We start from the raw sequence: 115,293 nt of genomic DNA, 5'->3' as shown, positions 1-115,293 counted from the left end.
TAATCTTATTATCAATAATCCCCTCTGATGGTCATTCTATGTGTCTAAGATATGAAATGATATTATTTTAGAACATATTGTGAGGCAACGTTGAAAGCAAATTGCAAATGCTTATACATGATATAATATAAACATCTGACTATATATCATATATTTGACCTCAGTATTGAAATGGTGTAGTTAGTGTATAGAATGATATACTCTAACATGATACACACTAAATTCAAACCAAATTCCTTCTGTTAAATAAGTCTCAACCCCGGCCGGTGGAAATGTAATTAATTTCCACAGCTATAGAGTCTTCTCTCGAAACTCTTTCTCATTTGAAATGTATTTATTCACCTTTTGTTTGATGAAATTTCTGCATGATGTGTTGTTACATATTGGAAGGAATATGGCATGACTGTTTTGCACTTGCAGGATTGTTTACTTTATGGTAACGAGGGCTACCAGTAAGGACACATATTACGTTTCTATAGCTCGGTTATAGACCACTAAATCATTCAAGGAGGATAACCGATAATTCCAATTAGCAGACGCACCTTGGCAATTTATGATAGAAAAATCCAAAAATGAATTTCACAATCTGACATTGTAATACAATGCACCTACCATAACCTGTTAGTTAGTAGAGTGGGTATAAACACACAAAGACCATATATATTTATAACTATTTTACGAATGAGTAAAAGAAGATCCTACAAGTCCGATAAACTTAATTAGTCGTCTAGGAGATAGCGAAGACCAGGGAATGGCAAAAAGAAGAAAATAGAATTACAAGATTAACTATGTATGAAAGAGCTTCTCTTAAGTCTGACATGTATTATTGATTCTAGTTTATATAAAGCCTTTTAAGTATTTCATGTTTATCGGGTAGGACTATTGTGAATATTAATCCGAATAAAGCCATCTAAAGGAGTTGCAAGGTAGTTGGTCTTTATATTTTGTTCCGTTGATGAACATTGATTTTATGGAAGATAGAATGTGTGAAGTATGCGCTGATCTATTTGTAGAATAATAACATTGTGACATTTGTGGATACATGATATATATTTCGTTGATATTATTTAAGCTTTTTTTATTACATTTAAGTTTGAAAGTGTTCATATAAACTTATTATTTTTAAAGGATATTTAAAGACTGTTTTTAAACTTGGCTTGATTTAAAACTTTCACATGGATATTTGAAATACATATGGATCTAAATTCAAAGGATTTTTTAGTTCTGTAAGAAAAGCGTTTCAAGGCCGTCAAAATGCCGCGCCACGGACCAGGCCTTGGGGCAAATAATTTCCCGGCGGCTAACAAATTGTTGATGCGATATGAAGCTGACCGGTCTTATAAGATACATCAACAGAAGGTGAATTATTATTATATAACTTTTCTTCTTTTTTAACACCGTGTGTATTAATTTTGTCACCCAAAACAGTCATTCATGCTCTTTTTTCAACATTAACACTTTTTAGTGTAATTTTTAATCCAAAGGTTTAATTCGTTTATTTCTTATATCTTTTTTTGGGTGAACTGCAAAATGTCCAATCGCTACTATTAAGAAATCTGAACATACATTTTGGATTTGACAATTTCTCCTTGGTTTTATTTATTCAGATTTTGAAGTTTTTTTGCCATGTGATTTAAGGAATGTTTGAAGTGCTGAACAAATAATGAATACTCTGACATTGAAAATGATCTACAAATATTTTTAATGAAAAAATATAATCATAAACTACCTCTGAAGTTAAAATTCTACATTAACATAATATACATGTAAGTATTGATAATTTATAGATAAATAATTGATTTCATGATAAATTTTGCAAGACTAAAATCCTATTCAAATACAGTGGGGATGTGTATTTGGTAATTTAATGCCTAATATCTTATTAGCTGACAATTTTTGAAAGAATTAGGATTTCAAATTTGGCCAACAAGTAGCTTACTGTCAATATTTTAATACATGTCAGAACGTTGATTAAATGCACCAAATATAAAGGATCGTTTGGACTTTGATACTTTCAAAGAAAGGATAGATTGTCCTTTTTAAGCTCAAATTAATGTCATGTTTAACTGAAATATGGGTTAAAGATGTTCTTTTAAAATTTATTCTTAGATTACCAGTCTGATATTGTCCTTTAAGATTAATTTGACCAGCCAACTATAAACCATTTGATCTTAAATTTGAATATAATATAAATGAATATAAAATAAAATCTTCTGAAAAAATATTTGCAGTATTGCTATTAAGTTGAAAGAGGTGTATTAGTTACAAGTCCAAGAATAGCACCTTTCATGTATAATCTTCACGGTAAATACATTTTTGCAAATCTTTTTAATCAATCTGAATTAGGATAATTATGCAAATACTCAAACCATGAATTCATTCTGAGAAGTATGAACTCAAATTAATTAAGATTCAAAAACTTTGTAATTTTTAATTCAATTGCTGGTCATTGATTGCTCTAATAGTGTTTAAGTTAGTAAAATTAGAATTTGAAAAGAGATTAGGTTAAGTTTGAATATTTTACATATTTCTTTTTTAATATTTTTATTATTAGGAAGATCAAAAAGTTCTCATATAAAGAAATAAATGGTGATAGGTTAATGACTTTAAATGTCAAATAATTTTGATAGATGTTTTTGCCTGTCAAAATGATGTATAATTAATTAACAGCGAATAGTGTGTCTTTTATATTTGCAAAAAATATTTCGAAAGTCCATAAATCAATAAGCTGCTGTATTATCCAGTATCATTAGTTTCCAGTCAGGTTATAAGTTATTTCAAGACGGCTAATGTCAATAACACAGCTTCTGCCTAAAAGTCTGAAATTGTATTTGTGTGAACAATTAAATAAACATTCATGGGGCAAAAATTGAAACTCATACTATAAGTATGTTTGTATAGAAAGAAAAACAAATTACAGAGAGAACAATATTATAATTGGATAATTGTTGAACACTTGTATAATCCACCGCTAAGGTTGTTGGGTTTTGACATTTTAACCCAAGGTTGTTTATGGATACAAAGAAATTGTATATGGCAATAATAACGAAGGGAGACTTAATTGTCTAAAATGGGGTTATTTTCTCAAAGAATTATCATTATTAAACATGTATGTTATTCAGCTGTCTGTTCCATGTGTTTCATGATAAGGCAACAGGAGACCGAGTATACACATGTTCATATCATGTCGCCTATCACTGCAAAAATCGACGGGGAGTGATGGGGCTGGGGTTTAAGGGGAAAACATTTTCTGGGTAATAATTGTCCAACGTCCCATTCTTCTGTTATAATATTAAAGAACCTTGGGAAAATATCACAATAAAGAATAACGAAAAAATATCAATGTCATACATGAATTAATCATGGTTTCAATTTGTGAATATCGAAAATACACAAAGATTTTCTGCAAATCCTTTATGTTATAGTTAGATGATAGAATTAAAATCTTGATGATTAAGAATGGGCAGTGAGTGTAGGGAACGAGCCCAGGTCAATTCAGGTCATCTAACTTACTTAGAATACAACCTCATTGGCTGATACATTGTCAATGCAAAATTTGATGCAGGAATTGTGTATCGTGTGATTGGCTGTCAGGGTGGAGCTTTTAAACACCTGTTAAAGGTGAAATTCTTAATGATTAAGCCTAGTACTTAATGATTGCCTATCTGCAATTTTATTTACTGTAAATGTATGTTTTATTCTAAATTACTTAGGTATTAATTCATAAAATAATTTTTGCAGGAATCTAAAACATTTTAAGCTGTATCACGTCAACGCTTGGTCGATTACCTGAACAACACTGGTGAAGCGCCAACATTGATGTTTTAATAATCATCTTTCATCATCTTTAGTTCCTCTGACTGCACTATCTTTTTAATGGATCCGTACTAGAAATTCCCTGGTTGTCATGGGAACAGTTTACTGTTAATCATTATCTGAAAAATGTTACCTGGAGGGAGGTGACACAGATACATCATTATAACTGATTATACAATACTGAATAGCATGTCAATATTGTCACAAAGGCTTCTCCGAGTTTTCATCCATGATTTATACAATTTACAAGAACGGGAAACAGTTTTTTGTATTTAAGTTAAGCTAATGAAAGTTAAAACAAAAGAATCAGCTTACCGTACATCTTAAAAAACTTTCAAAAAAGTTTCACCAGGTTCATATTCTTTTGCACAGCGAAAGTGTTCTTTAATACCATTTAGAAAACTATTTGCCTTGCTTACGATTAAAGCTGCACTCTCACAGATTGACCGTTTTGACAACTTTTATATCCTTTACAATGTATGTCTTAGAATGAACCAATCTTTGTGTAAATATCTGGAAACCAGTGATATAAGACTGGTAACAAAATTTCTGATTGCAGTTTTTAAAATTTTGAAAAGTTTGAAGTTTTGTGGCTAAAAGCATTACTAACGCTTTAGGAAAAACAAGTTTTTGGGCATCAATTTTCGAACAAAAATATGAGAAAATGCGATCTGACCCTTTGTTAGCAATATTTAAATCCTTTCCGATTTTACTGCCAAAAAAGAAATAGGGTGTTAAATTTGTTCGAATCTTTTTATGTGTGTAAAAAAAGTCCTTTTTCACTTAAATAATACCATCTGTAACAAGATCATTCCACTAAAACAGTAAAATTGTATATGCCTATACTTTGCGAGTGAGTGCAATAGATTACCAAAATGATTTTCAAAAAAGGAGATCTTTCAAGTCACAGACAATTTTAAGGTCCAAATAATTGGGGTCAGGATGGGAACTCAGAAACTGGACACAAACATTATTTCTTAATTACCAGTTTATATGCAATTATTTGAAAGAGGATTGAACCTAAGTGAATTGAATAATACAAAGACATTGATTACTTATCTAAACTCATCTTCGTTGCCATGTCCTAATTAATTATTGATCACAATCTCGTAAATTGCGTGGTGTTTTACTACAAATAAATTTCCCTACTAAATATCTTGTTATTGCGTCAGATTTATTAAATTGATTGCCTTAAAAGTGTGCTAAATAATTTATTCAACATCATTTATAAAAAAAATGAATTAACAGTGAAAATTTTAAATTGCAGTGAAAACAATGAATTTGCAGTGAAAATTCAATTCAGTAATAACTTATCAAAAACAAGCTTGAATAAACAAGCTTGAATAATTATGTGATGTGCCTTCTTGTTATATACTTATATATTGTTTAATGCTTTTGAACTGAAGATCTATTGTTCTGAAAAAAGAAATTAAATTGGCTGTTAAACATGAAAATGGCCCTATAAGCAGATCTATCTGAATATGCAGGAATCTCTTAAGAAATGCGTTTTCATGATCATTTTAAAATAAGCAAATACAATATAGAGCCAATGACCAAAAATAGCAAATCAATTGACCCTAAATAAACTTTTATTATTTACCTCTGAAATAGTACAGCCTTCAATCATTTTTATGAGGTGGAATTTGCTTTCTAATTATTTATTCAGCAATATTGTAATTATTCAAACTTAGAGAACATAGAATTGAAAATTTATGACTGCCATTTTAAATGAATGAAAAACTGATTTCAATTTTTCTTTTCATTGAAAAAATGTGTACTCTATTTTATGATCTGCAAATATTAAATCAACGATTCTATTCTCATAAGAACCATTATGAACGAAATAAACATTATCATTTCAAAATCTCCAAGATTGATCGATTTTAGAGATACTGTATTGTGCCTTCCTATCTCTGGGCAAGTTTGATTACCATCGTTCTCTATTTTCACCATGTTTGGTCGTTTAGCAGGTAATTATTGTATCAGTTGATCACGAAAGAAGAAACTGAATCTCATTTGTTGCTATCTAATTGCGTTTTCATGTTTTTATTAGCCTCGGAGGCAGTGGGTTATTTAAATTTAAAGTATTCTTTGGTTTGTTAACTGTTATTTCAAGGAAAAAGTCAGGCTGTTCACTTAGTAAGGTAGCCTTGGCCGTCCACAGCTTAAGCGGCATATAGTACCACATCTTCTGAAACCACAGTGCCTTTAACTGATATTCTTCATACTGTGAGACATTACTGACTGACAAGATCATGTCTTTTTAACTTGAATTTGCATAAAACAATTAAATATTCATCAATAACACAGTAAAGTGTCAGTAGCCTCTATGGTTGAATAGTTCATGAAATAAAAAATGGAAGCTTTTAATATCTGAAATTTGCTTCAAACAAATAATTTTTAATAAAAAGATTTTGTTTAATAAAATTTAAGTAATTTGGTATCAGTATTACTATTTCTAATTATCATGTCACCAATATTGGGGTTTATTAAAAAAAATCTTTGATCTTTGTTTAAAATAACAGGAAAAAAAGGTATGAATGATTCTCATAATAACACCCAAAATCTTAAGTTAAATCTTAATCTCATTCCTAACTCATCTAACCTTTTTTAATAACATATTTTCTAATATATACAAAGTGTTGATTTTTTTTGTCAATATTGCAATAAAAAATAATTCTAGAGCAAAAAAATTATTATGCGGTTAAGTAATTGCGAAAATAATAAAATATCCTCAATTACATTTTTGGGTGTAGAAGAAAATATGACCAAAGTTTTTAATCAACATTATCAAAGCAAGAATGCGCTATATATAAAACAGGTAAAGCAATAAATGATTTTAATTAATTTTATGCTTTTAAAAGGTTTATTGAGTTGAGGTTGAGAAATGGCTTGATTATTTTCATGATACTTAAATTTTTAAGTACGTTAATGCTTCAAATTAGTAAAATTTAACACATACACTTCATGCTCAATTATTCAAATACTTTCAAGATTAATATGCAAGGTCTAAAAAAAATATGTTTTGGGTATAATCTGACCCTACCTAATAAATTCGGTTGATCCTTGCATTTTTGCTGAAATTATCCCCTCCCCCCCAAAACAACAACTTTTTCCCACCATTAGTGTATATTTTTGAACATAAACTGTCATTAATATAATTATATTTGTGACTAAATATTTTAAGTTCCATAACAACAGCAGTCAGTATATGAGAGACATTTGCTAGAAAAAGAGCAATTAAAAAAATACCAACCTTGACCCCTTAAATTCCTAGTAAATTTGGAGATTTCACCCTAAACAAAACAAACATTTTTTTCAGGCCCTGCAATTAAAAACAAACACAACTATACCACTAAACAATAAAATCAATGATTCAAAAGAATGAAAAATAAATAAAAATAAAACACTTGTCTGAAAAGGTCTGTGAACAAATATTCTCTTTAGTTGTGGAATTTGGCCCCTGCCTAAAAAAGGTGAAAAAACCCTGGTTTGTTGATCTATCAATGGAAATACATTTGAGCATTTAACCTCATCCGGAATTACCGGTATCCATTCACCCCCTCAGGAAGATAAGCCACAATCCTGCATGTCAATGAGAAAACAACGCACGAATTCCTAATACTTAATATGTATAGCTTTAAGCTGTTTTTGACATTTTAAACAGAACAATCAAATTAATACTTGATTCAAACTCTCATGTTTTCCATGTTTTTAAAAGCTATTTGAAATCAACTGTGATTTCAAATTACTTCTTGTCAGGGCTTCAGTAAACAATTACGCTCAAGGTATATTTTCGCTATATTTAAATTTGAGAGTTTTAGGTAACAATGGAAGGCAGAAAGAAGTCGGATGTCAAGTTCAGTTATCTGTTGCCATTAAGATTGGTGTAATCTGACCCTCAGGCACTCTGCATATTCCATGCCCTTTGGTCAGATTTTCAAATCCTTACTCCAGAAACATATTTTTTAATGAAAGATGGTATAATAATTTATACTTATAAGACTTCTTAAATCAGGATAACCTTTTTTGGACATTTTGCTGTCATTGAATTTGATTCAATATGTAATCCTATCACCATAATTACTCATTGTCACTCACTGCCACTCGTTGCCACTTATTGTCTCTCATTGCCACTCATTGCCACTCGTTGCCACTTATTGTCTCTCGTTGCCACTCATTGCCACTTATTGTCTCTCATTGCCACTTATTGTCTCTCATTTCCACTCATTGTCACTCATTGCCACTCGTTGCCACTTATTGTCTCTCATTGCCACTTATTGTCCCTCATTGTCACTCACTGCCACTCATTGCCACTTATTGTCTCTCATTGCCACTCATTGTCACTCATTGCCACTCGTTGACACTTATTGTCCCTCATTGTCACTCACTGCCACTCATTGCCACTTATTGGCTCTCATTGCCACTCATTATAACTTATTGCCACTTATTGTCACTCATTGCCACTTATTGTCACTCATTGTCACTGGGAGTTGTCCTTTAATTGTTAAAAACTAACAATGATGTTTTTTTTTCTAGCTTGCCAATGTGAAGCACAGACTGGATGTCAAAGAGCCGAAGAAACGGAATCATCTCATTCTACGCCTCAAACAGATTCAGGTGAGGAGGCCACTTTTTTGGCTCTCATAAACAACCCCACCCCTCTTCAAAAAAAATTGTCATCCTGTTGTCCTATTGTGTATTGCATTATGAATTAAAATGGTGATTGATTTCTTGCACAAAAGTGAAGCATTGTACGTTGAATTAAAATAAGCTGATGTTATAAGCCCATCTGTGTTTGAAGATTTAAAGCGACATTTAGGTACTGTAATGCCTTGTTGTTGTTGTTATTGTTGATGAATTCATTTTTTTTTCTTAAAAACTCTTATGTTGGCAATAATCTTATAGAAACAAATTAAGATATTAACATTTTAAGTGACACATGGACTATGTACACTTTGTTACAATTTTAAGATACATAATTATGACACACATAATAAGTCTTGTCACTCTGGCTATATCAATCAATTAAGAAAGTATGAGGCATGTGCGGTTCCAGGATTTGACGTTTAACGGCATGTAACATTGAGGGGGGAGGGGGGCACAACTAACTCTTACCCAAGAAGATAAAGATATACAATTCAAATGTATTATGGGTGATGGAAGGGGTCCTTTTGATTTATTTTGAATATTTAGTCTAAAATGATGCACAGTATTCCATGCATAATCATTCTTACTACCAAATTGTCATAAAAATTTAACTTGGACAATTGTAGGGGGCCCAACATACCCCTCCCCTCCCTCTCCTGGATCTGCCGGTTGGATGAGCATAATAATTGGCCTTAACTTGCTGTCAACTGTAAATTATACATGTAGATTTTCCCTTGATCCATCCTTTATTACCATCCTACCAAGTTTTACTGTACATCATATACTGGGATAGATAAAACAGCAGGGTGGAAATAATGAGGAAATCAGGTAAACTCTTAATACTATTTTTAGAACGGAGGGAAAAACAACATAGAAACAATTCATTCCAATGCCATTTATATGAATACCAGAACACATGCAATATTTAAATTATATTCTGGGGAAAATATCTGAGCACTTATTTGATTTTTTTTAAGCATTGAAGGATATTAATATAGGAATATTGAAGGAAAATAAATATTCTCTAAACTGAAGGTGGTAACATTTATAATATTGGCATGACTTGTTGCAAAATCTTTATTGTTGTAATAATAGGTTAATCTACTTAACATAATATGTTACTTAATTTAACCACTTGAACAGTTACATACAGATCAACAGGGGATTTGAAAACAAACCCTAAACAAAGAAATAAAGAATTAAAATATAAAATAGGTCAATGGCTCAAGTAGCATAAGGAGAGTGTTTGTTATTCGAAAGCTGTACATGAGAGCCCTCCATGCCCCGTGCCTCAGAGTGTTAGTTATTTGAGAGTAATACATTATAAGAGATCTCCGTGCCTCAGAGTGTTTGTTATTTGAGAGTAATACATTATAAGAGCCCTCCGTGCCTCAGAGTGTTTGTTATTTGAGAGTAATACATTATAAGAGCCCTCCGTGCCTCAGAGTGTTTGTTATTTGAGAGTAATACATTATAAGAGCCCTCCGTGCCTCAGAGTGTTTGTTATTTGAGAGTAATACATTATAAGAGCCCTCCGTGCCTCAGAGTGTTTGTTATTTGAAAGTAATACATTATAAGAGCCCTCCGTGCCTCAGAGTGTTTGTTATTTGAGAGTAATACATTATAAGAGCCCTCCGTGCCTCAGAGTAATTGTTATTTGAGAGTAATACATTATAAGAGCCCTCCGTGCCTCAGAGTGTTTGTTATTTGAGAGTAATACATTATAAGAGCCCTCCGTGCCTCAGAGTGTTTGTTATTTGAGAGTAATACATTATAAGAGCCCTCCGTGCCTCAGAGTGTTTGTTATTTGAGAGTAATACATTATAAGAGCCCTCCGTGCCTCAGAGTGTTTGTTATTTGAGAGTAATACATTATAAGAGCCCTCGGTGCCTCAGAGTGTTTGTTATTTGTTACCAAAACTTAAACTCAATGTCAAAAGCACTTTCCAAGAAATGCATGGCCTTCTGAAAGTCCCCACAGTTTTAAAGTTAATATTTAAGATGCAGATATTCTATTCATTTACCTGAATCAAAATAACCTTAAACTCAGATTTAAGACATAAAAGAATAAGGACCAAGATATCTACCCTTAAAACTTAAGCTATTTGTATATATGATTGTGTTCTGTTAAAACACAATAGCCTTTCCCATGACTTTATAGAATTATCGTATATTTTAGAAAGAGGAGGAGCGTCAGGCTGAGATAGATCATGAAAACAAGCTTCTACTGAACAAGATGACCCATGTGCTCAAAAATGGCGGCAATATCGACAACTGGAACAACTATGAGTCTCGCAGGTTGGTATCAAAGCTATATATAATGATGATGTCGTATTTACTGCAGTCACAACCCAAGTTATTGAATTTATAATTTCAAGGCTATAAAAAAAAAATGGTTCAGTTTACACGACCTTACCTTCCAAAAAGTGCGGACCCTACTGTTTTGAAATCCATTGGCTGTAAGTGTGTGTTTGAATATGAAGTTTAAAACCTTGAAAGCATTATACAGAATATAACTTTTAACATCATAATTGTTATTCTATGTTGTCAGGGACAACGTTCAATAACTAGTGTGTGGTAAAAACGAGTACCGGGTAAATAGCAATGTAATTTATCAGCATGTTTAAGTATCTGAATGTTTCAGCTCTGCCTTCTTGTTGCCATTCCATTAAAGAAACTAATGTATTGACGAAACCCAACAAAAACAGTTATAAACATTGTTCAAGAATTATTGAAGAAAACCATCATGAACAATGGCCCGACTGTTCAAAACATTGTTAAAGTTAACAAGATGATTAATGACATTGTTGTTAACATTCGGGTAAACTATTTTGTAACATGCTTATATGATCAAACATTTACAGCTGAAACATTTGTCTCGAACCTTGTTAGATATTCTGCAGATCACAAATGTATCCCTTTTAATTCCAGAGCAATAAATATTTGAATGTTAACAAAGATGACGTTAACAACGATGTTAACTTTAACAAAGTTCTGAACAATCAGCCCATCATCTTCTTTTCTATTGCTTAATTAAGGGCCTTGGGATCCCTAATTACTTCAAAATCCTAGGAGCAATTTCATAACAAGGAGTGATTTTAAATGTTACAGTATAACAGCTGAAAATCACTCCTAGGAGAAAAATGCTCTTAGGAATTTCGATGAATTTGCCTCCTGATCATAATCAACAAATTCAAAAGATATGAAAGTTATTTGTTTCGGATTTTAAATACAATAAGAGTATAAAATAAATAAATAATCTGTTGGATTATCAAAGCCAATATTTTGCAACAACATATGATTTGGCATTCTTCATAATTCACGGCTTCATAACATCTCTAGAAACACTAGCGGATTTAGAGGGGGGCGCATCCGGCGCGCGCCCCCTCTAAAATCGTCAAAGTTTACTTTTTATGTCAATTTAGGAGATAAAAAATAATAAAATACGCCCATAATGCATCATTTCCAACTACAAATTGTTAATTTTTCTTGATTGCTTAACCCCCAATCCATATGCAAACAGTTTATGCCATACACTTTCGGTTCAGAGGGAGGGGTGCATGTCAAAAGGTTGCACCCCTAAGCTACGCCCCCTCTAACGTTGATTCCTGGATCCGCCCCTGAGAAAAGTTTGTGTGTCTTTGAAAAATATTCTTACTGCTGTCCAAAGCTATAGTTTTTATTTTTTGTTTAACTTTCAGTCTGAATTTCCCCTTCCGTGAGCGACATAACGAAGATATTGCCAGAGAAAACATCGGGATTGCTCAACGCCTGGAGACAGTTAAACCTAAAGTGGAAATTTCAAAATGGGTAAGGTCACTTTTCTGAATTTTTTTTAAGAAAAATTGATGCTTTGCAATTATGACTTAGTTTAAACTTATTTAATTTTACAACGATTGTGAAACAAGCTATTGCAACTTATATTAATCACTCTTGTTGGCACGATGTTGCGCGAAAGCGTGGTCTTGTGTTGTGGGGGAAACTGGAGTACCCGGAGGAAACCCATTTGTCCACCTTGGTGAACACTAACCAATCTCACATGCGCCCAGGCCAGGTATCGAACCCTTGTCCCTTTGGTGAGAAGTGAGTGCGCTAACCACTGCGCTAACCTGACAACCAAATTATCATTGAAAGTATCTGATAGAGAATAATGTAAATGTGGTATGCCAGGCTATCCAAAATTACTTTGATATCATTTGAAAGAGTTTTCAAAATGAATGGAAAATGTAGAAAAACAATACTGAAAAAAAGTATTGGAAACATTAGCTTTTTGAGATCTGGGGAAATGAAAATAACTCATATATATATATATATATATCAAGTCAAATTTCCATTGAAACAGAAAGCAAAAGTTCATACTGCAAATTGTTTATTACCAATTGTATTTTACCAGTGTGGGTTTGCATCCCACTAAAACCAGTATCCCTTTTTTCCATACTATATCTGTTCTTTTTTCTGCAACTTTGATATCATACTAGAGTAAAATCATTATAAATGTTTTCATATACATGACCTGGAAAACTCAAAACGTTTTTGTTACAAAAATGCAAATCATTAGTAAGTATAAACAACATATTATTTCAATTTGAATTGGTCAAGGTATCGCGTTTGTAATGTTATTTAAGTTCACTGAATTCATGACGGCCATAATGCTTACCAATTGATGCAGACAGACCATTATAAAACATATAGGAAGCCCCTATTCTGCAATTTCTCCTATTTTGCCTGCATTGAAATTAAACTATCTTGTTAAGAGCAGTTCAGATAATAGTTTTGGAGTTACATAAAAAGTTTGAATTAAAGACTGAACTTTCATAATCATCCACTATTTGCTTAATCCATATTAACGTTGTAAAGATTTATGAACCTTCTCTAGAGACCGATATTAAGATGGAAATAACTATGTGAAGTAGCCATTTGTTATAATAGACAATATTTGAATAAAACCCATGTAAATAAAATCAAGCGGAAATGTCAATTACAGTACTGTAATGTCTGTAGCATTTCTTGTCAAGTCTCAAAGTTCATGTATTATAAAAGTTAACTGTACCTATAAACCCAAAAAATTTTTTTTAGGAAAGTTAAGCAACATTTTAACTTATGACTTTTGTGTTGATCAACTGATTGCTGGAGGTTTAGCTTTCAACGATTATTATAAATGCATGCCAAAGATTTAAAAAAAAACTACAACCACTTTGCACATTAAAAATCACCCTTCACCGATTAAAGGTTCATTGCTCCTTATATTCTCACTGGGGGCAAACAATCTTAAGTGCATATTATTGAACGGTTATTCATTGCGAGGTTTGTAATTGAATTATAGCACATCACAAGTTAATTACTTTATCTGACAGTTTGAATATACTTCTGATTTAATGAAATATGAAAATAAATATTTCTGAGACATTTCCAATCGTAATTTTCCACAGTGATTTGATGGGAATAAACTCCTGCTTTGGTGTCATTTGACCTGTACAAAATTTAGTGCCATTTAACCTAAAATAATTATTTTATCTTCAGATTTATCAAAGGAGTCACTCCAAAACTATATAGCATAACTATGACTTACTACAGTTTAAAGTGACACTTTTATTCAAAATCAATACATACACATGTACAACAAACTTCGATTTTGACTGATAATTTTTTAACTACTTACTAACTAATGCATTTATGGAAAATATTACTTACTGATAGCAAGACTGAAACATAATATTTAATATCAGAAAGCTTAAAAATATGAAATGACTGGTGAATGCTTAAAGATTTACTGTGGTCCACTATGATCTCATAAGGGCGAAATGCAGTGTTATTGGCTCATAGTGTTTTTGTTTTTTTTCAAATTAAACTCGGTATCCTTTTTTCAACATTTATTCATCCTTTTTGGAATTATAAAACAATATTATTGTTTGTAGTAAATCTTATTTGGGAGTAAGATTGCATCTTTAATAATGTCAGAAAATCTCGAAATGCCTACTTTTTGCAGGAGCGGGAATACCAGCAACACGCGTACCTGAAGCGTTTGTGGAGCGACAGTGTGAAGGATTTCGGGGAATTTACTCCACGACGCCAGAGTCGGATGTCTCGAGCGGTACAGGTCTGGGTTGTCTCCCTCTGCTTGTTGCCATAGTAACATGTATATGTTTACCTCACCCACCCCCTGTAATATATGATGAATGATGGTTTTAGTGCAATGCTTACCATATTTTTGTCTGCAGTTTTGAATTATTTTTTATGATTGGTTCTTTTTAAGTCCGCCTTCTTTTTTAAGTCCCTCAAAATATCATTCAGCTGTAAGGCAAGTTGTTAAAAAAATCTTTGTTTTACAGTGTCATCAAGTCTGAGTTCAGATTTTAAGGGTCATTTACCGGAAATCTTCTGTTTATTAAAATTTTCTTTAATCATAATTGAGGTTTTTATTATAACTGAGTCTGAGTCTAATTTCATGGGCCTGGGGGCCATGATTATGAACAGTCTAAAGTCTGAGTCTAGACTCAGACTCAGGAAAGCTCTTTTATAGTGAATTACAAAGAATAATTGTTATTTCATTCATTCCATAAATGTAAATTATTGTACAATTTTAAATTGTAATTGTAATTTCATCATCAGTTAACTCAACTAGAAGGAAATTTAAAATAAAATGAAGATTAATTTGCAGATTTGCCATTTAAGACTAAACTCAGACTTAAGTCTTTTTACGATCATGGGCCATTGAATGGTTTAAATGAAATTTGTAGCATTATCATCACTTGTTCAAAAAAAATTGTGACATACATAGAACCACTGAAAAATGTCTGGTTTGCGCCTCTGTGAACAACCTTTTTTTAAGATGGCCTAAAGTTTATCTTTATTCTGAGCTTTAAGCAGTTGGAGACAATTCTTGTTTTATTTTGAAATTTGTTTGATTTTGTTAACATATTATATTTTGCTGATAATTATATATTTATTTTTGAGTACATGATATTTCTGTGTAGAAAATAATTAGATACAAAGATCAGACTTTGTATTAACTTTAAGGTACCTGTTGTAAGTTCTTTCATATAAAACTGGCAACAACTATTGTCATTTTCAGTTGTCAGATCTAGTCCGATGGAGACAACTTCAGTATACATTTGTCAGTGTTTCATTTCATGATGTTGTTTAATAATGCAACCATTATTGTAGCATTTGTTTTTTCTGCTTGATATGCACATTTGTCAATGTTTTAAATGTGAATTTTCTTTCATGACTGCATGGTTACCAAACTCTTGAATATTTTATCTTGTTATTCATTGATTTGCACCCTTTTTTGTCTTTCATGAAGATTTGTTATTTAAGCAGATTATTGGGTCTTTAGAAAATTGAATATTTTAAAATCAGTTTTATTGTATGGGGCGGAAGACAATTCTTACAGAATACAATGTTCCTGATTCATAATAGATGATCATCATGTTTGTTCTTGGTTTGGATGGTTTTAAGTTTGTCTGGTTTTCAAAAAAAAATATCGAGGTATCGTCAAGCCTTGGTTTCATTGTCGTCTGGGACGTCAGTCATGATGACTTCATGCATAAATGTTAACATTTGATTAGATGAAAATGTTTAAATCAAACTTGGTACACTTGTTGGGAGAGACAATATGCACATGTATAGGCCCATGACTTCGGCTTTAACAATTTTTGTTTTATATAATGCCCGTTCTTCGACTGGAAAACAAAAATCCAGCATCTGTGGCTGACTCTCGCATGATTTATCAAAGACATTGTCAGGTTATGATACATGTATAGTGGTAACGACTTCTATCACTTTGATTTTTTTATAAGACACATATTTATCTTTTAAGGTTGTTTAATGTTTAGTAGGCAAGTGGTACTTTCATCCCATTTATGATATACGGGGTCCTGAAACAATAGAAATCAGTGTTATTTTATATGCAAATCAGTCAATTCACTATGGAATTTTATTTAGTGTTCTATAACCTTAACGTTATTATTTCCATTGATAATTCTGAAGTGTAAGAATGATGTTGACATCAAGATATTTATTTCCAAGCGTGGTAAAGTTGCAATGAATCTAATTCCTATAATTCATGAATTTAAATAAAAATAAAGTTATAATTATATTGAATTAAGTCTATTGTATGCTGGATTTTCAGTTATCGAAAAAAGACTTGGCAGTAAGTCATAGTTCCGCACCCAAGTGTGGAGAATTCTCAGTATTCAGAAACCCTAGATATATTTCTTAAAATAGAGCATTCTTATTCTGACACTTGTTATTTTCGTTGATTTTTTTATTCTTTAAATAGTATCGTTTTTATTCTTTTTTATTCTACGGAAAGGCATGTTCCTCCAGAATCAAATCTTTTTTAATGATTGAATGTTTTTTCTTTACTTTTTTTCATATTATTTTGATTCATCGTTTTCATCTAGAAGTTGTCTTTTTTGTACTTTTAGTATATATTTTATTAAAGAGTAATTAAAAAAATGTATACGTAAAACATTCGCACAGATTTCAAAATTTAAGATTACCAATTTTTAAAGCCAGAAAAAGAAATATAAAGATCACACACAAATATTAGTTTAACTGATTACAGAGGTACATCCTATATTTGAATGACCATCTTTCAAAATTTATTTTATTCTTTTCTCCTCTCTCTGCTTGAATTGCTCTTGGTCTGTTCTTGAATATTTTCATTTCTCAATTTAGAAAGAATACTTTTTTCTTTTTGTTGCCATAGTTTCAATTAACTGGGAGAAAATCGGTAAATATGAGAATATTATTTTGATGTGCAATTCAGTGTGGCTTTCAGTTTAAATGACATAATACATATACTCTTTTGTGTTATATAAATTAATGCTGATTACATGAAATCGCACATAATATTATATGCTATAAAAAAAAAATAAAACTTATGTTAAAGTTAACAATGCTGATAATGTCATCACCTTTTAAAACTTTACTGTTCTGGAAGTTTAATGGATGCACTAAAAATATAATCTGCAGTATTTCTAACAAGAATTTAGTCAACTATTTCAGCTGAACTAATGTTTTATTCAAAAATATTTGCTCGTCAGTAAGTATTTCATTTTTAAAAGTTAACAACGGTTTCAAGTCCTGAACAATTGGCCCAATATAGGCTAACTTTAAAGAGCTTACAGTATAAAGTTACTATATATGCATACATGTGTTTGAAACTTATAATTTTTTCTTCTTCTTCAGCATCTGTACAAATTCAGATTAATCAATTAATAGTTCTTCAATTTCTTTTTTTAACAGCTATTATATAAGGCGACTATATATTAATTCCTAGATTTTCATCCCCCCTTGCTCGCTTTTATTGACTCAAATAAAAAATTTGAACTATGGTCTGTATTTTGCGTACTGGTCTTAGTAGTCTCGAAATGGCATTTATTCATACTGTACCTATGGTATCCATATTTTTGTATAACATTCACATTTAAAAAAAGAGAATTGTTTAAATCATGTTTGTGGTTTGACTAGAAACACATGTATGTGGTCCCTTATGCTATAAGAAAGAGCATGAACACATAATTCAACCGAGAAATAGTCCTCTAAGAAAACTAAAAACTAAAATGTCACCCATGCCCCCATTTGAAAAAAATGGATGAAAATCTAGCAATTATTTTATATTGGTTTAACTGAAGAGGCTGAAAAGTACTTAATCCTTTCATGTTATGCTAAAAAAAGATTCTATCACTCACTGTGAAATGAAGAAAAGCATGCATGTCATCACAGACATAATTAAACCATTGATTGGAAACTACAAAATAAATATCCAATTGAAACAATAAGAAGGAATAATTGACCGACAACCTTTTTTGAAGAATGCCCTCTGTAAGTATCCAATATTTCTGACAGTTCAAAAATTATTGCTGATATGATCTTAGATGAATTGCTGCTGCTCACGAGCATTCAAAATATTCTGTAAAGACAAAAGACAAAAGTTTCCGATCCATGTTTATTATGCTAATGATGTTATATTTATTCAATGAAATGAGATGCCGTGGGGTCTATATGAAAATGCAACAATCATTGTTGGTAAGAAAGAGAAAAAAAAGAAAAAACAATTCTGGATACTTTTCTTCACTTTAAGTATATGAGAAACAAGTCATGCAGTTTTTGTAGTTCAGTTTCCATGTCCAGAACATATTTGCTTATAATACTATTGTTTGCAAATGAACTTAGCATTTCAAGGTTTTTTAGCATTGAATCACTTTTGATGAACCAAAATGAATAGCAATAGAAAGTCTGTCAAAGGACTTCCCAAATCAAAGAAAGCCAACTGCCAATGACAGCGATTGGGTGTATTCTTTTAGGTATCAATGTTAAATTTACTACTAAGGCGGGCTGATACACCCACACAGCATCCATATATGTACAGTCTCAATTGGTTTCTCATCAGCTTGCAAAATGAATGGAAGCCTTAAATTATGCTTTTTAAAGTACTGAAAACTAACTGTTTGTAAATCATTTTTTAGGAGGTACAATTTGACTCACAGTCACTTCTTGCAAAAAGGCCTTATGATCGTGCTTTTATTAGCTGATTGACAAAAGCTTGTTCAAAGTTTAATTGCAAATAGTTGTATGAAAAACAGTTTACAATGAGTAAATGATTACTATGTTAGACGAGTCATAGTTATACAATGTCCTCTCTTTGTGTTTTCAGAGAAGTGTGGACACACTCAATGAGACGTATGATGAAGACAACAACAGTGTGGACACTTCAGATGATAAGAAACTGCCCAAACTGGTAAGGCAAGGAAATGGTAGCTATTTAATTCTATCAAGTATAGAATATATATATATATATAGTAATGGCCCCTTATTCAACTAAAAGAAACAGGCAGTGCTCTTGTTGTTTTGTCAAATTAAAAATTTATGGGTTCAAATGTTCAAGAATAATCTTGAAGTCATGATTCTGTGAGTTTTCACTTTATATTATTATGCAGTTGTTAAAAAAAAACAGAAGAAGTATCTTGAAATGAATATAAATGCCTATGGAAATAATTGCAGAAGGCAAACTTAATTTAGCCCATTACCTTGCTTTGGGCATGAATCTCTCATACTCCAACAGATCCTGACAAAATGCACCAAAAGGTGCAACCAGGCAACCAAGAATAAAATTAACTAACCATAATTCTGCGTAAAAGTCATGGATGGGAGAATAAAAATTGCCATAGTACATAATGGATGTTGCAGAAGAAGGCCAGGAAGGCTGCCATGAGGCCAACGAAGAGTGAGACGAGCTATCCGACGTCCAAGCCTGAACGGTCACCAGTCCGGGGCGGAGGAACGAAACTACCAAAAATCAACAACAGAGCGGTATGTATTAACATTAACCATTTTTTTGCAGGCAAACTTCAGTGGCAAAAACAATGGAATAGGAATAATGCCTGACTAAATGAATGAAGTACATTAGCCCCTAGGACATTAGCCCATAGGACACTAGCCCTTAGGACATATTAGCCCATAGGACACTATCCCATAGGACATTGGCCCCTAGGACATTAGCCCATAGGACATTAGCCCTTTAGATATAAGTCCCTAGGACATTTATTAGCTCCTAGAGAATTAGCCCTAAAGACACTAGCCCCTAGGACATTAGCCGATAGGACATTAGCCCCTAGGACATTAGCCCATAGGACATTAGTTCCTAGGACATAAGCCCCTAGGACATTAGTCCCTAGAAAATTAGCCCATAGGACATTAGACCTATTGGACATAAGCCCCTAGGACAAGTCATTAGCCTTAGATAAAGATAAAGATAATTATTAATATAAAAAAATGAATATTGGAGCTCTCCAACAATTGCATGAGACCTTAGATCTCCTAGAGTAAAGGGGCCTTTTATTAAATGTCCTATGTTGAAGGGGCTTTTTTTGAACGCGCAAAATAATGAAATGGGCTATTGTCCACCTATGCAAATTCGAGATATAAGGGGCTAATGTCCATAATTTGAGAAATTTGAGAAAAGTGGCTAATGTCCATCTACCAAGTGGAACAGTTTGATTCTGCTCAGAGAGGAACAGCAGGTGACTCTGTATAATATTATGTAGAGTAGTTATAGACAGATAGATACCAATAAGGGTTTTCTGATTTTGAACAAATAAATTAAAAGTATAAATATTATGAAGTGCAAACATTTTCAAAAACTGTTATTGCCTTCTCGTTTATGCCAAAATTAATGATCTGTGTTTTTTTGGTCACATTTAATTGCATTTGAATATTAAAGCCAAAAATCTGAAAAAGCACAAAAACTTCAAACTTCTACTTACAGAAAGGTGAGATCTCTGTTAAATTAATAGGCTTCCTTACTTCAACTCATTTGTCGCATACAACTGAAAAGCCCTAATATTCATAAAGAATCATGTTTCATTTATGTGATAGGAAAAATCAGCAAAAATAGAAAAAGTCCCTAGCATTAGAAAGGTGAGAAGTTTGCTGCTTATTGTTTTGTACCTAACTAGGCTGAAATTGATTAAATTCTGTGTTTTAGTATGTCTTTAAAAAGTATGGTATATCGGCCATTTTGCATTCTTAAACTTCTTTAAGACTTAAATTTTAACAGTCTCTGATGATTTTTAAATAAAATAAAATTTGTTAAAATGGGGATTCTAATACCTGGAAGTCAGAGATTTAATGATATAGAAAGTAATCTATTAATAATCCTCAAGTTATTTTTAACATCTAGGAAAAATCAGCTAAGGCAGTTAAATCAGCCCAAAAAGAAAACATTCCTTACATGAAAAAGGTGAAGTATGGATGAGCTGTCAATGCTGAAAATTAAAAAAAGATAAATAACAGGCTTTAGCTGGATTTCTTATTCCATATTTATTTTGTGTAATAATAATAAAAATAAAAATAATAATAATAAAAAATGTTCAGAGTTATGACAATTGTGGGTGTGGTTTGTTTGAAATAATACTAGTTTTTGTATAATTTGTATTTTAACATTCAGTGATTATAAAAACATAGTTTTGTAATTATAAAAACATAGTTTTGTAACAAATATATATGCCTATATTTTTAACACACTGAGATTAGCTCATCAGGGTTTTCTTTTATCATTTCAATCTAACACAAAATTTTTGTAAGATTGTTACAGTAATTATAACAGTGTATGTTTCCATTTTAAGGGAATGGTCAAGCAGGGCTCTTTGATAGGATAAAAATAGGGTCTTTTGCCATTAAAAAGAGGGAAAATACTAACATGATAAATTTATTGTTAAACTAGTATTCAGACCTTTTAAATATATATGAAGGCCCATTACTCTGTATTTGATAATTACCCAGTGTTTATTTTCAGTTTCTAAAGGAAATCTAAGTGTTTTTAAGGCCCATAACTCTGGCTATAATAATTGTTCAGTTATGTCCCTTGTTTGACTGCAAAAACATCAACAGATGAGCGTTGGTGTTTGCAGTGCTCCTACTTATTATGATAGTTTCAAAATGAGTGTTTTTAAAAGATAGTTTTTGATATTTAGGACAAATCTGCCAAAGGCGATAAACTTCCTGGTATTGCAAAGGTGAGAAGTTTGTATCATCAAAAATGATGAGATGGTTTAACAAAAGTGTGTGTTGAAAAGTAAGAGAGTTAGTTAATACTGGGCTGGGTGTTCAGAACTTTGACTTTGTTAAAATGGTTAATGTCAAATTTGTTAACATTCATATCTTTATTGCTCTGAAAGTTATGAAGAGCAATAGATCAGGAACACATCATGAAAATGTTCATATTATGTAAAAGTTAACTATGATGTTGTCAATAAAGTTGTTAACTTTAACAAAGTTCTGAACATAGGCTCAATGACTTGCGTGCTTTGGGGCAAGGTTTATAGAAGTGTTGATATGTGCAGGGAGCTATTTAACAATTGAGTAAAATGTGGTTTTAAATGCAATCAAAAAAATGGATTCATGCTATTGAAATTAGCATCTTTCAAATGGTTGAAAGTGAAGGTATTATGATTTACATATAGTCATATGATTATACAAACAGTAGAGACATTTATTTTTTGCACCATTTTTCGATAGCTTATTGCTTTCAACAATTTAGAACAGAACACAGTACTTTTTCTGAGTTTGTGTCTAGACTTCAAACGATACCTTACAAAAACGCAACACTTATTCTTAATAAACAAAATATTATTCAGCCACGTAAACTCCTTGTGGATTATATATTTAATATGTAGGTCACTTTATATTGATTTGACAGTCTGGAAGGAATTAAATTGGAACAAAGTATTTTCTTTATAATTTTTTTTTTCCTTTTGAAGTTAATTCTTAATTTCTGCGTATTTAAAGTCTCTTAGTTAAAAAAATATGTTGCAGAATGGTCAGTTTTACTTCAGGAAACATTTTCGATAAATTATAGCACAGTTATAGCATAATGTTAATAAATATTAAAAAATAATAGACAATATTATACCTTACAAATGTGTCTCTTCTTTGTATATATAAACTCGATCGATCCCTATATCACTGTATTTTGATGAAAATCCAGTTTAATGACGTCAGCAGTCCATATGATATTTTTGGCTGGTCCAGACCTCGCAAAAATGTAATATGGACCGTTGACGTCCTACAATTGGTAAGTGTGGCTTGCAATTTTCACAACCAAGTCAGCCCCCCGAAGGTGAATGGACCTCGGCTAACGCCTCGGTCCATATACACCTTCGGGGGGCTGACTGGCCAATCCTTATAATGTCATATGACCCTCAGTGGTGTGTTATTTTTCTTAATTATGTGATGTAGTTCATCTTAATCTTTTTATACCCCCACAAACGAAGTCAGATTTGAATTTTTTTTGGTACACAGGTGTAACATCAGAAGATACAGGTCAAGTTCGATATTGGGGCTGGTGGGGTCAAGGTCACTGTTACTAAAAATAGAAAAACGGTTTCCGGACGATAACTCATGAAAGGCTTGACAGATTTGAAAATTTTTTGGTACACATGTGTAACATCAGAAGATACAGGTCAAGCTAGATATTGGGGCTGGTGGGGCCAAGGTCAAGGTCACTGTTACTAAAAAAAGAAAAACGGTTTCTGGACGATAACTCATGAAAGGCTAAACGGATTTGAACAATTTTTGGTACACAGGTGTAACATCAGAAGATACAGGTCAAGTTCGATATTGGGGCTGGTGGGGCCAAGGTCAAGGTCACTGTTACTAAAAATAGAAAAACAGTTTCCGGACGATAACTCATGAAAGGCTTCACAGATTTGAAAAAATTTTGGTACACAGGTGTAACATCAGAAGATACAGGTCAAGTTCGATATTGGGGCTGGTGGGGTCAAGGTCACTGTTACTAAAAATAGAAAAAACGGTTTCCGGACGATAACTCATGAAAGGCTTGACAGATTTGAAAATTTTTTGGTACACATGTGTAACATCAGAAGATACAGGTCAAGATAGATATTGGGGCTGGTGGGGCCAAGGTCAAGGTCACTGTTACTAAAAAAAGAAAAACGGTTTCCGGACGATAACTCATGAAAGGCTAAACAGATTTGAACAATTTTTGGTACACAGGTGTAACATCAGAAGATACAGGTCAAGTTCGATATTGGGGTTGGTGGGGTCAAGGTCACTGTTACTAAAAATAGAAAAACGGTTTCCGGACGATAACTCATGAAAGGCTTGACAGATTTGAAAATTTTTTGGTACACATGTGTAACATCAGAAGATACAGGTCAAGATAGATATTGGGGCTGGTGGGGCCAAGGTCAAGGTCACTGTTACTAAAAAAAGAAAAACGGTTTCTGGACGATAACTCATGAAAGGCTAAATGGATTTGAACAATTTTTGGTACACAGGTGTAACATCAGAAGATACAGGTCAAGTTCGATATTGGGGCTGGTCGGGCCAAGGTCACTGTTACTAAAAATAGAAAAACGGTTTCCGGACGATAACTCATGAAAGGCTTGACAGATTTGAAAATTTTTTGGTACACAGGTGAAACATCAGAAGATACAGGTTAAGTTTGATATTGGGGCTGGTGGGGCCAAGGTCAAGGTCACTGTTACTAAAAAAAGAAAAACGGTTTCCAGACGATAACTCATGAAAGGCTAGACGGATTTGAACAATTTTTGGTACACAGGTGTAACATCAGAAGATACGGATCAAGTTAGTGAGCTTGTCGGTCGGTCTGTCTGTCGGTCGGTCGGTCGGTTTTCATGGTTTCCGGACGATAACTCATGAAAGTCTAGACAGATTTAAAAAAAATTTGGTACACAGGTGTAACATCAGAAGATACAGGTCAAGTTCGATATTGGGGCTGGTGGGGTCAAGGGCAAGGTCACTGTTACTTAAAATAGAAAAACGGTTTCCGGACGATAACTCATGAAAGGCTTCACAGATTTGAAAATTTTTTGGTACACAGGTGTAACATCAGAAGATACAGGTCAAGTTCGATATTGGGGCTGGTGGGGCCAAGGTCAAGGTCACTGTTACTAAAAAAAGAAAAACGGTTTCAAGACGATAACTCATGAAAGGCTAAACGGATTTGAACAATGCAGTGTGCAGTAACCTTGGAGTTATGGCCTCTTTTCAAAGGAATGGTTTGCCATTCCTGTGTCCAGGCGGCATTTGGGGGTATTCGTCACTCCTGTGACAGGTCTAGTTTTTTTAAGTGACACTCTGTAACCTTATCGTTGGAACCCAATCTATTTTATTCTGATTACTCCGCAGAATATGCAATCTATTTTATTCTGATTTCTCTGCAGAATATTTAATCGTAAAAACAGCAAGCAAAACATTGTAATGCATAATTATTCATATTCAACCATAACAATGGGTTTTTCCGTATTACCTGAGGATTGTCTCAGTTGTCAAATCAAACATTCAGATTTCATCTCATTAATTATTCATGCCCCCAGTACAAGGTTTCTGCATGCATGATGCAGTCGATTTAGCCAGGGTATTCAATGGAGTCATATATAATAAATAGACCAGGTACCGAGGATGTGTTTCTGCAGGAGAAACTACTATTTCAGTATAAACATTATTTATAATGACCATACTTTTCCCAGGAAATAAATCCATGCTAAGCCATTCCCAAACTGTGCACATAGGCAAGCACCTTAGTTATATTACTGTGGCAATTCAAAGAATAGTGTTAGTAGAAAAACCATCTATTTAATAAACATTATTTATAATTACCATACTTTTCCCAGAAGAATATAAATCCATGCCAAGCCATTCCCAAACTGTGCATGTAGGCAAGCACCTTAGTTATATAACTATGGCAATTCAATAGTGTTGGTAGAAAAACAATCCATTTATGTATCTCTCTATATTTTGTGGATAGTTGGGCACCCATGACTATAGCATGTATTACCGGGAGGTTGAGAAATACAACTTGCTAGATACCGAGGTAAAAGTGAATACTATTGTATGAGCACTGAATGGACACTATGTTCTATTGTTTTATCATAGAAAATAGAATTAGTGATATTACCATGTAACTGTGAGGGTAGTATATTTTTGTAGCCTTTTAAATTTTAGTTTTATAGAACATTTGAAAATTTAAGCATTTCTTATATGCTTTAAATAAAAGCATTTTTCCTGCGGTAATTTATTACAAATATATGACCATAAAAGGCTGTCAGAATTTCTTATGTATTTTCTGATCTATTTAAATGCAGGAATCAAATGTTTTTTCATTGAAAAGAATCAAGATATTTTTAAGTTTCCTCATAGTAATAATTACAAGTTTCTCCTACTTCTTGCCTTCATTCAGAGGAGTGTAGGTCAGTCGTCAAATTATGGTAAGAATTCTGAATCTGCTCCTCCAAAATCTGATGAATCTAAAGGAAAGAAAGATGAGAATGAAAAGGAAGAAAACAAAGCTGTGTCTGATGCACTCGAACCATACAAAAGAAATAAAAAGTCAAAAGCATCTAAGAAAACGAAAAAAACAATGGATGCTGCTAAGGTAGGGCAGAAGAAACATGCAAGTGAAAAGACAGAGGAGAATCATGATAAGGAACAAAATGAACTTGTGTCAAAGAGTCAGGCCAGTTTCCATAGCCAGACTTATGCGAACAATGATTTGGAAAGGGTGAATACTTTGATATCAGAGGAGAAAGATAAAGAACATTCTGATGCTGAAGATCAGAAATCGGAAGGTGCTGAAGTAACTGAAACACCTACCCAAAAACAAGAGAAACAACATGCAAAGGAGGAAAATGAAGAAGTAGATGATAATGGTAAAGAAAAGCATTCAGAGGCTGTCAGAGACAAGGATATGCATGGAAATAGTGTAGATCAAGAAGAAGCTAATTATAAAAAAGAAAATGATAGTGAATTGGGGAAGTCAGCAAAAGGTGACTCCGAGAATATGACTGAAACTAATAGTAATGAAAGAGGAAGTGCTTTTAATCAAAACCCAGATGAGATCAAAGATACTAAAACTGATAGTTCACAAGAGATAAAATCAGAATCTCCGACTGATACAGAAAATAAAGCAGAAACAGCAAGTACAGGAACAGAAACTAATGCTCCGAATAAGAATGATAAAAGTGGTGAAAATGATCAAAATCACCATGAAAGTAAAGTAGCTAGTCATAAGCAGATAAGTAATAAAAATGATTCTGAAACAGAGCAGGCCAATGATGAACTGTACAAAGAAAACAGTAGACAGAAAACAAACTTGGACAAAGAAGATGAAGAAGGTAAATCTAATGAAGATGTCAGTAAAGAGAAGGATTTAGATGAAGATGGAAATTCTAAAGACATTGCTGGTCAAGATAATTCCAAACATTCCATTGACAACAAAAGACCAACCTCTGAGAATAAAAATGATGAGGTGAATCTGATAAAAGAAGCAGATGGAGAAGCAAATAGTGTTGGTGATAATAAGCCAAAAAACATTGCTAATCCTGAAGACAAAAGCGATGAAAAGGAAAAGGAAAAACAACGGAAGGTCAAGGACATTGGTGAAACACAAGAGAAAGGATCAACAAAAGATGAGAAAACAGAGAAAAGTCAAAGGAAAAAAACAAAAGTTACAAAAACTAATGGAGATAAGAAGACAACAAAGGCAAGATAGATATTGTAGAGAAGCACAGCTATTGTGGTGAAGATATATATTGTAGAGAAGCACAGTTATTGTGGTGAAGATATATATTGTAGGGAAGCACAGCTTAGTCTTGTGGTGAAACATTGTTAAATGTCAATTGACCTGACAAAGCAAATGAAACACTTAAACATCGTTCTGACATTGTACTTGTGATTGGTTGTCCATGTTGTTAAGTGGTAGAAGCAATAATTCATGCCAATCACTCAGCTGCCTCTTGAAAGCACACACAGTTCAAAGAATTTCAAATAATTACTTCCTGGCTCATTCACTGCTTCCTTTAACAAACATAATGTCAACGTTAAACAAATATGGATGTGGTATTGTAACTATTGTTAACCAGTATATGGTGTTTATTGTTTGTAGAAAACAATGCATTAGGAAAGCACTGTGAAGTTATTTAAGTTAAGAGTCTAATGTTTGCATTTTGTATAGTTTTTCTCTATTTCAGTGCATTTTATTGAGTTGAAAATTTACAAGCAAATATACCCACTAGTTTTGTGCATTAAGAAGTCTTTAAAACCTTTTAGCAAGTGATTCCATTTTTAAATTGTGACCTGCATTTTTAAAAAATCAACGTACATTTAGCAGCCTTAGGTTCGAATGTATTGATTTATATATATTATGATTTATAAACATAACCAAATGGAGCCTTAAATTCGTAAAATAGCATTGTAAGATGATAAAAAAAATAAAAAAAAATGTCAAAATTTGTCTTTAGGATGTTATCATTGATGCTAAATGTCAATATAAAACAGCATTGAATAATGTAAAAATTAATACTGATATCCTTGTTAAAACATCTGATTATATAACTATTCAGTCGAAACCTGATGGCTCAGTATTCCAAGTACCAACCAAAATACTTTGAGCCCCTCTAATATCGAACTAGCGGGAATGCTTACATAGAGTAAAAAGAATTGGTCCTTTACATAAAGTTTGAGCCAAAAATGAAATCAAGCCAAGTGATATCGAGCCAATGGGTTTTGATTGTGTATAAATGTCTCAATTAATGACTATTGCACATGATCATGCATAGAAAGGATGAGACTTTTCTCTTTTGACTGTATAATGTAGTTTTTGCTTAACGTATCAATGGTATGTAATTATAAAGCAAATCTTAATTTCTAGATTTCTTACATAATTGAACTTTTAGTGCCAAGTCTTTAAATGCTATTAAAGTAATGAAAAAAGAGTCTCTACTATCCAAATTTCTGCACATTATGAGCCATTGAATATTGACTGGGAAGCAAAAGCCAAAAAGGGCCAAGCAGTGTTTAGTAAAAAGGGCAGGGTGTGCCCCACCCTGCTTTTAAGCTTAGCTGGGGCACTGTATTCCAGTGAGATACTTTACTCTGGAAAATAACTTAAGTTATGAAATGACTTGAGATATATTTATGAATACTAGCCCTGGGGTTATTATGATTATAGATACACTTGTATGTGACTGCATATGTTACATTTAAACACTTATAGTTCCACCTGTAGCAGTAACCTTTAACATTTCTCGCTATTGTTCGTCTAGGATAACGGGGTGACGGCAGCCCACAAAGATATCGGGGATGACAAGTCTGACGTTGCTCAACTCTTCAAGATCGCTAAACAGATGGGTATGATAATTGTTTTTATTTAATCATTAGAAAATATATGGGCAAAAGCTACGTAAAAGTACTACTTAGTTTATAGTTTATACTAATTTCTTTTATATTGATTGTGCTTATACACTCACTATAACTATAAAGATTGTTGTCTGGGTAGGAAAGAGAACAGGTGTTCCCTTTTCAGAGGCCATTTTGAGAGGCAAAGACAAAGCACTCTGAGTGGGAATCGAACCCACTACCTCTTGGTTGAGCGCTGTACACCTATACCACTAGACCACTCTCACCCTTGAATGTACCAGTACTACTTGTACATATATAACTTGACAAGTTTGATATAGATGGATTCCTGTTTCATATGATGATGACTTTTGGGTTGTGTTGAATTTAACGATACAATTACAATGTAAACTTCAGGGACAAGCCCAGGGGACAAAATATTGACCTAATTTTGATGAAATAGTTAAGTTAACAGACCTTTGGCTGATTGTTCAGAAACTGCCAAAGTCAACAACATTGATTATATCTTTGTTGTTAATTTAATTAATTCAAATATATATTGCGCTGAAAGTTTATCAGCTACACTTATGATCTGCAGCATTTCTAAGATTTTTTCATATATATATTATAAACTATTTCACCTCCGAAAGTTAACAACAGTGTTGCTTATGATGTTATTAACTGTAACAAAGTTCTGAACAATTGGCCCATTGTTTATTGCCAGTTGTATTACCATATCTTGACTTGTTCCTTATTAACTAATACATCGATCCGAGATGCCAAGATAAGCTCCGCCCCCTTAGATATTGTTACTACGCGCCCCAAGCGTAAATTCAAAATGGCGGCTCTCGCTGCTACGAAAGCATCAAAATCCTATTCTCTTGCGAAGATTCCGGACAATATATCAGTTAAATATTTACCAGATAAAGCCAAATTATAGGGAAAGGCCTTAGAAAATATATGCAGCTCTAAGAATGATGTTGTCTGATGATGTAATTTGTTTACATGTGGTACTGTATTGAACAACAGACTGTTTCCACTGTTACAAAAGCGCAGGATATCGTAAAACTCTGAATTATTTATTCAGGTAATCATCAGACACTACTCTGATCAAGTTTTGATGGGTTTTTCTCACGCAAGTTCATTAAATGATCATAAAGGAAATGTTTTATTCAATTTCTTGGATTATGGATGTCTGGGTTTGCATAGAAATTAAAATCCAGCCAATATTGCTAATCATTCAAATGGAAATGAACTATAAAATACTGCATTATGACTGCATACTGAATAGATTGAAACCTCAGTTGTTTCATATTTTTATGCATCTGAAGGTCATGTTCAAATTAGTTTGTCCAATGGTCTGTCCATGAGTTTATATATGGAGTATACCGGTAAGCTTCTCCTGAATGTAGGCATCCCTAAAATTGATCTGTCTTGCACTCAGTCATTACAGTGACAGCTCTTGTGTTTGTTTACTTTTGTAACAAAGCAAACTATAATAACAATGCAAATAGTACTAATCATGAAACAATAATGTTTGATTTTTACTATAGAAACAATACATGGTCAGCTTAGTCTATCTATGCAGTATGAACACTCGATTTTGCGAATCCATTCTTTCAAAGTTTTTAAAATAGCAGCTGAACGAGAATTCATACTGCGTGAATGCAAGAAAAATAATTTTTAGTAACTTATTTTTTGTAAAAAAAAATGATATGGGTTTAAGAGTTTTCATGTTAATTATTGAGATTTTTTTAATTTTTTATATATGCATGACCCAGGTCTTTCTTGCGAAACTCTGTCTACAGAGGTCACGAAAAGTCGACTGGTTCATGCAAAATGAACAACAATTTTATCATACAGAAATTCAAGTGCGGAATGTAAATATAAAAGCATTGCTATCTTGGCACATATTTACTATCATATTTACTGTAATAATTGTGATTTAATACAGCCTGTTTGAACAATCGAAAGGTATTGGTCCTCTTACTATGCTGCTAAGTTAAAGCAACAAGTGTATTGTTATTTGTACTATTGAATGGTATTGGTCCTTATAGTATGCTGTTGGAGTTGAAGCACCCAGCGTAATAGCGTTGATTTGTTTTAGAAGTGTTGCTATTGGAAAATACATCAAGCCCTGATTTTCTATTGATTGACAGAGACACTTGATATTCAACCCATCAATCCACTCCGGATTTGTTAATCAAAATACCATTGATCATTCTGTTGTAAGGCTGGTAATAAACATTGGTAGTGATCATTTGACCTCTCAATGAGATTCATATTGGGGTTTCACTAGCAATTGTTTGGTAAATATTGCTGCTGTATTTAAAGAAGTTTCAACAACTTAATTGGAGGCATAATAGGCTATAAACCCACGTATTGGTCTATTATTCTTCTGTTAAGTATCATTAAACGAGAGTTGTATTTCATATCCTTTATGAATAAAGTACTTCTTCTTACAAGTTTTTATGTTTAATAGTTCAAGGTCAAGGTAACATAATTACGTACAGGTCATAGTCAAACTAATATTGAGTAAAGGAAAATAAACACAGGTTGAATAATAAACAGGCATTTTATTTAAAATGCCATGCATAAATTGTGTTATGAAACAAAGGTATTTTTGAAATATAGTCCGTTCACGTATAAGGTTGTTCATATATTTTCTTTGGTTTCATACTAAGTGTATGAACACATAGATTTCTAAATTTCCAAAGAAGTGTTACCATTTTTAAATAATTTATTATACAGACGTCATGACTAAATGTTTGTAACTGATTTATTTAATAGATGTAAGAGAATTGTTATTGACAATATACCTGTGTATAAAACAATAGCTGATAAGTGTTATGTCATGAACCATTGTTTGAATGAAGTCGGGCTCCACCAATCAGAGTAGAATTCTGATCTCAACAATGACATAACAATTACTTGATAACAATGACATCATAAACCCTTTCTGTTCAATAAATTATGAATGCTATGTTCACAATCTATTATGGAGTATTTAGGGAATGCAAATATATATTTAATTAAAAATGTAATAACATTATTCATTATGTGTTTTTGGTGGTAAAATATAGGGTTTTTTCAGTGAAATAAAAATAATATTTCACTGATTCAAACAGTGAATATATCAATTTGATATTTTTCACTGTTTATTAATGTTAGCCTGTTCTGCTATACAATTCAAACATCAGTACGCACAAACACATTTTTTATAATAAAAACTCAAGTAAATATCTTTTAACATCATTTTTAGGCATTAAATAAAGAGAAAAATTGTTTTTATTCCAAAATTGCCATAAAATTCTAAAGAGTATAATAATTTATTACATCATACACTGAGTCAAACAATTATCCTCTATAAATTAAAGGTTGACCATTTTTGATTTGCAGGTCGTCCGGAGGATATCTTCATCAAGACCCTGGTCAAAAAGTCACACAAACAGCGGATGACAACCAAAGCCAAGTTCAGGGAGAAGTATGATTTGGTAAGTTGGTACTCTTGTACAATATTAAAAATGAATGAATCAGTAATTTTTCTATGATACATTGTTTAAAAAGAGTACCAGTTGTCCACATTGACTGATATGAAAAATTATCATTAAAAAAATTATAATCATTGTCATTGCATATTCATGCCCACATGTTCTGTCTTCTGATCTGTTAAAAGTCTTAAGTATTAAACGGGAAGTCCTACAGCTTACTTGTCACTTTATTCATCTTGATTCTACAACTTATTGAGACTCCCAGACCAATTAAATATAAGTACTACAAAAAACTTGATATAATTTTTGTATGGAAAGGGAAATAACTCTGTATTATTAGATGACATGGCTCTATGTATTTACAGGACTTGATAACGGAATTGAAGAACGGCCTAGGTCAACCATGGGAATACCTCATTGACGCCTTGCTGCAGGAGAAGGGGGTGGCAGACTCATATGCAGTATTTGACGCGCTCAGTGTAAGTATTCACAAATACTGGGATAATGATCATCTTGGTATTGTATCCCTTATAATATTGTACTTGACAGTTGATACGTGTTTCCTTAGCTCTGCATGGCATCTGTCATTGTTAGCAAACTTTAAATGTTGGGCATTATTACATTTAGATCAAAAGATGTAGTTCAAAAATTATATATTTTACAACGATTTTGAAGAAAAGTATGATAACTTATTCCAAGTCACTCTTGTTGGCTTGATGTTGCGTGAGAGTGTTTTTTTTTGTCGTGGAGGAAACCAGAGTAAAAAAACAACAACCTCACTTGTCAGGGTTGGTGACCACAAATCATACTGAAATGCGCCCAGCTCACCTTGGTGAGAGCCAATGAGCTTACAGGACACGCAAATCAAAAGATATATTTTCATAAAGCTTGATGTAAGTGCTAGCAATGACATCATGCTCAGAGCAATTTGTAAATTTTCATATCAAAAAAAGTTTTGCTGAATTATGGTTGCCAGTGTGACTGGAATATGAAGTAACATAATCTTAACAAAACACTACAACAGGCAGATTTTAGTATAACTTATATATAATATTGTTGAAAGAAAGTTGTTTAATAGTTCTTTGATTGCAGAGTGCGAAACAGGTAAAAGTTAAACATTTGCAAATAGATGCTGAGAATTTCTATGTTTTAACATGGTCAAAGGGAAAAACACCTTTTCTTTAAAACCAATTATTAACAAAGTCTTTGAAAACTTTCATAATATAATATCCATGTCAGAATTTGCTACTTGTCTTTGAATAATGGCTTTTTGTTTTAGTTGCCTGCATAGCAAGGCAGATATATAGGGACCATGTTGTCCAATGTCCTTGTCTGCCACATCACACTTTCATGTGTTCAATGTCCTTGTCTGCCACATCACACTTTCATGTCCATTGTCCTCATGTGTGACATCACAATTTCATTTCCAGTGTCCTCGTCTGTGGCATCACATTTTCGTGTCCAGTTTCCTCATGGGCAGCATCACACTTTCATGTCCCGCGTCCTCATGTGCAGCATCACACTTTCATGTCCTGTGTCCTCATGTGTGGCATCACATTTTCGTGTCCAGCATCCTCGTCTGCGGCATCACACTTTCATGTCCAGTGACCTTGTGTGAGGCATCACTCTTTTATGTCCATGGTCCTCATGTGCTGCATCACTATTTCATGTCCAGGGTCCTCATGTGTGGCATCACACTTTTATGTCCACTATCCTCATGTGCGGCATCACACTTTCATGTCTAGTATCCTCATGTGTGGCATCACACTTTCATGTCCAGTATCCTCATGTGCGGCATCACACTTTCATGTCCAGTATCCTCATGTGCGGCATCACACTTTCATGTCCATGGTTCTCATGTGTGGCATCACACTTTCATGTCCAGACTGTCCTCATGTGTGGCATCACACTTTCATGTCCAGCATCCTCATCTGTGGCATCACACTTTCATGTCCAGCATCCTCGTCTGTGGCATCACACTTCCATTTCTGGTCTCTTTACAAGCATTTTTAAACTATTATCTTTAATAATCCTTAACAAACTATGTTGAAATGTTAATAAGATGCAGGTTTAAATAGTTTGAAGGATGTATGCTCATGTATATCATGCCTAGATGTTATTGTGCAATCAGCTTTGGTGTGATTGATAAATTGATTGCTTAAAATATTAAACAGATACCAAAAAAATACATACTAGTATATGTGATGTTTTCATTTTTATACGCCCGAAGGGTCGTATTATGTTATGGCCTCCATCGTCTGTCTGTCCGTCCGTTAGCAATTCCGTGTCCGGGCCATAACTTGGTAACTAATAAAGTGATTTTCAAATAACTTTATACAAATCATCACTACATTAAAAGGATGTGTTGCGCGCAATTTCCAGGTCCATACCTCAAAGACTAGAATCACCATGGAGGTGCGTTAGCAAATCCGTGTCCGGGCCACAACTTGGTCACTAATAAAGTCATTTTCAAATAACTCGTATTATGTTATGGCCTCCATCGTCTGTCTGTCCATCTGTCAGTCCGTTAGCAATTCCGTGTCCGGGCCATACCTTGGTAACTAATAAAGCGATTTTCAAATAACTTTAAACAAATCATCACTACATTAAAAGCAGTATACTAGCATAACCTAAATGTTTATTAAAGACCTCAAGCCGAATCTTCTTCGGGCGTATAATGCTCCGTTTCACAGTGCTCTTGTTTGAGTTTTGTCTAATAAGCAGATTTTATCACTGTTTTTGCAAAGGTTCTTTATTTTAATAAAACACATTGTTATATGTATGTTTTGTGATCTGATCTGGACAGTTTAATATTTATTTTTTGTTGATTGCAATTTGAGTTACTTGACAGGATTCATCTTTACAGGCAGCATCACATACCAATTTTACTGGGGTACATCATTTTTATGGTGTTATGTAATCCCTGGGGGTTTAAGGTATCTGATAGCAAATAAGCTTTAATATATACCTTACATAAATGTGTCCTTTATATGTACATATAAAATCGATCGATTGATCAGTGTATTTTAATTGAAAACCCAGTCAGCCTCCGAAGGTGAATTGACCTGTGCTTACGCCTCGGTCCATATACACCTTCGTTGGCTTACTGGCGGGTCCTTTTAATGTCATACGGCCCTCAGTTGTCTGTTATATTTCTTATATAAATTGGAAAAATTAAATAAAAAGGTCCTGCCACTTCAAGCCTGGGAACCATTAAATAATAAATAAAGATCTTCAGTCGTAAATTGAAATTATGCCAGAGTCACATTATTTTGCTACATAATTATGTGAATTGAACTTTATTTAGTCAACATTAAAATAAAGCATGAAGGTTAGGAAAATAAAATCTATCTATAAATGTTCTGGCTTTCGATACATGTATACTGAAGTTACCACTACATTCTTTTAATGACCACCTGGGGTCTGTCACTTATAGAAACAGTTCATTCGCGTATCCCCACTTTTTCTGTTCCTGTCAGTACCAAATTTTTAAAATAAAGTCATGTAGGTATGCTGTGTATGAACTCAGATAGTCACTGTTACTAGAATTAATACTCTGAAGTCTTTAGACCCTCTATAGGTATACTAAATGCAATAACTTTTCAAGGTAAAATAAGTCCTTAGTTATTGTATGTTTTATTATCTTAAATTATTATTTATTGAAATATATCGCTAATGATTGTGTCAAATTGAAAGGCTTTAACTTTTTTATTACAAATTGAAGAGAACTTGTGTACATAATTATTGCAACGCATTCTTTGTATACAGCAGTGACAACAATGGACTTCTGTTAATGGTGTTCCACACATACAGTTTTCATAAAATATAACATTCCCACCTTTCAGACAACAGACATGGCTGATGTTGTTGAGTTGCTGTGTTCCCGAGACAATGCCAGTATTAACGCCCTCAAGGAGTCTTACAGAAAAGGTATGTTGTTGAGTTGCTGTGTTCCCGTGACAACGCCAGTATTAACACCCTCAAGGAGTCTTACAGAAAAGGTATGTTGTTGAGTTAATTTGTTCACGTGACAATGCCAGTATTAACACCCTCAAGGAGTCTTACAGAAAAGGTATGTTGTTGAGTTAATTTGTTCACGTGACAACGCCAGTATTAACGCCCTCAAGGAGTCTTACAGAAAAGGTATATTGTTGAGTTGCTGTGTTCCCGTGACAACGCCAGTATTAACACCCTCAAGGAGTCTTACAGAAAAGGTATGTTGTTGAGTTGCTGGGTTCCCGAGACAATGCCAGTATTAACACCCTCAAGAAGTCTTACAGAAAAGGTATGTTGTTGAGTTGCTGTGTTCACATGACAGCGCCAGTATTAACGCCCTCAAGGAGTCTTACAGAAAAGGTATGTTGTTGAGTTGCTGTGTTCCCGTGACAACGCCAGTATTAACACCCTCAAGGAGTCTTACAGAAAAGGTATGTTGTTGAGTTGCTGTGTTCAGGTGACAACGCCAGTATTAACGCCCTCAAGGAGTCTTACAGAAAAGGTATGTTGTTGAGTTGCTGTGTTCACATGACATGCCAGTATTAAGATATTAGGATATGCTCAGTTGTGACTTAAGCTGATATCTAATAGAATCACTCTGGAGTTCACTTCATGGGAAGAAACCAGTCCTCGTTTCCATTTTGAAAGGCCATGAGAAAGTCAACCTGGTGGAAAGTCAACCTTGTGGGGATCAAATCCACAAGTTTTGGGTGAGAGGTGGGTACCTTTACCACTAGACCACTCTGGCCCTTGTGGTAAAAACATTGATTTTTATACCATCATTCCTGGTAAGTACATGTATATTAACAAAAAAGAAAATAAGAATAAAAATAAGAGTGAATTTATGGCATTTGCTGATAACATAGCAGGTACCAAAAGGACTTTTTTGGTACAAATAGAATGCTACACAAGGGATCTTGGGAGCAGATGCCTAATATCATGTAGCACATTGAATCCATTTTCCTCCTTTCAGAGTTCTCTATAAGCCTGGAGGAAGACATCAGTGACCGATCTGAGCCACCCACCCGTACACTCTTGTTGACGCTACAGAAAGGTGCACGAGACCAGTCTGCCAGCGTTGATATGGACGAGGTCAGAAAAGATGCCCAGGAATTACACGAGGTATGACAGGGACTGCTTCACAACAATTATAAATCATTGATGGTAGTGTTGGCTATTTTGTAAAGTGATCAAGTCCCTTTGCAGTAAGCTTTGATATAGCCTTTAGTTTGACAATATCTTCTTCAGTGCCTTTAATTTAGTTCTAAGAAATTGTTTTCATTCACACTAGTGATTTGATTTGCAAAGAAGTCCACTGTTGGCATAAAACTGCTCATACAACTTTGACACCACTTAATCTATAAGACTTAAAGCACACATATCGTAGGTTCGATTCCTTGAATTGTTTATTCTTTGTCAAAATGAGATATTATATATATATATTCAAACAAGAAGGCAAGAACAATTATTTATTTGAATTTACAAGTTAAAATTGTAATCTTTATAATTTATTCTGAATTTTCTGATCATACAGTGTAATGTTTTTTGCTTGTTGATAAAATATTGTATTACAGTCAAGATATTGCTTGGTATTAGTATTATGTAGTAAATTTGATGCCCCCTCTTATGGGAGGGAGGACATATAGATATGCCCTTGTCTGTCCGTGTATCTGTGGGTGTTGTCTGTCCATAATAAAGTATTATGCAAACTTGTTTTCAAATATTATGCAAACTATATTTGGACATAAAATACTGCATTATTTTGGGTGTGAATTTCACAGCAGATTCATGGATTTTTGAAAAACATAGATGTTCTGTTACAAGATTCAATTTTGGATGTTTATAGTTTTATTTAATATCCAAAAAGCTATTTGTCCATGCGGAACATCATTGTTTGATTGAAAATATGCTTTGATGACTGTTTCAGTATGGTGATGAGAGATTTGAAAGTGAGAATGGAATCTTCATGAAGCTCCTGCTGACCCGAAATTATAAACACTTGGGCGCCATGTTTCGCGAGTACCGGAACGTAGCTGGGGAAGAGATTCTGGCTGCCATGAAGTTTGACTGTGATAAAAACTACTACAGATTACTGAGTACTCTAGGTATGCATGCACACTGGGATATTACCATGGTTCCTTGATTAAGCACTGAGTCTCAATTCTGCAGGAGTCCCTGATTATAAGCAGGCTCAATTTCAAATTTTTGGCTCAAAATGGTACTTTTTTCTTGCAATGCATAGATTGTGAAAAAAGCTAAATTAATATGACAAAAAAACGAATATACTAGATGTGTAAAACAATGTAACATAATATATTTTTTGTCACAATTTTTTTTTTCTGCGTCTGAATTCAGACTTGAGACAATTTGTCAATATTTGTCAATGTTGTCAGCATGCAAAACAAAAAAACAACATTCAAGATATTCAAATGAAGTTATGAACAGACATATTTCCAGAAACAATTATTAAATGCAAATCTTCAGCAAGGCCCAAAATTGTGGCTTTAATATTTGTTGAGTTATGCCCCTTGTTCAGCTTAAAGCCGATTAGCTCTGGCATTCAAACATGGGTGCTCTTGTTTCTTGTAGTTTGCTTTGATTAGTAAAAAAAGTGATTGAAAAAAATTGCTCCATTTACCAATGCTACCCTTGTTCACAAACTTGGGGATTGATGCCACACTATAGCATCAACCTCTCTTTCACTTACAAAAATATCTTGTAGTTGAACAATTCTGTCAGAAGAATAAATATATTGCTGTTGTATTTGCAGTACACTGTGTAGCTGCCCCGGATGTTTTCCATGCAGACAAGCTCCAGAAACACAGCATTCCCTCTGACCCTGTCTTGGTCAACATTCTTGTTGCCAGATCTGAGGTAAGTCATTGTAAATGCTAGATTTATGATTTACACAAGTCTATTTGCTAAGATGTTAAGAAAATGTGAGATCTTCTACAAGGTTATGACAAAACTGTAACAAAATCTACTTTTGGTTGGGGAAAATAACCATAAACCAATACCAAACAGTACGATCCTTTCAGGAGCTACTTCATAATGTGTATTTTATAATTCAGTATGTCATCATGTCTTTCAGTTGGACATGCCAGAGATTCGGAAAGCGTACAAGACCAAGTTCGGCATTGACATTGTGGAAGTACTCAAATCCAAGCCCCATCCAACACAGAAATGTCTGGTTGAGCTAGCTTGTAAAGGCTCTGCTCCAAAGAAGGTATAAATTGAAGGGTTACTATTTAATTTGACTGGTATACAGTGCTGGTAAGAAAGCTTATACCTTATATCTTTCACCTTGATTGTGATGGAGTTTGTAGAATCAGTCTTGAGTCTGTGTCCTGGGAAGAAACCAAAACACAGTAAGAAAATGCCTCTCATGGTGATTCTGGACCCCCTGGATATCTTTGATGAGAGATGGACACTTTACCATTTTACATCATTTTACATCATCCTACAATTGAACAATTGATTTAAACAATTGGAGAGGATTGTTCTGCTATAGGAATCATAAAAACATGAGCTTTGTCACAATCTTCTTCCTTGCTATGTGATTGCAGAAAAGTATGCAATTCTGAACCAAGAAATTTGGTCATTGTTTCTTTGTATTACAGACTGATGGTAAAAAAACTTACCTAAAGGAAACAGCAGCCTCCAAACAACAAGAGCAGCAGCAACAACAAGCTAAGAAAACTGGGCCCAAAAAGTCTGAGCCCAAGGGCAAAGGTCAAGGACAACAGCAAGACCACTCAACAGACAACAATGCACCAGCAAAATCTGAACCAATGTCCAAATCTGTGGAAGCCAAATCACAGAAGACCAAGCATGCTGATCATGAAACAGCCCCACAGCAAAAGAAGAAAGACACTGCAAATGAACAGCAGGCAAAAACACAGGATACACAAGGTGGCGACAAAGGGAAGAGTAAAGGTACAAAAGACACAAGCGATGGTGTGAGACAAAACAATGGAACAGTAAGACCGTATGCTAATTTCAATGTAGACGCAGACTGTGATAAACTGAACAGTGCAATGACTGATTTGCAGGGTGATGAGAGAGAGAAAGTTGTGATTTCGATAATTCCACGGAGGAGTAATAAACAGAGACAGGAGTTGAAGACAGCTTATGAGCAGAAACACAAAAAGGTACAGTGTATCTTTATTCTAAGATTTTCTAAGTATGATTTTATTTTTGTTTAAAGGTACAAATATTCTATGATTAAGGAAAAACTCATCGGCAAACTCATATCTTGTTCTTTATTCCGTGTAAACTTCATTGCATTTGTTCAGTGGGAAACTTGACTGACGAAATGTTGTTTTCATGAATGATAATGAAGTAGGGGAGATAACTGTTCTCTGAATGAAATCCTATGTAACAGATTTATACTCTTTAGCTTAGCAGATTATTCATGATGTCATACAGGGGTTTTGTTACTTATTATAGAAAATAACACACAATGTAATTTCAAAAGCTTAGATTCCGAAAAGCACCCGATTTGGCACCAATTAAACAGCCACATTAATAATTCTTGATAACGAGATTTTCCTAGTGAAATAGTGTCTCAGATGATGGCAAAAAATCACTATAATTACTTTTAAAGGAAGCGTTTAAGGTTTTGTTAAGCCTGTACATGGAATGGGACGTTCTGTTGTTTCACCTGCGGCAAGTGACACTTGTCCAGCATGTTTTCTGGTCAATAATTTAAAAGCATTTGTCCAATCATCACCTTATTTGGTCAACATGTGAATGGGCAAAATAACTGGGCCATGTTTAATGACCAGCCATATTGCTCAAGGCACTCAAGAGTTATTGCCCAATAATTATCATCGCCAGATTCAGTCAGAATGGGTAAAGGCAGAATATCTCAATCAGGTTCGATGATCAGCCATGTCGCCTTAGGCACTCCAGAGTTATGACCCTAGTTAATGTTCATGAAAAGTTCATCTTAAAGTGACATTCTGATTCAAAATCACTACATACGCATGTGTAACACACATCAATTTTGAGTGATAAACCTTAAACTACTTCATAAATAATGCATTCATGGAAAATATCAATTACTGATAACAAGATAGTAACTGTGTATTTAATAGCTGAAAACGCAAAAATATTAAATGATTGGTGAATGCTAAAATATTTACTGTGATGTACCATGTTTTATGCACATTTCTTTCAAATTAATTTTTGGTATCCTTCATAAGAACCATTGTTTTCAAAATTTATTCATCCTTTTTAGAAAATTAAAACAATATTTTTAATTGTGGTAAATCTTGTTTTGGAGTAAGAGTGCATCTTTATTAGGTCAAATTGATCTATCTTTCAGAACCTAATGATAGACTTAGAATCTGAGTTGCAAGGAGACACAGAGGAGATTGTCCTCTCTCTGATGATGCTACCAGCCGAGTATGATGCCTTCGTGCTCCATGAAGCTGTCGAGGGACTCGGGACGGCCGAAGCAACACTCATTGGTATCATCTGTACAAGGTCCAAACAGGTATTACATGTATGAATTTAATTGTATGCATTTAAGCTGGTGAGCTTTTGAAGAAAATTAATTGAGGTATTGTCATAATTATTCTTGGTGATGCCAGTGTCGTAATGGCCGCATGATGTTTATGATTATGGTTAGCAAATACGAAAACTGTCTGAGGTTATGACAAATTGTTAAAATGTGGATACTATTTACTTTTCAGGAGCTAAGAGCAATCAAAGAACATTACCAGAAAGGTATGTAGATTATCTATCAAAATAATAATAAATAGTACGTCACTTTTATAATTGAATGGAGTTTAATTCTGCATGGAAATTGTTAATTTAATGTTTGATATTTTAACTTGGGGAGATTGGACAAAACTTACGTGTTTGAAGATGGTAAATGCAAACCCTGTAAGGACATTGATGATAATAAGTAAAATGATCTGACGGACATATGGCATAACTGTCTATCTTACATATGAACATACACAAATTGTATATGCCATCTTTAATTAATGAATGTGATTGTTGTTTCAAGAGGTAGCAGTATAAGTCTGAGATGGTGCTTTTTGTATATTTTTTTGCTAAAGAGTTGGTAAATCAAAGCTCTTCAAGTAAATACTGGTTACCCATTATTTTTTTTTTAGTGGTTCATATTTTCTTTTGTCCTATGAGAATACAGTATTTCTCAAGTGTTTACATACATTTATTTCAGTAAATCATCAGCCAGCTGTAATTGATTTAAGTATGGGGATTGATATAAAAAATGACTGGCCCATTGAGTAGGTAGTTTACACAAGAAAATGTGGACCACTAAAAAGGTTAAAGGTTGTTTGTATGAAATTACACAAAAGATACGGTTATGCGACTGCATGCATCAAATCAATTTTTTGTGTGTTCGTATACACACACTATCAACATTTAACCATTACCTTTTACTGGAAATATCCAGGTTTATTGAACAAAGGGTGACAACCTTCTAATTATAATGTTTATAAATATATCAAAATTAAAAATGATAGCCATCACTGACTGATATTGCCATCTATGGTTGTTTCTTGATAGTGCATTAATTGTATTTCTGTGCATGTTGTGTTCTTGTAGAAAGTAGAGAAGGTAAACTCAATTACTGTGTATAATGAGTTTGTTTTCAAGACATGACCATTTTGACCTAATGGAATGTTAAAACAACAAATGTCTTTGTCCTCTATAATGCCAGTAGAATTTTGACCTTGTTCAGGGGCTACATTACTGAAGCATAAACAGTTACCCTTGTACCTTTTCCTTTTCATTCAACAACATCCTGAACTGATTTATTCAACTTATATAAAGTGTTTCGCTTAATGTATATTCTCCAAAAACAACACACTGAAACTTCTGTTTATAATACACTGAATAACAGTAGTTAAAAGAATATCAAATATTTAATATAGCAGCTAAAATTTTATGTTTAAGTTAAAATAGTTTAAATTTAAATAATTAAGATGCTTCTTCAATACATAACCAGATTTATTATTATTTTTTGGATTTGTATTATACAACTTTAGAGATAGGATAGAAATCAGATTGCCTTAAGTACTCGAATTTGAAGGAAAGGGTTACCATAGTTAGGTTAGAGTGGTCATTTCAATATTTGATGTGCTTGCTGTGTTAATAAATGCTTCAATCTCTACTAAAGGATACACATGGAACTATATTGTAAATTGGAAATATTTTTTACCTCAACTCGGTTGAAGTATTTCTAAAGCAAAAAAGTTCAGGTATTGTCATAGCCTTTGGGTCATCGCTGTTGTAGTCCAAGTTTTGTCAGCAAAACATTAACATTGGCAATATCTTCAAATTATTCAAATGTTGCCAGAAACAATACATACATGTGTTGCAAGGTACATTACTCTGGCTTTTTTAATTGTTGAGTTATGCCCCTTGTTGGACTTAAAACAGCAACAACAGACGAGCCATTTGCCTCTTGGTGCTTATTTTTAGCATTCATCTCTTGTAAACTTCTAGTAAAGATTGATATGAATATTAAAATTCAAGTTTTATTTTATCCAGATGACTATAAAGGAAAAGGTATTGATATAAAGAAGTACCTTAAATGCTTTAGTTGTTTCTTTTTATAGGATATAAAAATTGTGCATGATACAATATTGATGTTGTTTCCAAATTTTTGACATAGCATACAAAATTAGGTTGCAAAACTAACTTAGTCTGCTATGGTATTCAATTGTTCTAGTATAATGTTTTGTTACCTACTTGATTTGTTTATGGGTCAGGTACAATGCATACCACTTGTATTCTTTTCTACTCATTGTATTAATTTCTTCTAAGGGGGGGGGGGGGTCATTAATTCTTTTCTTCTACGGGGGGGGGGGGGGGGGGGGGGTATTGTATTCATTTCTGCAAAGGGGGGGGGGTGTCATTATATTATTTTCTTCTAATGGGGTAATAATATTTTTTCTTCTAAGGGGGGGTCATTGTATTTTTTTCTTCTAAGGGGGGTCATTGTATTTTTTCTTCTAAGGGGGGTCATTGTATTTTTTTCTTCTAAGGGGGATCATTGTATTCATTTCTTCTAAGGGGGTTCATTGTATTTATTTCTTCTTAGGGGGTAATTGTTTCCATTTCATCTAAGGGGGTCATTGTTTCATTTCTTCTAAGGGGGGTTATTGTATCCATTTCTTCTATGGGGGGTGTTTTTTTTCTTAGGGGGGTCATTGTATTTTTTCTTCTAAGGGGGGTCATTGTATTTTTTTCTTCTAAGGGGGATCATTGTATTTTTTTTCTTCTAAGGGGGGTCATTGTATTTTTTTCTTCTTAGTGGGGTCATTGATTTTTTTCTTCTAAGGGGGGTCATTGTATTATTTTGTTAAAAAGGGGGGTCATTGTTTTCTTTTCTTCTAAGGGGGGTCATTGTTTTCTATCTTCGAAGGGTGGTCATAATATTCTTTTGTTCTAAGGGGGGTTATTTCATTCTTTTCTTGTAAGGGAGGTCATTGTATTCTATCTTCTAAGGGCTGTCATTGTATTCTTTTCTTCTAGGGGGTCATTGTATTTTTTTCTTCTAAGGGAGGTCATTGTATTCTTTTCTTCTAAGGGGGTCATTGTATTCTTTTGTTAAAAGGGGGGTCATTGTTTTCTTTTCTTCTAAGGGGGGTCATTGTATTCTATATTCGAAGGGGGGTCATAATATTCTTTTCTTCTAAGGGGGTCATTGTATTATTTTTCTGTAAGGGGGGTCATTGTATTCTTTCTCTAAGGGGTAGTAATGGTCAGAATTTTGACAAATTACCTCAACATCTTTAAAGCAATCATATATTTTGTGCCCTGCTGACTGTCATAAGTGCCCTTAAATACAACTTTAACTTTTCTTCAATTTTGGTGTTTTTGGAGCAATCTACTTTCAGTTAGATGTAGAAATATCAGTCTGATACCTGTGTCATATAGGCTGTATATGGGGGTATTCATCAATTCTGTGAAAGTTCTATTTTGTATCATGTAAAGCTGTATCATTCATTTCTAGATGTAATAAAGTATATGCATATCTTTTCTGCACATGCACATTTTAAATCAGAGCAATTTGTATTTAAACTTTTATCTTGGCATAGAATTTACACATATATCAGAATTATGTAAAAGTCATACTTATTTTGTGTAAGTTTGAAGCAGATAAAAATGCCCATTTTATTGATTACAAATCATAACAATTCAACATTTTCATGCAGTTCTATATGCCATGGAAGTAGGATAATAAAATTAGATACAGTTATTTCTTCCATGACCTTTAAACTCAAGTGTGTTCCCTTAAATATCTCCGCAAAATCTACATAACATGTCTAAGCAGTTTAATGCATAATAAAGACAGTCAAATATATTAAATACTAATAAATGAAAAATTAAATAATGACACACATAATCTGGTGTATTTAAATTTAATATCAAATAGAAGAATAAAACTTCATATAATATTATACTATCCATCTCAATATATAATATTGGCAAGTAACAATATTTACTAAACATGTTATCTTAATATATAGCATCTTCTACTGGCCTTTAATTAAAGCTGCACTCTCACAGATTGACTGTTTTGACATTTTATGTGTTTTTGGAATGAGCCTTTTTTTGCATAAATGTCTGGAAACCAGTGATACAAGACAGCAGACAAAAGATCAGATAGCAGTTTTTCATATTTACACTCCAAAATTAATATGTTATGGCTAAAAGCCTTACTAACGCTTTCGGAATGAAAAAATGAGATATTTTTTATTGTGTGTTATCTTACCTGACTGAATTTAAGGCATTAATATCAAAATCAGCTGATTCTAATAACAAAAAAAAGAAGATAAAATGTTAAAACTGTCAATCTGTGAGAGTGCAGCTTTAAATGTAAAACTAAAACCAAACCCTGGATAGTATCACCAATAATCTTATTAAATACAACTTGATTCCAGCTTTCAAGGCTGACCTTGAGAAGGATTTGACACGTGATTGTGGGGAGAATCTGCGTACACTTCTCACCATGATTCTGAGGGAGGGAAGGAGTTACGACACGACCATTGATGTGCAGGCTGTACAGGCTCTTGTTGATGTAAGAATTTTCATATACCAATGGTATGATTTTAGCTAGAGAGTAATGGAAGTGTGCTGCACCCTGCCCTTTTTGGTAACACTGTTCTGCCCTCAGGGATACCAGCATGGGAAACCTTTAGCCTTCGTAGAGTGAAATGCTAAGATAATCAAATTTGTCTTTTGTTTTGATTTATAGATTATGAATACATATTTACTTTACATATTTGATAGCTGAACCTAATATTACTTCAATGCAACACAGCTCTGAGAATTTGCTGTCAAGTTCTTCAAAGCATGATACAAAGTGCCTTTTTCACTCTGTTCCTTGTCTGCAGCACCCTGTCCTAGATAAAACCTAGCTAAGTCCATATCAATGGTGGTGATTTGTAGTTGTGTAATGCCCTGTGAATTCCTGTTTAATGGTATTGTATATGTTAGCTTTGCTGATAAAGTATTTTAAAAAAGGTTTTACTATTTAATTAATTATTCTGATTGCATTTGATATCTTTCTTTAACTTTTAAAGCAAAATCTGCTTGTGATATTTGAAAACAGCTTTGTTCATGAACAGACATTTACAGTTTACAAAGGTACCATATTGGTATGGGCTTGATAAATGGGTAACAGAACTTTTAATCTCACCATATTCTAGTTGATATTCATGCATTTGACTGAATGACTGATTTTTAGGTTGTTTTTTTCGAAGTAAAAACATTGAGTTATGGTCATAGCCTTCTTGTTATTGGTGTGGTAGTCATCAACGTCATTGTAATATATAATCTTTGAACTTGGCCATAGCTCAATAAATTTTAAAAATGTTCAAATGAAATTTGGCACACATTATGCCAGAGTCAACAATTCACACATGCATAGCAAGCCCCATATTTCTGCTTTAATACTTGTGGTATATGCCCCTTTCTCAAATAAAAACAAGTGGTTGTAAAGCATTGATTTTTGCTCCACGATTCTCTTGTTGTTTTATGTGTCACTTAATGTCATATATGAATTTCAGAATGGAGTTCCCTCAGATGCCTTCAACGATCTGGTAGCAAGGGAAAACCATTTCCAGGTCAAGGCAGTATTTGAGGAATATAAAAGGGTAAGTACGTAGTGTTTGCTTGAAGCAGTTCATGAGTTTGTTATGGACAAAGACTTTTGAAAATGTATTAAAGCAATTTATCATTGCAAGCACAACAAAAAAGGAATGTTTAAACTGGGACAAATAACAAATCCTACTCCCAGGTTAAACATTCTGAAACAGTTTTGGTAATGTTCCATAATGTTGTTTGCTTTTCTTGCCAAATATTTTAATTTTTACTGTTAAGTGTCTTCTTTCCATTTCAAAGTTAAAAAGTTTGAGTATTGTTATTATATGGCCTTGGTAATGAATTTAGCATTGACCACAGCGGCAATCAGGCAGCATGGCACCTACACTTAGACTGTGCTGAACTTGAAAATGAAACATGGTACACATGGTTCCCAGAGGCATTGTGCATGTGTCAAGGAAGGCACATAACTCTGGCTATAAGAAAAATTGATTCATGCCCCTTGTTCCACTGATAGTAAATAACAGCAGACTTGTGTTGATGTTTCCTCAGTGATGCTTTTATTTTGTGAGGATGAACAAAAACCTAGCCTTTTTCAGACAACTGTGTTTGGCACTAAATTGCAAACTCATTTTAGAAGAACTTATAGATATAAATGAACCTTGTCTTTGAAGAAATTAGGATTAAATTTGTGTTTCATTCTTATAATCTCTTTTCCCAAATATGACTCATGCTTACATGTAAATTTATTAACAGTTGACAGGGGACGATGTGTACACAGCTCTAACCAAGGCATCCTTGGGTGACGATGAAGAAGTTTACGTCAGTATTGGTAGGTTTTAGTTTGTACAATGTTCCAAACACAAACTTAAGTTAAGTTTTAGGTTATTTAAACTCATTTTATTGAGCTTGAGTGTTACAAAAACCGATAGCTGATAGAAACACAAGTCAATTTCCAGGGAAGAACCAGTACTGTTAGTTATTTTGTAAGACTATGAGAAAGTTTCATTGGTGGAGGCTCAAGCACATAACCTCTTTGGTGAGAAACACCAATACCACAACACCACTCTCTCCCTCATACATATACAGATATATTTTGCTTGTCTCATATTGTTATACTTAGTATTTCTGGAACATGCATATTTATTATTGGTTGTGATAGATAACTTGGAAATATCTTGGCCATCCATGTTCGAAGTCTATTCATTTGCAAAGCAAGTATTTAAAATCAAGATATTTTTGACAAACTGCACAAAAACAGAACTCATTTCAAAAAGGTATCGTTATGTTAATTCACTAATGAAGATTGTAACAAAGCTAGATCAGCCTGTTTAATCATATTTAAGAATCTTCCTAGCTGTAAATCCATCCCTTAAATTGAGGATTGTATTCTTATACGATTTTGAATAAAATAAATATCAGCACATTGTCAGGAAGAATATATTTAGGGAATTTTGGTATGATTTGTATTTGTATTTACAGCAAAGGCAGTGGAGGACCCAGTCCAGTATTACAGTGAGCGGATCCATGGCTGTTTTACCAGTATGGGGGTGAATGATAACATGATCGTTCGACTTGTTGTGTCCAGATCAGAGGTAGGTAGTGAATGGAATTCCTATAAATATCAGCTAGATTTCTTATGATAGGATTTTTCACAAAAAATTCTGTGCAAGAATATACTCAGCCTTAAGATTAACTTTTGAGTCTATAGGATTATGTGTAAGACTTAGGGGGAACTTTGAAATGTATTTATGGCATAGATTCCATATTATAGTTTTTATAAACCAATGTCTATGATATTGCAAATTATTCCAGATTTTGAATCCAACTTAAGTTCCAACTTTACTTATTAGTAACAGTTTCCAACATTATTCATGATGTCAACTTTTGCTCTTACTTAGATTGAACAACCAGTAGGTGTCAACCTTTATCATGATGTCAACATTGACTCCAACTAGGATTGAACTACCAGTAGTAACAATGTCCCACTATTATCATGTTGGCTATCATGTTGTTCATTTCAGATTGACCTTGAAGACATTAAGGCACGATATATGGAGCTGTACAGTCAGTCACTGTATGACGCAGTGAACTCAAAATGCCAGGGAGAGTACAAAAACCTTCTCCTAGCCATTATAGACAAGTAAGACTATGCACAGAGCCACCAGTTACCAGTTGGAGCATGCAACATGTTGTTGTGGTTGTCACAGAGCACACACGCTTTAGATGTTGTAGAAATATTTTTTTGTGTTGGTCAATGTTTTTGGACCATTTTAGATTAGTGCTTTGCAAAGATTTGAACTGTTAGCTATTGAGCTTTGAGTTTGCATTTAGACAAATTGTGTATTGCAGTATATTCTATTTGAATACACTTTTTCATTATTATTTTGATGTAATTATTAAAGAAATTGATTATAATTGTCTTTATATATTGCTGAATGCATGTTAATTTAAGTGAAATAATAATTGTTTTATCGATGTATGGTCATTTCTACTGAATAATGATTATTGTGAAGATATTGTGATTTATTTGAGCTGTTTTATGTTGCTTTGCTTTTTGAAATATTTTAAATTATTTATAGCATCGCTTTGATTTATATTATTTATAGTATATGTTTAGTGAAAGTTGGTTTGTGTATCTTAAGATTAAAAATGATTTATAACTTGTCAGCATTATTATGCAATGTGTATATTTTAATGACATTACAATCACCTTTAGATCAGATTAAAACTGCAGCCGTTTAAATCTGGTATTTTTTGTATAAATGGCAGAATATATCTATAATTAAAGTACATAGCAGTCATAAACATTTCGTTCATGATTAGATGATGAACTTTTTAGAAAGTTAGAAACTGTATAACCAATTTAAAAAGCCTTATGGGTTGTTTTCTGATACATGTGTTCAGCCTAATATGAAAATGATGTCTATTTAATTAAAACACTCAAACTAGTTTAAACTAACGTTCTGGTGCAGAAAGATGGAAATTAAATACTAGTTTACATTCAACATCTATTGCAATATAACATATAAAAGCATATGCACTAAGGTCAATTAATGCATTATATCCATTCTTAATCATCATACAATCAAAAGAGCCTTTACACCATTTGAACATTCAGAACTTCCCATATGATTAAGAATTTTACAAATTGAGGCCTGACAACACAATGTGTATACAAGCCCAAGTTGTATAAGGAGTTGTCTCCGTCTTGAGTTTAATGTCCTTAAATTAGAATTGGTAATCGTGTTTAAAACTTATCATGTCTTCCAGTATTTATGCTCACTTTGTATTGTGTGTTCAGTATTGGGTTATTTGTAATAAATATTAATATTGGAAATACAAAATCATTTTATGAGAATAATATGATTATTTTAAATCACAGTTATCGGGGACCTATTAACAAAGTTACTGTGAATTGTATGATATATCAGAGATTTTATTTTTTAAAATACATGAATATATTGAAACATTTTTAAAACTGTATATACATGTGTAGATCTTTATAATTTCTTGATATAATATTATTTTAAACAGCTTTCAATGAACTCTCTGACTAGTTGCACAGAAGTAAATTCAAATACAGAATGATACATCAGGTTAAAGTTAGATAATAAACATTCAGTTCATCCAATTAGTGACTTTCCTTAATTCAAACATTTCCCAAAAATACACACATTTATTGTATTGATTTTTACCCAAAAAGAAAAAAATATTTTTAGAAGCCATGTCATTTATATTATAATACTTCACTTTGATTCACATTCTGATATTTTGTTTAAACTTTAATAATAATAATAATAATAATAATAAAACTCTTACATTTCATGTAGTAGATTTTAAATGTTTTCGTTTTTGGGATAGGAAAAACTTTACAGTTATTTATGTTTGTTATGGTGATGATTTGTTATACATTTACAATTGTTTTTTTATTGTTAAAGAACTTTTTTTCATTTTCGGTATCCAATGTATAAATAAGCTAGTAATTTTACTGAGCCGTTGGTCATAAGGTTTAGTTGTAATTCTATATACTTATGGTATAATTTGAATGAATATTGCTTAATGATAACTGATCTAGGGTGGTAGTCAATATTGGTCTAAGCTGGAGCTAGGAACAAAGTAGCCAATCGGATTGCGTCGTATAAATAACGGACCAATCCCATGAATTAATGACGAATGATGAATGACCATACGATTGACTTAGGTTGCATATTTAAATCACGACCCCTGTATAGTAATTGACAAAAAAATCATCAGATAAAGGTAGAACAATTTGTTCTGTATTCTAACTGGAATCTGGGGTGAATATTTTGAGGGAAAAAAACTCATATATAATATTGTAATATTTTCTTTGGCACATATCTTTTTGTGCATATTGCTTTTGTACTCATATAATTTTCAATTAAAACCAATATGATATGGGGTCACCAGTCATCTAAAATTCACACCACTATATATCGGATACCTGAATATGATAAAATACAATGTATACATCAACATGGTACCTATTGTTATTTCTGCATGACAAATATGTGATCATTTATGTTCTTTCAAGAGTTTTTTTATATGTTTCATCAACATTTTTATATCTATGTTTATCTGTGATACTGATTTAGAGCATCTTTAATAAATTTAAGAACCAAAGTTAAGATGTTGTGTTTTTCCTATTGTTTGAGTGTTTGATCCAGGTATGACTTTTGGTGTCTGAAGTGTATTTAGGGGTCTAATATTTAATTTATCTACTTGTTTTCATTTGTAGAACGAACAAGGTAAATCATTTGTTATTTCGAAACATTTATTGATTAGTCATAAATTTAAACGGAAAGAAAATTGCAAAAATCCATGACTGTGATTTGTACAGTTTGTATACAAATTTATCTTTATAATTATGTCTGATGGTAAATACAGGTATTTAGTGTTTATATTATCTCAATAAATTTTATAATTTAAGATCAAAACTTCCCTTTGGTATTTATGAAGTACATTTGTACCTTTAACAAAACATGCTTCATGGTGTACCAGCTCTACGTTTGTTAGCAATTTGGTTCCCTGCTTGTAGTGTTTGCGCTGCGATGCAAGACAGTTTGCTTAAATGAGCTTCAGTAAGCCTTATTGTTTGTTTATTTTTTTTTGGAAAAAATGTGAAAGCATTAAGTGAAACGACCATGAAAGTTAACAATTCCGTTCTAACAGACAAATACCAGTTTTAAGAGTCTCACCCTGTAAGAAGTTTCTTGGAAACTTTTAGAGACATTTTGGATTCGAAACTTGATGATAGTTTGCTTGATTGTTATGCATGGCAGCTATTAGTGCAAACAGTCTTACTTTTCGCCATAGAATTTCAACTCCAAGCAATTCTAAAAATGAACAAGAATACTCTCAGAACATATTTGAAAAACGGCTACTTGTTATATGTCCCTTATTATTATAGTGTACACAAATATAGAATTGCCAGACATTTTGTGCACCCAGCTTGCTATATCGTATACCCTGTGTGAGTGTTCTGCACGATTGTTGCTGTTGTTCCCTACTCAGACCCACACCTGAAATTGTATTGGTGTTTTTTGGTAAACGAAAAGTGATTTTAAACCCCCTTGGCTTGTTGACGCATGCTTCATCGCCGTCCAATAATGTTACATTTCTTTCATATGGAACTGAATTAATTCACATATATTTCGCATGCCCTATAACATCAATATTTATTTATTGTCAAAAGGATATCGATATAAAAGTACAATAAATACAGCATGTGTTTTTTTTATGAAAAATGAACGTAAACTTAGTATATTGACTGCTATTCTTGTCCCTGAACGGGTTTCGGTAATAATTATATCAAAACGTTTATTATGCAGATTTTTTAATACATTCGCCTCAATGTGTATTGGTATTTTAGAGTACATGGATTAGATAGGTATAACTGCTTATTTTTCTATAACAAGTACACCTGTTCCTTAGAAATGTCAACCAGTCCGAAAACGTCGAGTCCAACACAACAGCACATAGAGACAACAAAGACACAGACCAGTCCGTTAACCCACCAACTTCATCTGATACCGATTACTCAAAAGAAGAATCAAACACAAAGGGAACAGTGTCACCTGCTGAAACCTTCGACCCTCTAAACGATTGCGAGACATTGAATAATGCGATGGCTGGCTTTGGGACGGACGAAGCGGCCATAATTGACGTGTTAGCTAGAAGGTCCAATGCCGAGCGACAAGATATTAAGGTTAAATATAAGGAAAAGTATAAAAAGGTACTGATGTTATAAATGATTATCAATGTGACGTATTCCTTTCAGGTCTTTCCAAAACATAACTGCACTGAAATGGTTGTAAATCATTCTGTAGTATTTGCTTAAATGTTCTAAGATGACTGTTAAGTTGTTAAGTTCTACACATTTAAAGTATGCTTTTGATAATAACTAGTATTCCATCTATTCAAAACTGAAGGAGCGACACAAAATTAATTGCCAAATCAGTCTTAACCATGTCACAAACCATAGGCTATTGTCTGTCTTGTAAACTGAAGAGAAATACAATGACTTACCCCTGTTTCTTTAAAAGGATCTGGAACGTGAACTAACCAGCGAATTACGTGGTGACTTTGAGGCTCTTACTGTGGCTCTGCTTACTCCACCGGTTGAATATGACGTAAAATGTTTGAATGGTGCTATCAAAGGCATAGGCACCGACGAAGCAGTTCTCGTTTCCATCATAGCCACCCGGAATATACAGGTGCATGTTTTATGCATGCTAAGTCTACCTTGTTGCACTATAATGATGACAATTTGGAGTTCTTGGAGTTCAATTCTCTGACTGTTTGTAGGCAGTTGCCAAAATCATGGTTAGATATTAGACTACAATAGATTCCGTTTCTTTATGAACCTATTTGTCGAAGTTTTTAGTTGTTTTAAAGAGTTCGTATCAAATGTAATGTCTTATGTTTTTTTTTCTTTAGGAAATGGAAGCAATTAAGCTAAAATACGAAGAGAGTAAGTGCATCACATTGTTTTTGAGCTATCCTGTTAACGAATTAACTAACATATTCTCGATATCTTTAACACACACTTGATTTAGAATACAGTAAACTGAAATACCATTTCGTCTCGTAAAAATAGGAGAGGGGCCTCGCACTTTAATCATCTTGTTACATAATGCTTTATTTGAATAAAACCTATTTGAGCAAGTATGTTTTCTTACCTATAACATTCATATGCTTCTTGTTTAAAACCATACGTCCATGTCCAGTGTATGGTCGGAGACTAGAAGCAGATGTATGTGAAGATGTCTCTGGTGGACTAGAGAGGATGTTAGTTCAGCTGTTGGCCTGTGAGAGGGACCAGCGTGATACAGTCGATATGGAAGAGGTGAAGCAAGATGTACAAAGATTGTACAAGGTAAGGTAGAAGTAGTATAACGTTGCGTTACGTTTGTAAATATGTCTCTAGTGATCTGGAAAAATGTTACTGTAGTTTTTGGCTTTGAGAGAGACCAGGGTCCCACTTTATTGAAGAGATGCAGCTAGATGTGCACATGTAATACAAGGTAAGGCAGAAGTTTTACATGGTTGCAAAATGTTTAGGATGACGTTACCAGTGAACAAGAGAAAATGCATCTTCAGGTGTTGGCGTGTAGGACGGACAGGAGTCACACAGTCAATATGGAAGATGGCAATGTACAAGGCAATGGGGAAGTTTTATACGGCCATAGAATGTATGTGAATATGTCTCAGGTGATCAAGGGAGGATGTTTCTTCAGTTGCTGACGAGTGAGTGGGACCCAGGTAGCAAAGTCAATATAGGGCGGGTGCAACAAGATTTGCACAGACAGGTTTAGGTTAAGAGCGCTAGATACGATTGTGTTATTTACTGGCGGTGGTCTAAAGATAAATGTGTTTATCTGTTTGCGTTTATGAGGGTTTCGCAAACATGCTATTATAGGTAAGAGATGTAGTTTACAAAACGAAACAATTTGTCATAAACAATGTTTTAAGCATTTAACTCTTTCTCATTTATTCCAATTGTAGAATCACGCACCTTTAGTTTTGTATACTTTTGAAAGAATTTCAAAAAATATTTCAGGAAGGGCAAATTTCAATCGACCCAAACGATGATGTCTTTAATGAAATCATTGTGAAAAAGGACAGAGCTCATGTTAAAGCCACATTCGAGGAATACAAAAAGGTAAATATAAGTATCTGAAGATGAAACTGACAGTTTGGCATCTTACTCTGTAAAGTTATAAAATAGTTATTTATATTACATTTTTGATGTTGACATAGACAAATGTCCAACACTGTTTTTGTTAACACAAACAGACATATCCTGAAGCATGTTTTCTAATTAACATAATGCTTAAAGTAATTATGAAGTATACTATTGATATGGACTTCAAGGATAAAGCCTAATAATAAACCATAAGTATTTAATTAAGCAACTACATTTTGCTGTTTCAGGTGACGGGGGCTGATATATACCACGCAATAAAAGAGGCGCTTACTGGCGACGCGGAGACAGCCTATTTAAAATTAGGTAAGATATGTTAAATCCTTTGAATGGGTTCACTCAAATAAAATTTCAATAAACACGTAAGTTTGCGACAACGCCATAAACCACGTTTCTTTGTTTAGCAACATTGGCTCTTTCAATGTCCCTAGCTCAGCTAATAGAATATGTTATTAAATGTAATTAATGTGGCACAGTTTCTACATTTTACCTACACCTAAAATCCATAAACAAATCTTGATCTATCTTCAGTAACTCATTTCATTTCGAAAATGTTTGTTTAAGTTTGCCATTGTATATACAATAATAACTTAAGGAACTGAAGTAGGAATTGCTTCAATACTTCATTTATTTCCTTATAATTTAGAGAACACACAGCCCTCTTTGAAACAATATAAAAATCTTCTTGAAAATTGTTAGTAGTGTGAAACTGTAGTGCAAACTATCCAAATACAATGATTGTAATTTGACCCTCTATATATATAAAATGTGTGTCTTTAAGGTGGGTTGATAAATGTAAAACTATCTCCATTCAATAGAAAGCTTGCCATTTGTTTCTAGCAGATCACTATCTGACTATTGTTAAACATGTTTGCAACGCTACCGAAGAGGGGGGACTTTCTGTGAAAATGTCCTGAAATATTTCATTATAAAAAGGTATAAAAAGGTTCATTTGTTTGTCCGCTTCCTAGTTTTGACAAGCCTATAAAACCAGCTTAAGTGCACAAACCTCACTCTTATCCCAACAATCCTAAATAAAGAAAAAAGCGTAAAAGGTAAATCTTACCAAAGTATGCATTTACTTGAGGAAAGTTAATAATTAAACAAATAATAATATACTTATAGGTAAACCCCAAGTACTTAAATGATAAGAGATCCAAACTCTATCGGCAGATGGAGAAATACAATTCAGAGCTCCTGATGCAAAAACTTTTCAAAGATACGATGCAGTCATTGTTTGAAACTATGAGCATCACACACAGTCTGCCTTATAAAATAAAAGGCTTAAAACTGTATGATCATAGAGTTTCATAATAAAAAAGCATCATTGTACAAAACTAGGAACAAATGAAGAAAACATTATTAAAAATAAAAGCGATATATATTAGCTAATTTTTTCTTTATGAAATTGACGTCACATGCGAAACCTCGTTTGTGTTTTATAATGTTGATATTGATGAACTGAATTTTGTTTTGTAATGTAATGAAAAAAAGTAACAAAATCCATATCAGTAATTGGTCTTCATTTAAGATTCTGCTTTTCATGAAATGATTTTCAATAATCTATCCGAAAATTGTTCATAGTGTAATTTCATAATGAGAAGCTTTAATTTGAAGAAGCCAAGAAAACAGACTCTAAATCATTTCTTCGTAATTTTTTAGCGAAGGCCATTGAGGATCCAATTCAGTATTACACGGACGCCCTGCATGCCTGTTTTAAAGGCCTGGGAACAAATGATGGGGAAGTCATCAGAATTGTCGTCTCTAGATCCGAGGTAAATTGGCGTCTTTTACATGCTAAATTAATAAACACAAATTGAAATATTGAACTTGTAACAGCGATTTTTTTCCATTCTTAAATCTGAATTTCTATGATAATATTTGAAATTAGGCTTTTTAATTTTCATCAGACTTGATGTTTTATTCGTTAACCAAATTTCTTCTTACATTTCGAACAAAATTATCCTTTACGATGACTGACCCTATAAAACATGAACCACTCCCTTTAAATGGTTTGTTTCAGATTGACCTTGGTGACATATCAACCCGGTACCAACGAACGTACGGGTCGTCACTTGCTCAGAGTGTGGAGGACGAGTGTAGCGGCGATTACAAACGCCTCCTTCTAGCGATTGTAGGGAGGTGGTGTGGTCAATAATAGGTTTAGCGGAACTGATTTGGGGGGAGACTAATTAAATAAACAAAACATTTTGAATGATATTAACATGTTTTGAAATATTCTTCATGAAGTTTTGATTTGGTGGTTATTTGTTTTATCGATACAATGCAAATCAAACTTTTTAATAACTTGTCTCGCTTAAATCAAAACGATTCAGAAAACCTCGAATTATTTTTGAAAGCTGTCTGTTATTGTCGGCACTTGCAATATTACTGTTATAAATATATTTCTTGATGTATATTACTGTTCTTTTTCTTTTTTTGCGGATAGCAAAACATAAATCGTGATATTTAACATATTTTTAAATGTTATCTAATTCTAATAATATAAAACCATTATAATATATTGTAAATCTGATAACAGAGTCAACATAGTGTTATCTATTAATTGTGCAACATATTATATTTGTATTGCATTGGTGTTTTTGTTATGTTTATTCATTTATTATTTATTCAGTTATTTAATTTTTGTAACATCTGTGTAATTATTGTACTGTTATTGTATGACATATTATGGCCTATGCATGTTTGTTAATACAATATTGGAAAAATGTTGGTTCTTCATTATCCTATTACTTAGAATAAAACATGAAACTTCCTCGTGATAGATAATAAACTTTAGGGAATTATAAATTTTGACGTCAAAATATGCGAAGTTAGGGTTATGACGCCATTACTGACATCGTTGAGTGGTGAAATAAAATTGCCATTTAGTCGACAACAAGACCGTTCACTCCAAAAGTCAAAAATCTTTGAAAAAGGCATAATATAGAGGTATGTGAAGAAGATGGATGATTAAGATGGCGGAGGAGGTGACATCCATAAGTTATCGGACAGTTTGGCTGTTATGTCGTTGCAAATCAATTAAACACTTAAAACTCAAATGTTAATAATTCATGTTTAATTTACGACATCATACAAATTGTAAACTTTATAAAATATACTGGATTTATGAACAATAGCCTCATAAAAATGTGTATAAATATGAACATATTCATATCTTAACCAATCCAATTGGGCATCAAGAAAATGACCATGGGCGTTTGCCAAATGGAACATCTTTAAACAGAATATGTTTCACACATATGTCATCGAATAAAACATTCCTACTTCACATAAGATACTCAATTTAACAATCGAGCGGCATATTTGTAACAAATTGATGGCTAATTCATTTTATCTGTTACATGTTAACATTGGCTGCGGACGTTTGCATCATAGGATAATATTTGCTTCGAAGTGTTCACAGAAACCATGCATGTGAGACCAACACACCGATCGAAAGACAAAATAATGCATTCTTTTCTTCGCTATGTCTCTTTAACGGAATCCTGAGTATAGCGAAAAAATCGATAAAAAACATACCTGGATCGAAGTGACATTTTTTATACACAACGCGTTACCTAATGCAGGGAACACGTTGGAAGGGAGACATGATGTTTTGAAGCGGGGCTTCGAAGCTTAGAGTCATACACAATACGTTACCTAATGCAGGGTACACCTTGAAAGGGAGACAAGATGTTTGGATACAGGGCTTCGTAGCTTAGAGTCATACACAATACGTTACCTAATGCAGGGTACACCTTGAAAGGGAGACATGATGTTTGGGTTCGGGGCCTCGAAGCTTAGAGTCATAAACAATACGTTACCTAATGCAGGGTACACCTTGAAAGGGAGGCATTATGTTTGGATTTGGGGCTTCCAAGCTTAGAGTAATAAACAATACGTTACCTAATGCAGGGTATGCCTTGACAGGGAGGCATAATGTTTGGATTCGGGGCTTCGAAGCTTAGAGTCATACACAATACGTTACCTAATGCAGGGTACGCCTTGACAGGGAGGCATGATGTTTGGATTCGGGGCTTCGAAGCTTAGAGTTATATACAATACGTTACCTTATGCAGGGTACACCTTGAAAGGGAGACATGATGTTTGGAAGCGGGGCTTCGAAGCTTAGAGTCATATACAATACGTTACCTAATGTAGGGTACACCTTGAAAGGGAGACATGATGTTTGGATTTGGGGCTTCCAAGCTTAGAGTCATATACAATGCGTTACCTAATGCAGGGTACGCCGTGACAGGGAGGCATGATGTTTGGATTCGGGGCTTCGAAGCTTAGAGTCATGCACAATACGTTACCTAATGCAGGGTACACATTGAAAGGGAAACATGATGTTTGGATGCGGGACTTCGAAGCTTAGAGTCATACACAATACGTTACCTAATGCAGGGTACACATTGAAAGGGAGACATAATGTTTGGATGCGGGGCTTCGAAGCTTAAGAGTCGTACACAATACGTTACCTAATGCAGGGTACACCTTGAAAGGGAGGCATAATGTTTGGATGCGGGGCTTCGAAGCTTAGAGTAATAAACAATACGTTACCTAATGCAGGGTACGCCGTGACAGGGAGGCATGATGTTTGGATGCGGGGCTTCGAAGCTTAAGAGTCATATACAATACGTTACCTAATGCAGGGTACACATTGAAAGGGAGACATGATATTTTGATGCGGGGCTTCGAAGCTTAGAGTCATATACAATACGTTACCTAATGCAGGGTACACCTTGAAAGGGAGGCATGATGTTTGGATGCGGGACTTCGAAGCTTAGAGTCATACACAATACGTTACCTAATGCAGGGTACACCTTGAAAGGGAGGCATGATGTTTGGATGTGGGGCTTCGAAGCTTAGAGTCATATACAATACGTTACCTAATGCAGGGTACACATTGAAAGGGAGACATGATGTTTGGATGCGGGACTTCGAAGCTTAGAGTCATACACAATACGTTACCGAATGCAGGGTACAGCTTGAAAGGGAGACATGATGTTTGGATGCGAGGCTTCGAAGCTTAGAGTCATATACAATACGTTACCTAATGCAGGGTACGCCGTGACAGGGAGGCATGATGTTTGGATGCGAGGCTTCGAAGCTTAGAGTCATACACAATATGTTACCTAATGCAGGGTACACCTTGAAAGGGAGACATGATGTTTGGATGCGGGACTTCGAAGCTTAGAGTCGTATTCAATACGTTACCTAATGCAGGGTACACCTTGAAAGGGAGACATGATGTTTGGATGCGGGACTTCGAAGCTTAGAGTCATAAACAATACGTTACCTAATGCAGGGTGCACCTTGAAAGGGAGACATGATGTTTGGATGCGGGGCGTTGAAGCTTAGAGTAATGCACTATACGTAACTTTATGCAGGGTACACGTTTGAAGGGAGACATGATGTTTGGATGCGGGGCTTTGAAGCTTAGAGTGATGCACTATACGTAACTTTATGCAGGGAACACGTTGGAAGGGAGACACAAATTTTGGATGCGCGGCTTTGATGCTTAAAGTGATGCACAATACGTTACCTAATGCAGGGAACACGTTGAAATGGAGACACAATTTTTGGATGTGGGGCTTCGAAGCTTAGAGTCATACACAATACGTAACATTATACAGGGAACACATTTGAATGGAGACATATTTTTTGGATGCGGGGAATTGAAGCTAAGAGTCAAACACAACGCGTTACCTAATGCAGGGAACACGTTGGAAGGCAGACATGATGTTTGGATTCGGGGATTTGAAGCTTAAAGTGATACGCAATACGTTATCTAAAGCAGGGAACACGATGGAAGGGAGACATGGTGTTTGCATGTGAGGATTTAATGCTTAGAGTGATGCACAATACGTTATCTAAAGCATGTTTTGACAGAGCACATGTTCTTCGTTTCTTATAAAACAATTTAAACATATCGTTAATAGGAAGAAAACTCGTATTCATGTCAAGATAGCGAACAAATACAAAGCTTCGTAATCGATCGCTAGTCTGCTGTATAGCTATTCATATTTATGTAATTTAACTTTATGTAAGATCAAGGTCAGACTTTAAAATCTTTACAATCAGATATTGAATCATGTTCTTTCGATACATTAACAAAATACCCATTAAGTTAAAGGAACATTTCATATTGTAACTTCTGTTTTATCTATATGTTTCTATAATAATTACCATAACATGACAACATTGCCAGTAGAAGGCCATGTTTCTTTTTTGTGATTTTTTTTATGTTCTATGTCTTTGGCGTTTACCCAGTGCCATTAAACCGGGTTTATGTTTAAACTTTTTAATACTGAGCTTGTTTCTGTACCTTTTCGCATAATTATTCCTATTTATTTCACGTATTCATATTTATTAAAGAAATTCAGAAAGGATTTGGTGTGTTTGTATGTCATATTCACTTTTTTTAAATATCAGTGAATTCTTTGAGGGTTTCTAAAGCTCACGATTAATATTAAAATCAGCATTGAGTGCTTTCAACTACAGTCTAATTTACATTTGTTTGCTCAAGAATTTGCATCTTAATAATAGAAAGTACCTTAAAATGAATTGACAGGACTTTAGAAAGCAATCTTAGCCCTTTTAACTTGTTTTGGCCAGACATCCTTCATATTCAACTCCTTGTCTCTAGCTATTATTCAGGATTGATACTTTTCAGTTGTTACAACACCTGTTTCTGTTTTGTTGACTGTTCTAAGGCGGTAAACCAACATGACCAACATGAACTTTTATGTTGAGTTGCATATACATGTAATATACTGCATGGGTTTAGTCATTGTGTTTCTCCTATTGTGTCTATAAAGCCTCATATGACGCATCTCTACGCTGAATTTGCGATATACATCTAAGGAAAATCTTTTCTGAAGAAGGAAAAACAATGTCTGAGAAGATATGTTTGTTAATGTTATTAAGCAAACTACTCTTTATCTATTTTCTCTTGATAGTTTGTGCCTTTAACTTGCAACTTTGGAAGCTGTCCAAGGTATAACTATACTTGGATATACGTACTTTTTGAAAATATTCAACCTATGTGTCTATAGAATAATAAGAATTCTTGTATAATAAGAGCAAAGAAATTTCAAAAGGCAAGGGAGCGTTTGCTACTAAATTGAGCGCCTGTCAAAATTTAAAGGATATCGTCCGTTTTATTAGCCGTTTATTTCGTTAAACAGTATCGTTATAGGTTATAGACTGCCGAAAATCGGTATGTCGGCTGGGCGTAAGGACATTCGGGTTTCGATTATATCTTTTGGTTTTCATTTCGTTTACAAAGGAGACCAACCATTTTTACATCCGTATCATTCAGCTCAAGGACTTTTGCAACAAAACTTATAAGTCTATTTCCGGTCTCTTCGAGGCGTCGGTGCCGTAAAATAATGATACGCTTCAGGAAAAAAACAGTTAAATCACGATTGTGTTAGTATAAACAAAAGGTTTTCTGTTATGACAAACCACTATCCAATTAATCCTAACACATCGACGCAAATAAAATGTTAAGAAATCTGATTTGCAGTTTGTGTATACCACGTGATAAAATACATAATAAATGCTACGTTGGAAGGAAATCTTTATTCACACACTGATTTGTTGATATCAATTTGAAAAATTGGCTGTTCAAAATATGCATAGATAAAGTGTTTTAAAGGGACAAGACACCAGCTGTTCCCAAAATACATCAGTTCCCCAGGCCTAGTGTTTTGGGGCCATTAATACATCATTTTACATCTTTTAAATAAAGATGACAAAACTCATATCGCTCTCTCGACTGTTTAAATAGTACGGAATGCCATTTTCAGCACTTTCAAAAGTTTCCATTGATCAATCTCCACCGATAGAAGTCTGTTATAACCCGCAGCCTTTTAATGTTCGTTCTTCCGTGAAGTCATGCATCGTGTATATTTAGCATGTGAACGTCACGCGATGTGTACAAATAAATATACCGACCTTATTCTTAAACGGACTGGTAGACAACCCCAGTAAATGCCGATTTGTAAAAATGCGCAAAAAATGCAAAAGCTGCATGTGTCGTTAGCGATGTGATACATCATAGGTTTTTGACAATTTCCTTATTTGCCTAGCAAATTGATCGTCTGGAGTCTTGTCCCTTTAACTCTGCTGTGTTTCTCTATATCATCAGAATAAATTGATTTTGTAATCTAGAAACATACAATGCACCATCTATCAATGGTTCATTACACATATATGTGCGGTTTTGAGGTTTGCCAACGTAAACTGGTTTAAACCCCCAGTACATTTTACTGACCGTCAAAAGGCGGTACCAAACAATCCTTGATAAACATACAAAGTTTTTTATATAGTATATATGCACTGTGCTGTTTGTGGAGTTTTGTGCTGTTCTTTCATGTTTCTTCTTTGTGCTGTTTTTGTTTTTGTGATCTATGTCTTTGGCGTTTACCCAGTGCCATTAAATCGGCTTTATGTTCAAACTTATTGCTTGTTACTGTATTTTTTATAAAAGCATTTAAGAGAGTTTTATTATTATGACTAAGGTCCCATTTACGATATTATAAGTATTAAAGCGTTTACATTGGTTGACTGGACGAGCTAGATAGAGAATACACTTTACAACCGGTGCATATTTACTGATATAAGACAGACATGAAGCAAATGCTATATTTAGATAATGTGAGTCGTTGCATGTTCCGCCTTTATAGTGATAAGGGAAGTTAAAGGATATCACTTTAAAATATTGCCTTGACAAAATGGCAACCGAAATAATTATAAAAAATCTCAGAAGTGTTTTAGATAGTCGGAAAAAAACTGTTTTGGTGTTAAGAAATATTTACAAGGAATGCCAAAAAGCTGGCAAAAAATATAACACAGCAAACATTTTTACAAGAGTTTTATCTATTGCGGCTGGAACGGCTTCAGTTGGACTTGCCATCGCGACGCCTTTTACTGCTGGGCTTACCGGTGCGCCTGCCGTAGTACTTGCTGGTGTATCTGCTGCTAGTTCTGCTGCGTCACTCGGGACATCATTTGCCCAAACTATCAGCGAAAATGGCTTGATGAAACAAGTGCATGCGGCTCTGGAAGAAGACCGTAGGGCATCTGCGCGACTTGAAAATGCTCTGAGGGCAATCCTTGAGATTCAGTCATTAGCGTTGGACACTACAAAGTTTGCAGCAAGCTTAGCGAAACTTGGAATTCATACACTGAATAAAAGCGCAGATATTCTGAAAGCGTCTGGTAAGTCAATGAAGATTGTTGATTCCGTAACGGATGCCGCCCAACTCTTTGGAAAAGCCGGTAAGGCCCTAACCACAGTCAGTAAAGTTGTTTCGGCTGTTTCGATTCCCGTTGATATCATGCTGCTCATTGTCGACCTGAAGGATTGCGCTAATGAAAATTATTCGGAAGCAGCAGCAAAAATCAAGAATGCTATCGAGGAATTGATGCAAATGATAGCAGTAATGCAAGACTTCCTTGCAGGTAAATTAATTCTTTATGCAGTTGATTATAATGATGATGATGATGATGATGATGATGATGCTGGTAATGATGATGGTGGCGGTGATGATAATTGAGGTGGTGGTGACGATTGGTTATAATATTGATGGTGGTGTTTGTGGTTGTGCTGTTGGTGGTGATGATGGTAGTGATGATGTTGGTGGTGATGATGATGATGGTGGTGATGATGATGATGATGATGATGATGTTGGTGGTGGTGGTGTTGATAATGGTGGTGGTGGTGACGATTGATAATGATAATGTGGTTGAGCTGTTGGTGTTGGGGGGATGATGATGATAATGATGATGATGATGATGATGATGATGATGATGATGATGATGATGATGATGATGATGATGATGATGATGGTGGTGGTGGTGGTGATGATGATGATGATGATGATGATGATGTTGGTGGTGGTGGTAATGGTGGTGGTGATGATGATGTTGATGATCATGATGATCATGAGTCATAATCAAATATTGTTTGCATTTTAATATTTTTTATGATGATGATGATGATGATGATGATGATGATGGATGATGGATGATATTGATGATATAGATGATGGTGGTGATGATGATGTTGATGGCGATGATCATGAGTCATACTCTGATATTGTTTGCGTTTCAAAAGGTTTTATTAAAGTGAGCTGTAAATCAACCTCAATACTAGGCTGGTGTACTTCTATTTTCTCATTTCAGAACTAGAAGGTTGAGAAGAAAATACAGATAAATGGCTACATGCGTGAAACGGATGTTAGATACGTACAATATACCATCCGTCATTGGTTCATTGCATATACAGTGCAGTTTAAAAATCTTATGAATTAAAATTATTCAAGCATTAAAATTGGTTGACTAGGCAAGCTTGAAAGAGAATATTAACCGGTGCATATATTCTGATAAACAGATATTCCTCAAATGCTGTATTTAAATATATAAGACATTTCAATGTACGTATATGATACATTGTTTCTGCAAAACAACGCCGCATTATTTTTGATTCTGTCGTTGTTTAGTTTATTATATAACTTCCTTTTGATGGCTACATCAACTACGTTGATATATAAACCGCGCATTTATTAGACTAAAGGATAAGTGTTTCTTTCATTAAAAGAAAGCAATAGATTTCACCGAGGTAGCACCACAAACTGTATTTTACGAGCAGCTATGACATGCGTGAACTATTTCCTTTTAGTGTTCATGAGGTGAATCATAATCTAATCTTATACTGAAGTATATCATATATACATTTTTCATGTTTTTCATGCGTGTATTTAATAAAAATGTATAACTATTGATAATTGATTAGGAAATCACTCCTAAAGTAATCCAAATGCATAAAAGGAGTCATTCCATTTTATTTTTTCTACTCTGTATTTGTGCGTTTACGTCGTCACATTTCAGTACAAATGAACTACATGTACTTGATATTGCTCTATAGTATTAATTTTCCAACCGCGATGTTCGTGAAATACAATATTTCGTTTTAACAATTAAATCAATCCGTTATATTGTATATTGTTTATTTGTATTAGTCTTGTTTTATCTGTAATAAATTTATGGATTGTTATTTAGATAACTACTGTATATTATAATGTGACTTTAGAATTATTTTATATTAAAATAAATGTTGTCATTTGTTCGTTTGCATTTAATATATTATAGTTCAAACTAATAGTATAATAGTATATCCAAACTTTGCCAACCACTGGATGTTTACTTCGTGTTGTTCGCAGGTATAGACAACTAAGACTCGTGTGCCGGACGGTTCGTCAGGCTCCCCCCCCCCCTCTACCCCCCCCCCCCCCCCCCCCGATTGTTGTCAATCCCAGGTCTTTATTCTGTTAACAATACATTAAGTACCATTGGCAAAATGCCTGACAAAATCTTGTTTTCATGAATGTGATTGAGTTAGGGGATATGATGAAATTTCTCGTTACAATTTAATACTTTTAAGCTTTGACGATTAGTCATGTTATCATACAGGAATTTTGTTACTAAATATAAAAAACTCATTTCATTGGCTTTAATTGAAAAAAATGTCCCAATTCTGATACATTGAAACTGCCTAATTGATCATTCAGGATTATGAAATTTTCCCACGGTACTCAGTAAAACAGAGTAAAATATTGTACTCGGGGTATAGATGATGGGCTAACTCAGTACAGTAACTTTTATAAGAAGACGTTTTTTATATTCCCGTTCATATAACGGGACGTTTTTTAGTTTCACCTTCGGCGAGGGAACAGTACGCAAACGGGTATGTGGTGTCATTCATTTCTTTTGTTCTTTCCGAAACTTAAGAACCATGCTTCCAATCATCACTGAAGTCAACCGAATGAATATGAGCTTACTATCTTGGACATGTTTAATAACCTGACATATTGTCAGAGTCACCTTAATTACCTTAAAGTGATTATGATTGATTTAAGATTAAAGAGGCCTTTGTCTATCTATCGCCAGATTACCTAACTCAGTTCATGTTCGATGACAAACCATGTTCCCTCAGTCACTCCAGAGAAATGACCCTGTTAACGGTTTTAATATCAAATTAAACTAACTTATATAACGTTATGATAAACCTAGGACCTTAGAGACAAGGAGATACACAGTTGATTCGTGTTCCATGAAGCTGTAGAGAGACTCGGGAACCATGAAACAAAGCGCGCTGGTATCATGTGTATAAGGTCAAAACAGGTATCAACTTGATGAAATATATCAAATGTTTATTAGTTTGTTTGTTTTTGAAAAAAAAAATGAGGTGTTGCCATATTTTTTTTATGCCGTTGTTATCATGGCTTTTATCAACATGGCCGCTGGTGATGTAAGAAAACATTACTTCTAGCCATAACTTTTTAAAGTGGCTGCAGAATCTTGTTTAGATTTTAGATCACTAGGCACGTCCACGTTGCTTTATTGAAAACTGTTATTAATATACATAAAAAGGCACACACGTTATCTTTTCGATTTAACATTTAGTATCTTCACTATACTTATATATATTTTCACCAAATGAGCATTAAGAAAACCCCGGATGAGCTTTGGCATCATTGAGGGGTTATTATCTTGTTGTACATGCTTTGCACAAATGAGAACAGAGATCTTAAGATAATGCCTATGTCATGCAAACAATTCAGATATGTTTCTATATTCTTAGCATAAATATGATACATTTTACAACGATTATGAATGTTATAACGTCACTCTCGTTGGCAGGATGCTTTCCGAGAGTGTTGGCTTGTGTTGTTAGGGAAACCGGAGTTCCTGGAGAAAACCCACATGTCCGGCTTGGTGACAACTAACCAAGCTCACATGCGCCCAGGCCGGAAATCAAACCCGGGTCGCCTTGGTGAGAAGCGAGTGCGCTAACCGGACAACCTAAACTCGATATTCTTATGCAAAGTGGTCTCGTCCATGTGGTCAAGCGTAAAATATAAGAAATTTGCTATTTATGGCTCTAACAGCATGAATAGTTCAGAATGTACTCGAACGCTTCCGCGCGGGTGTATAAATTCAAACACGAGGGTATTTGGTATGACTTTACAATGTTGTGGGGACATCTATCAATAAATCACTGTAATTGAATAGCGTTGTTATCAGCATGCAGCTCACTGAACGGATAAATTACAGCGCTATTCACTTATTCTGCAAGCTTTTTATATAAAGTTGATCCTTATTTGTTCATACGGTATGAACGTTCGGTCGTGATTTTGTAAATCCATGATTCAGTAACAAGGGGAGCCATTAAGGCAGTATTTGGTGAACATAAAAGGTTAAATAGCGTTAACCTACAGTTAATGAACCTAAACGTGTTTTGTATAGACACTATAGAATACATATCAAAGCAACGTATGGTCTCAAGCACTACAACACAGGAACGTTAAGCCTTCTGATGCAGTTCTGATGTTATTTCATCAGGCTGCTATTTTTCGCGCCTCTTAAATATTTAGTTTGTCTTGGTTTATTTCTCAACGTAAAAACACAGTGGCAATCATTGAGGAATATGAAAGAGTAAAAAAGCGTTTTTATCATGCCCACGACTGAAATTTGTTTTGTATGTACAAACGGTTTTGTAAAACATATCAAAACAATTTATGGTTGCACTATGCCAAAGGACTTCTAAGCATACTAATACAGGTCCAGTGTTGTTACACAGGCTGCTGTTTCAATGCCTTTTAGTTGTTTAGTTTGTCTTGTCTGTTTTTAATTTTGGCACTTTTAAAATAATTATAAATGGTAAACCTTGTATTATAACCAAAAATAATTTATGATTGCATTTGCTAGCTTAGTTGTTTAGCTTTCTTATAATCTCTCTTTTAAACCTGATCCATGTTTGCCTCTTCATCAGAAAAGACTTGTTTAAAGAGCTTTATCTAAGGCCCGGTGAATATGTTTACAACAGTGTCACACCTGTATGTACCTGTATCTCTTTGAACGTTATGATACATAAATTGGAAAGCTGTGAGTCATAATTATTGGCTTCTGCTTCTCTTATGTAAGAAAGTTTTAATCTTTTATCATATAATATAAATTCAATATAAAAAAGTATGTTGATAAAAATCGATGATAAAAGGGTGATCTGGCTTAGTTATTTCTAGTCTGTATGTCTTATCAGTGTTTTTTTGGCGACTTCCTTTGTCTCTGTAATTTCCGTAGCGGTTTTGTAAATTAAATTCATTTGTGAAAATAGGAAACTAGTTCGTCATCCGGTTTAGTAATAACGTCCCATTAGAGCAAAAAGGTACCAACTAACATTTTGGTCAAAATTGACTTTTTGGCATTTTCTGAACCGTTTTTAATCAATCTTTAATATATATAAAAATCTAGTTTGTACCTAGATGATTAAAAACGATAATGCATCGGGTACAAAGGTACCAAGTGAAAATCAAGCTTTAAGTTTCTGCAAAAAGGTACCATGTGCACAGTGTTTCAGGCAAAAAGGTACCATATGTCAAATGGTACCTTTTTGTTCCAACGCTTTTTGTAACTTTGCTATAGTTGTATGCAAAAAGGAACCAAGTGACACATGGCTCCTTTTTGCACTTACTATTTTGTAAACTTGAGTGGCATTTATACATACAAAACAGTTCATATGGTACCTTTAGGCACAGAGTTGAATACACAAACCAGATGCTGGTTTACTGATAAGGTGTCGGACAATGTCCATTGTATTGCAGATAAGAGGGTGTGTATACAATGAAATTGTGATAATCAAGCTTAAAACCTTGCATTTTATGAGAGCCTTCCTCGAAAGTAAGATGGAAATAGACTGAGAATACAATCATGGAAAATATGGAAAATGTGAGTACATATTTATAATATTTCATACACATAAGACTATTAAAATTCAAATAATATCAGTAATGAGTAATAATATTGCTAATACTAGCTTTTTATGAAATACATGATAAATAATATTGAATGGTATCAACTTTTGTATGTATATACATGTACTCGTAGGTATATAAATACTTAGGCGAAAAACGATGTCTGGCAAAATAGTATGCCAACTGCTTTAAATTTATTATAATATTATTCATCTACATTTCAGGACGAGGCCACGGTGTGGTCAGATGAAACACCAGTACAGATTCTGAAAATGTTCCATTGTCAAAGCTTGCAAGACAAAGGAGACCAGTGAAGAGAAAGTTGATACATTCAAGTGACAGTGAGTCGGAGAAGGATGACAGCTTTGATGACGAAACATACAATCCATCAAAAGCAGATATAAACTCAAGTGATTCAGAACAAGATGTGATTCCTGAGTTAGGTAAAAGACGCTCTGCTAAAGTGAAAGGACAAAGAATGAAAGGTTGGAAAAAGAAGCCAACCCGGATAAAAACTAGAAAAGTGCCTAAATTAAAAGAAAGGGGTAAATCAGAGGTTGCAAAAAGACTAAGTGAAACACTTAAGCTTTTAAGACAACGAAGGAAACGACACTGTGGAAGTGACTTAGAAAGGGCCAAAGAGAAAAGCAAGAGAATGCAGTCTGTTAGAGATTTTGTACGGCGGTCACATCTTGCAAGGTTGGATGCAATGTTAGCCAGCAATGAACTAAAAAGAGTCGGTGTATATGGTGACGGCAATTGTATTTTTGCGGCAATGAAGAAAAGTGGACAAATCAATGACAGCATTGACAACATACGGACAGCGGTGTGTGACCTTATGACAGAACAGGTAGAAAAATATGCTCCTTTCTGTCGAAGTGACAATCCAGCCAATGTTCAACCATTTCTGGATAAAATAGAGGTGCTCAAGTCAAGTGGAACATGGAATATGGACATAGCAGACGTGATACCGATGGCTCTATCAAATAAGTTTACATGCAACATTCGGATATACTCAAGTTCAATATCTGCTCCAGTTATTGATATAAAACCCGACCAACCAGCAGAAAACCTTGTGAACTTAGCATACCTTTCTGTTCAAGGACATGAACACTATGACGCCATTGTTAATATTGGGACTGACGACGACGAAGTCATTGATTTATCAAGGAATGAAAGACAAGATGAACTGCAAGAACAAGCATCTTTTGACAAAAGTAAAGAGTCAAATCAGGACCCCGTCCAAACAACGCCACATAAGAGGGCATCGTACCAAAGCCCTCAAAAGAAACACTCCAGCCGAAAAAGGAAACGTGATCCAGGGTCTTGGAAAAAAAATATCAGAAAGGCAAAACGAAGTAGTGGCAAGGCGTATACGTCTGCAACAGGTCGAACTGTTGATGCAAAACAAGTTCAACCTCATACTTGTTCAAAATGTAAATTCAAGTGTGGACAAAACTTTACAGAAGAGCAGAGGCAGAGTATATTTACGTGTTATTATGGTTTGGGGAATTATGAGCGCCAGAGGCAGTTCATTTGTGAAATGGTGGAGAGAAAAGAGCCATCCAGAAAAGGCAAATGCAAGAAAAAAGTATCCCAAAAGTTCCACCTGGTGAATGAAGAAAAGAAAGTGCGTGTGTGCAGAGATTTCTTTTTGAAAACACTGGACATAGGGAGAAAGACTGTGGATTACTCTTTACAAAGAAAAACACATGGAACTTACGGTAGAAAAGATATGGGAGGGACAAGCTCTTCTGCAAACAAATTAGACCAAAGCCTTGTTGATTCTGTGAAGCGACACATAGAATCATTTCCCAAAATGGAGTCGCATTACGCAAGGAAACAATCTACAAAGGAATATCTTTCCCTCGAGTTAAATATAAAGAAAATGTGGCAGCTTTACAAAACAGAATGTGAGAAGAAAGACATTCCATATGTTACGCTATCAATGTACCGCACAATATTTTGTGAATGTTATAACCTTTCCTTCTACAAGCCCAAGAAAGACCAATGTTCTTTATGCACACTGTACATGCGAAAACGAGAAGCAGGATCACTGGATGAAACACTACAGAAACAATATGACGAGCATCAGATCAAGAAAGAACAAGCAAGGAAGGAAAAGGAAAGCGACAAACTAAGGTCAAAAACTGACAAAAGTGTATATGTAGCTACATTTGATTTACAGGCCGTTCTGTCAACTCCCTGTACTTTAGTAAGTGAGCTATACTATTCAAGGAAGTTGTGCTGTTACAACCTAACAATCTACTCACTCGGCGACAAGAACGTAGTTTGTCATGTGTGGGATGAAAGTCAGGCTAAAAGAGGTTCATGTGAAATTGCTACTTGTTTAATGAAGAACACACTGTCGGTTTGTAAAACAAGCACTGTAAAAGAAATTGTGTACTTTTCGGACTCTTGTGGCGGGCAAAACAGGAATCAGTATGTTACAGCGTCACTGTTGTACACTTTGTCACAAGCGCCGCAACTGGAAAGAATAAGCCACAAATTCCTTGTGTCTGGACATTCACAGATGGAGTGTGACAGTGTCCATTCTACCATTGAAGGAGCAAAGAAGATAACACCAGTGTACGTACCGTCTCAGTGGTGTACACTTATTTCAATGGCTAGAAAAACACAACCTTATATCACAGTGCCTTTGAAATATAACCATGTAGTTGATTTCAAGGACTTTGTTTCCAAACATTGTAAAAATCTCAAAACAACCACTGATGGTCAAAAAGTCAATTGGCTGCAGGTGAAATGGATACAAGTGAGAAGAGAAAGCCCCAAATCCGTCTTTGTGAACTATTCGTTTGACACAAGTGCATTTTTGGAGATTCAGGTTCAGAAAGCAACGAGGGTGAAAGGCAGAGACTCAAAATGGCCAGAAAATGAAAAAGACTTGAACTTCTGCTACAGTGAAAAGCTTCCAATATCAATTCTAAAAAAGAATGATTTGGTGAACTTGTGTAAGAAAGACATTATCCCGGAAGAATTTCACAGTTATTTCAGTTCCCTGCCAACTGACAGAAAACAGAAGGACTATGTACCATTGGATTCCGAGGAGGAGGACACGGATTAATTCTTAAACTCTGTAACAGTAGTCGAATGAACTCAAAATGAGAAAAGATGCTTATAGTTTACATTTAAGCAACAGGAATGTTTGATATTTGCTTATTATTATGCATAGTTTATTAATTTTCTTTTTAACGGTATTACAAATGGTACCTTTTTACTTTGTTTATGATAGATATTTCATTTATTAAGTCGTGCAAAAAGGTACCAAGTGATCAAATGGTACCTTTTTGCATTTTAAAATTCTAAAAAAGCTATCGTGCAAAAAGGGACCATGAACAAAATCAATAAAATATCAATAACTATTGGACATTTTGACTTCATTTTTTCTTAAAATCTAATTAGGTATACAACAAGTTTAACAAAGTATGTGTGATAATTTGATCATCAAAAGCTGATTTTATATGCAGGTTCAAACCTTTAAAGCCGTTTTTCTCAAAACTTGCAAAATGTCACTTGGTACCTTTTTGCTCTAATGGGACGATATAATAGAATCTGTCCTACTATAAACACATATTGTACATATTGAGAGGATTTTCATAATTGTATACTCATATGGCATGTGTCTTTATTTCCAGCAAAAAGCAGTGGAATACCATGTCCAGTATTACAGTAATAGGATCCATGGCTTTTTTACCAATATCTTTTTTAACTTTTACTATATTTTTTATGATATGAATCTTTATGAGGGATGTTTTTGGCCAGCTTAGATACACTAAGATAATCTGTGGGTTCTATAGTTTAGTAGTTAAATCCATAACACTTTCAAAAAATAGTGAGCGACATTGAAGTGCAACATGAAAACCCCGACTCTTGAATTACAGAACATAAAAGTGGTTACGGTCAACAATGACACTGGCAATGTATTGGATATGGCAAAGCATATCAGACATGCGTTTGATAGTTCGATATTAGGTAAAGTAAATCAGGCTTAGGTTTGATATGACAAAGTGATCTAGATTCCAGTTACACATTGGCATGCTATCAAGATGTAGGTTCAAGTAACAGTGTTTATAAACCAATGTTTTTGACATAAGAATTTCGGCCTTCGATTTCAACTAAGATTGAACTAACAGTAGACACATTGTCTGACATTTATCACGTTACCAACGGGCTATCATGATATTACATTTCATATTGATCTTGATTACATCAGCTCAATAATCACTAAACAACAACCTTCTCGTAGCCATTATAGACAAGTAAGAAAACGCACTGAGACACCAGTTTGCAGTTGGAGCATGATTTTCATGTTGGTGTTTATTTGTTTTGTGTTGTCAATGTTTTTGGACTACTCTAGACTAGTGCCTTGCAAATGGTTTTGCTAATAGGTCTTGAGCTTTGCAAGTTTAGCACGCTGTTTTCTTCTCAATATTTTGGGAAAAATATCTATTTATGATTATCTGTTATTATAAGGAAATGGACCATAATTATCTTCGTACTAACAGTATAGTTATATTTATATAATACTGACTATTGTGATGATATTTATTTAAAAAAGTATTTTTGATTAGAAATATATGTGTTATTCGTTTTTTTTTTTGTAATCTAAAATATCCTATTATATTAAATCATTGATAACATTACTTTGACTTATATTTCATATACTAGTTCATGTTTAGCGAAAGTGGATATGTTAAGCTGATATGTGTTATGATTGTATTACTTGTCAGCATTATATCGGTATTGTGTAATTTTTAATTATTTTCCTTACAATACTGTAAAAAACTACAGACACAAGCTCAGTAGCCAAATGTTTAATCATAAACCTCGTTTAATGGCACAGGGTAAACGCCAAAGACATAGAACACAAAAACAAAACATCTCAAACTTGAAACATGGAACAACAGCACAAAACCCTACAAACAGCACAGTGCTATATAAAAAAGGTATGTTTTGTCAAGGATTGTTTACGGTATAAGAACCGCTTTGGAACGTGCAGTAAACTGTTAATTTATGGGGGGGGGGGGGGTTAAACCAGTTTCCGTGAACAACCCTCACTCTTATCCCAACAATCCTGAATAAAGAAAAGTCGTAAAGGTTAATCTTATCAAAGTATGCATTAACTTGCGAAAACTTAATAAAAAACAACAACAATAAACTGATAGGTAAACCCCAAGTACTTCAATGATAAGATATTCCAACTCTATCTGCAGACGAAGGAATATAATTCAGAGTATCTTATGCAAAAACTGTGTGAACAAAGAGTTTCATAATAAAAAGCATAACTGTACTAAAACTGAAAACAGATAAAGAAAACCTCAATTGCAATATTTACATGTATGGTCAAACACTTGAAACATATCTGTGTCAAGATGTCACCATTGGACTGGGATGGATCGTACTGCTGCTGTTGTCGTGTTAAAGTGAACAGCGTGACACCTTCGATATTGAAGAGGTGCAGAAAGATTAAAAATAATTGTATAAGGGATGTTATTTATGATCACAATTGTTTTTGAAGATGTCTGGAGAAGGCATTCCTGCAATGGTTGGCTGTGAGGGGAGCTAGCGTATCACAAACAATATGAAGCAGGTGCAGCAAGATGTACACAACGCATGCGTGCGTTGGTGTAAAGAGGTGCGTCTTCAGTTGTTGACGTGTGAGCGCAGATACGGAACAGGGGTGTGGTAAAACAACGCACCCTGCCGCTAGGGCATTAACAAACGAATGATAACTTTATAACATGGTTTGATGATGAAAACCTGGATAAAATAATGAATCTATTTTTGTTTTACTTTTATTGCACAATCGAAGTTTATTTATGTATAATGTTTATATTTTTTAAAACTGCATGTTAACCGCTATTCTCGGCCCATTTAGGTCTAAATAAAATAGCATGTATAAATCGTATTTCAATGTTTTATTTCAGGTTTGTTCTAGGCGTTTCGCAGATGGACGACAATCCAAGGAGAATCACTTTCCAAGCTGGACATGAGTTACACAATCATATCTACGCCAAAACACGATAAAGAAACACCATAACTCAATATTTGCCCGTTGCTCCGATTAAACTTATGTGAATAATTGTAACCCTGTTGTAACTTAACCGGAAATACTTACTGCTTAAATTACAGACTCACTGAAATGACGGCATTGCAGGAACAATGCACATCTATATGCTGCAATAAGTAGCCAGATAGTTGCCAAATTACATTACCATAATGACTTGTGATTATGGCGGTGATCACACAAATTTAAACCGTAATTATTTGATCACCCATATGCCTATGCCAAAATCAGTAAAAGTGTATCATAAAACTGCTAATACTCCAGATTTAGCTTAAAGTTATTTCACCATAGTTTGGATGCAGGAGTTTACACTGGCTGAATCTTCTCCGTGTGAATTACTCTAATGAAAATGCTTACTTTATTTGGTAAAGCGTTCAGGCTTAGAGTATATGAACAATCACAAATTGTAGGTTCTGTTTACCTTCATAAGGTAATTAGTCATTGCGAAAGTCAATCGGACCCCGGACAAAATATGATAAAATATCAAGTGGTTCGGTAAACTTTCAGAACATATCGGTTCTCGTGAACGGGAAAGTGTATGTCTGAGTAACCTTTGTAAAGATCAATTGCAGGCTTCTCTGTTGAATCATATCGCACCAATCGTAGATCAGTGCAGTAGGTATATGGGTCATGCATACGCTGTCACATGTTGTTCTTTGTGGTCTTTTCATGTCACTTGTTGTACATTTATAAGTTCTTGTTATAAACAGCCATATAATTATTTTTCATCAACATTCATAACACTATATTCATTTCATCAGTGAAGGTAAAATGTTTTGAACTACTGACTTATGTCAATTATGAGTGGTAAACGCGAAGAACTTTGTCTGTAAGAAAAGATTTGTTAACTGAAAGTGCTGGCAAAAGCCAGAGGCACCTAGCAGAAAATATGGCATTGGCAAAACACAGGTAAAATGAAAAGTTTTGGAAATAAACATGTTCTGGCTACAATTTATTTTGATTAAAATTATAAAATAAGAATAACTTATGTTCTTTATGTTTTATGTTGTTTTTTTCCAGGTTCACTCCATACTGAAGAGAAAGGCCAAGCTGATGGAGGGGTATGACCAAAACATGTTCAATGACAGAAAGCGTATCTGCAAATGATCGCCAATGGAAGATGTCAACCAACTAATAAATGAATAAATGGCATAACTGTTTATTTATTTTCTCTGCTTGATTAGTATTTCCTTTAACCCCATATCACCAATACCGAGTAATGAATGTTCACGTACTCGTACAGAGTAAGAATACAAGGAATTCAACCCCTTGATCGTTCTCAAAACTAATCGGCACAAATTCAGTAAAAAAACATCCCGCTATTAAGACCATTGTATAAAATTACATAAATCCATGCTGCAATCGATAAACGGCATAGCCTCGTTTTTATTGTTTTAAAATGAATTCGTTTAATAAATTCGATACAAAATAAACACTTATTTGAGATCCTCTATATGAATAATAAAAGCCCAAATTTTTAGCACTGGGATGAATGTGATGTTGTAATTGTTTTCGGTCCTGTAACATTGTGTGTTGACCGGTCCTGTAACAATGATAAAGTATCAGAACGTCGTGTCCTGAAACACTTTTCAATTTTCGCAATGTCTTACTAAGGTTTAGGCTTGGACTGAGTTTCATGATATTGACAGGCGATTTTGTTTTTCATGACAGTTGCGAAATTTTATTGATCGATTGACATCATGGCAGAGAGGTTCAGTGACTTCGTCGTATGCTTTCATAAAAAGTAAAACGCATTATATTAATATGAAAAACTTAAGAAACAAGCTCAGTTGCCGAAAGTTAAATTATAAACTTCATTTATAAAAAAAACAACGAGGCACATTGCTACAGTTCGTATTAAAAGAGCCATCAAAAGGTTCAATTATTATCGCAGATAAATTTGGCTACAAAAGTGTGCAAGAAAATGTGGGTGGTGTTTTTTGTCCTTTTCAAAAAAGGCCATAGATCAAAGGTGATATCACCGGTGACTTAGTCCTTTCGACTACTTTTTTGAAACTTTTTATATCACGAGCGCGCTTCAGCTTCATGTTTTTGTCAATGTAGAGTTGCCTTATACGACTAAAACTGCGGGAAGACTTAGTTGGCACAAACTTGTTCAGATCTGCACGCCTGCTTTAAGGCAATATATTAACCTTGCGGTATGGAATCTGAAGTTTATGTACGTCTTGCCAGACGACTGATGCCTGCGCTGAGGAGAATCACTTATATCAGCCCTTGTAAAAGTTTTGACACATTTGACATCTGATGTATTTAACTGGTTTATAACAATCAATGTCATGGTTGGTATTCGCAAGTGACAACCTATTATCAACGAACCTTCCCTTAGTTTAAGTATTTTTGAAGTTGTTATCCTTCGGAAATCTATAAAGGTTATGAACTAGAGTCGCTTCGTGTTTGTGTGTTGTTGTCGTTTTCACAAGCCCGTTTAAAAGTCACAATGTTGTGAAACCCTGATTGTGACAATTTAAAATGTGTGCATTTTTGAAATATGTTTTACCATTTAATGCTTGAATTTAATTCTAGATTCATTCGGAAAAAAAACTCGTATTTTAGGCGAACACACCTAAATATATTACATACGAACAGACGCTAGCATGCCAAACAGTAAAAATGGAAAACCTGACACTTGTTTTCGGTGGAAAACAATGAAAATTGTAATAATAAAAATCCAGGCACTTGCTTAAGGTCAAACTGCTTTGCTATAAGTGTTTTTTTGCAAGTATTGAGTTGCATTTCACTATTTCTGGCAATTTATAACGCTTTCTTCTAATATGTTTTCGATGTTATATGGAGTTTTATCAATGCAATAACAACGAAAATATAAATTTGATATTTTCACTGCAAAATCAGGAGTGAAAATATCAATTTTAAATGCTCTTTTAAATGCATTGTAATTACTTCCTCTTGATCAAAATATAATACATTTGAACCCCAAAATAATGCCCCCCTCCAATAAAAAAGAAATTTAAAAATATGTTTCATAAGTTTATATAATGATATAATATGAAAATAAACAACTTACCTTGTATTAGAACAAATGGTAATCCCGTTTTTCAAACATTTTCTTGATCGTTAAATGTAAATGTTCGAACATTTGCTTTCATATCAAACAGATTACAGACAAAAACAACTGCGCGAACATAATTAGATTCTTATTGCATCGTTAAAATGTATTTTGAACTGATTTTCGTTGAAATAGGTATATACGAGCTTTCAGAAAATTCACAGAGCAATTTACAAATAAACAGATGATGTTTTACCCCACCCACGCCACAAAATGTGTCAACAACCTAGCGTAGTATTTCCTCTTTACCTAGAACACGACCAGTCTTCAAGCGAAACAGACTGGTCGCTGACAGTGAGATGATTGAATAACCATGAATTATGAAACACACTCTTAAACTAAGAAAAATGATTTATATCCAATGATAAACCGCAATTGATTCGCTACATTCGACCTCTAAAATTTCATTCAATTAATGACGGTGTAGTTATTTGGTTTTGTTTCATGCCCCGTTTAATATAAAGTGTTTTCATTATTTATTTTGGACATAGATGCAGTAATAAAACTTCATTGATTATTGTTTTTAAAACCTTTGCACTAAAACGAGTGAACATTTTGTTTGACAAATATCAAACATCTTTTCGTCATCAATCAGGAAATTTGACAGTAAAAATATCAGAAATGAAAATGACAAAATAAAAAAAATCATCAGCTATTAACTTGAGTGAGGGACATCCCACGGGTAGCGGCGTAAATACCCCCCTCTTTAAAAAGGGGACATCAAAATATCTTTAAATACTAATTAAACTCCGAAAAGAAGCATGGTAGAAACATGACATTTGTTTTTTTCATTGTTAGACCGTGTTCAATTTCACTCGTAATCATAGAAAAATGTATATTTTGTCGAAACGAGTTAATAACGAACGCCAATGAAATTTGAAAGACTTGAGTCTCAGATTAACCAAATTATGTTAAATTAAATATTTGTAAGTTATTTTGAGTTATTCTGTTGTCATCAATATTTCTAATACAATAAGATTTACTGGTTTATCGGAAAAAACATATACACTAAACAAAATTCCTAACCGGCCACCTAAGTTATCTTCTAATATTCCTTTCCCTGTAAAATAATCCTAATTACAAATTAGTTTCATAAAAAGATCATTACCTCGTACACATGCTGTGAAAACTTGGTTCATATATATCGAATACAAAAACAATAATTTTTTTGATTCCCTATGGAATTTGCATTGTTATTTCATTTCCTTATGACTTTTGGATTTAGGAGTAACCGCATATGAACTGTGTTTTCTCTGCCGTTTATGCTTCGATTCACAGGCATCTGAATCATTGTTTGTCACTAAAATGTTGTTTAAAACCATTTTGGGTACATACAATGAGATAAACAACACATCTGAAGATATTTAGTGTCTTTGATATACAAAAAAGAAACAAGGTATGTTACTCAAACTTACCCGATTTCACGGTAGAGTCCAGTTTTATGCAAATTTCTCAACCAACATAAAAACAATCCATTTTTAAATAAGTGACATGGAAAGAAGAGTCAATTACCTTTAAAATGGTGTGCGATATGTTGGTATAACTATATTGTCTTTAGACAAACAAGCATAATTCAATGTCCAATTCTCGTGTTTTTCTTTAGTCGGAAAGAGTACAGCAAATTCAGATCGTCAATTTTCCCCGTGTAAACAGTACTAAAAACAGACCTATTGAAGTTCACCCAACGGCCCGGCTACGCCGTGTATTAACCTCTTTAATACATGTATGTTTTTCATATTTGTAAGTCTACAGTTTGCTTTTTAAAGTTTACCTGCTATCCAATTGTGTTTATTTTGCTCTCGCTTGACAACGATGAGTTAACTCACTCTCAAATTAAATTTACTTTTATTTCGTTTTTGAGAGTGAGGCAAACAGGCAAACTATATGTTGTTGTCACTTTTATGTTCCCATTCCAATTTCAATTGATCACTTTGAACAGTCCACAACGTCTATCCGAATGTTTCTGTACGAATCACTGACATCGTTCCGTTCATGGTCTGAATAACTGTATTCAATTCAATAAACATGAACACCTAGCAAGTAGAACGACTGTTTGTACTTAGATAAACCAATACCTCGTATTAATGATGTCAACATGTATGAACAGGTGTTGTTTTTTCAAGTAAATTCAATTTTGCCTTGTTGTTGTTGTTGTTGCCTCCCTTTGTTTTGTTTTTTGAATGTCAACGCAAAATGAAAAACGCCACCCTAACGGTCCACACTGGTTATCAAACACTAGTATATCTTCCTAAACTGCGTTCGCGTTTGCCTCCCTTTAAGATTTTAACAATAAATATGTTCAAGCATATCAATAAATTTTGATTATTTAGCCAAGACATTATTTCACAGTCGCCAAAATTCATTTTAAGGCGAAAATTGAATTTACGTGCGAACGTTCTACGGACCGCAAAATGATAATCGATAATCGGCCCGGGCCGCAAAACTGATAATCGCTGAGTCATGCAAATAATCGCGAAATCCCTGTACAAATGAGTTACTATATATAGTAACATATGTATTAATTAATGCACTTTTCAGGAAGGTTACTTTACTAAGTGGCCGGTTAGGAATTTTGTTTAGTGTACAGTAGTCATAAAGCCCATGAGTACAGTATACAAATACAATGGTTAGTGCATTCATATGGTTGGCGATGAGTATTATGTACATGTAGTAAGCTACAGCGAAAGGAGATTAACTTGCAATACAATAAATAATTATTTCATGCAAAACTCAAGTTTTCGGAAGGCACACCTTGTGCTCATATATTACTAATTGTTAAAATGTAAGTTTCTTGCAGCAAATGCTTTATGACAAAATGTTGCTATTTTTAACAAAACAACTTTCTGATTGTAATAAATCTTTGAACTTTATAACATAAGCGTTGGTACGGTAATATCTGTTTATTAGTGTGAGTCTTAGTTCTATGAAACATTCACATTCGAAAATTAAGTGAAATTCATCATCTAAAAAGTTACAAAATAAACAGACTCTTTCATTAACTGGAATAGGTGTAGGTTTGTTCCATCGACCTGTTTCTATACAAAGTCTATGTGACGAAACACGTAATATAGTTAATGAGATTCTATATTTTTCAATGCTTACAATATCTAAATATGGTTGAAATTTAAATTCAGCAAACAGTCTATACGGTTATGCTTTACTTGAACATCGTATATCTTCATTCCATTCTTGCTTATATTGGTCACTTATTCTTTGTTTTACATGATATAAAAACAAATTCAATTTCCTATGGTCTGGAATAACCAAGCATCATAAAGTCCTAATCGTTGTAATATGTTTCTAACATGCTATGCCCAAGATGGCTTATTAGGATATATATCTAAGTCATTTAACATCATATTTTATACAAGTTTAGCATACTTTATATCTGACGTACGTAAAATCTTAGTCCAGTATCTAATGGCATTGTACATAGTTCTATTTTGTACATGGCATCTTGCCCAATTCACCATAAACAAAGACATTTTGAGTCTGCAATTTGACTCCAGGTAATTGCTTATAAAATCGGTATAATCTCTCTTAGACTGGTGCATTTAAATATCCCCAGATTTCACTACAATAACATATCACTGGGACGATAAGTTTATCAAATAGGTCTAACCTGAGACTTACAGAGAAATATGGAAATTTAACAAGATATGACTTCATCGTGTAAATTGTTTTCATGGCTTGACCGGCTATACTTTCAAATGCCGTATTAAAAGATCCACCTGTGGTGAACACAATTCCCAAATAATTAAATTTATAAACAATTTCAATTTCTTCATGGTTATAAGTAAACATCTATTACAATATTCTTCCAGTATAGATAAACCGGTTTGTAGTCCATTTTCCGTTTAAGAAAAAAATACATATATCTTCTGCATATAAAATGAGATATAGTTTTAACATACCAATATCAATGCCACCATTGCCTTTCATGATCAAAATGATCAAAACTTCTATTAGTCATTTAGATACGTAGCAAATAAAAATGGGGAAAAGCTTTCCCCTTGCCTTACACCTACATTGCAACTAAATTCATCACTCTCCTTATTATTGCTTTTAACGTTTGATCTAACATTTATATAAACATTTATATTAATATCATATTTTCCCCCTCAATCATAGTTTGATAAGCTTGTTAAAAAGAGTTTGTATTTCAATGTAATCAAAGGCTTTCGTAAAATCTTTAAAGGCAACAAATAACCTTTTATTTTTGTTTAACATATGCTGTAAGAGTCCATGAACAACAAAAATGTTTTCCACACTACTCATTTTCTGTCTAAAACCAGCCTGTGCTTCAACATATACATTATAATTCTCTGATCAGCATGTCAGTTTTTTTCATTGAAAATAATTTACCCAATGTACTATAAAGAGTGATTCCCCTATAGTTTCCAGGGTCTTCCATACTTCCCTTTTTGAAGATTTGCACAATATAGCCTTCAGTCCACAAGTCTGGAAATATCCTATATCAAACAATTTATTAAACAACTGTTAGGTATTCAAGTACATTATTTGGGGCAAAGGTAAAGAATTCATTAATGACATAATCAGGTCCTCCTGTGCGCCCAAGTTTCAATTCTTTACAAGCTTTAACAATATCTTTTAAAAAGATCTCTTGATTCAGTTCATCAAACATACATGTAAATTATCCATTTACCTACCTTTCATTAAAATGCAATATATCATCATCTGGCTGGTTAAAATGTGTATCTTGGTTATTAATGGCTTTAAAATAATCAGCAAAACTATCAGAGCTTGGCATTTGCTTATTGTTATTGTTCACATTACATAGACTCTTCAGCATTTTCCAATATTCTTTGGCATTATGTAATTAGGCTTTTTCAAGCTTATTTGTTCTATCTTTATCATAAGTTTTTCTTTTATTCCTACACAAACATTTGTAAATTGACATAGCCAGTACCATATTTGATATATTTGTATCTGATTGGTTTTTTCTATAAATATTTAGAAAATAATAAAAAAAGAATTTCTACTAGTATTACATTCAGTGTCAAACCAATTTTCTTGACTGTGCTTATTGCTATTATCTTTATTTTCATGTTTAACATTTCTTTTAAACAAAGATGAACATACAGTTTCAATTAATTCATAAAACTGACTGAGATTAACATTTATATCTTCCTTACTATTACAGCTAGTAACACTTTCTAACAGTAATTGTAAACTGTTCATGTGTTCAGTGTATTCAAAGGTATCCTTATATATACCTGATTTATCTTGATCTCATATATACTTATATGGTATTTTTGTATTATCATTGGTAGCATTATTCACATCATTTAAAACAATGTCTGCATGTAATGTAACATTAACACAACAATGGTCACTTAAGATATTGGGTTCCTCTACAACAAATCTATCAAAAAGATAAAACATATCTTATCTACATAATACATAATCAACAACAGATGACGCATTTGACTTAACACAAGTGAATTGTCCAATTTGTCCATCCACACAGCATCTTCCATTAACATTCCTTAACCTAGAAGTCTTACAAAAGTCCAATAAAAGTCTGCCATTTTCATTTACTACCTTATCTTGGCTCTTTCTAGGTAGGTTACAATCAATCTCATGTTTTCATCTTGTACAAAGGCACATCTTAACCCTTCCCTGCTATTCAAGTCTCCAGCTATAAGGTAATTACAATGTTCATATAACGTACATTGTCAAAGTAACACATGTCATTTAATATAGTGTCAAAAATACACTGTTCTGACATTATTTCCCAGCTTGATCCAGAGGGTATATTATAACACAAACAAAGCAATATGTCATTCTCAGGAACTACAATGTTTTATTTATGTTTAACCAAATAATGATGTCATCACTATTCTTTTTAAAAATTGCACATCATGTTGATACATATACTTTAAGGTCATTTTATATGCTGCACGGGTTTATTGTTTACAATAATTTCATTTCAATAATTGTTTCTGAGGCATCGCTAGATAAACGTTTCCTTACAGTAACTTCAATATTTGCATACGATGTATTTTTTGTCACAATTCATAAAACTATTTAAGTACAACGTCAACAACAGCAACAAAAACAACGACGACAACAACAACAACAACAACAACAATAACAACAACATCAACAACAACATAAAACAATAAAAACACAAACATGCCATATATAAAATGCTTTTCAAATGTTGGGGTCTAAATAAAACGCATGTATACAAATTCCACGATAATTTGTGTAACTTACGTTATGCTATGCAAACTATTGTTAATCATAAATCTAACGAATTGACACAGAATATTAAAGATCAATGTAATACGAAGTATTTCCTAAGACGTAACAGGCTCACACCTAACGTAAAGAAGGTAATATTAAAAATAACAAGTGTTTAATTGTTTTACAGTTTAGACTGTTGTAATTCATAATCCGTCTATTCAGACAAAGAAAATGCAGACACTATCAGTGTTCCTACCACCAACATAAAGCAAATAATATTGCCTGTCTAAGGCAATACACATGGGTTCAAATCCTAAATCCTCTTGAGAAATGATAATGTTTGAATTGCCATTCATCGCAATTGAATATACATTTTTATTTCTACTAATTTTTGTTGATCCCACAACGAAGAACTCGCCTGCATCTAATATCATATCTGTTATTTGGTACATTTCGCTTTTTTTAACCACTGTCCTTACATACCCAGTTTTAGTGAATTATTTCAAATCCTTGTAATATACAAATAGGGATCCGGTTTCTTCATCGAATGCAATGTGCAAAACTGGCCCAATCTTTTCAAAAAGTGTTTTCTTGATATTGCCAGAATAATCCATTTCTACAATGTCTCCCGAATTCCGAATTTGTACTATAATTGTTTCTTTGTAACACTGAACGAAATAAGCATTAGAGGGAAAAGAAATATCGAAAAAAGTATTGGGATATTCAGAAGGTGTAGGGTACATGCGCATGTACGTTTTATTATTTGTTAAAACAAACAACTTACCATCGTACGATGCTTTAATGCCAGCTATGAGTGTACACACCTTTAAATCTTTTGTGTCGGCGCTGACAATATCTATCAGTGCCACTTTTCCATGTCCGTTCCATTGGTTGTAAGAGATAGCTAAACAATTACAACTAAGAAGACCAATTTCATTAACGTTTGCAATTTTCGCAATATCTATTTTTCTGATCAACAATGGTTTTGTTGGTTGTTTTGTTACACGGAATGGACAGAATTGCACAGCCGAATCAATATTTGCAGTGTTTCGGTCCATAAAATCAACGTTATTTGCAAATGTTTTCAGCAAAATGAATACTTTCGTTTTGTCTTGAGCCCTTTGTGCATCGGTCAGTGCCTCTTGAAAAGATCGAATCTCGAGTAATACTGTATCGCATGCCTGCTCTATCTTCTGATTATTTTCCACGTCTTTCATTTTTAACACATCGACCTTCAATGTTGCCGCAGCTGCAGATTGATGTATACGTTCAGCTATGGTTTTTGCTGTGTTTTTTCTTTCGTCGTATTCACTCTTTCTTAGATCAAGTTTATGTTTAAATGCATTCAGTTCGCCCCAGTTGTCAACATCTCCAACAATATCCTCGATTCTGTCCAATCCTACACAGATAGTATGGCCGGTTGCTATGCATTTTGAGCAACACAGCTGCTGATGTTGGTAACAAAACGATGTTACCTCTTGACCCTCGTGTAACTTGCAAATTTCTTTTTTCCTCCTTTCGCACAACTTATTTCTTTCAGATATTTCCGCTGACGGAACAAGAACATGACATCTTAATGGTTTTGCTCTTTGGTGACATTCAACGCATGTTTTACAAAGTTGATCTGCACAATCAACGCAATATTTCACAGCTGGCAACTCTAATCCATCTTCTTCACAGGGTTGACAAATAAACATTTCGTCTCTGTTCATCTTACCACCAACAGAATCATATTCCTCCTTTATTTTTTCCTCGTTTTCTGAACATTCTGCCATCGTTAACTATGTCCTTTATTTCAAGTTTGTTCACTTGCTGTCGTTTCATCGAGTGTGCAAATACAATATCATATTTATCTCCGCTATAAACTTAGATAAATTACCCATACTATCAACGTAGCGCTTTATGGACCCTGGATTTACGATATCATTTCGGTATTGATTTGCTAGTGACGAGTTTGATATGGGCTATATTTGTATCTCAGATTGTAAACTGATTTTATCAAAAATATCAGCTAAACATATACTTGGCTCGTAATCAAAGACTTCTTTTAGCATGTCGTTAAACTTGAATGCATGAAATATTTTTTTTAACCTTGAAATATTATGCAACATATATTTACAATGAGAGAAAACCAAGTAAGGTATTAGCCGTGTAATACACACTATTATAAAAGCTTTTACCACATTTTCAACATAGTTATAATCATAGTACACTATTGGACTTTTATTCAAATTGAAAAGTTTATGACTATAAATTAATTCTTTTTAAGTTATTTGTGTTTCTTTTACGCCATTCCACAAACGTCAAAAGCCACAAAGAGCGACAATTAAATAGTTTGTCTTTATTTGAATAATTATCGCATAAACAGAGATTAAGAAATAAATAATAAATACTCACATCATCTCTATCAGAAGCGGCTGCTAATTGGACAGACATGGCTGTCAAATTCGCTCGAAAGAATCCAACATAGTATATAATGCAGGCTGGAATTCTTCATAGCCTGTTGACTTTGTAATATTCAGTCATTTTCCGTTTGAACGAAATTTCAGACTACTGATTGTCAAGCAGCAGAAACTACCACCAAATCCAAATGCACATGTATTATACATTTTGCATTTTTCTGTTTTAACCAACGGTAAGGGGTTGTAGGCACAAATATGTAGTTGTTGTGCATATGGTTGATAATGATTCCAAACAATCCGGGCTTTTGACAGAATTGTCGAGACCTACACCAAGCAAATGAGTTTAGCTAGTGTCACCGGTCGTGGGTTCTAGCCTCAAACCAAGCACAACCTTTCCTCACAGGTTAACTTTGAAAAACAAATAACGGGTATGTACCTGTATGATGGTATGTTAGAGATAAATCGCGTACCAAAACACATAAAATGATTTTAAACATAATTTTACGTTTAATATTTTTAAAATAATCAAGATAAAGATTACATACACTCTTATACATATATCATATACATAAGTACATGTAAAAATATGAATCATGTACATAAATACATGTATGTAAAAGTATGAACATGCTGTCTATACATTTAGCTAATAAAATGATTTAAGAATCCCAAAAATCAATTTAAACACAAACGCTTTTAAATCACATAAACGAACGAAGTGCTCAAGGTCTGCTTACACTTATAACCCTTTTACACGAATATCTGAAGATTCCAATACCATGCTGATTGTTGACAGGTTTGTTTTTTGGACAAAGAATCTTCTCTTACGCATAGATTTCACAAATACACATTACTCTAATGACTCAAATTGTTAGATGTATCTTAATCGACTGTCGGCGTGCCCTTTTTGTGTTTATTAACTTTATTTATTTTAAACGAATATTCATGAGAAAAAAACATCACTGAGTTTCCAAACACTACGATGTAGAAATGACATTGTTGACCTATGAATGGCGGAAAAATTCCTTCTGTTTCTAAAAATAGCAACATCCGGTACATGCCGAATACGTTCCATGTTCGTCGCGATCTGTAACGGCGTGTGGCGATATATGTCGATGTTACCCGAGTTGTATTACATGGCTAATACCTTTATAGTGTATTCGTTTTTCCAGCGATAGTTCCGCTTGATTGCCCAAATTCCTCTTCCTTGAATTAACCTAACACCAATCATGAACATGTGTCATCCTTCTGTCACTGTGATATATAATGATTAAGGAAATTTAAATTGTATAGCACTGAAAATGAGCACAATAATTATTTCTTGGAACATATTGTTTTCAAGCCAAACTCCAGTGCAGTTTGACAATAAGATCATGAAAAACATGGCCCACATAACATCATGCCCAAAAAGTTATATTCGTAGAACAAAAGAACATCGATACAAACATCTGATGCAGATTGCACTTAAGACAAACATGACTCACATAATACCTTGCTCAAATAATTATGTTCATTAAAAATGAGAACATCGATACAAACCTCTGATGCAGTTTGACAATAACACCATTGCGACCCACATGCCATCACGCCAAAAATATTTTCTTAAAACATTAGAACTTCTATACAAGGCTCTGATGCAGTTTGACCTTTTGACAAAAAACAAACCGGCGAACATTACACCACGCCTAGATAAGTATGTTCTAAAAACATCAAATACAGACTTCTGAGGCAGTTTGACCTTTAACAAACATGATCCACATAAAACAACGCCCATGTAACTTTGTTCTTGACATATGAGACCCTCTGTACAAACTTCTGATGCAGTTTGATCTTTTGATAAGTACGCTTATAATATAGCTCCTTAATGCTTAATGTGTCTGCATCATTCCATTTCATTTTTCGGTATCCTTCATAAGAACATTTGCGACATTTATTAATCTGTTTTTGGTATACTAATTAAACAATATTCTTATTTGTGGTAAATCTTATTCTTTTTAACTGTGGACTATTTTATTTAGGAGTAAGAGTGCACCTTTAACCAAATATTAAAAAAGTAAATAATTTTCATCCCTTATTGTACATAGAACGACTTGACTGTCACCCGGAACAGTTTATTATATTACGTCATAATACCGCGGGAAAATGAAATTACTCCATAGTTCATAAGTAAACGTTAACGCGAATGACAACTGATCATAAAATAACACCTTTCCACATATTGATGAAAGTGTTTCTTTAAATCATATTTATACGCGATGATTCGCGATTTAAAGACATCCGAATATGTTGCTTTCATCGGAAAAATATCGCGATTGCCTAAAGGTTGTTCGTGTTAATATATACTTTACAGCAGAATTCTCTACTCCATATTCTTAACACGGTAAGCAAATGGTAGACTCGTCATTGATAGCTTCATCGTCAACAGAGTCTGAATTATCTGTCGTTCTCTTAACATTCAGCCATTATTTAATATGCCCATTACTTCATGTTCACTTGAAACACCTATCATTGCATAAATGTGAATGAAATATATGCAACTCCCTCTTATCTTTAAATTGATAGCTAACATTGATATATTGAGATTAGACGAAATATCAAAGCATTAATTTAAAACAGACTTAATATAGCAATTTGGCTCACTTCAGCACAGAAAACACTCCAAATGTTTTTATTATAGTCTCAGATCGTTTAACCAATATTTGGTTAGGATATGCTTGATGATATATTTTGCTTAGTTTACTTTCTTTTTGTGTTTGATTTCGAACCCGGCACTTTCCGTTTTTCGTTTATTAGTAACACATGCCGGTCGCTCCTCCCAATGAACATGAGCAATTCAAGAATGCACGACAAAATTACAAATTCGCCAAAGCACTTGAACAACTCACTGCACACTATTTAGTTTATAAAATCCAGTACCAATGATCACGTTTTAAGACCTTCAAACATTCTAAATAGGAAACAGCTCAAAGCACAAGATTCATTATTATTTTACTAGCAGTATAAATGTTCATGTTTCAAAGGTTTCAAGCATTCTAAATACAAGAAAACAACTCATAGCAACACTATTTAGTATTAAATAACTGTTATATAAATCGGTCGGGTAACCGCGAACAAATGTTTGAAGGATACCCTAAACGATCATGTTTACTATATACGGATGTTCTATACATTGTGAGTTCTGTTTTGATTTTATCTGTAACAGTTTGGCTGATAGGATATTCACTGTAGTTTTGCAGTGTTACATTCAAGTATTTGTTTGTAACGTAATCAGATAAAACTGGATAAAAAGGTTAAGATGGCCGAGGAACAAATACGCATGTCGTTTCTGAACCCATTGGTAATAATGGTACAATTTAATGCCCGGTGACTTTAAATATTGATGTAGTCCGAGTTCAAATAATAGTATGTACCACAAATAATGATATTGTTTTAATATTAAAAAAGATCTATAAATGTCCCAAACAACGGTTCTTATGAAGAGTACCGAGTTGAAATTAAAACAAATACGAAAGTACAGGGTTTCAATATTACGGAACCACAGTGAATCTTTAAGCATTCACCAATCATTTAATATTTATGCGCGTTCTGCTGTTAAATGTTATAAATATTGTCCATAATGCATTATTAAGTAAATAGTTAAAGTTTTATCAGTTAAAATTGGTGAGTGTTATACATGTGTATGTATCGATTTTGAATAAGAGTGTCACTTTAATGAAATAAATTATTTTTAAAAATTGTGGAAATAAATGATGAACTATTGATGTAAATATAAGTTATTAATAGCGTGATTTATGTAATAACCGGGGGTATAAACGCAGTTGGACTGGTTAAGGGACGCCCGGCGTCCTTCCATACAATTTAACCAGCTCAACTGAGTTCATTCCCCGATAATGACATCAACCAAGCAAATCACTGAACAATGCACTTGACATCAAGATTCGAAACAATACTTTGCCCACTATCTTGTGATTAATTACTTACATACCAATATGCATATACATACCGTTTTTTTGTTTACAAAATGCAATTTTTTAAAGTTAACCTGTACGGTAAAGTTGTGCGTGGATTGAGGCTATTTCACACAACCGGTGGAACACTAGCTAAACTCATTTGATTGGTGTTGGTCTCGACAATTCCGTCAAAAGCCCGGATTGTCTGTAATCATTATCAACCATATGCACAACAACTACATATATATATTTGCCTACCTCGCCTTACTCTTGGTTAAAACGGATAGTTAGTGCAAAATGTATAATAGTTCATTTCGATTTCGTGGTTGTTCCTGCTGGTTGACAATCCGTACTCTGAAATTTCTTTCACACAAGAAAATGACTGAATATTACAAAGTCAACAACATGTTATGAAGAATCAGTCTGCATTATTTACTATGTTGGATTCTTAAGAGCGAATTTGACAGCCATGTCTGTCCACATGGCAGCCGCTACTGGTAAGGATGATGTTTTATTAGTTTATAAAAAAACAGGGACTGTACACCAGATTGGCACAAAACAAAGTTTTTTCTGTAACGTTTCATGGACAATTATTTAATAGAATGTGTTACGCGTTGATATCATAATTGTAAAAAAGTACAAACACGTAAAAAATAATTGTGTCGGAGACCGGGTTCGAACCCGTGTCGCCAAAATTGCAGTTCAGTTTCGTATCCACAGAGCTACAACGGGTTAATTTAATCGGGTGACCCAATTAAGCTATACACATACCTCGGTAATATTACGTGATAACACCGACTAGTCAATCACGCATAAGAAATGAATTCTACTTGGTAGACATACCAAGTAATCGTTTTTAATGGAAAAAACGAAATAAATGCTAAACTTAAATAAATTGTAAACTATGTGGTACGTCATTTAGTTAGTTTCATTGTACACATTAATACCAAGTTTATAACAGTTTTCAACAATTTCCTTTTTCTCTTGCAAATTGACCATCTGGTACACAGTTGCGTTGAATTCAAATCTAAATGCAAGAAACATACTGACATAATGCATACACGGTTTAAACATTTGTTTGGAAATATTATTATATGTAATGAGATATTGCTATATAATTATGGTATTAATTTCCCTTTTATAATAACCAAACATATTTACTGAATATTTAAGCTGAAGTATTTGCTGAACATATCAGCCATCTTTTGTAGTAAATAATTGAACCGTTTTAACAGCCGACGTGGGTCAAGCACAAACAGTGTTTGTTTTTGGACTAGGGCACTTGTGGCCTAGTTCATAGCGATACTCACGATATCTGCATTCTCAAGCCGCATCTGGTTTTAATCTGTAGCTGTGGTCACTAGTGCCAGTTGTGCTGATGAATTTGGATATATTAAGTTTCAAAAACATTGCATTGGTCTTTTTTGGCTCCTAGTATAACTTTCAACAAATTTGACAGTTGACAATAAGTTGAACCTTATATATTTTACAACGATTGTGAAACAATTTATTACAACATTATATTAATCATTCTCGTGAGACCGGAGTACCCGGCGTACCTGGAGGAAACCTAATACTCCGGCTCGGTGACCACAGACCAAATTCACATGCGCCAAGGCCAATAATCGACCCCAGGTCGCCTGCGTGAGACGCGAGTGCGCTCACCACTGCACTATTAGGCCTGGACTTTAGTAAATGCATTCTTTGATAAGATTTTTCATTATTAAGGATTGTTGGGATGAGAATGAGGTTTGTGCTCTTAAACTTGTTTAAACCCAAATAAATTTACATTGTACTGACCGTTCCAAGGCGGTACCTAACACTCATTGATAATCATACCTAGTTTTTTATATATAGTATGTATGCACTGTGTTATTTGTGGAGTTTTGTGCTGTTCTTCCATGTTTCTTGTTTGTGATTCTTTGTTTTTTATAATCTATGGTTTTGGCGTTTAGTCATTGCAATTAAACCGGGTTTGTGTTTAAACATGTTGCTACTGAGCTTGTTTCTGTAGTTTTCGTATACATTTTGTCACATTATAACGCTTTTCATGTTAATATACAAGCAGACGTCATTACTTTGGCTCCGTATGTTTTTTCCGTGTATTAGGACTGTATTAAAACTGCTTGAAACATGAACTTAAAACTGTTAATCAAATACTGATTATTATTTAATTTGCATTTCAATTTGTAATCTTTCCATGCATTCAATAATTGCTCAATTGCCCTGTTAGCTACGACCGGCATTATATAATAACAGATTGTGAAAGAGAAAGGCGATACATTTTTCAAACTATTTTTCTTTACCATCAAAACACAATATATTGTTATTTAATAAACATACAACAAAAAAAGGAATGCATTATCTCTTTTAAAAAGCCAAAATATATCATCCCTAACTTTCCAATATTAAGTATACTATCAATGTTTAATTAAAAATAAATAAAATATTTAGTCATTACATATTATGAAGTCGCTCATTAATGAACTAACTTAATGTTTATTATTAACAATTTCTAATGTGGGTGTCTATTACTTTACTCTATTTCACATAAAACAATGCTGTATAGCTTGCCATTGTAAAGAATTCTAGAGTACATTAAATTCATATGTTGTATTCCCAGTTCTTATTTAAAACCATGTACTGTTTGCCTTTTTGATGTTAATTTGATATTTGTTATGTTTTATTCATATGAATTTTATTTAAGAACATACACGATAGATGGACATTCGTCATCGATTCTTTAAAACACATTTTTTTGAACGCCCGGTTACCTAAGAGCAACTAGCAATATAATGTTCGGTTGTTAAAAGTTTATAGACTGTCTATTTACAATTTAGAACACAGTACACCATTCCTAAAAGGTTTAAATGCTTATATTTCTTATATACATACACGTTGATATCACGAATCATGCAAATATTATACTATCGTATGGTCGTATTTTGCATGTAATACTGATCAAGTTAGAGACATGACAACAAAATAATTTGCACAAAAAGGATTTTTAATCCATTGAAGATCACCTTTGCTTGGACTTAAAATACATTAGGCCTGTTTTAGTAAAGGGTTTAGTCTCCATCAAACCGATTGCAAAGTTACATTTTATAACTTCCTAATTGTTGGTTTTCATTAACAGTGTTTTAGTTAAGTATTTTAACTACTTGGGTTCAGTTTTAGAACAGTGGTATTAAAGCATGATGTAAATGATATAAGGATGACTTGTCAGAAACAGAAACAATACTATTTTACATGAACATTGTTTACCATCGAATGATAGGCCCTGGATACATTAATATTCCTCGCCAAACGTATTGGATATACTGAGAAGACATCGTGTAAATACCTATGCAACTAATTAATACACCCGTTGTCATATGTCAAACGTCATGCCCATCAATTTAAAATAACAGGTATACAGGATCAAAGCAACTGTCATGAATTTAAACATTTTATCCGTCTTAAGATTTGTTTGTGATTTTGTGTTCTATGTCTTTGGTGTTTGCCCATTGCCACTAAACCGGGTTTATGTTTAAACTTTTTGCTACTGAGCATGTTTCTGTACCTTTTTGCATAAATATTAAGAGAAAACAATACTGATAGGGTATCGAACAACGACGGCATGTAAATACCCTACTAATCACAATTCGTATTAAACAAAGGCAATTTATAAACAAACTAAAGGCCCTTTTAGCTCGGGTTGTTTAAAGTCTGGTTTACCATTACTTTAAATAGAGTAACATACTTACTGCCATTTGAGTAGCAGTATCTTATTTATTCTAGATTTATACAAGAATAACATAGGTTAAAATTACAATGATATCATTCGCTTTAAACTAATATGTTTGAGCAACCGGTGGTAGGGTGTGTCGCTTAGACGCATGCAATCAAGAAAGAGCAGAAAATAAATAACAACACTGTGTTCAAATTACGGGGCAATTTATACAATTATATTTAACGTTAGAGCATTCGCAAGAGCAAAGTGTATTCCAAAGTATAAAATCGGTTGATTTTGTTCCAATGAAAGCCGTTTCTTAATAAAAATGTCCAGAGCATTAGTTTCTGTGGTAATCGATTTTAAGAACCGAAAGTAACATTGAATTCAATAGTACATAAACAAAAACAACACTGTGTGACTTTAAACTGCTGTCACGCAAAACTCCAGCGGTTACTTCCCTTGCAGTTCAGTATATCACTGCCAACGCATATGGCAATTGATAATATCGAATTTCATGATGCTAATCAAAATTAAAACTATAAATGCATAATAAAATGGTGTAGTCCAAAAGCACAGCAACTGAGCTAACCGGTCTTCTAAACACCTTCTGAACACATGTTTAAATAACGTATCATATCGCAAAGACCAGCGCATATTTGGAACAGACAGAATGATCACCACCCATTTGGATGAAAGAATGCATTATAAAAGAACAAATAATAAAATAAAATGATTCTATCTTTTTTATTTACAGCCCAAACCGTTAATGAACATAGCTGAAAACCCTGCGACCAACACTCAAACGTCAAATATTAAACACCAATGACCGGTGCATTTATTCAAATTTTAACATAAATATATTTAAAGCTGGTATTTTAAGTAATGAAAACGGTCACCGTAATGGAGGGAAATTACCGTTTGATTTTGAAGATAAAATTTGCTCATAAAATTGAGGTTTCAGAGGAAAGTGTTCTATATTTCCCTGACTTTTAAAATGTTAGACTGTCATTATCTGATTAATAAAAACAAAATAATCTTGGACCATAATAATACGATTTTGGTGTTGTTACTAAGGCCAAAACAATGAAACTGTGCTTAAACGTCGCTTTTTATTAAAGTATTTGAAGCATTTTCTTATCTTATTGGCTCAAACCGACAACATTAAGACAATCATAATATATACAACATCTGCTATAACTAACTTTAAGTATTATCTCTATAGACACAAATCAAGACACAGAATGACTTTGTGGACAACGATTAAATATAACTGTGAGTGTCAGTGTGACTATTAATGTTAAACATCACACTGAACATAATAAGACACTTGAATCATTCGATTCTTCTGTCTCACAGTAATATTCACATTATAGATAGTTATAAGGGACTTTACTGTTGTTTTTACTATTATTAGTAAGAAAATAGAGATACAGTTTCATAACTATTTAAGATACTTTTAACAATGGTCTGCTAATATTTCAAAGAACTAAATACAACATTGTTTGAAGCTAATATGACAATAGGCAATTCAATAACAAAAGCGCTTTTGCAAAACATATATATATATATATATATATATATATATATATATATATATATATATATATATATCTTATTTCAATGCATACAAGCTACTATCCAACTAAACCAGGAACGATAGGTTCCGGTTGACCAGGCATGGCTGCCTCCCCTTCTATTGGTAGTAGTACACTAAATGCATTTTGCATTCTCCTTAAGCTCTGAAGGATGGTATGCCTCCCCGATGGCGAGATTTCGATCCAAACATTTTCATCCAGCTTATAATTCTCATGCGAGGATATGGCATGGGCCGCGTCGATTGCGGCCTGTGTTAAATTGTACGGCTTGACATTCTCTAAGCCCCCAGAATCAATTAAGATTCTCTGGGGTGGTCGATTTACAGCGTATTCAGGGTTCGTCAAAGTTTTGTTATTAAAATCAAAATCACAGAGGTCATTTGTCTCATTGTTCAGTGGCCACCACAACGAAGGCGACATGCATGCAGCGAAGGAGAATACAGCAGGTCGTGTCCAAACTGCATGACATGACATTAGACCGCCAAGGGAGTAGCCGAGGATGCCATATCTACCGGGCTGGATTCTTCCAGAGGACGACCTGTTGGCTTCTGGCATAGCTTCGTTAATAAGAAAGTCGAGCGTCTGTTCACCTAGGCCACCGACTAGGGTTCTTTTACCACACTTATTGATCATTAGTTGTTGAAATTGAGTTCCATTTAAAGTACGAATGTCCGGCAAGCAAAATCCACACATGTCTTCGAATGTGCCATTAATACACTCAAGGTCAACTGCCCTCGTTGGTGTCATTAAGGTTTCCCTGTTTTGAATCTTGTAGTCACCAAAGGCAACTACGATGGCTTCTTGGGATACTTGCGTTGGATACACCAATTCATCAAATATATATTTAAATGATCCAGCTTCATTAGGTCCGACGTCAAAGACAATGACAACAGGATATGATTTGAAAGGATTCTCCAAAAAGCTTGGCGGACGCCACACGGCAACATCTCTTCGACCTCCTATATATTGTGAAGCCACAGTCAAATTGTTTAGACTGCCGGAGTTAGTGTAAAACCAAGGATGAAACACAAACTCAGGTCTTGTCTTAAAATACGCTGAAGCTGCTGAGACAGGTAACTTGAGGGCAAAATTGGCACCCATCATGTCATTATGGTCGTCTACAAAGATACGAAACTGCAGGAGCTTATTGGGCAGCACAGCGTCGCCATAACAAGGTTCGCATTGAAAACCCTTTGGGGTAGACTTGTAGTTAAACAGCATGGTCCAAGTATCTTTGGAAGACCGACCCATCTCAATGCCCTTGTTCCACGATAAGCCAAGTCCGTTGCCTCGCATATACAGGCTTCGTCCACCGTGAGCCTAGATTTTTATTAATAGTATGAGTTTATTTAGAAATAAAATATATAATTATACATGTTTATATTGGTTTTTATTGCATTTAGTTCGATATGATTCTTTTTCCCCGCCATTATTCCGTATAATGCTTAATATTCAGAACATTTGTTAGTAAATTGAAATAATCACAGATTGTTGCAAGATGTATTGCACTCGTTACATATACGAATACGGTAAGAAAATATAATTAATGTTTCCAATTATCGTAGTTCTTGTAATATATGACATGTAAATCACAGTAAATAAGTATATGTAGACAATGAATAAAATAATTAAAGCGGATAAAGCCTATTATTTATTGACTGTATGGCAAGGTAGGTAAAGTCATGTTTTGAATTAAAATGTCCTAGCATATGTAATAGTTAATATAATGATCATTGATAAGGTGGTTTTATAATGGCCGAGTTGTCCTCAGTCTAAAACTGCTGACGTCAGATAAATATCTCGGCTAATATGAGATCACCTAACTGATAACATTAAACTAATTATTTAAGTTTCAAATGATTATTACTGTACCTGAAGTGTATCAGCCGGATATTGCGCTGTTACCAATATTGACAAGTGCCTTGTTTCAGGGTCTACGTGAGTATAACAGGTGCCATGGAGACACATTCCGTTCTTCCCTGAGTCACTCGTGCACGGTTTCATCTCCCTGCAAAGTGGACTTGTTGTCGAATTGCAGAGGCAACTAACAACAAAATATGTCAGAATCAAAAAAACACTGCGTATAATCTCCATGTTCGGTGCATATGGTATAATCCACCATAAAATCACTTTTCCGAGTCCTGGACGCGCTTCAATGTTCTTCTGACAGACACTTAAGACTATGCAGAAGAACGCTTCTTATATAGTTGTAATCTGAAAGGTTTTTTGTTCGTTTTTTGATTTCATTATTTTATATGTTTATTTACTGGGTGGTGTATGTTTAATCTTAGTAAATAAATGATACGGTAACTACTGTCCTCTTGGTATTATGGGTATGCAGTCTATATCTAAAACACATATCTCTTGCAAAGTTTAAATCATCAAGATGATACTCATTTGTTTATCGTTAAGATCGCAATACTTTAGTCAATGCAAACCTTAATATTTAGTCTGGGATTTTCGACGTTAAATTTATTGCGATATTACACGGAAATAAATATATAATCTGACTAGTATATTTCTAAAAAGGATATAAATAAGTTTTTTTCCAAATGCGACTTACAATGCTTGTAAATGAAACGTCTTTTTGAAAATAACGTCGTTGAAATTGTGTCCCAGCATTGTGCGTGCTGACGAATGATTTGGAATTGAGCGCGGGCTTACGTTTCAAAGCAGTGATGATATTAAAATGATATTTCATTGTTTGGAACAGAAATACATAGTAATTACTTCACTGAAAATTCTCCTGTATCATCAGAAAGCATACATCAAATGTATCAATGCTTAACATTTATTGTTCAAATGATGAAAGTCTTAAAGGGACTGAACTCCGTATGATAAAATAGCTAAAAAGGAAATAATCGAAAACTGACATAAACTTGGTATCGATGTGTACAATGCAATGAAACTAACTTACTGAAGTACCACATAGTTCACAATTAATTTATTTTTCGCATTTTATTTAGTATTTGTCCATTAAAAAAGATTACTAGGTATGTCTACATAGTAGAATTTATTCCATATAAGTGATTGGCTAGACAATGTTATCAGCAATTTTGGCGACACCGGTTTGAATCCGGTCTTCGACTCGATATGTTTTTACATTTTGGTATTTCTTTTACAAGTATGATATCAAAGAGTAAAAAAATTCATTTAATAATTGTCATGAGATTTGATACAGAATAAAAAAAAAACGTTTGTGATGCCAATCTGGTGTATAGTCCTTTAAAAGGAAATACAGTTTCCGCGTTATATTGTATAAAGGAAAATTGTCTCAAAATCGACTGACTAAAGCTGGTTTGGTTAGTGTTGTGGATGGCACTATTTAGCGCTGGTAAATGGCATGATTTAGGGGATTATAGTGAGTGGTGGTCATTTCTATCGAGACTGCTGTAGGGGCAACATCAAGTTTTATATCTTTTTTTTGCGGCCTTATACATGTTGGTAGAGTGTTATAATGTTGATATTTCCAGATAAGTGATTTACTTTTGTTACGAAGAGCATGTTCAGATATATTCGCTGTCTAAAATTTGAATGGATAGTCTGAGAAACACTAAAACGTGTTTCGCTCATTGCTACGAATACAATTTTCCTTGCACATTCAAAAACGACAAGCGAGGTTTATCCTTTACGGCCAGTATCCCAGATAATAATGCCCGACCTTATTTTTATATGCGCTAGTTATTTGTATTCAGAACCATACTATGCTTTTCGCTAGGATTATGACATACTCGGTTCGGGGTGATATATGTGACATGCTCGGTTTGGGGTGATATATGTGACATGCTCGGTTTCGGATGATGTATGTGACATGCTCGGTTTGGGGGTGATATATGTGACATGCTCGGTTTGGGGGATATATGTGACATGCTCGGTTTGGGGTGATATATGTGATTTTACGTACATGTTATAAGAAGATAACATTATGTATGATATTACGTAAACCTGATGGCATTCTCCTATATGCATGCAAAAAGTAAATAATTATAGTACAATATTGTGCGTGTATGTTGTGTTTGTTGTCTACACCTTGTATCTGTTGTAGCCACAAATAAACTCGTCTCGTCAATGCAAACGGAGTTGCTTGTTTTAAGAAGGAGTGTGTTGAGACGTAATGTATGCGTACTTTATCATCAAATAAACTTAGCGAAGCGCGCTACGTGTTTTTTTTATCGAAGAAACGGTCATTCTTGAAAGTCACGATGACGGTTCCGAACAGTTTAATTATTTCTTAGTTTGAATTTTGCTCATTTTTTTCAGACTGTGAATAAACTTAACTGCATACAAGTAAAATACACTCAAACCAGCAAACATATATCGTATTGCCTCATAATGAATTGTTTAACTATTTTGCTTCTAAAATCAATATACTGTGACAATAGTAAGTCACCTTCATAAATGAAAATAGGCTTAACTGTCCACACCTCCCCATCCCCGTCCTTGACTGACCCCGTTTATATGGTACGGAAAGCAAATTTGAATAAGGTGTTATGTGATTGGCTACGATTATTGGGCTGTTAAACGATCTTGGTCTTGCATACATGTATTGAAATCGGAGGAGATCACATACATGTATTGAAATCGGAGGAGATCAAACGATGTTCATTTAAATTTAATGATCTTTACTCGTTCTCAAAAAACTGAAGAATATGAGAATACAAGTATTTAAAATATTCTACTACAACACATTGGCGGCCATACGGTTTCAGATTGATTAATCACACCGAAATTAAAGTTAAATAACTCAGTTTGAGCCAATTAAAAAGACTTGTTCCCGTTTTATAGGGAAGTGTTAACAATATTTTGGTTTGAAATTTAAACACAATAATTGGTTCAATGATGAAACAATATCAAGTAGTTCAAATTAGAGCATTCTTTAAAAATAAAATAATGTTACGGTATAACTTAAATGTAATAGTTTAATGAAAGGCTTTAGTAACGCTACTCGGATTAAAACAAATATACAAAGTTGTGTTTATATGAGTATCTGCGATCTGCTGTTTGGTTGGTGTTCATTAAGGTGAGTAAAATGAGCCCCTTTCAACACAGGTCACTCAAATGTATATTAAGGTATCGGGTGGACATAAAAGCGCAATATCTCATCGCGCCATATTGATTCAAATATCGAAAGTTATTGCCTTATTACCCGATAGAATTTTTATATCATTTGCAAGAATGTTGTTTCTGTGAAAGTGTGTATATCTACGTCAAAATTGTCAGTGATTAGGTTGATATTGGCCTGGAAAGTTCTGTATGTATTGAGGGAAATGTATTATTGATTGAATTGCTTTGTTGTAAAAGTGGAGTTAGAGATAAGAGACATTGATCAGTGGGATATCTTTCCAAGATATATGTATCATCTTTTCAACAAGACTACGACAATATAATGCACATTAAATATTAGTTAAATACTGAGTGAATGCCACGGATAAAATTGAAATATTTACTTCAAAAACAATAATCTTTGCATCAATGACCAATAAAACATTTCTTTACGAATCGGAAATATTAAAGAAAAAAGCGACTGTACGATACGATGATCTTTCAAAATATTCAAAATTATACAAAGGCCTATGTTCAAAGACAAATATATCAAATGAGCATTAACTTAAATAAATTAGTTTTGAAAACAAACGACGTTGACGTAAAAAACCCGTCCTTATTCCAAATGACAGTCGATCATATTTACTTGTGTAATCTGAATTTGTGGTTACGGTGTCTCCTTTTAGCGGATTCGTCCATCTGGATATTCTATTAGGTGACATCGTAAAGAAATAAATTTTGCTTTTTGACTCCATGATGTTTCGCTATATCAATGTATATGGCACTGTATATAAAATGTTGATTACTTTAAAACTAATGTATTTATGTTTTCCCTTCGTCCATACGATTTAGACCTAGCCTGTCACATTAAAACCCTTCAGTTGCAAAATGCATATTCTTTACGTGAACATTTATTTTTATGCAAGTGTACAAATGCTTATTATATTGAATGGAGTGTTACAATTTAAGTGAACGTTCATGTGTTACTTTACAGATTTTAAGCTTTCGGGAAGGCGACTGAGATTTATTGTGAAAATTCGTGGTTGCACGCAGTACTAAAACGTCGAGCTATATTTCGCCACTAGTTTGTAAAATAATTTTGTTAATGTATCCGTCATGTCAGTTGGATTAAAGTTCAAATGACCGTAAAAGGTCATCCGCTGATACAATAGTAATTTATTTTAATGGAAGAACATAACGACACAAAACAAAAATTAGTATCAAATATCAGCCTTTATAAAATACGCTGCTCAACACGCAAATTAAACAACAACAATAGCTGATTTGTGATAGGACTGGACGTGGTTAGTCACATTTGATAATGTCTTATGAAGATTTGCTGAGGGCATATCGTAAGCAAATTCCTATACCGTGAACTTTGGAGGTTACACTCCACTTAATATAAGATGTATTTGTACCATTGTTATTTTTGTACTATACTCAGTGTGTTCCATAGATTAATCGAAAATTATAGACAAATATGAGATTTTGCTTTTTATTTCTATTTCAATATCAGATTTACACTAGATAATGAAATTAGTGTTGGTTGTGCGTCGAAGGATTGATCAGTCGTAAACAGTCTGTCCTCGCTTGAAGTCTACCAGTACCTTCCACCCTACACATTCCTACAGCATTTCTTCTAGCCTGTCTACCACCCTACTAATCCACTTCCGGAACCGATACACGCGTGAATAATACGTCAACCCGAATTCCTCAGTTGGAGTCCTAAAATACGAGGCCACACCAATAACCACTTGATCGCCCGTGTTTGGCTTCCGGCACACCAATCCTCCACCCTCGTCTAACTGGAAACGATGCAAAGTTGGCAAACATATTTTAAGAACAGCCGACTAAACTATTCAGTTGATTCAGTAATATAGTGTCATAATCAAAGTACACCAAGTGTACACTTTTTTAACATAACTGAGTGTTATAGATATATATCGTAGACGCATCATTATATGATAAATCAAAATATTATTTGCCCAGGTGATAATGCTAATACAATAATGATATACAGACAGTAGGGGTATAATGTATGCTCACCAGGCACATGCTCTTCGGAGGATTGTAGGAGCACATCTGGTTCGTTGACATGCCTCCAACAGCTGCTGCTAAGAAGTTGCATGTTCAGTAGTTTGGAAAGGTTAGTCCCTCGATCTTCTGAAGTCTTTTCGGAAACGTCTTTTCTTCTACAACATTTTGAATGTTTTTGTTTAATTATGGAATAGCATGCATATTAGGAACACATTTTTTACCTTAACAATACAACAACGATACTTACTTCATTAAATTATGTTCTTTCTTGATCCGTTTAGCCGTAGCCGTAACATTTCAAAGGGTCGCATTTAACGAAGAAATACTTTTTTATCAACCAATAATGCATTATCATTATTCTCATTATGTCGTGCTACATAATTGCGTTCTTGCAATTCGTACAGTTTTTTCAAGCGAAATGATTTGATTTGATTTAAACATATTTCATTGCCTTTTTTCATTCAACATGATCGGTATTTACAACAATGATATAGAGCAAATGAGTTGGACACAAGTGCTAATAACATTAGTAACGTCTTCCCTATAATTGACGAAATGATCACGGTAGTACACACTTCTTGTGCAGTAACGAGCGCTTTTAAAAGAAGTTAACATCGGTGGAAAGCAACAAGTGGAATCTCACAAGATCGGTTAAGATAATAAAACATAAATATCATACAATATGTCATAAAATGTTGTTAAACATGGCTTATGGTAGATTGTACTCTCATGCATTTTTTCTAATTGGGACAATTATCAAACGGAAGCCATGGTCAACAATATATTCTATATTTCATCGTGTATTTGTTAAATATTTCTAGCTATTAATACAGTTAATTGCTAGATGATCAATAACTCTACACCATTGACACAATCGTTTGAAAATGTCTAACAATGATATAATTATGTTCAAAGAAAAACAATAGCTGCCTATTGCATAATACTAAATTAGACAATCTTGTATATTTGAATAGTTTCATGTGTCAAAAGTAATGTTTAAATATTGACCAATCACTTTGGCCAACTTTGATCAAGGCCAAAATGTAAATAAGTTCTATTCAGTCTGCTGCAACTGACTCTTACCATAGTTCGTGCAACCAAAGCCAACCATGGCACAGTCGCCACTTTTTCGCAAGCGCCTTTCTTCATCACGTGCTGAAGAAAAAGCATGTTATACTTTTTGTAAGTTTTGTTTAAACTTATTTATTTTACAACGATTGTGATAAACGTTATTACAACATTATATTAATCATTCTCGTCAGTACGATGTTACGCCAGAGTGTGGTCTTGTAGTGTGAGAGAAACCGGAGAACCCGGAGGGAACCCACCTGTTCGGCTTGGTGACCACAGACCAAACTCACATTCGCCCAGGCCGGGATTGAAACTCGGGTCGCCTTAGTGGAAAGCGTGTTCGCTAATCACTGGGCTAACCGTAGAACACTTTTCGTTCAAATGACAATTCGTTTTTGGTATACTTCTAAAATATATTTACAAACTCTATGTATAACAGTGCATGAAACGTGGATTTATTTTAATTCTAGTAACATCAGAATGCAAAACACATAAGTACTAAGAAATATGTCATTATTTTACATATACGTACCATGAAAACCTTTAAAACGTTCAAAGTAAATTAAAAGCTTCATTTTGTGTGGGAAGATAAGTTATTTTACATGTTCTTTAACATGTCTTAAAAGTCATTTCCATTGAGTGTCTGTCAGTGAATGTATGAAGTATGAATGTTTTCCTTATTACAGATGTCATCAACACGAACATATCCAGATTAAATCCATTGCTAAAACCTAGGTTCTACATCTATCAAATTGTTTGTTGACGTATATTTGCAATGGTTGTTAGGATGACTGGATGTATTTTTTCAATGAAGTCTTGCAAGACATGTGTATAAAACATAGGAATGTCTTTTTATACTTCAAGCAGAGACTATATGCTGTCTATATTTAAATCGAAGAGGAGCAACTTCTGAAGTACAACTACATGGAAAATCCTAGAAATTTCAATTTATAAAATGCTCCCGTTTAAAGGCACATGATTCAAGGTCAAAACGAAGTCTCACCACCATCACTCTCCCCGATGAAATAATAATTCTAACCCCTCGCCCTCAAAAAACAAACAACAAAAACAATATTTGGTAGGCGATAAAACGAATTTTCATGCTCAAACTTACTTCTTACAAGCGTCGCAGGCTGAACGTATCGGTTGAAGGCGAAGTCCTTATCCACTCGCAAAACGGCCATATTGGGTGAGTAATAAATCTGAATATCCCACTTCGGGTGCTTTAAAAAAGGCATTATTCAGGTGTATTTTACTTGTAAAATATATGTCTTGTGGATGGCAAGTGACCAATATTATAATAAAATAGGAGAAACCCAGAGTTAAATAGTATCGTAATAGTGTAACATACCCATTGAATTGACTTATTATAAAGTCAAAATATGTCATTGAAACTGCACTCTCACAGATTGAACGTTTTGACAACATTTAATTTTTTGTCTAAGAACGAGAACGAGCCAATTTTTGCGAAAAAACATGTAAACCAGTAAAAATATAAGACTGCTGACAAAAATTAGACCGCAGATTTTGATATGTAAGTTTACAAATAGATATTTTGTGCCTTTTTAAACAGTTAGTAACGGTTTAAGCCGTAAAACATTAATCTTATATCATTGGTTTGGAGATATTAACACAAAATGCTCTTTCCTTGGTAATATATAAAAGTTGTAAAACTGGTAAATCCGTGAGACTGCAGCCTTAAATGGAATAACTACGAAATAGTAAGCTTTCTTAGTATATGACATTCTTGTTTTTAGTTATCAGCAAACAACAAAAAATTTGAATATTTATACGGAAAACTGCAGGAACAAGCTCAGTATCCAAAATATTTATCATAAGCCCTAACTTATTGCACAGAAAAAACGCACATAAAGACAAAGAACACGAACAACAAACAATCACAGGCTAGAAACATGAAACATCAGAACAAAACTTCACGAACAACACAGGACATACATACGATATAAAAACTAAGGGTGTTTATCAAGGATTGTAGGGTACCGCCTTGGAACGGTCAGTAAATGTAGATGTACTATTTCGCTATCATCCTAACACTTCCAAAAATGCTAGGAAGTCGATAATGGTCTTGAAATTAAGGTCTCTCGTTTCCCTTTGTGATGTCACCGTCGGCGCGTCGCTGATGTCATTACATCATTAAAATTTACAATCAAGTTAAAACGTTAAAAGTATATCGTGTCAAAGTATCAACAGCTTGAGGAAACGTAATAACAAAACAAATGATAATAAACTAATCGCTGAACCAAAGTAACATGAAGTGACACGTCATCGAACTTTATACATGATCAGTGAGTCCGATACATTTAGAGAATATCAGATGAACGAAAAGTTTGAAGATCCGTAAAACCCATTTAATTTATCATCATTTGAAAAACAGTTTAAAAAATGAAGTAGAAAGTAAGAAGAATTGCTTATCTTCTATTATCATGTCTTATGATTTATTATTAGTTATATAGATCTTTAAAATAAAGTCTTAACATTCGACTTAAAATATTTTACAGACATAAACATTTTTATAGACAAAAATAACACATGATATAAATTCAAACTAATCGTTCTTGTCAAGCCCTTGTGTCTTGATACAAATCGTGTTCAATTATTCATTAAAGGGATCAACAGTTAGTTTCGCATATTTATGATTAATCAAAATATATATATTGTAATCGTTTATAGCTAGGACAATACCAACTTCTATTTCAACAATACCTTTTTAACATTCTACTATTTAAAAAAATCGTCGAATTGTGACGTATTAATCAGATGGAAAGTAAAATGGCAGTATTGCCTTATAAAGATAGTAGTATATTACCGCGATGAAATCAACCACGCCCCGCACTTGTGACCCCCATTCATCTTTTCCAATGCGCGACATACCGGCCACGACGGATAAATCTGAACTGAAACAGGATCGGATGTTGCTTAAAAAATCATTCAAGTTTTCATTTCGAGTTGAACAATTTTACTGAAAACACATATATTCCGGTGAAGGCGCCTTAGCTTAACATATTTGTAAACATGTTCAATTCACAAAGGTCCATATTTGTAAACATGTTCAATTCACAAAGGTCCATATTTGAAAACTCTCAAATCCTTATCCGTAGAAATGCTGCATTCATCATATTTAATTAACTTTCCAATCAATGCACTTTGATTCTGATCTTAAAATTATATTTTGATATTGAATATGGAACCGTTCAAGTTGTAAACAGTGGAGTGTTGGGATCAAACTTGTTTGTTCATCATCAATGTAAGTATCTCAAATGTCAAGATTCAGTTTGTAGATCGATTCAAATATCAGATCCAATCTTTATGAAACTTTTAGTTCCTTATTTTTATGTTTATTATCTATACTTGCAAAGACACGTATATTATTAATACGTATTATTACTGTATTACCACTAGAACAAAACAACTTGAGTTATGAAAAATAACAATAACAAGAAAACCACCAAAATATCGCCACCTACAAACCTCTCATTATTTCTCTAGCGTTTGTTAGTCAATAATTTTCAAATTGGAGAGAATTTCCAGTCAATTTACTTGTTGGGTGTTTTTAAGAATCAATTGGTGTATGAATCAATCATGCTGGAATACGGTGTTGGACAAATCAGCAAGTGCATTTTCATTTTAGGAACTTGACATTCTATTTGGATGAAATAAGTCGTCATCATTGTCATTTAATATTTTTTCAACTGTTCAAATTATCGTTGCTTATTTTGTTTGAACTACATTCCTACAGTTTTTAGTTTGCATGTTACCAATAATTTTACTACGATATCAATGACAAGACAGAAGTTTCGAACAAATGAACGCGATTTCGATGGGAAAGCCATAACACTTTATACGGAAATAATGTGAAATTGATAAATAACAAACATCGTTAAAGAATGAAGTATTAATTTAAATTTATCCAAATAAAAACATATTAACGATGTTTTGGTGCTTTATTAGAAGGGATTTGTTGCCATGTAGCTATGAATGGTACGTACCAGCGGTGTTGAGACAATTTTGACTCCGTATTAAAAGAAGGCCCATCTAGTTAAATGGGTCGAGTGACAGAGTAATATGATAATACCAGAAAATATAACAGTGAGGAAATGGTTATGTTAATGTAAAAATTCGGACGACTCGCCATGTCATGATTTCTATAAACAGATTAAGAAACTCTCTCGAGCACTCTCTAATACTATGATCAACACCTACAACTCACCATTTACAATCAATTGATAAACGTGCGATCTGTATGAATGCAAGCATGCATGTGACTGAATGGTCAATACAAGCACCCTGTTACATAATTTAAGAAGCAAGTACATGTGACCATGATCTCACCGAGAAAAACAGAAAACCCTTGATTGTATTAAACATGCCGCATTTCTAACGAATCTTCTAACTGTCGTCTTATTTGGACATGTTTGTGCCTTGTTTGAAACGGTTGATTGTTTCAATGTCACAGCTAGCCCAAAAGAGATACAGTGTATCGGTGTATATGAGTTACGGGGTTACAGTAGTAAATTATGAAATCCCTCCTCGAATTCAGAGATAGAAATCAATTCGCTGTGGCATCGAGTGTTATCATGGCATGTGAGTCATTTAATCTATGTTTTAAATAAAAAGCAACAACTTTACAGTTGCTACGTGGTACTATTTGGGATCGAAACAACGACGTGGTACTATTTGGGATGGAAACAAGGACACTTCGATAAAACCCCTCGCTATCAATGTTATCCCAATATCGAGAGAGATTGCGATGCCGCTATAAAATGTTCAGCATATAATATATGTCAATAATAAATAAGTGATTTGATTGGCCCTGTTGTTTGGCCGAGGTCAATACGACTGTTTCGAGGACAAATAATAGAGCCAATGTTAAATAACTTAATTATTGACGTTATTTTTAAATAACATGCTCTTAAAGGATTTAACGTTTAATCACAAAATTTATTAAAAAAATATTAACATATAACACAGAACAGCTCTTAAAACATAGGCTTATTGAACCATTTTTTATGTGTTCTTTTTAAATAAATTGGCTGCCGTTTCCAGCTGCGAATCTTTATCACTATTTTGGCCCTGTTTAGTTAGCAAATCATATATTTAAAATGCGCTAACTGATAAAAATATTGGCATTGCTATTAAGGAGGCCTTTTATTATTGGACGAGGCAAAGCCTGTGTTAAGGGGCTAATAATAAATAGTTATTCAATAATGTTCGGTATATGTAGCTTACCTTGTATTGTTTCTTATGGAGAAGAAAGTGTATGCAGTAAGGAGTACGTGTCGCTCATCAAGTATGATTCCACCGCTTTTGTACTCAGAGTTCAAGAAGACTGCCACGTGGTGCGGAAACTCCCTATTAGCAGGTTCCCCACCAATGATGTTACGCGAGATGTCATTCGATCCTGTGTCTGCCACAGATTGAATACCGCCCCAAACCGGTTTGTCTGCAGCCGCGCAGCCAGCCGCTATAAATGTGAGCCATTCATTTCGTATCGATAATCTCATATCAACAATTTAATAACTCACATTCCCGCAGATGGTAGTGCGTGTAATCCATTGATCTTTAATAAAAAAACAAGGCTACTTCCGGTATCTGACGGGAGATACCATGCCAATAAAAAGATTTACAAGTCTTACAAATTCGTATAATTTGTAATTATAATACCGTTAATATTTTGATTCAAACACAATGTATTTCTTTATTTTAAACATGTTTAGTATTACCCGGTATTTAAAAAAAAACTGTGTTAAACACACTTTGCTTACTAGAATGTATAGCCCTTCCAAGCATTAAACTGATTAAAAGTTATAAGCTAAAACAAACTTTTCTTAGAGTTAGTTTTCAACCCGGCCAAAATGTCTTATCTAATTAATTCAAAAATTTTGATAGTGTATATACATTTTTTAACACGTCGATATTTTGGAAAAGACATTTTAAATAATACAACCAGTTATGGTCAATTATTGAGCTATGCAGATATTAAATTAAATTATAATTATTAAATCGATCTCCAAAATAACGAGACACGACATACATTCACTTAGTTCGGTATTTTTCATTCAATTTTAGAAAAGTTTGCAAAAAGAGCTCACCAAACAGAAGATACAGGACAGCCGCGAAAAGTTCCATGAGTGCCACCTTGCAGTTAAATCTCACAATGAAGTTTGCCTGTATTTATTAAAGAAAAGTCCAAATCAATTAGTAAACCAATAAAATTGTAATTAGAAATTATTTAGATAAGCAAACTTTCAAATTTAACAATATTCTAGATTTGACCTAAGGACAGCATTGGCCTCTGGTTGCGAATTTTATGTGTTTTTGAAGCACTTCAAATAGATGTTATCATCACTTTTTCCATAATAATAATAAGTAGAATACGGGTCAAACAACATATTTAATTAAAGAATACATACAGTCCAATACCGTCGGATTATTCTATATCACATATTTAAAGAGTTTTATATAATAACTCGGACTTAAATGATATATAGTATGCCTTTTTGTTAAAGGTAGTCTATATTGCCAAATAAAGTAACATGTCAATAATTATATTTTCCTTTGCTAATGTACGAGTATGTATAATTTATGCTGCAATATAGTCACTACTGTGACTAATGTCCCGCAATGATGATACGATAGGGAATGTTTCTATGCTTGAAATCTTGCATGTTCAAAAAAAACTAAAAACAGAACAGGAATAGAGACACAACATACAATATCATAGTAGTTTTATGTTAAGCAGTTCACACAATAAAGACAATGAAAAAGGTAAAAGCTGACACTTGGTTCTGGCCCAAATATCACAAAATATACTTAAGGTGGAACGCGACTATTAACGAATTTTTGAGTTAATGTCTAAAAATTGGTATACGAATAGAAGAGCATATGCCCAATTAGGGACTCTTTTTATATTTTCAATATTCTGAACAGTTTCGAATCTACGAGTCTTCAAAATATGCCACTGACGTCAGTTTTGAGACTTTTGTCAAAATTTTGCGTTCCAGCTTAAATAACCGATATTTGCATCAATTCTTCGTGACCGCTATGAAATTTTAACCTCAAGTGCGTCTTGTGAAAATGTTCACGCACATATATTTTTCTTTCTCTTGTTTTACGTTATTTATTTTAAATTCGTCTATAACGTCATTTTTCGCTGGAAAAATGGCGTCGTGTTTCGCTGAAAAATGTGCGCCTTTCTTTAATTCTTGAAAAAACTGCTCGTTTAATTTTTAATTTTTTTAAATACATTTATTTAATGTTTTATTACAAATTGCCTGATATCAATAAAAGGGTACTTTACCGACTTCGTTTTGCGCAGTATCAAATAATCTATCCCCTATACCTTTATTTTTCAATACGTATTGTATTAAAACGTTTAGCATGACGTTAATCGAACTTAATTACGTTAAGGTGGAACGCGACTAAGAATTTTTTTCGAGTTTCTGTCTGAAAATTGGTATACGAATAGAAGAGCATATGCCCAATTAGGGACTGTTTTTACATTTTCAATATTCGGAACAGTTTTGAAACTATGACTCCTTCAAATATACCACTGAGGTCAATTTTGAGACGTCCCGCATATTTTTGCGTTCCAGCTTCAATAACCGATAGTTTCACCAATTGTTTGTTTACCGCTATGAAATTTAAACCTCAAGTGCGTTTGGTGAAAACGTTCACGCACATATATTTTTCGTTCTTTTGTTTTACGTTATTTATTTATAATTCGTCTTTAACGTCATTTTTCGCGGGAAAACGGCGTCGTGTCTTGCTGAAAAAAGTGCGCCTTTCTTTAATTCTTGAAAAAAACTCGTTTTTTTTGATTGTTTTAAATACATGTATTCAATGTTTTATAACAAATCGCCTGATATCAAAAAAGGGTACCTCACCGAGTTCGTTTTTGCGCAGTATCAAATAATCTAACCCCTATACATGCTCTTGTTCATTACATATTGTTATAAAACGTTTAGCATGACGTAAATCGAATTATTATTTACGCTAATAAGAGCTTAGTTTTGAATAAACAACTGATCAATAACATATAACAGTTGTTGTTAGTTTTAGTTAAATTGATAATTCAACATTGTTTTCTTCTGTTGAATTCCGAATAGATAACATTATTAAATCATTAAAGCACTGATTATAAATGAACTATAGTTAAAGTGACATGCTTATCCAAAATCCATGCAACTTCAACTTCTTACTCAATTATGCATTTATGGAAAATATTTATTACTGGTTACAAGATTTTAACCGCGTGTTTAATAACAGAATGCGCAAAAACATTAAATTATTGGTGAATGCTAAAGTATTTACTGTGTCTACACTAATCTCATAATGAAAAAATACCATGTTTTATGCTCATTGTTTACAAGTCAACTCGGAATTTCTCATAAGAACCTTTGTTTTCGACCAGTTTTCTGCAACCAAGCGTCAGATCAAACACGGCCTTACTATCATTGAAGTCAAATATACTTATTTTATTTGCATGTAGAATATAAGCTTTTATTTATACTTATATATAGCTTTATCCTACTTATATAAATATTTTGACACCAATATGCCTTATTTTTAAACTGTACTATTATTGTATATAATATTATTTATGTTCTACGTCTATCAATGTTTGGATATATTATGAATATGTCCAGCCATGGGGAAAATTAAGATATTGAGTTGAGTTGAGATGGGAGAGTAAGACTTTAGTGTGAATCTTTAAATAGTTACTTTAAGCTCATTTTGTTAAGGGTTGTTATAGCTTACATACAAACACACGCAAGCACGCGTAAAAACGCACCCCACACACCATCCCACACTCAAGCACGCATGCACACGCATGCATATATGCGCACGCGCGCGCTCTCGCACACGCACGCACGCACGCACGCTCGCGCGCACACACACCAACACACACATACACGCACGCACGCACGCACGCACACACACACACACACACACAGACGCACGCACGCACGTGTGCACAGCCATTGTACGCACGGCAGGCACATTGAATGCGGGATAAGGTAGCTATGTTGGCTTCTGTATCATGGGCATTGAATGCATCGCCGAAAGTTATCTCATGAAGTTGCTTGTAAGGACGAGAAGCTTTGATTGCGTGGTAAAGTCAGGAAAACAAAATAACTCGTTATGGATTAAAACAAACAATGCATTGATTAACAAAATTAAACATTTTACTGCACTAAAAAACATGAACTTTAAGATCATCATTTGAGCCATTTGGAACATATATTTTATCATAGTGTGTGTGTGTGTGCGTTTGTGTGTGCGTGTTCGTGTGTATTGGCGTG

General features: G+C 33.8%; 3 protein-coding genes across 15 annotated transcripts; 2 read left to right on the top strand and 1 right to left on the bottom strand.

Annotated features, from left to right (window-relative positions):
- The first annotated feature begins 621 nt into the window (after positions 1 to 621).
- Positions 622 to 58,631, top strand: LOC128209531 (uncharacterized). 13 transcript variants are annotated; one of them, XM_052913589.1, is made up of 37 exons: positions 622 to 926; positions 1,223 to 1,359; positions 8,356 to 8,436; positions 10,645 to 10,763; positions 12,167 to 12,275; positions 14,452 to 14,556; positions 15,538 to 15,579; positions 19,129 to 19,212; positions 19,662 to 19,784; positions 20,850 to 20,891; positions 21,154 to 21,213; positions 21,947 to 21,988; positions 29,060 to 29,144; positions 32,532 to 32,626; positions 32,989 to 33,102; positions 36,469 to 36,553; positions 37,593 to 37,741; positions 38,547 to 38,724; positions 39,390 to 39,493; positions 39,711 to 39,845; positions 40,240 to 40,770; positions 41,949 to 42,119; positions 42,319 to 42,352; positions 44,153 to 44,170; positions 46,552 to 46,688; positions 47,680 to 47,766; positions 48,470 to 48,545; positions 49,196 to 49,308; positions 49,738 to 49,856; positions 53,669 to 53,969; positions 54,280 to 54,450; positions 54,674 to 54,707; positions 54,964 to 55,112; positions 55,797 to 55,898; positions 56,171 to 56,246; positions 57,603 to 57,715; positions 57,964 to 58,631. In XM_052913589.1, the coding sequence occupies exons 2-37, from the start codon at positions 1,255 to 1,257 to the stop codon at positions 58,096 to 58,098; spliced, it is 4,224 nt and encodes a 1,407-aa protein (XP_052769549.1). In that variant the 5' UTR covers positions 622 to 926; positions 1,223 to 1,254; the 3' UTR covers positions 58,099 to 58,631. The 13 variants fall into 13 exon arrangements, with proteins under 13 accessions (XP_052769549.1, XP_052769550.1, XP_052769554.1 ...); XM_052913590.1 differs by having other exon boundaries at positions 758 to 790; positions 1,213 to 1,359; XM_052913594.1 differs by lacking the exons at positions 622 to 926; positions 15,538 to 15,579 and adding an exon at positions 17,179 to 17,202 and having other exon boundaries at positions 936 to 1,359.
- Positions 58,632 to 64,584: 5,953 nt separating this feature from the next.
- On the top strand, positions 64,585 to 67,074 carry LOC128209628 (uncharacterized). The gene is made up of 2 exons (XM_052913740.1): positions 64,585 to 65,417; positions 66,141 to 67,074. The coding sequence occupies exons 1-2, from the start codon at positions 64,688 to 64,690 to the stop codon at positions 66,152 to 66,154; spliced, it is 744 nt and encodes a 247-aa protein (XP_052769700.1). The 5' UTR covers positions 64,585 to 64,687; the 3' UTR covers positions 66,155 to 67,074.
- Positions 67,075 to 97,849: 30,775 nt separating this feature from the next.
- LOC128209798 (uncharacterized) lies at positions 97,850 to 99,975 on the bottom strand. The gene is made up of 2 exons (XM_052914011.1): positions 99,692 to 99,975; positions 97,850 to 99,139 (listed from the first exon to the last, which is right to left on the bottom strand). The coding sequence occupies exons 1-2, from the start codon at positions 99,911 to 99,913 to the stop codon at positions 97,859 to 97,861; spliced, it is 1,503 nt and encodes a 500-aa protein (XP_052769971.1). The 5' UTR covers positions 99,914 to 99,975; the 3' UTR covers positions 97,850 to 97,858.
- Between the last annotated feature and the right edge of the window lie 15,318 nt (positions 99,976 to 115,293).

Source organism: Mya arenaria, chromosome 11, assembly GCF_026914265.1.
Source record: "Mya arenaria isolate MELC-2E11 chromosome 11, ASM2691426v1".
NCBI lineage: Eukaryota > Metazoa > Mollusca > Bivalvia > Myida > Myidae > Mya > Mya arenaria.
This window is presented reverse-complemented; position numbering and strand designations above follow the sequence as displayed.

Bases quoted from the DNA above. Each gene is read 5' to 3' on its own strand.
- LOC128209531 (XM_052913589.1), top strand. From the start codon at position 1,255: ATGCCGCGCCACGGACCAGGCCTTGGGGCAAATAATTTCCCGGCGGCT. The intron at 19,785-20,849 runs GTATGTATTAAC...TTTATGTGATAG, and splicing joins CAAAAATCAACAACAGAGCG to GAAAAATCAGCAAAAATAGA. The intron at 56,247-57,602 runs GTAAGATATGTT...GTAATTTTTTAG, and splicing joins GACAGCCTATTTAAAATTAG to CGAAGGCCATTGAGGATCCA.
- LOC128209628 (XM_052913740.1), top strand. From the start codon at position 64,688: ATGGCAACCGAAATAATTATAAAAAATCTCAGAAGTGTTTTAGATAGT.
- LOC128209798 (XM_052914011.1), bottom strand. From the start codon at position 99,913: ATGGAGATTATACGCAGTGTTTTTTTGATTCTGACATATTTTGTTGTT. The intron at 99,140-99,691 runs GTACAGTAATAA...ATAAAAATCTAG, and splicing joins ATCCGGCTGATACACTTCAG to GCTCACGGTGGACGAAGCCT.